General features: G+C 42.1%; 1 protein-coding gene across 1 annotated transcript; it reads right to left on the reverse strand.

The window, feature by feature from the left end:
• Nucleotides 1-2,847: 2,847 nt before the first annotated feature.
• Nucleotides 2,848-99,437, reverse strand: KDM7A (lysine demethylase 7A). The gene is made up of 20 exons (XM_050945572.1): nt 99,163-99,437; nt 76,800-76,885; nt 61,637-61,754; nt 60,568-60,728; nt 54,447-54,588; nt 53,991-54,177; nt 53,225-53,387; nt 51,511-51,598; nt 50,683-50,789; nt 40,850-40,941; nt 33,014-33,103; nt 31,634-31,843; nt 29,299-29,423; nt 28,444-28,604; nt 25,189-25,286; nt 14,430-14,575; nt 14,073-14,278; nt 10,084-10,169; nt 8,517-8,793; nt 2,848-7,815 (listed from the first exon to the last, which is right to left on the reverse strand). The coding sequence occupies exons 1-20, from the start codon at nt 99,435-99,437 to the stop codon at nt 7,721-7,723; spliced, it is 2,913 nt and encodes a 970-aa protein (XP_050801529.1). The 3' UTR covers nt 2,848-7,720.
• Between the last annotated feature and the right edge of the window lie 6,289 nt (nt 99,438-105,726).

Raw genomic sequence — 105,726 nt, forward strand, 5'->3', positions numbered from 1 at the left:
AGTAGTACAGATAATTAGAGCTATTAATCCAAATGCAATTCTTTACAAGTTTGCTGCACTTGTTCTAAAGTCTCGGTATAAGATGGCTTCAGGAAGTAAAGACAAAGCACAATGGCTCGTGAGCCTGCCTTCAGATTGAACACAGACAGGTGGGTGAGCTTACAGAGAGCTCTTCTTCAAGTAAGAAAGCTGGTCTCTCTTGCCAACAGAAATAAGTCTAATAAATATGACCCCACCCGGCTTGTCTCCCTAATAGCCTGTGACTGACATGGCTACACACTGAATGCTTCAGATGGAACAGTAAGAATTCTGACTTTTGAGACTTCGGTCCTTAATCTTCTTAGTAACTACCAGTAGAGGAGAATAAATTATCAGAGATTTCTCCCACATATAAACCATGTATCTGTTTATATTTTAATTTCTAATTAGTTTGGTGTGTTAAATGCATTAATTTCCACAGCAATCTTAAAAGGAATAAAAATGGTATACTAGCATTTCCATTCCAGTCCTAATTAACTTTTGTTCTGGGAGTGTTCATGCATTATTTACCAGTGTAAAAGCCTAAATTCTCAGGTCTCCCAGAGGGAAGAGTACTTCTACAGGAATGAATATTCAGCATAGCATAATCCAACATACCCACCCTTGTGCTTTTGTTTCCAGTAGCACCGACAAACACTAGCAAAAAAGATGTGTGTTTAACATCCTATTAACTAACATGTTCAATTCCCAGCGTAGACAAGCAATTGTAACTTTAAAATGCTACCAGAACAAGGTAAACCCTATGGAGGAGCTTAGGTTTACCTCCAGTAGTGAAGCCAAGGCCAGTGTGCTAAGTGAAGTACAACGGATGGCTCAAGGCTTCAGATGCAGTACGGTATTAACCACGAGAACTACCCTAACCTCTCTTAACAGAAGAGGTTATCTTGTGAGTTTTTAAACTTGGAAAACTCAGATGTTTGCCTCACTTGGTACAATCTTAGAACCTATCTAGTAAAATTTCACCTGTCTAGTAAAAAGAGCATTTTCCCCACAAAACCCTTCAGTATTAAAGGGAACAAGGAAATGCTGTAGTAAAGGTGCAAAAGTCCATCCAGTGATGTTTCCATTCAGTTATTTATTAAATATGTAAGTGTGGATATTTTATTGTGATCTCTCTGCTTAGGGCACTTTTACATGTAGTTCTTGTTCACTCTGCAATGGAGTGAGACTGGTAAAAGGCAAAAAATGAATTATGGTAAAAGGCACAAGGGGGGAAGAAAGCATATGATCTCTCCTTAACAGCCCCCGCCACCTCTGAAAGCAATAGATTAGTACTCCAAGCAAGCTTCTATATGGCTACACAGTTTCCTACTTATAACCCGGTGAGAATGCCGCTGCCATTGCCCACATCTCAGAACATCAGTATTAAAAGCCATTTGGTGCATGAGAATGCAACCAACCTGTTTGGTGGGAACATATAGTCTTGCTACAGCACTCTTGGACAGCGTAAGTGCTCTTAACACCTTTTAAAATGTGTGCTTACTTGATAGAGTAACATCTTGAGATTTCGTGTAATTATGTGGCTGAACAATTTTAGAAGAGTTTTACTAGGTGAAGTTAAAAAAAATCTATGAAAGGCACATGAAGCACACACTTGGCAAAGTTAATTATTGACATTTTTAGTATTTGAGGTCTCTGCCCCATTTACTTAAATTAAGACCTCTCTCATCTCAGAGCCTTCCCTTACTTCAAATATGAAGGTTTTCTTACGTGCAGAAGAAATTTCTGCTCAGTAAAAGTGATGATGGCTGCATGTTTTAAACATGTGGACCAAAGGGCCTGATAATTTACCTCTGGACCATTTCTATCTTATACTGAAGCTCCTTGGGGGTAGAGACTGTCTTCTTTGTTTTTGCGTACTACCTAGTACATTGGGGTCTAGGTCCATGACTAGGGCTCCTAGGTGCTACAGTAATATAAACACTAAATAAATAATGTTCTCCCAGTAAGCTGAGAGCCAGCCTGAGGAGTAAGTGACTTGGCGAGGTACATAGGATACAAAAAAAACAAAAACCAATTTTTGCCATCCTTTTCCCATGAATCCACTGACACACCATCTAAGATTTTTATACCGTGGCGTAGCCATCACTGTGATATTGGAGCACACCACTTGTTCCCCCATGCAAGTCTTTGCAGCAGTTCAGCAGCACACAGCACTATCTCTGTAGAGAAAGAGAAAGCATTACACTAATTCTAAATGCAGTGTGGCAGTGCTTCTTCCTCCCAATGGTGTGGCAACACATGAATACAAACTGGGGACCAATGATGATTATGAAAGGAAACATGATGCAGTTGCAGGTGGAATGGACAGAAAAGCAGGCAAGGATAAAAGGAAATGAGACAATGTTGGTAAAGAAAAAAATAAAAAGAGGGTGTGTGTGAGTGAGAGAAACCCATTCTACCAGAAACAGTACCTTGTCGGTAACAGACGGGAAGAGCTGCTCCCAGAAAAGCTAGAGGCATCACGAGCATAAGATAAACTTGATCAAAAAGAAAGAATATGAAAAAAAGAGGCAAGAAGAAAAGGAAAAAAAAATTTTCGGCGTTAAAATGTTTCCAAATTGGATCAATTTCTAACGTTTACTAAGTGATGGACCGCTGGAAGTCTCAACCATTTCTTTTTACATTTAGGTGTCAAAAAAGACTGTATACGTCCTCACAAAATGCATTCAGCTCCCAGAGAATGTTTTGATAGAAAGCAAACTTACACTTTAAATAGTAAGAAAATGTACTGCACTCCCCACATCTCTCAAGTACATCTTCATTAAAATCAAGAGTCAAATAATGGGCACAAAAATCAGACCAAGAAACAGAATTAAGCATTTTTTCCTCATAAGACATTTTTTACAACTTTCTGTATTTACACTTTAAAGCAAGTGAACAAAAACCTGTAGAAATTAAACACTATAGATTGTTAAAATCAAAACATAAGTAATACAACTTTTTAATTTCAATATTTTGAAGTACAGAAACTGGAAACTATGAATATCAAATACAAATTGAAACAAGCCACTTGTCCTCCCCTAGAATAACCAATGTGAGCTACTTATAGAAACTTACAAATTTAAAGTAAAATTGAAACAAAAATAAATACTGTACATACATTTTCCCTGCCTGCAGGCAAAAGAGGATGGGAAATACTGTTATGAATTGAAAAAATGCTCTTAAAGCTGCAGCATTCCCTTTCCCAGCCAAATACTCGACACTGTAGTGCGTTTCTGTAAAAAGACACACCCACACACACCCAAACACATGCACACAGAGACCCCTATTCAGGCAGACAAGCCAGTATTTTCCACAGATGTTCAAAAAAGGATAGAAATTAGACAGAGTAGAAAAGGGACAGGGAAAGACAAATGGGCCAGCAAAACACTACTACAAAACTAGTAAATATAGCCAAGAACTATCCCCTTTTTCAAATTTCATGGATTTTAAAAAAAGAAATAAACTGCCAAAGCACTGACAAAATTAGACATATCCCAGCAGAAGTGATAATTCATATTAATATAATCTCTTAAAGTGATCCCTTTCACTCCCGTCCCACAGCATGAAACTGTTATGGCTTAATTTTTATTAAAAGTAGAAAAAAGTCCTTTTCCAAAAGGAAATGCAGCTTATGAATGTCCTAATCAGTGCTATTCATATTTCTCACCCCCTGCTTTTTTGAAAAATGGATGTCGCAGCTTTTTAATGCAGTTTAACCACAAACAGTAAGGCCTTGGTTTCATTTATATTTCTTCTGCAAAATAAAGCAGCTCTAGGTTTGCTTAGTCCCAGGGCCATGGACAGCCTTTAATGGTCTGTAAATACTATATAAAAGAGCTTTAAAAAGACATTAAGATTTCTGGTGGCATGGATGCTAGAGGGAGCCACTAACTATGGTTTGGTTCTAGCCTCAGCCCTGCACAGTCCCCACAATTACCAACCAAGAGACAGCCAGATAATGACTCAGCCCTGGGTTAAACTCCTGCAAAAGGTTTCAAAATGTAGGACTTCATGCCCTGGTGAACGAAAGCAGCCTATGCCATATGACAAGGCTTGGGAAAGCTGAAGCTTTTTAAAGGATGGCCATGACCCCATGCTCTCTTCTCTATATTCAAATTAATACATGTATTTCAGCTTAAAAACGTGGTCAGAAAGTAACAATTGTTCATTCTTAACATAAAACCCTTTTGAAATGATTTCTTCAAGAATTATTTCATGTAGAATATTATAGGTTGCATAGGTAATCTACCTCGGAGGTCATTAAGGGCTACCTTGTAGCCAGGCTTTATTAGCAAATGTAGTACAGGAAGAAAGGGGAAAGTTGCTGGAAGAGTCCTTGATATAATTTCTAGGTGGTCTTTCCATTTTCACATGTTTCTTTTTAAAAATTGTAAGAACTTGAGTAGTTGGAGAAGAGCAAACCCAAGTGTTTCATTTCATAGCATTTTTCCTTCTAGAACAGAAAGTTTAAAAAATAAGTACAGTAATTTTATCTTAAAGTCCAAATTCCTCATGTCTTTTTTTCTTTAAATATCCTCCTTGAAAATAAGTTTCCATAGGAGGACTCAGTCCCCCGGCAGCCCCATATCAGTGCTCCTATCCATCTACCCCCACCCCCATAGTGAAATGTGAGAAAAGACAGGTTATTTTCTCTCCACCTCTATAGCACCAGGTTCAGTCCACCTACAAAAAGCTTGGTGCAACAGTGTTCTTTTCCAAGAATATAATAAAAACATCTTAACATACAAATACATGAATAAGTGAGGTCAACACATCCTCTTCATCAAGCTACCAAAAGGAGACTCATTTGTTATCAATTATCAAGACAATTTCTTTTAAACTGATTGACTGAGGTTCCCTCTCACCCCAAATAAAGTTTTAGTCTCTTAAAGACTTCTGCTGGAAGCATGGAAATCAGGAGAAAATGGAAATGAACCTCTGCCTGTTGACAGCCTATGAACAGACATTAGTACACTCACTACAATGGAGAGCCACCTTGAAAAAGTGGGAGAGAAGGGAAAAAAAGAAAGAAAACTAGAAATAACCATTAAACATATATGGGTCCAGCCAAGTACTTTTTCTAATAGTAAGATGATAGCTATATACTTTGCTAATGAAGAGGCTTAGAGGAGAGACCTGCTGCGGACAAGTCACAGGGAAAGCAGTATTGTGTATGTTCCATATTCCAAACCTCCTTATTCCAGATTCCATTATGGCATAGTTCTGTTTCAGTAAGTAGTGTTCTCAGAATCTACATTAAAAAAAAAAATCAGTCTTTACTCCTCTCCAATTCTGCTTAATGTCCCTTGCAAAATACTTCTGTTGTCTTAATTAATAAATAATAAATAATAATAATAATAATAATAAAAAGATAGCCAGTAAGAGAAAAGCAGTTCTGGCAAACCAAACCAAACTGAACTAGTTACTCAAAGCCTGGCAGGTCTGACCTGGTTTTCCTTGAGCTGACACAAACAGATCAGAGGTAAGCTTTTTTTTCTTATCATTTAAACCAGTACTGATAACATGGTACACATTTATCAAATATTTCCATGAGAATACATCAAAAGATAGAATTAAAATTTCATACTGAACGTTGAAACTATTTTTTCCTCTCATCATTACTGACAGGAAAATTTCTTGCCTGAGAACATTATTATTTCTGGTCACTTTTAAAACCTGTAGAGTAACTGCTCCCCATCTTTTGTTAGTTGGTAATTTGTGAGTATCACTTTTATGGTCTCCTTTCCCCAGCACCTGAAACAAGGTTGGCAGCATGCATTAAATAAAAATGGTCTGCCAACAAAGCTTGAACTCATCCACCGTGTTTTTGGCTATGGGTTAGCAAAATCTATTAACTTTGATGTCTACGCTACTTTCAAATCAAAAGATGGGCTGGGATGAAGAGAAACAAGCAATAATTTGCAAGTTCTGGAAAAAGAAAAATCATGAATGCTATTTGCACTATGCATACCCATGTTATATTTTGATATTTTCTCATCCAGAAATGGGCTGGCCCTCACCTAGCTAGTTCTGATCTTTAATCTAACTGTATACGTGGATATAGCTACGTGTAAATCAGGAAGGTAAAAGTGAATTTGTTTTTAAGCACAGCAGGAAGCAGCTATCCAGGATAGAATATGGAGGACAGGCAAACTGAGTAGAGTTAAGACAAATCAATAAATTGGATAGCTAAGCCAAGCCTTTTCACTCTCACTATACAAGAAAAATTCAAGATGGTATTCCTAGCACATCAATGTTTACTTTTGGCTGGACCCTGAAAAATGCCCTTTTTACAGAATCAAGTAAAGTTGTTCCCCTCTCCACCCATCCTGAAAAGTTAAATATTTAATTTTATATTACAGAAAAATACAAATTTAAAATCAACATTATTTACAGGTAATTCAGAATTGGCATTTACTATCAGCTCTATGTAAAGCATGGCACAAATGATCGTTCTGAGATCAGCTAGCTACTAAACTCAACACTTACATATGCACCTGTTAAGACTGAAATTGGCTCTCGTGCAGCCTTGCAAGCAGCACATGTTCAACTGCCTCCTTAGTTCCTCGGTAAAATACATTTTTGAAGTATACTAATGATTATCATTGGTTTTAGTGCTCCCTCCACAGGAAGTAATCTGCCAAATCTTAATTCTGCTATTTATAATTTTAAGAATTGTTTCTTCAACCAACACAATTATTCTGAAATATTAAACTTAATCCATCATATTGCACTCTCTCTCATCCCCCAGGAAAAGATAAAAGCTGCTCTCCTCTGTACTAACAAGTTGTATAAATAAAACTTCTCAAAGCGATTTTATTTGCTCCTTAAGAGAGAAAATCACATGGCCTAGACCGAACACCAATCATGTCAGGAGGAAGAGCATAAACCCCAATTTGAGGGAGGGGTGTTTAAGACATGTTAACTACTGAACTTGAATAATCATACTCTCCTTGTATACAGAAGAGTCTTTGCTTCTCCACTTTGGTGAGTCAGCAATGTGTACAGAATGGGGAGAGGCTAAGGGATACTAAACTGGCAGAGCACATGCACCTTACAGGGCAACAAAAGCCCAACCAATAGCTTAGAAAGAGCAGAAAAAAATATAAAATATGATTCCATATGACTTAATTTAAAAATAATTAATAATGCATCACATCCCTGTTTAAGACTATAACCTGAATATCAAATTTAGGAGTCCAGACTAATCACCATTAATGTGGCTCTCCACTGCACCAAACATACATTATCAAGAACAATTAAAAACCTTCACATTCTTAAATCTAAATTAATAACCCCCACAAAAAAATCTTCCAAATAAATAGTTAAAAATGAATTTAAAAGTTGTAAAAATCTGTCAGAAATAAATTATGGATAACCACCTTTATCATCTTCCCCTCATGAATTAGCTCAGACACTACCAGCAACAAAGTGATATTCAAGCCCTGATGAGAGACTGTTTCCCAGTCCATTGTCTCTCTGAAGATATCCCCATTCCCAAATGGTTATTGCTGAGCGGGTGTGGCACAGTGAAAATGCAGCATTGGTTTTTTGTTCATTAGGCAGTGTTCTACATGGTACATGCAAGTCTGCTTCGGGTAGAGGAACAGCAGAAGCTCCAGGCTCTGTTGCCCTCAATACTGGCTGTGAAGGAAAGACAGCAGCAGCAGCAGCAGTAGTAGCAACAGCAGCTACATCAAACAAAGAAGCGTGCATGGCCATTTCGGTTCAGCTTAAGGATCTTCCCAAGGCGTTGTTTGGCAGTTGCCATTCCTTTCTTTGGACGCTTGCCTGGAAAATTGAAACCAGTCTATTTTTAGAACCGATTTTGTAAAAACAGATGAACCTAAATGGAAAGCAGATTCTCTCCTGGAGTCTGACTTTTCTACATTGCAGTTCATTTCTGTCCAATTGTTTTGGACCAAAACAGTGGGCATAATGGACATGCATGAAATTCAGAGCTACTTTTCTGAAGCTACAGTCAGCATTATAATAGAGAATCTGATTATATACTTCCAGATTTTCCTAGTTTAAACAGGAAAACCCACTAATCTCTGCTCCCCGAATTATGCCCTTCCCTCAGATTTGTACTCAACTAAATTACACAGCTAAGGAGATAACTAGTAAGATCATCAAGGTACCTTTAAAGCCTCATACTTTGAGTATCTCATCTCAGAAAGAAGAAAAAAGCCCAGATGCTTAATCTAAACTAGATATCATTACTTCACAGCTGATAAATTTACAGAAGTAGTCAACACTAACTAGGGAAAGCTCAAATTGGGCATAACCCCATTAAATCCCTCTTTTTCCACTATACAACTACCCCATGCCAAGTTTCACCTTGTAGTCAAATTTTATGTTGGATTTTTTCTCAAACTCTATGTCTGCATTTTTTGCTAATTCTGTTTCAGACAAGTTTTTCTTAGGTTTCTAGATAATCAAAAATAGGAAACCAGGTGTTTTGGGGGGAAGAGGACAGAAGAAAATGTTACCTTTTGTGGCCTGGTTGCTGATAGGAGGTGGATTTGATGCTGGCCTTTTGGTTGGGTGAAGGGGTATAGACAAGGACGTCTCACCATATGGCCTATCAGGGCTGAGGCTGCCATCACTCAACCGACACTCCCCTTGGATCAGGGTCGAGTCCCGCGTGCACTTGCCATGTTGGAAGCTCAAGCCATTGCTGTGTGTAAAATTACTATTCTCCTGAACCTTATGACTAGCTTCTGATGCACCCTCCTTCTTAATATATTTCTGAGCTTTACTTGTATCCTGGAGCAGAAGGAGCGGGGGCAGGGGGAGGAGAAGAGAGGAAATCAATCACACATGAGGACTTATTATTTCTGAATACAAACACCTTTTAATTCTTCTCATTGTACTACTGGACAAATTAAATACTTCTGAATGAAGATACAGTTCTAACAAGAATAAAGCTGGTCTGTTTGAGCATCCTGTTCTTTTCTGTACAGTATATGATCGTTCAAAAACTCAAGTTATAACATATTTCTGTGTAACTTTTTTCACATGCAGTTATTAAAGTCACTAAAATAGTGGTAAACTGTTTAACTGTTGCTAATACAGATAAAGGGAATAAGGAACACAAAAATATATAACCCATTTTTTCCACTTTCATTATTTTGTGGGAACCAAAGTGTGAACACAACGTCCTTGATTTCACAGACAGTTCCTAACTATAATGAACAATATCACAATCAGCGAATATTTAAATTGGGACTTTGTCTTGAATATTCAGTAGTTGAGACACAGTCAGTTCTAAATTAGGAAATATAAAACCATAAACCTTACCATGTAATTACATATTCCTGTAGAATACTAAGTTACCATGCAATTAAAACACAGTTACTAAATAGTATCAGGATCCCGCAACTTGAGGTATTACTAACATTTCTAGCGAACATAAGCTATAGAGGTAAGATGGACAGCATTTAAGGTGCCAGGAAAAACTGGAAGGCTCAGAGAATTGGTAACAGGATTAAGAGTCTTTCATCTTCTGGACTCTGACTTAAATACAGCCCAGATTAAGCACTCAAAGATGACACCAACTACTGATTGTCTGGTGGCCTATGTGAAATGAGTTGAGCTGCTTCAGTCCAGTTTCCAATGGGCAAGTGTCTGCATCCCAAAAACCACCGCACAATTGAAAGCCTTGCATGGCAGTATGACTAGAGGGTGAAGAAAGAGGTGAAGTGTCCAAATAAAGTTTGACTGGGGAATATGGGAAAGTGAGAACTTACTCTGTCTGAAGTAAGACTCCATGTCTGTGGATCATCAATTTGGAACCTTTCATGAACAGTAAATTCACCCTTTTTCTTAAGATACCGAGTGTCTTTATAGCAATTTTATAATATACTTAGGTTTCCTAAAACATCCAAAGAGGCAGAACAGCTCAGATAAAACACGATACAGATAGTCACCAATTACCAGCTCCAAAGTTATTTAGTTACCAGATGGGCAGTAGGAAGATACCTTCATCAAGTTTACTGGTTTTGTTGACAGATGCATACTCCTTGTTTTATAACAAGGGTTAAAATGTTGTCTTACCTGAGGGGTAACCCTAGAAGCTGCATTTAGCTGTCTTGCCCATATTGAAGTCCCCATGCCTCTTTCCTCTTCCCTTGTGTGCTTACCTAAAAAGAAATTTAGCAAGTTGAAACTCAAATTCTTAATTGTGACTGAAACTTGAAACCTAAAATTGAGATGAAATAGAAAGAAAGTATTGTGAAAGAGATTTCTTAGACAAACTATTATCTCAGAATTAAAGGGTCTGTTACCACAGATCTCACATCAGAAACAGATTTCTCACTTCCCCTCCATATCTATTTGGCACATCAAATTGCCCAAATTTCTGCTGACCCTCCATATGGAAGTTTGATAAACACAGCCATGTAGATCTGAAAGTACTGATGTTGAAAACAGCTACCCTCATTGCCATAGTACTGTCTAAGTACCATCAAAATATGCCTGGTGGATGCTTCCTTAATATCAGTTTCTTACAAGGATGCAGAAAAGTCAAGTTAGTCCACAAAAGGTGCCAGCCTTTTGCAACTCACATTCACCAGTTTGTTTGTTTTTTAATTAAAGTGCTGATATGCTTTGGCTGGATAGTCTCAGTTGGAGTACTGTGCCCAATTCTGGGTGCCACACTTCAGGAAAAATGGAGACAAACTGGAGAGTGAGTCCACAGGAGAGCAACAAAAATGATGAAAAGTTTAGAAAAAAAACTTGACCTATGAAGAAAAGAATAAAAACGCCCTGTTTTTAACCTTAAGAAAAGATGACTATGGGGGACCTAGTAACCTTCGAACAAGTTAAGGGCTGTTATAAAAGGGATAGTGATGAATTGTTCTTCATGTCCACTAAAGGTAGGATAAGTAGTAATAGGCTTAATCTGCAGCAAGGGAGATTTAGGTTAAAAGTTAGGAAAAACTTTCTAACTATAAAAGAGCAGTTAAGCTCTGGAATAGGCTTCCAAGGGAGGTTGTGGAATCCCCATCACTGGAGGTTTTTAAAAACAGGTTGGACAAACCCCTCTCAGGGATGGCGGCCTACTTTAATTTTCCCTGTCACAGCACAGGGGGCTGGACTTGACTTCTCAAGGTCCCTTCCAGCCCTATATTTCTATGATTCTATGACTATTCAAGACACAATGTTACAATCTAAATGCCCATATGAAGGAAAATGAAAGCTGACAACAATGCTGATTTGTAAACCTCATGCCCAAGAACGTCCCAAGACAGCAATTCAGTCAGGTATCAATGGGGGATAGGACTTAGCTGAGAAAAGCAAGATGGGCTGGGAGCAGAATAGAAGAACTTAACCTACATCAGGCTGGAGGATCACAGCCTTCTTGGTCAGTACAGTTTTTTTAAGGTAATTGAAGCCTTTTTCACTTTGCTATTGTATGCAACTTTGGTTAAATGGAAAATGGGTAGAAAAGGAGGAGACTGCTGGGTCAGTTTCTGAGAGGACTAAAAACCTTAACTTTAATAAAAATAGGCTACCTAAGAAACTAACTAACAAGTAAAGCACTGTTTAAAAGGTCTGGGATTATCTTCTCCAGAGCTGTTCGTCTGTCATCTCTGGAAGGTGGAAGGAGCAGAGGTAATTGGAGTACTATGCCTCCTTTTACAGACACGCTCTAGAATGCTCATGAACAGGTAAGAGCCAAGCAAAGAGGGGTGCGTGAGAGCTCAAATGGGCAATGCTAGTTACGTTCCACCTTCTGAGCTGCACGTGGCTGCTGTATCCCAAATGTGGGACTATGCAGAGGCCACACAAAGAAGAATCAGTGATTTGACTCTGAATTAGTGAATCATCATGGTAACAAGTCTTTGGCTGAGACTTCATTCCACTTGGTTTAATTTGTGTGTCACAGCCAGGCAGTGCTGATCTCTTTTCCCTTTCACATGAAGAGTTTTCAAGAACAAATTTCTCTTTTCCCACAACAGATGGTGGACTGCTTTTTAGAAATTCAACTGCCCTTTGTCTTTCTTTTTTGGGAAATGATGCATGTTATTACAGTGGTGGTGTCTGTCATTCCCAGAATATGTTTAAGACATCTCTTCCTAAAACTCTTACAGACCTAGTCAAAATGGCCTGAACGCTAGTCAGTTTTTTGACATCTCTTGAAAGTATAGCCCCTGAACCCTTTTATTAAGGTAGGCTCCCAGAATTCTGTCTATGGCAAGTAGTGTTTGGTTCTTCTTGAGTGATAAGCTAGTTCCAAAATACCATCTACTTTTCCCCCCAGACTAGCTGAACTCCAAGGAAGAATGGACAGCGTAAAGGTCTGTAGCAGCTCTATGTTATCTTGTCCAGATAAGAATCAATGCAAGATCCAGGCATCCCAAGGAATCTCACAAGGTGACAATTGTGACTTCTGGTTTCTGCTGAAACAGTCTAAAGATAGCTGTAATCTTTGGTTGCTTCACCTACACAATAAATGATCTCTCTTTGTAACTATCTGGACACCCAGGTGAGTCACGATCTTGCTGGCTGCAGGTGTTTTTTGTGGTTTATCAAGAAATCATACTTGAAAGAATTGAATTGTAGTGTTATTCTATTGTCTGACTTTGTCTTTTAAGCTCTACAACAATTTAAGAAAGAATGGTAAGGATTCTCTTCTCTCAATGAACTGCTATTTGACCACTAAGACATTTGTGAAGATTATGGGACAGGTCAATAATTTTAAGCTTAAGAATTTGTGATGCAAATATAAATTGTTATGAAAAAATGGAGGAATTTCACATGGAGGTTTGGAATAGGCATGTGTTTCTTTTAAGTCTATTGATGTTGAGAGAATTTGATGATACTAGAGACACTACAAAAAGTCTCCCTGTGAAATTTAAATTTTCTTGGTACCTTGGTCCAGTATCGGCACCAATCCCTCCCCAGCTACCCATTAGTACTGATGGGTCAGAAAAAGTACTGAGTGACAAAGAGTCCTGTGGCAGCTTATAGACTAACAGATGTATTGGAGCATGACCTTTCATGGGTGAATACTCACTTTGTCAGATGCAGTACTGAGAAATCTCCAGTTCCTAGCTCTGCTGAATTGCATGCTTCTATTATTGCTTATATCCTACATTTATTCTTTGGGGTTTTTGTTTTTAAACTTCTGATGCTATTCTGTATCTTTGGGACCCTCTTCAATTCTATTATATATCCCTTTCTATATTATGTCTAGGACTAATTTCTCCAGCATAGTTCATTTCTATAGATAAAACTTTTGGTGTCACCCAATGAGTTATATCATTGCAGAGGCCACATTTAGTCACACTGTGCTTGTGTGTAGCGAGATAAGCTTGGATAAAGTATTTTTCTCTGAATATATCTTCTATTCCAACTCTGCAGGACTTTCTCCTTTTCCAAACTATTTTTGTAGGTATCTGAATATTGTGGACTATGAAATGATTTCCCTATTCATGTAATAGACTGTGATTTTTCCTTTTTCATTTCACCATAGGAAAAAGTTTCCTTTATCAGCTGTGTCAGCTATAGCATTTTCTAAGGTTTACCAAACTTATCTCCCTATGAGAATGAGGATGCAGCCATTAATTGTCTAGCCTTTACATCTGCATTCCAGGAACAAATCCATATGTGCTTTTTACAGAGACAGTATTAGAAGCCATCAAGTAGACTGAGAATCTAGGGTTTATCTAGTGAGGCACATACCATGAAAGCAACAGCTAGGGAGATCTTATGAACTATTGCTTTCAGCTCTTTCCCCTGGAGGAAATTACAGCTTTCAGTTCGTCCATCCATACCGTTGCAACTCCTGTAAAGCCAAAAGGTGCTGAAGAAACTTTTGGGTTGACAGCTAAGGCCCTTATAAAAGTTAGGCTCCTAAATAGATTTGGTCTGGTTTACAGAAGCGTTGAGCACACTTATCTCACTGAGTTCTGGAAAGTATGCCAGACTTATTTAGGAACTTCACTATGGATCTAGGAACCTAATTTTAGGCACTTATTTTTGAAAATCTTAGTCCTAGGGTAACATAGTGCTGCAATGATAGTTAAGTAAGTACCTACCACATTCTGTTTTATGACTCTGGGGTGGCTGCCTGTCCTTATGCTTACTTCTGGGGTAACTTCTGTGTTCCTGATGAGAGGTTCTTTTATCTGTGCAGTCTGTGCTTTGTATATGACCTGGTAAACATGTGGTATAGTGCAATCCTGCCATAGAAAGCATGCCCTGAATAGCTTCTTCTTCTGTACTTGTCGAGGTAGGACATTCCCTAGAAAAACAGATCAGACTGTACATAAGGGAATTTTAATTTCACTGAAGGAAATAATTTTTATATTTATATTAAACAAAGGCTTACAAATATGTTTGTCTGGAAGTTCTTATCAATTTATAAACCAGATCTCCCACATCATTTATCTCACCTTTTACTTGGAGTTTCATTTTTAGATGGCTTCTGGGTAATTTGACAGAGGTCCCTTATCTTAGATTCCTTCTTGAAATTTGATGTTACCTCCTCTTTCTCTTCATCACCTGAGCTTTCTGATTCCTCTGGAGAGGAATTATTTAGCTAGAACAAGAGCAAATGGTACATAAGATGAAGATCATCAATTCTAAAGCTATAATTGCTATTCTAATTGAGACTTAAAGGTTCTCCATCTTCCAGTTAATTTGTTTTTCAGAAAAAGCTAATAGTGCAAAGAATGCCATAACACTGAACACCCATACAGGTCTAATATATCCAATTTTATCAAATATGGTCAAAAAGGTTGCAAGTGTGTGTCATGGAGTGTGGGGAAGTCAGGGCCCTGCACCCCTCTCCCTGAGATTCACCGTGACTCTCAGCCAGCCAGTAAAACAGAAGGTTTATTAGATGACAAGAACACAGTCCCAAGCGGAGCATGTAGGTACAACCATAACTCATCAATCAAGTCCTTCTGGGGGGTTCAGGGAGCTTAGACCCCAGCTTGGGGTTCCCTGTGTTGCAACACCCAGCCCAAGACTCAAAACAAAAACTCCTCCAGCAGTTCTCTTTCCCCTCCCCCCCAGCTCCTCCTCTCCTTTATTCAGTCTCCCAAGCAGGTGGTGTCACTTCTCCCAACCCCCTTCCTGGCTCAAGTTACAGCTCAGGTAGCTTTCTTCAAGGGAAGTTCCCCATCCCCAATGTAACTCTCCTGCAACATTCCCAGATCAAATCCACTCTGCTTCCTGCTCCATCACAGTGTGTTTCAGAGATTTACAGCTAACACCTCCAAAACCCCAACTTGTCTTACAAAAACTCTACACTTTGACTTCAAAAATTAAAATTTGAAAATAGGCAATTAAAGAATCCATCCAGTTTGCAAATCAGATGATCCATCATTCACTATTCATCTCAGCTGGTTTACAGTGCCCACCGAATCTTAATTGTGCCCCTTTGTTTGGTTCTGTAATGGAAATATACCCTGGACATATGCTGTTGAATTTGTATATTGCTTATTAGAGTATAGAACAAAAGATTACTAAAGCAATATAAAGCTCAGATTTCTATATATTAAGTACCCTAACAAACTGATATGTTGATGAAGTGGAAGAATATCTTTATCAACAGAACAGAAATCAAGGCTGTGAAAAATCTGGGATTGGGTTGTCTTTTTAAAACAAAAACTCAGTGGAGGTTACTGCAGGGAGAGAATTTTTAAATTTTTTTTGAAATTCTTAAGTCTTTACCTGAACACTTTTTGGTACTATAAAACTTTAGGCTCTAATTTCAAATCTGTGAAAAGGCAAATGAGATTTTTGATGCCACCGTCATTATCAAAACAAACTGGGATAGTAATTTAGATCTCTGTTCCATGCCTTTCAGCAGCCTTTTATTATTATTTAATATATGGATTACTGTAGTGCCTCAGAACCCCAGTCATGGGCTAAGATCCCATTGTTCTAGGCACTGTACAAACAAAGAACAAATATACAGTCCTATCAACATCAGCTTCATTTACAGGAGAAGTTAGTTAATCTTTGCCTCCCCAAAAGTGACAGATCAGTGATTATGCTACAACAACTGAAAGGCCAACAACTAACTTCAACAAGAAGAAGTTCTTCAGGATCTGTATCCCTGTGTGTTTCACAACCCATCCTCCTCCCCTCTACTTTGGAGTTCTTTGTTAAGGACTCTGCGGTAGGCAAGGAACTGAATGGGGTTTGCCAGCACGCACTGATTAGACTCGTGCGGGTGGAGGTGAAGGGGCACGAAGAGAGAACAGCAGAGTCCATTTAGCCCACATATGCTCTATCTAAGTTCGCTGATCAGCAGCACAGGGACATAAGCACACCTACAGTGGAGCACTCAGAGAGAGACACATCTTGAAGAAGCATCGTTACTGCATAAGGCAAGTAACTATTGTTACTGCACAAAGCGAGTAACTTCCTTTTCTTCTTCAAATAGTATCCCTGAGGGTGACCCACTGTAAGTGACTTCCGAGCAGTATCCCCTACGGAGGGCTGGGAGTCAAGTCTGTTACAGATGACAATATCGTGAGCTGAAAATGGTGGATAGAAGTACTATGTTATGAACCTGATCGCATTGTTTGATACAGTTTGAGACCCATTTGAAGAGTCTCTGAGCCAATATCACTGAGCCCTTAGATCTCTCTGCAATAGAAAAAGGAAAAGCTTAGGATAATTCCTAAAAGCCTTCATCCTATCCAGGTAATAAGCCAGGGTACTCCTAACATCTAGTGTATGTAGTATAGACTCCCTGTTATGCTGAGGTGGAGTACAATGTCAGGAGGTGAATCAGTTGGTTTGTGAAAAGAGGAGGTCACCTTGGAGATGAGCTTCATGTGTGATTGGAGAGTGACCTTGTTCCGAAATAATAATATATGCAGGGGGGGTTGCCATCAATGCTGCTATTTCCCTTATTTTTGCTGAGGTGATCCGCCACCAGGAAGGCGGTCTTCATCAACAGGTATGTGAGTGATGAAGCAGCCAGGGGTTCAAGGGAGGTCTAGTCAGGTTTTTTAGTACCACATTTAGGTCCCATGTTGGGATGGGATGTCTGGGTTGGGGGACAAGGTTTACCGTACCACTGAGGAATCATTTTGCAGTTGGGTGTGAGAGCACTGACTACCCTTTGTGACAGACCCAGGCCAGAGGGGTACAGGAGTCTGGTAGAGGGCAAATATACTAGTCACTGGCTGAGTAGTTTTCTGTTCCCTGAGAGACTAGAGCAGGGGCTGCACTGGAGTAATCAGGAACCTGCTAGAACCAATTCAGGCAGACAGGCTGATTAGATCACCTGCAGCCAATCAAGGCAGGCTAATCAGGGCACCTGGGTTTAAAAAGGAGCTCACTCCAGTCAGGGAGGGGGGAAGCCAGAGAAGAGGAAGTGTGTGTGAGGAGCTGGGAGCAAGAGGCACAAGGAGCTGAGAGCAAGAGGGTGTGCTGCTGGACGACTAAGGAGTACAAGCATTAATCAGACACCAGGAGGAAGGTCCTGTGGTGAGGATAAAGAAGGTGTTTGGAGGAGGCCATAGGGAAGTAGCCCAAGGAGTTGGAGCTGTCATGCAGCTGTTACAAGAGGCACTATAGACAGCTGCAATCCACAGGGCCCTGGGCTGGAGCCCGGAGTAGAGGGCGGGCCTGGGCTCCCCCCAAACCTTCCAACTCCAGATCAGACACAGGAGGAGTTGATCCAGACTATGGGGAAGATCACTGAGGTGAGAAAATCTGCCAATAAGCGCAGGACCCACCAAGGTAGAGAAGGAACTTTGTCACACTCTCTACTTGTCGATGGACGGCTGCTATAGCCAGTACGTGAATTCTGAATGAATTGAGGCATAGCCCTGATTTTTTGAGAGTCAGTATATAGTCTAGACCATTGGGAGAGTAGCAGACGTTGGGGAAATTTGTCTGGACTAAACCTGAAACATGGACCACTTTTGCAGGCAAGTATGACGTGTAGTGGATTTTCTACTGTGTAGTAACACTTCTTGTACCTCCTCAGAACAATATCTTTCTATGCACTGGAACCATGAAGGAGCCAACCAAAAGTATCCAAAAGTTGGGATAGAGAGTGCATCCTTCATTCTGTGATAGGAGATATGGTTTGGGGTGGAGAGAGATCGGTGGGCACATCAACACTCGAGAAAGGTAAAGGTAGCTACTCTGTCTCAGCCAGATGAGAACAGTCAATGTGATGTTTGATCTCTCTCTTTTTATCTTTAATAGGACTTTCGATAGTAGGGGGGACGGGGAAAGGCATAGAGAAGGTTCCTGTCCCTGGAAGAAGAGCAACCCTCCAAAGAGTGTCACCCTATCCCTACCCTGGAGCAGTAGCATGGCCATTTCTTCGTCATGTAAATGGTAAACATGTCTGTGGTTGTTGTCCCCCACCACCTGAATAGGTCATGAAGTACTGCTGGTTTAATTCCTGTTCGGGGTTACATGGGAACCTGCGACAGACTGGCCACTATCGAGTTTTGTATTCCTGGAATGCAGGCTGCTGAGAAAGTGACATTGTAGGAAATGCACCAGAGTTCTATAACTTCCATAACAAAGGGAGGACAATCTGGTGCCTCCCTGTCGATTTATGTAGCACATACATGCTATGTTGTCTATTAGGATTCTTGTGTGTATTCCCTTGATTTGTGGAGGAAATGGGCGTGGGCACTGTTGACTACCCTGAGTTCTAGGAGGCAGATGTGAAGACATCTCCTGGATTTTTTCCCCAGTCCAGAGAGTATTTGACCTTGATGGGTAATGACAGAGGTTTGTGTAATCTTTCTCTGTTTGTTCTGTAGACCGAGCTGAACCACATTTGGAGTCACTGCATGTGAAGTCTGGCATGAGATACCACAGATGTACCTGCTGCCATATGCCCCAGAAGCTGGAGGTAGTGTCTAGCTGATATCTGAGGGCTGTTTTATATTGTCTCTCTGAGTGTAGTCAAGGTGTGGAACCTGTGCTGAGGCAGGAGCACCTTCACCTGTAATGAGCCGAGGTCAGCCCCTATGAATTCCAGGCGCTCTCCTGGGGCGAAGGTTGACTTTTGGACTTTGATCTGTAGACCCAGTTCCATGAACAAGTCTATTGCCGTTTGGGTAACCTGGCAGGCCTCACTGAAGGAGCAGGCTCTGAGGAGACAATCATTTAAGCAGGGGTAGATCATGATCTCCTGGGAGCATAGGAGAGCCACCGCTACAGAGAGTACCTAGGGGAATACTCTCAGAGCCAATGAGAGGCCAAAGGGGAGTACTCTGTATGGGTAATGGTCCTGGTCCAGGGAAAATCTGAGTAACTGTCTGTCGGAAGGTAGGACCAATACGTGGAAATAGCCATCCTGTAGGTCAAGGGACGAAAACAAATCTCCATATTCTATCTCTGGAACAATTGCTGCTAGTATGACCATCCTGAATTTTTGAGCTGACAAATTTGTTCAGAGCTCTGAAGTCCACTATGGGTCTCCAACCTCCCTTCTTCTTGGGTATCAGGAAATAATGAGAGCAAAAACCTTTGCCTCACAGATGTTGGAGTACTAGTTCTATGGCTCCTAGGAGGATGAGGAAGATCTATTTCTTGTCGTAATACACTCTCGTGAAGAGTCCCTGAAGAGGGATGGGAAAAGGTGTTCGCAGGGGGAGGGGTTTGAAATGGATGGAGTACCCATTGTGGATGGATTTTCAGGACCCAAATCCATCTGATATTATACATTCCCAGTTGTTGTGGAAGGAGGCAAGGTAGTAACCAAATGGGGGCAATGGGTTGGTCAGCTGAAGTTGGAGTTGGGGGGCGTGGGAGGAACGATTTGTCGATGCCTCAACCAACATGTCAAAATTGATGTTTTGAGGAAAATGGTTGTGATACAGAAAGCTGCGGGCCTGATGGTTTATGTTTAGAAAACCTGGATTTTTTTTCTCTGAGGCTCATAGAAACAATGGGCTGGATAATGCGAAGTGTGGGATTTATGCTGAGGTTGTGAACTAAAACTTTCTTTTTTGTCCAGGAGCATAAATCCCTAATAAGCAGAGAGTGGCCCTGGAGCCTTTCAGCATATAGAGGGAAACATCAGTCTTCTCGAACAGTTTGTGCCTTCGAAGGAAAGATCTTCTACTCTAGTCTGCACATCCTTAGGGAAGCCAAATAGGTGCAACCACGACGCTAGCCGCATAACCGCTGCAAAGGAGACAGACCACGCTGCTGTGTTGGCTGCACCAAACACTGACTGGAGCACTGTTTTGGCCACTAGTTGCTACTTATTGACAATGGCCTGGAACTGATCATGGCGTGACTCTGGGAGCTGATCAATGTTTGCTGTTAAAGCTTGATCGTTTAGAATTGCAAGCTGCAATGTGGCAGAGAACTAGGCCTTTCCCCCGAAGAGGTCAAGGTGTTTCCAATCTCTATCATAAGAGGTGGATCTCACTTTGTATTGGTGACTCTTGAAGTTTACAGCATCCACACCAATTGAACTCAGGGAGGATGAGAAAAAACAACTCTGTATCCCTAGCCGGGATGTAGTATTTTTTTTTTATTGGTCTATTTACATGACTGATGCCAGGCGTTTGCCAAATAGTCTTGGCTGGATCCAGAAGGGCCTTGCTGATTGGGTGGACTATTCTGGAGGAGGAGCAGGAGTGCAAGATATCCAGGAGCTTATGATGGGTATCTTACCTCCTCTAGAGATATATGCAGCGTGTCTGCTACCCTTTTAGCCAAATTCTGAAATAGCCTGAAATCATCAGCTAAGGATGGTGGAGGGGCCATCCCTGCCTCATCTAGGGAGGAATAGATGTTGGTCCTCAACATGACCTCCTCCTTGAATCTGCCCTCCAGTTCTTCTATGATCTCCTCTGGACGTTCAGCGGTTCTGAATGTCATGGTCAACGGGGAGAGTCTCAAGGGCTCATGGTGAATTACACGCTGGATGCCTGGGAGATGTGAAGTCTTTAGGCTGCCCATGGATGCCAGTAGGGCCGCTAGGGTAGTGTAATAGTGCCTGGTGGTGTCCATGGCTGGCAGTATCATGATGGCCGAGGAGGATAATACTGGGGAGCCCCAGGTTGATATCGGGCACCATAAGGAGAGTGTAAGTAATGGTCAGAGACGACCTCCTCCAGTTCAGTATCTGAGTCACCACTAGAGAGCAGAGATATGTGACATGCTGTTGGTGAAGATTCCCATGTCTGGAGAAGACTCTGTATCGGAGCCCCAAGGGAGACTCTGTATCGGAGCTCCCTGATCAAGGGAGACTCTAGTGTATCAGATACCATGAGTACTCGAGTGCCAGAATTCTTGTGGTGCTGACCGAACTGGTGCCAATGGCAGTTGTTGATGAGTTAGTCTGGAGAGAATAGGGGATTTTGGCCATGTCGAGTGCTCTGAGGCTGGGTGGCTCACTGTTAACAGTGCCAATAGTGCTGCTCATACTGGCAGCATCATCTTAGTGGTGGGTAGTCTCTGTCTGTGTCCTTATCTACCAGTACTGTTGGCTCAGTGCCTATGCCCATCAGGCATGTAGACGCATCAACAGTATCTGTCGCTTCTGACCCTTGTGAGCTATGGGTGCTGTGTTTGGACTGTCTCGGTGCCAACGATATTGAGCATAACAGCAATCTTTTTGGCGGGCTCGGGGCTCTCTTTTTACAAGTCTTACGTGAGGGGTCTGAGGCTGGTTTTTTTGACCCATAGTCCCTAAATATCCAGGGCTATGAGGAAGATTTGTGCCATCTGGGTGACTCCTGGCACGAGTCCAGTGGAGGCTGAAGAGCTGCCTCTATCAGCATAAGTTTGTGTCTCAGCTCCCTGTCCTTCCGAGACCTGGGCTTGACTTGTTGGCAGAGAAAACACACTTCTGAGAAATGTGTTCTTCCCTGAAGCAGTGGATACAGTGAGAGTGTTTAGCTGCTAGAAGAATGGTTTCTCTACACACGAGGCACTTATTGAAGCCAAGTGAGCCGGTCATACCCCACACTGGAGGAAAAAGGGCCCTAGACAAAGGGGAACTAAAAGTATTTTCTTTGATGGCAACTGAAATACTTCATCCTGGATATAGGCCTCTATAAACATAGATTTAAACTAGGGCTGTCAAGCGATTAAAAAAAATTAATCACAATTAATCACACTGTTAAACAATAGAATACTATTTATTTAAATATTTTTGGATGTTTTCTACATTTTCAAATATATTGATTTCAATTACAAAACACACAACACGAAGTGTACAGCATTCATTGTATATTTATTTTTTAATACAAGTATTTGCACTATAAATAGTATTTTTCAATTCACCTAATACAAGTACTGTAGTGCAATCTCTTTATCATGAAAGTTGAACTTATAAATGTAGAATTATGTACCAAAAAACTGCATTCAAAAATAAAACAATGTAAAATTTTAGAGCCTGCAAGTCGACTCAGACTTAATTAATGTTCAGCCAATCACTCAGACAAACAAGTTTGTTTACATTTGCAGGAGGAGATAATGCTGCCCACTTCTTCTTTACAATGTCACCTGAAAGTGAGAACAGGCATTCTCCTGGAACTGATGTAGCCAGCATTATGTGCCAAATGTGCTAAAGATTCAGATGTCCCTTCATGCTTCAACCAGCATTCCAGGGGACATGCATCCATGCTGCTCACGGGTTCTGCTTGATAACAATCCAAAGCAGTGCGGATTGATGCATGTTCATTTTCATTATCTGAGTCAGATGCCACCAGCAGAAGGTTGATTTTCTTTTTGGTGGTTTGGGTTCTGTTGTTTCTGCATCAGAGTGTTGCTCTTTAAGACTTCTGAAAGCATGCTCCCTCTCAGATTTTGGAAGGCACTTCACATTCTTAAACCTTGGGTCGAGTGTTGCTTTAGAAATCTCACATTGGTACCTTCTTTGTGTTTGTCAAATCTTCAGTGAAAGTGTTCTTAAAATGAACATGTGTTGGGTCATTATCTGAGACTGCTATAACATGAAATATATGGCAGAATGCAGATAAAACAGAGCAGGGGACATACAATTCTCTCCCAAGGAGTTCAGTCACGAATTAATTAACGCATTATTTTTTTAAATGAATGTAATCAGCATGGAAGTACGTCCTCAGCATGGAAGTACGCCAAAGCATGAAGGAACATATGAATGTTTAGCATATCTGGCAATGCCAGCTACAGAAGTGCCATGCAAATGTCTGTCGGGGTGGCTCTATGTATTTTGCTGCCCCAAGCAGAGCAGTCAGGCAGCCTTCAGTTGCACACCTGTGGGAGGTCTGCTGGTGATGCGGATTCGGTGGCATGCCTGCGGGAGGTCCGCCAGTCCCATGCATTCGGCGTACTCACCGCTGAAACCGCGGGACCGGCGGGCCTCCCACAGGCATGCCACTGAAGGCAGCCTGACTGCCGCCCTCATGGCAACCGGCAAGCCGTCCCCCCGGCGGCTTGTCGCCCCAGGCACATGCTTGGTGTGCTGGTGTCTGGAGCTGCCCCTGACGTCTGTTGTCACTTTCTGGTGACACCATAAATAAGAAGAGGGCAGCATTATCTCCCGTAGATGTAAACAAATTTGTTTGTCTTAGCAACTGGCTGAACAAGAAGTAGGACTGAGTGGACTGGTAGGCTCTAAAGTTTTATACTGTTTTGTTTTTGAGTGCAGTTATGTAACAAAAAAAAAAATCTACATTTGTAAGTTGCACTTTCACGACAAAGAAATTGCACTACAGTACTTGCATGAAGCGAATTGAAAAATACTATTTCTTTTATCATTTTTACAGTGCAAATATTTGTAATAAAAATAATATACACTTTTATTTCAATTACCACACATAATACAATATATATGAAAATGAAGAAAAACACACAAAATATTTAATAAATTTCAATTAGTATTCTATTGTTTAACACTGCGATTAAAACTGCAATTACTCCTGATTAATTTTTTTTAGTTAATCGTGTGAGTTAACTGCAATTAATCGACAGCTCTAATTTAAACATGCCAAAACACACTATTATATGTTGTAAATGAAGAGAAAAGAAAAAATACAGGAGCTAAAAGAATCATCATCAACATCAGTGCAAAAATAATTCAATAATGGCTACATATATCCAAGGGAAAACTGAATTGGTATGTAATGCTACTGATTCTACAGCTCAAAAATATATATATATATTGAGCTGAATTGCTGCAGATGCCATCCATGAACGCAGACAGAAGCATGACAAGAAGGTCTATACCCCCTACTCAGACAGACAATGAAAGTAAGATAAAGATGACAGAACTTCTGAAGGTCATAAGTATTCAGTACACAACTTAACCCTCACTGAAAAACACTCAACAGTCCAAAAGCACATTACTGAAATTCAAAAATTCTTCTGTAATTCTAAATCAGTTTCATGCTTGGCTGACTGCAAACGGAGGACTGAGGCTGCAGCTTCCCAGTAACTCCTGGCAGAACTTTCACAATGACTGCCTTGCTATATTTGCATCTACCATTCATATATGTTTCAACTTATGCTGAGCACAAGCAAGACTTATTAAAACAGCATGTGTACTACAGAAGAGTCTCTACAGAGGAGCACTATGCTTACAAAAGCAGTTGAGGGCATGAGAGTAGGTATTTTCCCAATCTGTTTTTAAAGAAGTGTATAGTCAAAACTCATATCCCCATTCTTGAGCTTTGGCTTTATCAAAGAAATCAAAGCAGCTAAACTCAAGCCTTTTCTGCAGGTTTAGCTTGTTCTGCACTTCCTTCCTCAGGACTGCTCAGAACATATTCCAGATCCTCCCTACAGTCTCCTCTGTCTCCTTTTTACCAGGATGGGATAACAAGCCACCTGCCCCAAATCACACAACACTTTCCCTGCAAGATCAATATCTGGAATGGGATGTGAATGAGCTCACGGCACTAGAGCTCATAGCATATGCACTTTGGTTTCCCTATTATCCTACACAAACGCTTTTGTGGTCTAACTCTCAAGATCCTCACTCAAGAAATCGTGACAGTGCCAACGACACTCCAGTATTGAAGTGTGTGAGAGATTTAGGTACATGAGCATATTTGAGATAGTTTTTAGTTTTAGATATTGGCCCAATTTGCACATGAATGGATTTTTAAAACTGTTTTGTACATATACCCAGAGATTTAAATACATGAATATAAATAAATAAATACTATTTTGATTTTCATTTGACCAACTCCTGTTTCCTTCTCTAGCATTTACCTGGGTAGTGCAATCAGGCTCAGATTCTTCTGAATCAGAAATATCAGAGTACTCTGAGGATCCATTCCTGAGTTCTGATTTCACACTTTCAAAGAACACTGGAAATAAAGGACAAAATTAGTTCTTAAATCTATCATTTCACATTCGCCTTCTAGAACAATAATCACATGTATTTAGTTTGCAACATCTGGTTTCAAAAGCCCCCACAAATGTCCAAAATACAAACAAACAATCTCTAAGATCTTATGTTATGCTATTTAGTGAAGCCACTTTCCTTTTAAGAGAGATCTCTCTAGATGCCTTTACCCCAAATTACTGATGTGTAGTCTCAATTTTAACTACATCTTAACAGTTTTTGTCTTGGAATTTCCTTGTTGTTTCTAATTAAAAGTTTCATACACGAAAACTAAATAAGAATCTCAAGGAGACTATTGCCATGTGATTTTTTAGTGATTTGCAGATATGAACACACAGTTTAGGTTAGTCAAGACCAAACAGGATTTCAGTGCTTACCAAGCTAGGTGAATGGGCAACAAATATGGCAAATTAATTTAAATGTTGATAATAGTGAAGTAATGGACATGGCGTGGGCGGGGGACACATACCTTATAAGGTTCTAACTATCAGCTCAGGAAAGGGACCTGGGTATCACTATAGACTGCTCAAAAAATTAAGACTTCTGCTTAATGTGCAACTACCATGAAAAACAGCAAACAAAGTGTTAGGATAAGGAATGTGATGGAGAACAATATGGAAACTATAATACCATTATATAAAATCTATGGTACAGCCTCATCCAGAATACTGAACATAATACTGGTCAGCCCATTTCTAAAAGGATATTGAAGAATTAAACGTGATTCAGAGAAGGATGGCAAGAACATCTGGGGCATGGAAAAATTCATATGAAGAGACTCAGACTGTTCACCTTAGAAAGGGGATGACAAGGGGCCATGATAAATATACATAAAATAATGAATGGTCTAGAGAAGGTAGATCAGGAGCTTCTGTTCTCCCTGTCTCATAACACGAGAACAAGGGGACATTTGATAAAATTGGCAAATAAAAGGAACTACTTTATCATACAACATGTACTTGGACTATAGAACTCATTGCCACAGGAAACCATTGAGGCCAAGAAGGGATCAGACATTTGGGTAACAAAAATATCCAGAATTATCATAGTTAATGCTAGAACAAATTTTAGAGGGGATATTAAACCTCATGCTTAAGAACTTAAGCCAAACTTTAATTATGAGATCTAACGTGGCGGACATATCCTACATCTGCCTACTTGGGGATCCTTATATCTTCCTTGGAAGCTTTTGGTGCTAGCCACTGTTGGAGACAGGATACTTGACTACATAGATTTCAGGTCTGATCCAGTATGGCAGCTCCTATGAGCAGCCAGAGCACACCAGCCAGTTTTACTGCTACTTTGTTTTGCCAGAGCAGTGCAAAGCAGATAGAAGGTACATTCCAATTTCCTTCCTACTCCTGTCTTTCAAATTCTCCATGACTGTTGCAACTTTCTATAGTCCCCGGCACACATTGAAAATTACTCCCCTCCCTACCTGTCTTCCACATTCCCTGGCACCAACCTGCCCCAGTTTTCGCCTCCCTGTTGCACCATCTACAACTTTCATGCGCATGCATACATCCACATATACTCTACTTCACCTTTCCCTCCTGCTCTATCCATTCAGTAAAACTGGTGCAATGGATAGCTTTTGAAAACAAATTGAAGATTTTTTTTTTTTACTTTTCATAACTGAAAATTTGTCTATCAGTGGAAACTGGTGCATAAATCTTCTTCAGAGAAACTCAAAGAACTGCCCTCTTTCAAAATTGCCACCATCGCCCCCTGTAAAAATGAAGCCAAACTGCCCCCGTGGAAGATGATGGCTCCTTATGTTGTCAAGAGGCAGAAGGGAACATTCTGAGGAATAAGTGAATGGAGATAGTGGCCAATCCCTCCTAGGGACAAAGTGTGGCCTTAGCCCCATTGAGAACAATGGAAGATGGCACATCTTTTTTGAAGAGGGTAGTTTCTTCATGGAATTCTTTGTATGAGATTATTCTTTAGCTTCTGCATAAAACTTCAGCTATGAAGAATAATGTCAAAAAATTACTATAAGCCTTAAATTCTTCAACTGCAGCCTATGCACAAAATCTCGGTGAGTTTTAACTATAAGGGAAGTTCAAAAAGTCTATAATTCAATTAAGTCTGACACTGGGTGCTAAATTTCTTAAAGGACCCATTTTCAAATTAATTTTTGCTCAAATTATTTACCAGATTTACTTGAAAATTCTCAGAATAAGTGCTGTATTTTTCCATAAGTAACAAAGAGGTTGAATTCTTGCTTTAAGTGAAAAGCTCAACTCAAATCTTAAATGCTGGAGGCACCAGTTTCTGGTTCATAATTATCTACATACTGTGACAGACCCAGGCCAGTGTGGTACAGGAGTCTGGTAGAGGGCAAATATACTAGTCACTGGCTGAGTAGTTTTCTGTTCCCTGAGAGACTAGAACAGGGGCTGCACTGGAGTAATCAGGAACCTGCTAGAACCAATTAAGGCAGATAGGCTGATTAGAACACCTGCAGCCAATCAAGGCAGGCTAATCAGGGCACCTGGGTTTAAAAAGGAGCTCACTCCAGTCAGGGAGGAAGGAGCTAGAGGAGAGGAAGTGCGTGTGAGGAGCTGGGAGCAAGAGGCACAAGGAGCTGAGAGTGAGAGGCTGTGCTGCTGGAGGACTAAGGAGTACAAGTGTTATCAGACACCAGGAGGAAGGTCCTGTGGTGAGGATAAAGAAGGTGTTTGGAGGAGGCCATGGGGAAGAAGCCCAGGGAGTTGGAGCTGTCATGCAGCTGTTACAAGAGAGGCACTATAGATAGCTGCAATCCACAGGGCCCTGGGCTGGAACCCGGAGTAGAGGGTGGACCCGGGTTCCCCCCTAAACCTCCCAACTCCTGATCAGACACAGGAGGAGTTGATCCAGACTGTGGGGAAGATCACTGAGGTGAGCAAATCTGCCAATAAGCGCAGGACCCACCAAGGTAGAGGAGGAACTGTGTCACAATACCTACATATCACACACTTAGCCAAATGTACCTAAAGCAAGAACCATTTGGTGAAAAGCCATATTCCAGTTGGTTGGCACAAAGTTCCACAGACAAGGTTCACAGTACAAGTGGACTTTGTTCTGGTCATAAAGGATGCAGAATTGTTCAGTTTCAGCAAAAACAAGCTTACTGTTTAGTGGTTTCTGGGCATCAGCAGTCCCTTGTCCTTCCAACCCTGAGCTCTGGTATTCCATCTTAATAGTCTTTGTCTTTTTTGACCTCGTCCTGTCATCCTCATCCTCACTATCTGCCGTGTAAAGACTTCGATCTGTAAATGGTCGTCGCTCATCTCTATCTCACAAGAAATTAAAATATTATGAGCGTTATTTACTGAATTGTATATTGTTTACAGAGTCCTACATAAAATAGTCACATTCTTTGTTATTTGCAATATTCTCTTAGAGGGAAGATTCTCATTCTCACACTGCCCTTTTCTTCTCCTTTTACCAAACTTTTCCCCATTGCATTCCCTCTGCAGCAAAAGCCATATAGTTCTACTGGTTTACTTCCTTTTTTGTGTATCATAATTGTGTCAGCATGTTTTGGGAAGATTTATTAGTATGTTCACATTCCTCCTGGAACCTGGACGCTGAACATATTAAATTTGACCCTATGGTATTTCTGATGAGAATTTTTTTTGTTTGAGAGTACTTACTTTACCCTTCTAACAAATCTGTGGATTTAAAAATATTTACAATTTGAAGTTTAATCAAATAACCGAATTTAATACAACATAAATGCACATGCAAGACACCTCCTTTTTCTTTCCCTCCCACCATTCTAGTACCTCTTTGCTTCCCTAGCAGCACAGAAATCACAGAGGTGCTAGTGGACCCTTCTCCATTCTGTTTTCATCATGAAGCCTTACGGTAAGTGTGAGGGAAGGCACAAGCTACCAGAAGTAGAAGGGAAGAACTCTGTCTAAAAATGTGTGCGCCAATCCAAAATGACTGGGAACAAGTGATCCATAAGCAACTTTTCATACCTAATAATTCTTCCATTTGAAAGCAGAAGGCGTAGATCATTGTCCTTTGTTCTCCATTCAGGTACTGTAGAAGATGGCTGAAAAGGCTTGTTAAATCTTCCATTCAGTTTAGAGTTTGCTATGTCCTAAAGAAACAAAAAGCAGGACTGTTTATTATTTCCTCAAATGACAAGAGTTTACACAAATTTCTTTTCTCTGCATCCACAGCAGCATTTCTCCCCAAGAGATCATAGTGAATATTTCTGATAGTCAGCTTCAGCTTTCCTCTGCTGGCTATCAATGGCTTGGATAGAACAGGTTTGGATACACGCAATACAAAATTGCTGGATTTCATTCCCTCACCTGTGGATTTTTTCTGCTTGTGACCACCCTCCATTGCTATATGCCAACAAACACTCTTCCAGACAAGTATGTTGAAAACTGCTCCCTCCAGAAGTTCTCCTTGTTCTCAAATCATAGGCTAAGCGGGCAACTGGTATAGCAACTACTACCTAACCCACTGTGACAATCAGGTCCAGACACTCCAAGGGGAGGACAAAAAGGTTTAAAACCCAATAAACTAAGCAGTTAAACCAAATGATTACATACTATGCTATTTTACTACAAGAGTTTATCAAGTAGGATCTTTTATGAAAGCTTGTAATGCATTGAACTGAATAGTCATTATGAGCTAAGTATACAGGTTATGAAGGTAGGTAGGTAGATAGGTGTGTGTGAGTGTGAGTGTGTGTGAGAGAGAGAAAGAGAAAACAAAAAAACCCCTCAAACGAACTGTGGTGCAACTTCAGCAATACCTCTTATCAGGCAGAGGGGGGCTACCTCCACAAACAGATGCACCTGACTTCAAGTACCTAGCCATCATCCAGTTAAGGAAAAAATAATGAGGAACCATCACAGCAGATGAGAACAGCTTAAAACCAAAAAGAAAACCCCAGTCTTCAGAAACTAAGAGAAGAAAATTTTCCACTTTTTGAATATCTATAGTGACTAAAGGAAAAAATCCTGCAAACTCTTTTAAAATTGAAAAGGTGTGAACTAAAGAGCATCCAGAACTTGGAGGAATGTCTTTTTGTGGGAGACTGTTCATGAACACTGGATCCCTCCTGTAGCTAGGATCTATACAGGGAAACTTTTAAGACAATCAGTAACTATTATTAGAAAAAAAGATTTTATTGAACATATGAAGCCTGAGCTTGCATCTGTTTATTTTCTATCTAACTTGCATATGTTTGCTTTCCTTACTATTTCATCTTTGAATCTGTGTTTTTTCTACTAAATAAACTTTTTGTTTATTTTTACCCCAAGCAGCTCTCTAGTGTGCAAATGGTGTGGTGCATGTATATGCCAAAGTAAGCTAATAACTGGGGGGCTGGCTTCATGCCTTGGGTGTGACACACCAAAAGGGGAATGGTCTGAGTATCTGGTAACTAAGAACTTGAGGAAGATGTATTTGAGGAGACCTGGAATTGGAAGGTTGGTGTCACTCAAAGAGTAACTAGGCTGGTGAGAGCCAGGATGAGACCTTATGCTTGAGGCCATACTGGTGTCAGGGAACTGAACCAGCCCAAAGTTACATAACAGGGAATGATAGAACACTTTACTGGTCTGGGTGGACCCCAAAACATCACACCCACTAGCTAGCCTCTGCCAGTGGAAAAATCCCACAGTGCCCAGTAACCTGCCCATAAATTGAACTTTCTTCCTAACTCCAAGAAAGGCTTACCCTCTGAAACAGGAGTGTTTACATCCCTTTTAGAAAATACACAATTACATTAGATGAAAAACTATGTCCTCAATATCCATATGAATAGAGAAATATTTTTGAATCCTTCTAGACTCCTTTTCAATTACATCTTGTGGCAATGAGTTTCACAGGTTAAATTCTTTTTCTATATAAAAATTAAATTTAACTTGTTGACTTTCAGTTTAATGGAATGTCTTTTGATCTTGTATTATGAGAAAACAGGAAATAAGAGAACCCAATTCACTTTTCTCTATGACATTCACTGTTTTGCATACTTTTAACATACTCTCTCCACCTCTCCTGTCTGAACTAATTATTTCTAATATTTTCACTGTTCTAGTGAAATCACTGTTTAGTGATCATGGCACTTCCATGCCATAATCATTTTATCCTCTCAATCTCCTATATCCTTTTTGAGATAGGATGACCAGATCTCACAATAATTTCGGTGAGAGTTACCTAATTTATACAGTGGTATTATCATACATTTTTTAATCCAATTTTTTATGCTGTTTTTCACATCTTAATATATGGCTTAAACTTTTTATATATTCTAGTTTTTGCCTTATGTCCATGAAATGTAATACTTGCCTCCTCCCATGGGGACATCTCCAGCCTTTTGAGTACCTCCCTTGTGTGGAGCTCCAGGATATCCAGATTAGAAGGAACTTTGGTCGTATGATCTCGCAGTTTCCTCACTTTTCTTCTGGAATGGTGAGAAGAGGTTGCTTCATGTGAGGATCGTGAAACTGGGCACATACCAAGAATTCCCTGAGTTTTAACTGGTTTGCTGTTCTCCTCCTTTAATTGAAAATAAATATTTCAGAGTTGTCTGTCAGGGACAAGTCCACACATTTAATTAGGGTTTCCCATTCACATAAATGAAAGAAAAATCATAAAAAGAAACAAAAAAAGTGTAGGTCTTTTGCGGAGGTACTGTGTTTTCTGATGGATCTGTACAACATCCAGCAGGAGACCCCTCTCCTAACTGGGGCCTTTAGGTGCTACCACAATAATAATAACCACCACCACCACATACGATTCTTAGGGCAGTATGTTTGTAACAGTGGTAAAAATTTCAGATACCATGATTTTTCTGTGTGCCTCCGATTTTTCTGTGTGTTCATGATCCAACCCAACCATCCCTGCAGCGCTCCCCCTTTAAACAGCATTCCTGTGATTTTATACATCATTTCTTCCTAAATCCGGTGACTTCTACTAAATTTACTTTTCCTGTGATTTTTGATAAAAATTGCCATGACAACTCTGCCGCCTTAACCACTGTTTACACTACGGAAGTACAGGGCATATACCCACTACAGTCAGTAGACCACTACTCTCTTCAGTTTCCAGCACTGCTCTCATCACAGGACTATGCTCATTGCAAAGAGACTAGGAATCCTAATCATTGAAGATCTCTTAGTAGTAAAGTGCACAACATGCCCATTACAAAGTACAGAGAAGGAAAAATAAAGGAAAAACAAAAGATGGTGATACACCAGACAAAAAAGAGCAGAAAATGTTCAGAAGAAAAAAAGGACAGACAAGGGGAGAAGGAAGGAGCAAAATATTAAGATCTAAGAAAGAGCTCTCAAATGTATAACCCTAAAACAGCATAATCTTAAAAAAAACCCAAATATTTAAAAACTAGAACTCTTAGAAGTTTTCACTTGCTTTTGAAAAGATTTAAGTTTTCTAATTTTAGAATAAAGATTATGCAATTTAAAAATTGCTATGTTTTTGGTTAATCAGAATTTTCCACATGGCCTTCTACTTTCAAAAATAAATGGCAAGGACAATAAATAAGTGACACTGCAGAAAACAATTATCCTAAAGTTGCAACTACCGTAAAGCTATAAGCTCAAAGTGATCAAGTACCATTTTTCTAACTATGACAGCTTTTACAATAATTCAAAGGTAAGAGAAACACAGTAACCTGTGTGCAGTTCAGTAAATGTCTTCTAGTCTTACCTCTACAGAGCGAATCACTTTAGAGAGTTCTTTAATGAGATGCCCAGGCCTAACATTGTCGGGAATTTCAAAGGCATGTTCTGTTACAAGCTGTACGTGAACAGTGGAAAAAGATAAAATAAGTTATACTAAGATAAAAATCAAGTCTATATGGTAGACAACTATAAAGTAGATGAAACTATGAAAAGCCTAGATCCAAAGAAAATCTATTCAAATTAAGCCAGAGCACTTACTAGTAATAGTTAGATTGACAGTATGAATGAATATACATGCAGGGGAATCCAGTCAGAACTCTAGAAAGCATCACTGCCTGTTTGGTCTCAAGGATATTTAAGGGAGTGCAACATCAACTATCGTTCAGCTCTTCCCATTTTCTCAGAATCCTTAGCAAAGAAACTAAAGAAGTGGGGACAGGAAACCATACTGACGATCTATTTAACTGACTACTTCTACTGGAAACAACTTCTCTTTCTCCTTTGAGTATAGTCAGTATGGAACTCTACTTGGGGAGATTACTAATAACAACAATGTTAAAAGCAGGTGAGGTCTGAAGAGAATTCAGTTACATTAAGGTCACAAGACTAATCTCAATCGGGCATCAGATCTAAAAGCCAAATCAAAAGCAATGCTGAGTAAATGCATGAATTGATCTCCAGGCAGCATCCTTGTATATTTCAGTTATGGAACCTATTTTAAACCTGGTAGAGCATGATCCAAGGTCTTATGGTATTGAAAAGCCTGAAAAGCCATAATAGTGTGTGTTCACTTTAGTCCATTTAGATAATATCTGCGCATAGATGAGTTTTACCCATAGATTTATCTTCGGTCTGTGTAAGTGGTCTAAATGACCTACATGAAGGCTTAGTTCTAGCTAGTTAACTGAGAATTTGCTTTACATCTAAACCAGGGGTTCTCAAACTGGGGGTTGGGACCCCTCAGGGGGTCATGAGGTTATTACATGGGGGTCACAAGCTGTCAGCGTCTGCCCTAAACCCCCCTTTGCCTCCAGCATTTATAATGGTGTTCAATTTCTTTAAAAGTGTTTTTAATTTATAAAGGGGGTCGCACTCAGAGGCTTGCTATGTGAATGGGGTCACTAGAACAAAAGATTGAGAACCAAACTATATAACCTAACTTCTCCAAAGAGCCACATATAGGAAAAAGCACAAGTATATAGAATGACTGGGATGAAATCAGAGACAACCTGAGTTGAGAACTAGTGCCTTTTTTCCTTATGAAACACACTGTATGGAACAATCAGCCATCAGCCTGTACTGATTTTATATTTCTGGCACCTTTTTGAGAATCTAGTTTTCTTTTGATAGTTGGAAAGAGCAGGCTCTCCTTTAACAGATGATGTAATACATAGCTATAATGTTAAAGCTGTATTCATATCATTATAATTGATTTTATGGAAAATATTAAATTGACAGCTGTGAGGTTACTTATCAGTAACTGTTGTTCTTTGAGCAAGCAGTGCACACTGGGGCTACTCACGCCTTCCGTCCCTATCCACTCAGATGATTCAAAGGAGAAGTGGCCCCAACTGCCCTTCAGTTCCTTCCCTAATTTCACATTTATTTACCTGAGGCCTTGTCTACACTAGAAAGTGTTGCCGGTACAGTTAAATCAGCAAACCCTAGTAGTGGAGACAGTTTATACCAGCAAGAATTCATTTGCTAGTATAGCTTATACCAATTCCCTGAACAAAATAAACTATGCCAGCAAAAGGACTTCTGTGTCAATGTAACTGCATTTACACTAGAGCTTTTGCTGGCATAGCTTTGTCAGGCAAGGGTGTGATTTTTTTCCACACTCCTAAACAACAAATCTATGTCACCAAAACTTAGGTGCAGAACCAGATCTGAGACTCCAAAGAAAAGGGAAAGACGGGTGGTAAGTATTAATATGCAGCGGCATCATTCAAAAAACAGTTACTGGAAGTAACCTCTTTCTTCGAGTGGCCTCTGCATATTCCCACTTCGAGTTTAGCAAGCAAAACAACCTCCCCTAGAAAAGTGGGCTGAGGCATTCTAGGTAAACAAGGATTGCAAATCTACAAAAAAAACAAAAACAAAAACAAAGCCTGCATCAGCTGTAGACGACAGGTCAAGCGAATATTGAAAATGACCATAATTTCACCCTCCAATCCTTTTCAACATTTCTATGCACCCACTAAGTGAACTGGTCAGACGCATGAACTCAAGGGCCAGCAATATGCAGATGATACACAGCTCTACTTATCCTTCACTACATATAACCACCTTACCACCATCAAGTTGACCCAGTGCATAGATGAGATGAGCTCACAGATGAAGAGCTGCTGGCTGAAGCTGAACCCGAGCAAGAAATGGACGTTGCTGGTGGGCAGATGAAAACAGAGTACATACTCACAGTGAAGTCTCCTTTGACTGAAGGCACACATCCACAATTGGTCAATTCAATCTGTAGTTTAGGATTACTTTTGGAATCCTTGGAGACACTAGACTCTCACATAGCAGTATTGTGAGTAGCTCTTTTTATCATCTCCAGTTGGCTAGCAGACCCCTTTCCCATCCTGGCGGATGAGGACCTGGCCTCAGGTATTCACACCTTTGTCAACTCCCAGATGGAACAAACATACCAATATATCTGATCATGAAGTCTTCAGCACTTTGGAAGTTCCACCTAGTACAGAACGCTGCAGCACATCTTTTTAGCAACACACACTAAAGCACGTCAAACCTGACCTCTGCTCCCTACACTGGCTTCCCATAGAACAGTGAATTGAATTTAAGGTCTTGATCGTCATCTTCAAGATACTCCATGGTCTGAGCCCAGGATATCTATAAGACCACCTAAAGCTCCAAGATGAAGACTGAGGCCGACAACTTTGCTCCTGTGGTGCAAGAGAACTCTACACAATAAAGGTAAATCTCATCTGTCCGGTAGACAGAACTTTCCCAGCGATCACTCCAAAAAAGCAGAATGAATTCCCCCAGGAACAAAAGACCATCACACATCTTCCCACCTTCCACTCCAAGTGCAAGGCACATTTCTTTGACCTTTCCTTCTCTAACATACATACCAACATGTATATTTTAAAAAACCTTACCAAAACAAGACAGGCTCCTGCATACACTTCTCCCTCTGGAGAGGATCAGAGAACAAACAACATGTGACATTGGTCATCTTGATTAATACACTATTGGAACATACTCAGATACAACAGTGATGAGTTCATTAAGAACCTATATGGAATCACCTTTGTCCGGCTTGTCCTCGTCTGTCCCTCCACGAGCACAAGTCGACATCACATCATTCTGTTTTGTTGCGAGCACGTTCTTTTCATTTCTAGCCAAAGACTTTTGTCATGGGATCGGCCCAGGGCATTTTCGGAATGCCCAGCGGTTGCTTGTGGTCTCTGGGGATCCAGTCACTGATGCAGGTTGTTCACCTATTGTCTTGCCTGTGGACTACCTGACCCGCCCATCTCCGCTTTGTATTTATACATTGCCTGCACTATATCAGTCACCTCTGTACACCTTCTGATCGCCTCATTCAATATGTGATCACAGAGCAATATCTTACACATTCACCTTTCCATTGATCTCCGCTTTTGTTGAAACTTGGCCACCCTGCCTGTCTTCTCCTACTGCATTCCCCTTCAAACAAGTTGTTTCTGTTCATGTGCTGACCCAGGTAAATATATTTGTCAACTCCTCAGTCACTTTCTTGTTTACAGTGATGATTCCTGCTGCACAATGCTCATTTTGCATCCACTTAGTCTTCCATTTGTTCATTTCCAACCCGATATCACGCAAAAGTGTTGCAGTTGCTGCAATTTGTTCTCCAGTTCTGCTGTGTCCTTTGCCATTATTACAGTCATCAGCGAAGAGAAGATGTGTTAACTGTTCTCCATCAATTCCGATTCCTTCTTCCCAGTACAATTTCTTGAACAGCAACTCCAGTACTGCTGCAAACAGCTTAGGTGACACTGTGTCATCTTGTCTGACTCTTCTATGTATTATAATAAATAAATAAATAATAATAATAATGCACAGCACATTGAATAATGTTATCTCTGTCGAACAATTACAGTTAATTTTTTCCAGCAGGTCAATGTACCTTGGATTGATTCCGATTTTGTTAAGCACATTTTGTACAGCATGAATCTCCACCGTATCAAATGCCTTTTTGTAGTCGACAAATGGAAGACACAATGGTAATTTGTATTCCTCACATTTTTTGATGAGCTGCCAAACTGAGTGGATGTGATCAATTGTCAAATACCCTGAGAGAAAACCAGCTTGTTCTCTGCTTTCATGCATTTCAAGATTCTTCTTAATCCAATGAAGTATGACAATGGTGAAGACATTATACACTTGTGAGACGAATGTGATTGGACAGTAGTTGCTCAATTCTTCTGGATTGCCCTTCTTCATCAATAGTATTTTTTTGATTTCTTCCATGCATATGGAACATGCTTACTATTGATGTAGATGGTGAACCATTGCGTCAACGCTTTGAAGAGAGTATCTTCCCCTGCTTTGAGATATTCCATCCATTCCTGGGCTCGTTCCCTCTCCTGATGTTACGAACTGCATATTTGATTTCTTCCCACATAACGTCGCGAATTTCTTCTGTAGCCTGCTGCCTTGACGGTGTATGCTGGACACTGACACGTGAGGACTAGAGATCATTGTCAAATTTTGTACATATTTTGTTCATTTTGCAACTTTCTGATGTCCTTTCACCATTTTCGTTTTTCAGGGCTGCCAAGATAACCTGTTTCAGCATAACATCTTTTTCTACCTTCTTCAGACGCTTATTCTTTTTGGCTGCCTCTCAATTTCTTTCTAAATCCTCTATGTTCTAAATGTGTATGCTCTGGCAGGTCTATATGGAATGGAACAGAGGAATTCCCAATTCCAATTTAAGAAAAAGGGAGTTTGTCAGGAATACAGTGTTGTTTGACCCTGAAGTGACCTTTCTAGCAGAACAAGAGACAATGGATATTCTCCTTGGTAACAAGGAGGTCTAGTCGGGTCATACTCTTTACACAATACATAATGGCAGACTGAGACTTAATGAAGACATTTGTGTTTTTGGTCGATGAGTCTATGGTCTTGATCAAAGGGAGGAATACTTTCATGCTAGATAAATAGCATTCAATTCCAGAACCGTAATGTGGAGCTTCCACCTCCACCAGAGTCCATACTCCTTAAAAAGGCTGGATAACAAGGTGAAGGTCCCAAGTCTACCATATGGAAATATTACTGTAAATGGCAAGGGATGTGAGAAAGGAATTCTTTGATAAGAATGTGTTTCTTCACTTTCTGTATCTCCAGTGATCTGAGACATAAGTGACTCAGGAGTAAGCAGCATCAATGAATCATGGCTCCAGTCTTCTGGAGGTCATATGCGTGGCGTGGGTAAAGGTATCACCCAGTTACACTGGTAAAGAACCTGTCTGTGGACCAAAGTTTGGAGACACACAAATACTCTGACATCTAAGATAGATGAAGTCAGCACAGTAAAGTTCTCTAGTATTTTTTAAAGCACAGTTTTAAAAGGAAGCATCTCATGGACATTTGCAGCTAGCTGGACTGATAAAGAGCTAGAATTTGTCCCATGGAAAAAAAGTGATATAATCTAAATTTCACCTTATAGGCAGCAATCTTTGCTTGCTGTGGCTGAAGAACAATATTATTCACGAACAATTCTGAAGAATTGGTACTATGTATCTAGGGTTCCCAACTGAGATTAAGAAGTTGAATACCTTCCCATTGGACAGTGCTGCTATCTGAGTACTCAGGTACAGGTAAATTTAAAATAGGAGAAGACTGCTGAGGCATCTGTGCCCAAAGCAGATTATCCTTAGTTTATGCATAGGAGACAGAGTCCAAGGTCTTCCTGGCACCATAACAGAATAGGCCCTAGGACTAAAGCACCAGCTGTGCCAGCACAAGAGAACCTAATCTGATTGGAACACAGACCTCCAGTGCTAAGGCAATGAGATTCCAGGAGTGGCTGCCAAAATTTATTAATTAACTGATTTATTGCTGTTTTCTAGTAGCTCAGGAGATGTCACATCAATGGTGTCAGCATGAAATTCAATCAACTCGATGGGACCTGTGGACCTCAGCCTCAATATTGACAATGCTAGAACCTTGACAATGAATTAGGTTGACCTGGAGACCTTAATGCTGGGCTCATTCAGATAAGACTGGGGAGATGGATGTTGCTTAAGCTGGAAACAGAGCCTCTTAAGGCTAGCAGATGTTCAAAGTCAATGTTGAACTTGATCAAAACCAGACTTAGTCTCAAGAGCCTCCCTTGTTAGAAAGGGAGTGTGAGGCAGCACCCTGGCTCCTGCAGGTCATCCAGATGATACCCAGACCCGATGGGTAGCATTTCTTCTTTATTCTTCAAACTGAAGAAACCTGTACTGTTAATTTAACAAAGAAGAAAATAGCCCAAAAAAGGCAGAACCAAAAGCACAAAACAGATAAACACATCAATGATACTGCATATGATTCAATCTCACTACACCTTTGGTGGTTAAAAGGGAACTGAAAGGTGGGTGTGGCCATTCCCCTTCCCTTTTCTACCCATTGAATCCTCTGTGGGGGGGGTGAGGGAAGGGAAGGGGAAAATGGCCCCAACTGACATTGCTTGCTAGAAAAATTCCAAAACCATTATATCCCACAAGTGGGAAAACACAGAGGGCACTCAAAAAAAACCAAAAAACCCAACAACAACAAAAAACCAAACACACTTTCTCTGCAAAATTACAATTCAAACTTCTTCCAGTTTTTAGCTTACTGTGAATGTTCAAAGAAAAGCCTGAGAGGAGATGGATATGCAGTGATTAGTTTCATAGAAGCATGGATGAATGGGGCCTGACGCCAAAGAGGTCCCCTCTTGAGCTTTCAGATAAGTCTGTAGATCAGACCAACAACCATAGTGAAGGGAGGGAGGAATGGAGAATAAAGTGTTGAACCCCAAATCTCCCCACAAAAGCAGTACTGTTTTCTTTGGGCGGGAGGGGGGAGAAGTGGGGTGGTTTCAGAATCTCTTTGCTTTATGGTCCTGTGTTTTTCCTTCTCCCTTCACTGCTCTCAATAATTTTGTCTCCAGAGCTCCTTGTTTCAACTAAATTTTCATTCAGAAAAAGGGAGGGAAAACAAGATCTCATTAATCTTACCTCCCCTACATAGAGTAACTTTGCCAGAGGCAGAGCTAACAAATATACTTTTTTTTCCAGAGGGGTTCCCAGTGTACTAATGTATTTAGGGTCTCCCCATATTCATTTACGGATGGTTTAATCTCTTTTAGAGCACCTACAAGGAGCCACTTCTGTAGATAAGCTTTTAAAGGCTATTAGGTCTAAGTTACTGTGCACCATATGTGCAAAATGTAGAGGCAAACAAAAGCAAATTCTAAATCTGAACACATTTCTGCCAAATCCTGATCATCTCTGCAGTATAGAAGTGATATCAGTGGACACACAAAGTATATTTTGCCAACAAGCAATAATTTCACATGGGGAAACTTCACGTGATTGCCATCTAACTCTTTTATCATACACTGGAAAGAGAAAGCAGGATTAAATGCAATCCCAAGAGTTAAATATAGTAATTGGTCTATAATAACTGATGGTTTTATATTGTATGACACTATCTCAGACAGCTTTCCCGCAAACCATCCATCCGTAATTTCTAGCAAATTTTCCAATACTTACAAATGGATGAAAGATCTACAAAATGGCAACACACTCTAAAAGGACTCAGACTTTCGTGTAATTTTAAAATTAGAAACAAACAACAAATGAACAAATCCACTTGCACTTACTTCTTTTTTCATCCATAACTTTAAAGCACTAAGTAAAGCCTTCACTCCTTTGACTAAGAAGTTCTGGGGCTGGAAACCATCTTCCCTCAGTTCTAAAAAGGACCGAAATTTCAGTTTATAGCATATTGCAATGTAAAACCACAAATCAGATACATACCTCTCAACCTTTAATAAACCTGCCAATATATTACACTACCAACAAAACATGCGACAAACTGAACTGTAGTACTCTATATGTTTATGTACATCAAACCATAAGAAATAATGTTTACAAGTACAAAATCTGTTTTCAACTATGGCTTCTTACTGCATGAAACAATTACATGAGTTTTGCAATGTGTTACAGGTTATTTAGGGCCAGAAGGAGCAGCATTAGAAAAAACATCCTTAATGACAATTTATGCTGAAACAATCTTTAGTTTCTAGTTCAACACCACACAGGTGTTCCACATTTTTACCATTTGGGATCACAAGAAGAGTGGTGTGGATGAACAGTCTCAGTACAAAATGCCTCAATTAAATTCATGCAGCTCCTCCTCACCCATATAAAATTCATGCAATTCAAGCCAGCTGCCTTATGCCACCCCGGATCTCTGCCATAATCCCAATCAATGCCACACACACATGCATACACACAATATTAATGCGGTCTCCCCTGCAGTGAGTGGCCACCCTCTTCTTCCCTTAAGGATGGTGGCTGCTGCTGCTGGGTTGCAAAGACTCCCAAAGGCTGCTACAGCTCCTGGGGGCTGCCGCTCAACCTTTCCTTTCACTCTCTTCCCTGTAGCAGAACTGCCTACAATGAAAGGAGAGCTGGCCAGACTCAGCAGGTTGTATTCCTCCTGCCCCTGCCCCCTTACAAAAAGAGTGGGTGAGGAGGGAGGTGGCTGCTGGGCCAATACCTTCATGGGGAAGAAAGGAGCAGATTTGGCCTAGAGCTGCTGTGCTTTTCCTGCTCCCTCCTCATATGAGTAAGGTGTGGGCCCAGTCATTGGCTTTTTCCTCTTCCCTATCTGAAAGGAGTTTTCAGCTTCAAGGCATCTCTGTTTCTTCTTTGCCAGGATGCTCTCTGCTCTACGAAGTTTGGAAGTGTGGAGGAAAAGAGCAGGGGGCCCCAAAAGGTGCAGCAGAAGCATCTCCAACCGCCAGCTATCCCCTGTGAAGGGAACCTGCCATAACCAGCTGCAGTGCAAATGTATTGCATGATTGTGGCACTCTGTACCTCAATGCAGCACCCTGAAACCCCCATATTCACCACTATCATATAATTATGTTTTGTACAAAGTATGCCTTCTGAGATATCATTTTAAAAGTCTTGATCTGTTGAACATTAATATCTGTTGGACTGTATGTGCTATCATTGTATATTAAGTTTTGCTATGTGTATGTTACTGAGGTATGTTGTGAGGTTGGGAACACCCACAACCAACCTTTCAGGTGCAACAATGGAGTAGCCTGACACGCTGATGGCTCATTAAAGAAAATCCACTGTCCCAGGAACTGTATACAATGGAGATTTCTCAGAGAGAGCATGTAGACAATGGAGAATGTTTAACCAATGGGAGAGAACCCCTACCTCATGAGGATAGATCTTTCCAGCAAACTGGAAGAAATTATAAAGAGGGGAAGTCATATCATGACTTGGCTTCACTGCCCCCACAACTCAACACCTGGAAACATGCTTGGAGGACAAAGCCTTTGAACAGGTGAGGGGGTTCCAGGCTGGAGGAGAATTCCAAGCCTGCGTATTGAAGATCTGTGACCTGTTTGTACTATCTATCAGGGCGAGACACTGCTTGATTCAAGTCCTGTCTAGTTTATAGAACTTGGACTGCAAATTTATTTTATTTCTTCGGTAACCAACTCTGATCTCTACACTTACTATGTATAATCTATCTTTCTGTAGTTAATAAATGTGTTTTATATTTTACCTAAAACAGTGTGTTTTGGTTGGGAAATCTCAGCTTTCATTACCAAGACTAGTGCATGTCCTGTCCACATTGAGGGAGGTGCAGACTGGGTAATGCATTTACACTGGTCAGGCTTCTGACCAGGGCAAGACAGTACAGTTTGGGGGTGCAATGCTGGGGAGACTTGGCTGGAGCCTCTCTATTGTTGGTTCATGAGTGGCTGGGAGAAGCATTCATGTAACTCTGTTGGGTGCGTCCCTGCCTGTGGATGTCTGTGTAAGTGCAGTACCTGCCAGAGGTTTGTAGCTTGTCAACAGCATCACAGTGTGAGAGGGATACCCCAGGTTGGTGGGACAGAGGGCTCAGCGGTCCCACAGTTCAGGTTGCACCCCGGGAACCCCGTCACAATGATACAGTACAGTTGAGAGCTCTGTTTAGGAGAGCAATCAATGATTTTAAAGTTCTGATTGTGAAACAGATCAGTTTAATGCATGCTACAACACTCATAGTACCACAAAAGTACCTCCGTCCAGCAAATTGTACAAATTAGTTTAGCACTGAAACTTGGCATGAAAGGTTTCTGTTCAGATACTGTTCTCGTTTTTCTAAAAAGTACATTTTTATTGTCATAACAATGACAGAATGAGCTTTATACATGGAGAAGTCTTAAAAATTCAGATCCATAAATGGGAAAAAGATCAAAAAGAACCTCATACCAAATGGCACACTGTCCACGCATAAAAGAAATTTTATTGGGATGAGAAGATTACTCATCCTGTGCAGTAACTGAGGTTCTTCAAAATGCACCCCCCTAGGTGTCCCTCCAATGTAGGAGTAGGTGTGGCAGCTAGGGTGATCAGACAGCAAATGTGGAAAATCGGGACGGGGGGGGAGGGGGGTAATAGAAGCCTATATAAGAAAAAGACCCAAAAACCAGGACTGTCCCTATAAAATCGGGACATCTGGTCACCCTAATGGCAGCGCCTCCTGCACCTAGGACAGGAGATCAGCAGCAGTGCCCGGACTGCACATGCACACCTCCCACTTCTTGTGCTCTGAGCAGGATGTATATATAACACTGAGATCCAACTGCCCTCCAGATCCTTCTCTGCCGCAGAGCCTATGCGTTGACTCTGAAGAAGAGGGGCGGAGAGTGGGTAATGGAGCACCAATAGGGCCACACATCTCAAAAGGACTTCAGTTACTGCACAGAGTGAGTAACCTTTTCTTCTTCTTCAAGTGATGTCCCTACGGATGCTCCACTGTAGGTGCCTAAGAAGCAGTGCCCCTAATTGGAAGGCAGAGGCTTTGAAGCAGCATTTACTGCAGATGTTAGGACAGTATATCCTAGGAAAGTGTCTGCTGTGGTGTCATGAGTAAAGGCGTAGTGATGGGTAAAAGTGTCTGTGGATGCCCACGTAGCCACTCTGCAAATGTCAGCAATGTGAACATTACTGAGAAAGGCAACAGAGGTGGAAAGTGAGCCGGTGGAATGTGCTCTAATTGCAGCAGGAGGTTGTTGATTGTGCAGTTGGTAGGACAGATGTATACACTGCAAGATCCACTTGGAAAGGTATTGTTAAGAGATGGCTGTGTCCTTGGATCTTTCGGTCCATGAAAGGAATAAACGTGGTGATTTTCAGAAAGGTTTCATCTTGTCCAGGCAGAAAGCTAATGGCATAGAAGGCACAGAGTAGTGGTGCATCCCATGTGATGAGGAATGCATCTCCTAGAGATGCATGTCCCAGTCCCACTCTCGAGCGGAATTGAGGACACTGGGCAATCTGTGGTGTGTCAAAGATCTATGGTGGGGAATCCCCAGCAGTTGAAAATAAGCTGAAGGATTCATGTATCCAGTTCCCACTCTTGGTCGTGAGAGAATCTCATGCTCCATGAGTCCGCAGTGGTGACAGTGCCGGCAGCAGTAGCAGAAGCTGGAAGCTCCGGGCCCTTTAAATTGCTGCCGGAGCCCCATGGTAGTGGTACCAGCAGCTCGGAGTTCAGGGGTTCTAGCAGCAATTTAAAGGGACAGGGGCTCCAGCTGCTGCCGGGAGCTCCGAGCTCTTTTAAATTGCCAGGCCCCAGGGAAGCTGCCCCTTTCAGCCCCCCTCATCAGCGGCCCTGCTAGTATGGTTGGCTGTATACTGGCTCTTACCAATATGCCATACTGGACCAGCTTACTTTCACCTCTGGCTCTAGCAAGTTGATGTGTAGGGTGGATTCAATTAAGGACCATCTGCCCTGTGCTGTATGATTGTGAAGGTATGCTCTCCAACTGATTAGAGATGCATTGGTTGTTAGCATCATGGTCAGCACTGGTTGGAGGAAAGGAACTTTGACACAGATGTTCTTGGGATGTGTCCACTGGAGTAGAGAGTCCTTGACGCTCATCAGCATGGATAAAAGTTTGTGGAGGTTGTGTCTGTGAGGGACATATACTATACGGAGCCATGCCTGAAGACATTGCATATGTAACCATGCATGCTTTACCACAAAAGTGGCTGCTGCCATGTGACCAAGTAGTTAGAGACACGTCCTGGTGAAGATCTAGGGGCAGGCTCATACTTTGGATACAAGATCCACTGTAGTCAAGAATCTGTGAGTTAGAAGGAAGGCTCTCGCTTCTATGGCATATAATTGTGTGCCAATGAACTCCAGATGTTGTACCAGCATTAAAGTAGACTTCGCTAGGTTCACACAGAGGCCTAGATTCATAAAAAGGTCCATTGTCCCCCAGATGGTGCAAAAAGCCTGTTGCGGATGGGGCCTTGAGAAGACAGTCATCTAAGTAGGATGACGCCTTATCTCCTTAGGTAGGCAGCAACTACTGCAAGAACTCTGGTGACTACACAAAGGGCCATCAACAGTCCAAAAGGCATTACCTTGTACTGATGGGCGGGGGCAGTCATGGTGAATCAGAGAAACTGTCTGGAGGCAGAATGTACTGTGATATGGAAAAATAAGTCTTGGAGGTCAGGGGCAGAGAACTAGTCCTCGTGTTCCAGTGCTGGGATAACGGTGGAGGGGGGTAACCATCTTGAAGCGCTGCAGTTTGACAAACTTGTTTAGGTTTCAAAGATCCAGGATCCACCAGATTTCTTCTGGACCAGGTAATAATGGGAGCAGAAACCCTGTCCCCTGTGTTGGAAAGAGACCAGCTCTTGGATCCCAGTTGCAGAAGATGATTTATTTCTTCTTATAGAAGGGGTCCGTAAAAGGGGTCCCTGATGAGAGATGGGGAAGGAGGGTGGCAGGGCGGGATAGATAGGAAAGGGATGAGTATCCTTCCCCGACAATCTCTAGAACTCACTTGTCCAAGGTGATTAGGCTCTATGATGGAAAGAGCAGAGCTAAGCATTCGCCAAACTAATGGGATGTTGAAGATAGTTGGTATGACTGGCACAGGGGGAGGCTTCTTGGGGGCCTCAACCACACCTTCAAATTTGTTGCTTGGCTGGAGGTTTGTATGAGGTAGCCCCTTCAGGAGTGGCCTGTGTGCATTTGGTAGGGGGCTTTTGTTGTTGACGCTGAGTGTCATACTTCTGCAGGGGAGTGTACTGCGGTGGTTGGGATTGCAGGGGAAGATGATACTTTCCCTGACATCTCTTCAACGCAAGCGTGTAAACGTTAGAGAGCAGAGAGTAGCTAGGGAGTCTTTAAGGTAGTGTAGGGAGTAATCCATACGCGCCGCAAATAATTTGGGGCCCTCAAAGGGAAAGTCTTCTACTGTGGTTTGTACCTCCTTAGGAAAGCCTGAGAGGTATAGCCATGATGCCTGCCTCAGGACTACAGCAGTTGCGATGGAGCAGGTGGTGGTATCCACAGAGTCTGAAGAAGCTTATAGGGCTATATGGGCCAGGAGGTGTCCCTCAGATATAAGTGCCTGGCATTGTTCTTTCCTGGCTTCAGGCAGGTCTTGGCAGAGTTCCTCTATCTTGGAGTAGCTGAGTAGTTGTACTTGGCCATAAGAGCTTCATAATTCAATATATGAAATTGGAGCATGGCAGATGAATAAGCCTTGCGTCCAAATAAATCTAATCACTTCGGGTCTCTGTCCTGATGGATCGATCAAGGGTGACATTGCTGTCTTTTTTCTTACACCACATTAACTACTAGGGAATTAGGAGTGAGATGTGATAAATGAAATTCCATCTCTTTTGTGGGAACATAATATTTTTTGTCTGCCATCTGTAGTTCAGAAGGATGGACACTAGAGTCTGCTAGAGCACTTTCATGGGATCGAGAGTGTGTCTCAGATAGATAGGGCAATTTTTGCAGCAGATGATGCGTGCAGGATATTGAGTAGTGTGGTTTATGTTGCTGATCTTTCACTTCTTCCAAAGGAATCTAGAGAGAGACTGCAACTTGCGAAATAATTCTTGAAAGTGTCTGAAGTCATCAGCAACAGAAGAAGATGGGGGCATGACAGCCTCATCAGGGGAAGAAGAGAAATGTTGTCCTGGTGGAGCTTCATCCTCCTTGTCTGGTATCAGGAGAGGTTCAGTCTCTGGTGGTGAGAGACTAATGGAAAAGGCAAAGGTGCAGGCCTCTGGCTCTGCACCATGGAAGGCTTCCCAAATTGTGCCCCATACATGGCCCAAGGGTCCCAACATGGCCAATGTGTTGGGGAGCAGAATGTGGGATTGCATCCACAGTAGTCCATACCAGGGTTGTGCATAGTGAAGGTATCTAGATGAAGTTGTTTGCTCCTGTCTGGAATAAGAAGGAGCGATGGAGCCCTCTTCCTCCTTGTCACTGGGGAAGGGAGATACTGCCCTCAGGGGAGAAAGGGAGCAGTGTCGTGAGTCTGGAGAGGAGTGTGGAAGGCAAGGGAGGTTGTGTCTCCTGAAGTTGGTGTTTTTACTGAAGCAATGTCATATGAGCTGCAGCCAAGTAAAAATGACACTGCTGTGGGGATGAAATGAGGACACATTTTTAATACCTTGGCTTCAGTGTAGGTAGCACAGGCATCCTGCATGTAGTAGTCAAAGCTGAGCTGGCAGAATTCAGCAGGAATCTTGGACTGTGTTGAAACAAGCAGCGCCAAAACAGATTCCTAGTCCTCAAAACACAGGGCCTTGACTCTCACTTCAGCTTCCAGGATAAGTTACAGCAGTTGATTACATCAAAGCTTCAACAGAAAAAATGCCAAGAACTATAGGGTTTTTTTTGAGCAGGGACCTAGTCCTTTATTTACAATGTAAAGCACATACCAGGCTTTGGGGTGCTATAATAATTAGCAAAAGATGAACTAAATCGGTACTTCAGTAAAAGATCAACTAGAAAATGGGAAGGCAAAGGAGTGGAGGTCTGATTATAAACCAAAGTAGAGTTGAGCAGCAATCACTCACAGGACCCCAGTCATAACTCCTTTAGGGAGCTTCCTGTCTGATCGTCACAAAAGACCTGGAAGGTGGAGGCAGTTAGTAACGTGCAACTGATCAGGAAAGTGCAAGTGCAGTCCTTGTGATCTGATCTCCACTACACAGAGGACCATGGAGGTCTAGGAAAAGAGAAATCCTGGGGTCTGTCTCTTGGATCAGAAGGGCAAGAGTTTCCACCCTGAATGGATTCTTGAGCACTCCTCTCAGTCCAGATAATCAGACTCAGCCCTCTCACTTCCCTAGGCTTCAGAGCCTGAGCTCCAACCTGAGCCCCAACTTCAAAAGTGTTATCTACAGCTATTTTTAGAGTGTCAGCGTGAACTCCACTAGCTTGAGTTTGTTGACCAGGGCTGGAAGGCTTGCTGCCACAAGTTGTATACCCATACCTTCAGGGGATAGATAGGCCCAGGGTCAGGTAAAAACTCCCCCATCACCTCCCCCTCCCCCTTTTTTTTTTAATTACCACAAAGAATCAGGAGCAGAAACTAAAGCCTCTATACTGACTGAATGGATGATTGTCCCAAGGGAAAGAGCTTTTGTGATACTGTTCAGGATAATGTTTCTTTTCATTAGGTCTTGAGAGGGGAAACCAGGAAAGGCAGTGAATTGGGATTTTTTTAATCTTTGAAGAAGCCCTTGTTTGAAATGATAGTGGCTCAGGTTTTAAAGATGTTCTTGAGACTCTTAGGGAAGATGATCCTGGGTCAGAAGGATTTGTCTATGGAGAAGATCTATCTGAGACAGTCCCTTGAGGTGGGGTAGGAGAATGTCCTAACCCCAATGGCATGAAAGTAAGACTGATTTCCAGGATGACTGGAAATTCCTGCTGTGGCAAAGTAAATGAAGCTGCCCAAGCATTTCTAGATAGATTTAGTTAGATTTAAGCACTGACCTATCTTTCAAAAATTTTTTACAGTCTCAAAATAATTCACCTTCAAAAGGGAGCCTGAAGATGGTTTTGCTTGGAAGAGGTGAACCAAAACCTGCAGTCACACATTTACTTGTGCTAGGGTGTTAAAGAAGACAGACCTGCCAGAGAACTGATGTCATAAGAACTGCAGATACAGCCTAATATCCTCCTGACAGAAGGAAGCTTTTTCTTAACATCACTCTTTCCAGTTGCAATCCGATTTTTTTTGAGAGTATACAAAGGACTGTTTGATTGATAGGGCGATATGAGTTGACAACAAATGCTACTTCAGCATATAAAGTAATGGAGGAGTATTCAAGGCTTTTCTTAAAACTCTTTCAATCTTGCAGTCCACAAAGTATTGTGAGCATACTGCTTTATCTAATGGGGATGAGATCTTGGGTAAAATTTTCAAAGGAGCCGACATAATTTAGAATTCTAAATCCCACTGCCTCTCAATGGGCTTAGGCTCCTAAATCATTTAGGTGCTTTTGAAAAAAATTTACAGTTTAGCATAAGAGCCAGTCAAAGCTGAAGTTCAAGAAGGGTTAATCAATTCTGAGGACATGAGCAACAGATTCCCATGAAAGGGGAAAATGTCAATGGAAGGGAATAAATGGAAAAAAAAATAGACTTTGTAAAAGTGACACCTTATAAAGAAAGCAAAAAACTTTTAAAATGAATTTGTGCTGGCTATGTCACTAAAAGCGGAGTTCACTGCTTCTACAAGGCAAAGAGACAGTCACCAGAAAAACAGAAAAAACATCTCATGTAAGTTACTTGAGCGCTTTAAAAAGAGTTACATTGGATCAAGAATCTCTTCTCAAACACTGTTACCACAATAAGCACCTCAAGATGATACTGTGAAACCCTGACTTCTTGAAGGAGTCTCTTTGATCAAACTGAACTGAGAATCTCACCAAAACAGACAATAGGAAGAGTTTTACAGAAATAGATAATGCATGATGTTATGTGTCTTAAATGCTTGATCTCTTTGGAAGGTATCTCATGTAGAGGTGATCTAGAGGAGTTGGAACACATTTTACAACCATCAGGCTTAACATGGTCCTTTCAGTCAGCAGGGAACTAATTCTACTATGTTAGGTTTAGCCTTCCCAGTAAGATTGTATTTTCCCAGGATCTTAGATAACCAGTGTGTCCAAACTTAAAACTTAATACTGTTCAGAGAAATGTATTTTCACTGGCCAATTATGCTGCTGGCATCTGGGCTGGGGGGAAGGGCAGGACACATGACAACTGACATTAAGTTTCACTTCAAATACTAAAAAAAATGCCAGAGTAATCAATTTATACACAGACTTCCACAAATGGAGTTTTACTGATAGTCAATCCTCACATGAATATTCAGAATTACCATTTACTGAAAGCAAAAATGATTAGATGAAGAACTGTAACAGTGCAGCATTAGCAAAATCAAAAGAACAGATTTTGGTAAACAAATTATACAAGCTTTTCCCAGTTAGGAACTCAAAGCACGCAAAGACTATGTTCCCCAGCTCACCCAACTTCCCCAGATTACATATTTGTCATGAGATGGAGACCATGACCTTCCCAAGATGAAAGAAAGCCAAGATGCTCAAAATCTTATTAAAACATGAAATTAGTTACCTTTCAAAGTTTCCAGTAAGTTTTTGGCCACAAACCAACAGATGGCTTCAAAGAAAGGGAATTTGAAAAGATCTGGGGTTTTTAGCCTTTTCTCCATTTCATAACACCTAAATAAATAATTTAGAAAGATTACTATACGGGTACATCTTAGAATTAATCAATGCAATATCCAACTCGTTCAATGTTCAGAAAAATAAAACCAACAGGCCATGATAAACAAAACAAAATCAAGTTCCACATAGCCAAACCCCAACAAGACCACAGTCGGACAAGACTGAACTCTGATCTTATCCGATCTCTGACTATCAAGTTTGACTGCTGCACTTGCAAAATTAAAGTTGGCCTTCATAAAACTAGGATACAAACCCAATGTGTAATCTTTTAAAGATGAATTTAATTGGGATTCCACTGTAATAAATAAAACAGTATGTTTAGAAGATAGCGCCACATCTTGGACAACAATTAATATAGCTGTCCTGACAGCAATCCTGACTGAAGGTTGCTCCTTCCATCTCAGAATTTCACACCTGAGTGTGACCAGTTTTAGCATCTCTCTTTTTTGTACTAATCTCCAAAGTAGAGCTTGTTTGATTTTAGGATGGAATTAAATGTGTGCAGAGCATTCATTGGAAACTATGTTGTTCTTATTGAAGTGAAATAGATCAAAGTCTGCTTCTGGCACAAACTAAGAAAGTCAGCAATGTCCATTACCAGACCTTGTCTCCATTTAATCCCATTTAACAAGTATGATGAAAACTATCTATTAAATAGAAGGATGTCCTGCTTGTGGAGGAAAAGGTATAGTCTGAACAGACAGATGACACTAACCTGAGCTGCATGCCAATATTGAGGTTGTGCAAAAAGTTTCCTCCAAAAGCCATACAGTCCTGAGATGTGAGCACAGCATGAATCCAGCCTGAATTGAAAAAAATAAACATGAAACTTAATATGCATCTACACTACAAAATGTTGTACCTGGGTTTGGGCACAAAAATATCAGTTGTGTGTGTATACAAGACCAGAGAGTGACAATTTGCATTTCAGCAAAATACAAGTTAACAGGACATTATCAATCTGAAATCTAGGTTTGTTTGTGTTTTTGGTTTTTTTAAGTTAGTAGTAGTTACAGAAGTTACCCAATCCAAGGGCTTTGTGGTTTTAAAACCACATTCCTATTTAAAAAAACCATTTTCTCTCTCTCTCTCCATTTGCTACGTGAAAAACCCACAAACCCCAGGAAATTGACTTTCATGAAACAGACTATACACAAAGTAATCAAAATAAAAAGAAATAATAATTTCTTGCTAATCTTTCAGTTCATTGTAATCTTAGGTGTCACTTGTAACAAAACAAAATACTTTTGTCTGAATGTTTTATCTAAAAAGTAATTATAGCCCTATTTAAGTATTCAGAAAAGAATTAGAAGGTACTTCCACTAATTATCCTAAACCATAGCCATTATATAATAGCCCAATGAAACTATGATCAAATTAAAACCAAGACTAATAATCACTCTTACACTACTAATTTGTCACGTAATTGAAAGATTCTTCTCATAACACCACAATTTAATATGATGAGCACAGGCCAATAGTATTGTATATCTCTACCTAGCTACTACTGAAGCTCAAATAACTTCAAATATGCACACAAAAGTATATATCTATTGGCTTCTTATCTAAAAGTGGATGTAGTTTAAGTTTGCCTTCAATAGCTTTAATTCAGATAAATAGCATACACTCATTTTCCTCTTCCCACATCATTCAACTCTACAGACGTATATTACTGGTAGAATCAATTCAGCAAAGTTCAGTCAACTATTTCCAGACCTGCTGCTAAATATTAGGCAAACCATTTAATCTCTTCAAGTACTTATCTGTGAGCAGCTTCTAATTTCAGGCTTTGAAGTTCATATTTGTTATTTGCTCCTTGTACAATAATGGCTTTTTGAACTATGTTTAAGTGATGACCTAGAGCATAGCCATTAAACGCTACTTGTCCGAATGCAAGATTCAATTTGAATTGCAAGTCCATTTGTGGACATATTTTGGAGGCTACCTAACAATCAGAGGAAATGTCCATTTGCACCTGGACAGAGAGATAGAAATGGCCAAAATGTTGCATGTCCTTAGAAATATTAGAAGTGACTGTATGCCACATAAGAGGAAACGCATTTTAAATGTTTTGCTGTAGAAATAGCTGGCAAATCTCTATCCATGCTGGAAAAGTTGTCAAACTCTAATCTTGTCTTTTTCTCCTTAAATATTACTATTATGAATCAGGTTAACAAAAACCCAAGTCAATTTCTTAAGAAACTTTCCAACTAGTTAAACATTTTAAAGGACTGATATTTTGCTCTGTTTGGGTATCAATTCCAAGTATTTTTAAGACAGACAGACAGACAGACAGACAGTCTCTTCCTCAAACTTAAGGATATTTCTAAAAATGATACTTTAATGCATATCTTTTGATATCCTGAATTTGCTGGTGATACAATGTAAGTACACAAACTGCTGGGAGGTGAAGGAGGTAAAAATCTTACCTGTAGGAACAAATAAGGTATGTCCTTGTTTCACCACACATTTATAACATTTGTCTACCTTATCCCCAAAATACACTTCACTCTGGGTGACAGAGGAACTCCAAGATTCATAGAGAGCCAGATTTTCATCAGTAGGTTTGATCAAGTAGAAAATCTTCTCACCCTGCACACAAAAAATATCCCATATGAGGAATGGTACAATTTTGGAATCGTTTACATAAACAATATTATTGTTAGGCAAGCCCTGTAAACTAATAGTAATATCCTGTACTTCCATGCGAGTGCCCTACGTTTTCCAACCCTCTATGTCACTCTGGTCTACCAGAAGCTAACTGTGTAGTACATTCCACCCTTTTGAGCTTTGGGGACAAGGAAAGTGCCACATTAAGGAACAATTTATTAGTTCTGGTGGAAGTTGTGTCCAGTCATCCTCGGCTACATGGCTGCTGCAATTCAGAAAGCAGTGTGAGCCAATGTTTGAGAAAGTTCAGTTTGTCATTTCATTCATTTTCTCCTATAAAATGCTTAGGATAGCATCCACCTATCTGCTAGAAAGTGCAGAGATTGGTATTTTCATCTAGGGAGTCAACTTGTACAGAGGACTGAATAACAGTGCAGTCAGTATTCTTCTTCCGCCCCCTTCTCAAACTAACAATTTCATTCAAAATACATGAGGAAATCCCAGAACACAGGTTTCTTTTGTGGCAAGAAGATGTACACAGGACAAAATCATTTTCAAGCACTTAGGAAGAAAGAACCTTCTTACCCACAGAACATGGTACCAGACTGATGTGCCCCCAAAATCAATATGAAAATCAGTGTAGCTGTCCTGAACTCCCATCAAGCAATATTTCTGAACAAAAGGCTTGGGGAAGACGGAGTCATCTGGCCAGTAGTTTTCCACCCAGGAAAGCTTTGTGGCAATGTCAGGGACTTCCACCAATTCAGACATCCTTAAAGAGTAAGTAAATGATGGGTAAGCACAAGTAATGATGAGAGATCTTTAAATGTTTACCTTTCCTAAATCGCTATCAAATTGTAAAAATGTTTACTTCTACATGATTCCATACTGTCCCCAAATCCCAACACAAAATAGTCTACCAGAGACCATTTCATTTATTTTAGAGTACTATTTACTTATACATTTACTCTTTGTTTTAGCAAAATCTACTTTCTGCTTCAAAGGAGTCCAAGTCAAGTTGTCTCAAAGTCATTTACTCACTTTGTGTCTGAAAATTCCAGACTGATCACATTTAATACTTTTGGTCGATCAGGATTCATGAAATACTTAATATAATTATGAAGCTTCATTTTACTGTCTGCCTGCCTTGCCACATCAATTACATCTATCACTTTGTCGCCACCTGTAAAAATAAGAAAATTAACATTTTAACAAGACATATGTTTAATATATTCTGCAAGATACGACAATCCATTTGTACACAAATGAACTCCACTACCCCACCCACCCCAAAACAAAGAGGGTCAAGAGTAAACCAAGATCTTATCTAGATATAATTTGTTACCTTATTTTTAGGTTCAGTTATATTCTTAAATAAACAGTAAGTCACCACTTCTGTGGTTAACCAAAAGGAAATGGAGGAACCTAACATGGACTAGCTGGTTCATATGCTTGGTTTTGCAGCTTCTGTCACTGAAAGGGAGAGAGGGTAGGTGGAAATTATCAAGAATATTATTTATTTGTATATATTTCTATAGCAGTCATCACCACAGTATCCAAGCACTTAACTCAATGTCTACTACAAATTTTCTACAAGCAATAAGGAAGCTTATAACCCTGATCCAGAAAAGGTTTAAGCATATGAATAACTAAGCATGGAGTAATCCCACTGGACTTCTTGCATGCTTAAAATACACACACGCTTAATTCTTTGCAGGATTTGGTCTTATGTCTATGCATTTTCTTCTGAGTACTTGTAGTGATATCTTGTGGACCATTAGAGGGGACGTTGTACTTCTTATCTCTGACAAGTGGGTGGTATCGTTGCAGGGAGCCTGTCAGATTATCTTGGCTGGATCTATGAATGCCTCATTTATGGGGAGCGCAATCTTCATGAGGTTGATGTTTGTAAAATGTCCAAAGGCTTGTGTTGAGACTCTGCAACCTCTTCCAAGGGTATCTTGAGTGAGTAAGGAATCCTTTTAAATCACTCCTGGAATTGTCTAAAGTCATCAGCTACTGTGGGTGGAGGAGGCATGACGGCTTCATCCAGAGAGGATGAAGAGATATTGGTTGGTAGGGTGACTTCCTTATCAAAAAAGTCTCCTTAGAGGGGTCCACCTGCCAAGGATGGAGAGCATCTCAGTCTCTCCCTGTGAGAGCTAGAAGTCCTAGAATAGTGTTGCCTGTATGCAGCCCATGGATCCCAATAAGGCCACTGCAGTGGGAATGGTATTAGTGGTGGCATCCACGGATGTCCATACCACCAATGGGTGTTAACCCTGGAGTGATATGTGGGTTGCTCCTGTGGACCAGGTCTGGTGGTTGCCTGAATGGATGAGAAGTAAATGTCCCCTTCTTCCTTATTCTCCTCCTCACTGGAGAAAGGAGGGGACTATCTGGATGGGGCTGTAGATTGGCACTGTATCAAGAATGCTGGAGTAATATCAGTACCAAGAAGGGGAGATTCCGGTGTTGCAGAAATTGGAAGGTCCTTGTGGAAAAGAAATTGTTGAGGTACCACAAGCATTGGTACCAAGGAGGACGTTTTTGTTGGTGCCGCTGAACTTGTAGTGGTTGTCGGTACTGATCTGGATGTGCTACGCACTAGGTGACTGGTATGTCACGCAGCAGACTACAGCAATGCTAAGCTACCCAATGCCATACATTTAAGTGCTCCATCAGTACCACGGAGGAGGTGGTAAACTTATCTTTGATCACCCTTTTAGGGTCTTTGGCTTTCATGGTACCAGAAGTATTGGAGGATCCTGCCCACTCCAAGGGGCTCAGCAGCACTGTGGTCGGTATTAAGAGTGTTGAATGAGCGGGTTTTTTTTTCCTTTTTAGCTGGTTCCCTGGTAGGGGAGGTTGTTGCCTGCTTTTTGTCCATCTTTTTAGAGGACTTCCTTTCTGAAGGTGGTGGGGAATGTCTGCCGGAGGCTGTCACTGGGACTGGCAAAGACTGGTGTCCTGGGTGCAAAGAGGTCTGGGGGTCAGAAGCCAGGTGCAGTGACTTTTCCATCAGGATAAGTTTCAACTTAAATCCCCTGATTTTCTGGTGCAAGCCTTGAGCTTGTGGCAATGGGGGCACTTCTGAGGTACATGTATCTCGCCCAGACATCAGACACACTGAGAATGTCCATCACTAACCCGGATTGCCTCCCAGTAAGAAAGGCATTGTTTAAATCCCAGGGATCCGGGCATGCCCCTGTCAGTAGCCTTCCCCCAGGTGAAGAAGGTTAAAGGTACACTAAGGATGAAAGAAAATAAACGATGAGAGAGGAGGGTAGCTATAGTTAACTAACTCTACTCTAAAACTATATAAACACTAACTCTCAGAGGTAAACGTGAAGCAAGCAAAGAGGCACTATCATGGACAGCTCAAGGACAGATGAAAAGAAACTGAGGGTGGTTTGTTCGCATAGCGCTATGTAGCCGCCAGGAGTGGCACAAGACAGGGAGAGCACATGCGTGACCCAAACGTGCACTGCCACTGAAATTCTCCGATCACAGGTGCAGACACACACATTCACCTAAAGCGGAGCACACACAGGGACACTCCTTGAAAAAGAACCGGGGAAACTGATGTGCCAAACTGAGTGTGTGGAAGTGTGTGTGTGGGGTGGAGGGTTAGCCCTGGAGTAGCCAGACTTCCAAAATAAAGTCACAGAATTGTTGAAATGCCAGCTATTCTTCCAAGCAACCATGAGCAATCAATAAGGGGACTGAGTAATCAGTATATGGTCAGGTCGTTCAGTATACTGCACACAGTGTATTCTAGTGGAGTCTTAAAATATTGATAGGCACAAAAGTCCTGTTTGTAGTGCATTTCAATATGCTACCAAAAGAACACAAGAGATGATACAAGGCACACAGAAAACTCTTAGCTGTAATATATTTTGCAGCACGTTCCACACTGCAGCTGGCTCAGACTCACTGCCCCATTGAAATACACATTCAGGTGGTCCTGAGATGGTTAGAGACTGCCCAGCAAGCCTGAGGAAAACTAAATGCTCCGGCTGAAGCTATGGTGCTCCCTGAACTTCTCCCCCGCTCCTCCAATGAGCAGAAAAAAAGCTTATAAGGGAAGGATCAGATAAACTGTTGGCTCCTCAGTCTACAGATATAAGAGGTGAAGAGGGAGGAAACTGATCTGACCCTGAGCATTAAGTCTACTCCTGTTCCCTCATCCACCAACTGTGAATATTTCTGCCCTGCAGCTACCTCCCTCCCTCCTCACCTATCTGAAATCTACTGTCTGCTCCTCTCTTTCCCTCTCAGGGTACGTCTACACTACGGGATTATTCCGATTTTACATAAACCGATTTTATAAAACAGATTGTATAAAGTCGAGTGCACGCGGCCACACTAAGCACATTAATTTGGCAGTGTGCGTCCATGGTCCGAGGCTAGCGTCCATTTCCGGAGCATTGCACTGTGGGTAGCTATCCCATAGCTATCCCATAGTTCCTGCAGTCTCCCCCGCCCATTGGAATTCTGGGTTGAGAGCCCAGTGACTGATGGGGCAAAAATCATTGTCGTGGGTGGTTCTGGGTAAATGTCGTCAGTCCTTCCTTTCTCCGGGAAAGTAACGGCAGACAATCATTTTGCGCCCTTTTTCCCTGGCAGACGCCATAGCACGGCAACCATGGAGCCCATTCAGCTTTTTTTTTAAATATACAGTCACCGTATGTGTACTGGATGCCGCGGACAGAGGCGATACTCCAGCGCTACACAGCAGCATTCATATGCTTTTGCATGATAGCAGAGATGGTTACCAATCATTCTGTACCGTCTGCTGCCAGTGTAATCTGGCAATGAGATGACTGTTATCTGTCCTTCTGTGCTCTCTGCTGCTATCATGGGTGCCCCTGGCTGAGATCGGTCGGGGGCACAAAAGCAAAACTGGGAATGACTCTCCGAGTCAATCCCTCCTTTATGGTTCTAAAAATAGAGTCAGTCTTGTCTAGAATATGGGGCAAATGCAATAGAGAAGCAGTGTATCAGAGAGCACAGCTGCTCTGTGTCAGATCCAGCAGAAATGATGAGCTACATGCCATTCACGGGGAGTGCCCCTGCAACAACCCCAACCGTTGCTTCCCTCCTCCCCCAACCTTCCTGGGCTAGCGTGGCAGTGTCCCCCCCATTTGTGTGATGAAGTAATAAAGAATGCAGGAATAAGAAACACTGAGTTTTTAGTGAGATAAAATGAGGGGGAGGCAGCCTCCAGGTGCTATGATAGTCCAGGCAGGACATTAAGCAGTGTAGAGGAGAGGAGCCCAGCATCCCACTGCTATGATAGCCCAGGCAGTACAGAATCTTTTCTTTCCACATGAAAGGGAGGGGGCTGATTGAAGCTTAGCCCCCAGTCGCTATGATGAAGACGGTTACCAGCCGTTCTGTACCATCTACTGGGAATGACTGGGAGTTATTCCTATTTTCACCCAGGCGCCCCTGGCCAGCCTCACCTGAAGCCAGCCAGGAGCACTCACGGGTTCATAAGAAGGACGGTTACCAGTCCTACTGCACTGTCTGCCACCACGGAGGGGAGAGGAGCGGATACTGCTCTTCATTGCTGCAGCATCGCTTCTACCAGCAGCATTCAGTAGACATAGGGTGACACTGAAAGAAGTCAAGAAACGATTTCTTTCCCTTTTCTTTCATGTGTGGGGGGGAGCGAGTAAATTGACTTCCCTGAAGCACGCCGGACAATGTGTTTGAATATACAGGCATTGGGAGCTCAGCCAAGAATGCAAATACTTTTCGGAGACTGCTGCGGACTATGGGATAGCTGGAGTCCTCAGTACCCCCTCCCTCCCTCCATGAGCGTCCGTTTGAGTCTCTGGTTTCCCGTTACACTTGTCACGCAGCACTGTGTAGCCTGTAGATTTTTTTTTCAAACGCTTTGGCATTTCGTTTTCTGTAATGGAGCTCTGATAGAACAGATTTGTCTCCCCATACAGCGGTCAGATCCAGTATCTCCCGTACGGTCCATGCTGGAGCTCTTTTTGGATTTGGGACTGCATTGCCACCCATGCTGATCAGAGCTCCAGGCTGGGCAAACAGGAAATGAAAATCAAAATTTCGCTGGGCTTTTCCTGTTTACCTGGCCACTGCATCCGAGCTGAGATTGCTGTCCAGAGTGGTCAAAATGGTGCACCATGGGATACCGCCCGGAGGCCAATACCATCCATTTGCGGCCACACTAACCCTAATCCGATATGGTAATACCAATTTTAGCGCTACTCCTCTCATCGGGGAGGAGTACAGAAACCGATTTAAAGAGTCCTTTATATTGATATAAAGGGCCTCGTAGTGTGGACGGCTACAGCGTTAAATCGGTTTAACGCTGCTAAAATCAGTTTAAACGCGTAGTGTAGACCAGGCCTCAGGCTGCTCTGCTTCTTGGAGGGGAAGGGGCAGAGAGCAGCAGAGGGTTCCAGAGATGCAGCAGCTGGAAGTCACTGGACTCAAGCTGCAGCTATAACATCCATGTATTAACAGTGTAGATGGGGAGATTGTATTTTGGGGCAGCTTGGAAGGTAGCATCCCTCTCTCCCTAAGTTCACCCCCAACCCCACAGCCACATAAGAAGCCCAGGCAAGGACCTTCTCCCCAATACCCCAGACATCCTAGGGACATCCTCACATATGCAAAAGCTTTGTTGTGCAATGCACCATCAGCAACAGATGATTGGTAAATGTAAAACCCTTTAAAAGACGTTCTCACTGTGCGACAAACCATTTTTAAAATTTGTAACGAAGTCTCCCAACCCCACTATTAGAGTACAGATTGCAAAACTAGCTTATCTGATTCACAGTGTAAGAAAACATCCTCAAAAACCATTACAATCTGTTGCTTATGGTGTGTTGCAGAACAAAATACAGCTGTTCAACATTTCAGTCAGCACACATTTTGATAACTTGTGCCACAGGTTGCCAGGTGTGAATGTTGACAGCTACGGGCATACAGTTGTCACATGCATACCATAAACAAAATTCAAATTGGTAGGTCTAATTTACCCTTGCCATCCTTCTGGTAAGAATTGTTCAATTTAGATTAGGCATATAGTATCCTTTAATTGTTGTAACAGTGCAAATATTTATTGCATATAATTCACTCTACACTGAAGCATTCACACATATTCCAGGAAGTCCCTTACCTACATAGCGTTCCACATCCAAAACGGAGAAAGTAGGGGGAGGGAGTCTGAGCCCAAGACCATCTAATTTAGGAACCATAATAGGGACATCAAACCCATGTTTCTCCAGGTATCTTTGCGTCAGCTGGCTGCCATGCATTTTCAAAATGATTTCGTCAGCACTGGGGGGAGGGGGAAGAAATCAAAACATTAGCACTGAAAAAACAGTAAACTTGTTTGAAAGAGAAATTAACAAAAGCTTTGTTAGATTTCAAGTAAACATCTTATTGAAGTTACATAGCTAATATAAATCAAATTAAAATATGTGGATACAATTGTATTAAATTAAGCACTCAACGTAAAGGCAAGCCTGCTGATTACATTTAATGAAACTAAAAGACAACAAATTTAAAACCAAATCAAGGAAGTACATGTATAATTAATCTGGGGAACTCTGCCATAAAATGTCATTGAAGCCAAGAGTTTAGGAGGATTCAAAAAAAAGTCACTTATATGGATAAGGACAACATATTGATATAACAGAATAAAAAGCATTTTCTTTTCAAAGAGATATAAGTCATCATGCTTTAGAGAGTAAGCCAACCCTTAACTGCTGGAATAAAGAAGAAATTTCTTTTATGACCAAGTTATTACATAACTGTGCACCAGGGGATCTCCTTCACCTTCTTCTTAAGCATCTGGAACTAGATAAACCACTGTTCCAATGTTTGTGGTCTACATTAGAGAGAGAAAATGGGAAGTGATTTCTGAGTCTCTTGTTTCCTGGACCAGACGGGCTGAAAATGCTAAGAGGCAACCCACCTAATAATATTGGTTGGTAGTGATAGACTCGAGGAAATTACATCCATGTGTAGTAATTTGATTGATGGATGCTACAACAAGGTGCCTTGAAGGCAAATATATGGATATGAAACGCTGGATGAAAAAAAATTAGATCTCAGACACGTAAGAAGGATTTTTTGTGACAGTGGTGTTTTTGTGGAGGCACGTTAGGAAGACATTTTAGACATGATCAATACCCAAGGTTTTCCCTCTTTTTATGATTTGACTTCTAAGCAAGTTTCCATACCTTGGGAATGAGCGAGCCCGCAGTTGTTTAACAAAAGTCCGTGTTCCAGCTTGGACTGGTTTGGAACCATCATCAAACTCTGTGTAGTCATGTCTGTGCCAGTTCCTCCTCTTCTTCACTAGATTTTTTTTTTTAAAAGGATTAAACTTAAAATTAGTCAGTGTTGATGGCATGGGTCAGACTGGCTGATGTTCCATCAGTGAGCCAACCATGTTAATTAGACAGACAGTCTATTTTTAATTCAGTTGACTTCATCTCTTGCATAAAACAAAGTCGTCTTTAAAATATTATGATGGTAATAACAAAATATTAATCCTTTGCATTTCTATAGCTCCTTCCATCTGGGAATCTCGAAGCAGTGTCTGAATAATGATTTAAGATTCAACACTCCTGTAATAAGGGAATAGAAACACTGACAGCCTGAAACTTGCCCAGAAAACTAAAGAGGAAGCCTACAGAAGAGCCAGAAATAGAATTTGAGGTTTCCTAATGCTCAGTCCTACATTTTAACCACAAGATCATCCTACATCTTTAAGATGAGCTAAATTATTACTTAATATTTATATTACTATAGAGCAATACATCCCAATAATCCTGAGTGGGGTTTCCTATGTGTTAGCAGTTGTATAAACATGAAAATCTAGTCTTTGGCTACTATTAAAATGACTTCTTTTTGGTTACTCCACCCTCACCCACTAATTGTATCCCTCACCCTATTGGTTTGCCCCATCCACTGTTTACATCTTGTCTTTTAGTTTGTAAGCTCTTTTGGGTAGGGACTGTTATTTATTATGTTTGTACAGTGCCTAGCACAAGGGGTCCCGACCTGACTGAAACATTTAAGTGCAACTGCAACATACGATCATCAAGCTCCAGGTGGATGATTTTATATTAATAAAAACAAAAGGATAAATAGGTGTTCCTTTATGGTTTTGGGCAATTGACTTTGGTTCTCTTCTATTAGCTACATGGTACATTCATACAAAGGCTTTAGACATCTAGAGCTAAACACAAATGTAAAACTAGAAGTCCTCATACAAATTGCTTTGCCAGTTGCACCATTACAAATCAGATACGTTACTGAAAAAAATACACAGTCACAAAGGAATTATATGCAGTCTCCTACGTCCCTTTTTTTTTGTTTTAAGAGAATTGAAAAACTGACAAAATTTACTTAATCTTAAAAGCTTCCCCATTTAACATAAAATGATTGAATATCACCTGTCCTCAAACCCATTTAATCTTTTCACGCCTTACTCTTAATTGCTATCAACCACTTGGCACAGTAATTCAGACAGAATGGGCAGGGTTCTTTTAGAAGCGACAAACATTCAACCATGAATTTGTGGCAAAGAATACCAACACTTTATTAGCACTTTCTACCAACACAATGAATACTGTGATTCTCTTGCACTCAGCTTCTATCATTTCAGCGGCTGCAAACCCCAAATAAATTCCCCAACCAGGTGCCTCAGCAAAAAGGATCATATCACATCAGCTTGGAATGAACTTCAGCTGAGTTTAGTCCTAGGCCTGGTCCACACTACAGCGTTAAATCGATTTAACGCTGTACCCGTCCACACTACAAGGCACTTAAAATCGATTTTAAGGGGTCTTAAAATCGATTTCTGTACTCCTGCTCAACGAGAGGAGTAACCCTAAAATCGATATTACTATATCAATTTAGGGTTAGTGTGGATGGAAATCGAAGTTATTGGTCCCATTCTTTTACTGAGCTACCCAGAGTGCACCGCTCCGGAAAATCGATGGTAGCCTGGGACCATGGACGCACACCACCGAAGTAATGTGCCCTAGTGTGGATGCGTAAAATCGATTTTATAAAATCTGTTTTATAAAATCGATTTTATTAATTTCGATTTTACTCTGTAGTGTGGACGTGGCCCTAGTTTCTCACTACCTTTTAATTGATCTGCAATGTACCAGTTACTGAGGGAAGTTGAACAAAAAACTTAAAACTCAGGCTATGCTTATTTTATTCTGATTAATTCTAAAATAAGAACTATGCCAAATTGTGATCACTAGTATTTGATAGCTGCTAATAAAGACAGTTGCCCCCAAGATATATACTGAGATCAAGTGTGTAATGTAATAATTACTACTCTAGTATTGATCAGGAACTTGGTTACATCTGCTGAAAAGGAAAGAGCTCGGGTTACTAGCCTGCTCGCTCAAATGGTGTCTCAAAACTTGAGACAAAAGCTTGGCTAACAAAATCTGACATCTGAACAGTTTTATTAATATGATATTATTGGATCCTTAATTCAAACCAAAATGAATTAACCAAATATTCCATAATTCCTAATATTAAATAAATTTAGGATGAGCTCTTGTAAAAAGTTCATATTGCATCAAAGACTGCAATGAAACCTAGCAAGTCTGAACACTCAATTATTTAAAAAAAAAAAAATCTGTCTTTACTTTATTTTAATAAGCTCTAGAATTTGTTGCTGATGGTTTTTCAGAAAAATCAGCTGCAGTTCAGCACTGATTGACAGCCAATTAATCTATTTGCATCTCCCAGTCGTTATACATGACAGATAATTATTCCTAATGATGTATTGTTTTCTGTAGCGGCAACAAACTGTGCCCTTTAAAAGACACTTAGGAAAATAAATTGGCTCAATTAAACACGTGACGTTTATAGTGACTTGCTAACCTGAAAAATCAGTGTTGTAGAGCTAGTTTAATGAGTAGACTATTCAAATACTCAGTAGTACTCCATGAATAATGAAGCAAGTTTTAATTAACTTTCCAAATCTACTTCCTCAATCATAAATAATAATTTGAATAATGCAGAGTACTAGCCACTAATTTGACGATTTGCAACATACAGCACTTCCACCAAAATTCATCTGTGCCGTAATAATATACTGCAACGAAAGAACACAGTAGTTGCATAAATACATTTATTTTTACAGGGCAGTACTGATGTTTATAATCAGTTTTTAACATCTGAGAGCTGGGAATTAATAATAGTTATTCTTTTTCACCACTTGGTACTCAGGGAGGAGGTGCATCATGCTTCCTTGAATAGGAGAGAATATTCAATACAGAAAAGCACCTATTTAGCTGTCAAATTATTTTCTATATTTGGCAAAATCCAGTAAGAGACACTAGAAGAATACACAAGCAGATAAGAAAATAAAGTACAATAAAGTTATTGTTTAAAAAACAAATTACTTGATTTTTGTGATTTAGAATGGACATGTCATGTAAAAAACTTGAACTTTAAAAAGTGGAAGGAAAAAATTTGTCCCCTCACCAATGCAAACAAGAAAGGCCCTGCCATAATTACAACACTAAAAATGGACTAAGGAAATCCATTGGAGAAACAGGGATGTTTTAGGGAAAGGAGTGACAGAGAATGGGACAGAAGTTCATTTTAAGATAGTACAGGATAAAGCATTAATTTTAATTATTGTTCTAATTAAGATTTTTACATTCTGCACACCAGGCCAGTAACCACTTATGTAAGCACACCTTCACTATTCTTACCTGCCCTCCCCTCGCCTCTTTGTTTGACCCTTGCCTATTGTCTCAGAAAAATCACTATCTAGATTTTAGGCAGGGACTGTCAGTGTTATTTGTTTGTACAATGGGGATTTAATCCTGTTTGGGGTCTTTAGGTGCTACCACAGCAGAAACAGGCTGGACCTATGAGATCTGAAAGAGGCTGAAACAAGATGAAAAGCAATGTTGCCAACATGTATGAGCAACGTTTTTCTTGGGAGCTCCTGATCCTACAGTCAACTGACTACATGAGAGCCTCAGCTTTAAAAAACGTGCTAGCCCTCATGATTAGGGAGAGAAGCTTGAAAACATAACCCAAGTGTAACCTAAAGGCTTCAAAACCAGTAGGCAAAAAATAAGAACGCAAAATTTATTAGTAATTTTTAAAATACCACTATTTTAAGCTACTCATGATTACTCATTTTCTAAATGCTTCAAGTTGGCAATAGCGCAACCCTCAACCAAAACACATTTGCAGTGATCACCATGTCTACACAGTAGTAGGAGGAATATGATATGGTGGCCCACATTTTCAAAAACATGTATGAAATATCTGATAAGTGCACAAGCCAAGCTGACGTGGATATTCAAACTGCATACCCATAGGATGCCGTGCACTGTCAAGTCAGGAGCGCACACTTCAGCTGAAGTGTGAAAAATAAATTGAGTAAATTTTATCTTTACATATTTAAACTACACAGCAGAGTTCCTTTAGGTACTGAAGTCTGCCTTTATTAGCATAGCGGATTCTTTGGTGAGCCAGAAGTTAGCCTTAATTGACATTTGGTAATATGGAGTTTGCACTTTTTATACCTTTAGTCTTACAAGTTAAATTGTTATCAACAATCTTTTAATGATTAGTGGAAAAATATCCATAACAAATATACTCCCTAGAACTGCGATACAACTTCCTTTTAATCTGAACATAATTATGTTTAAGCTTCTTTCAAAACAATTTTGGAAAAACATAATTTCAAGTAAGAGGGATTATTATTATTTTAAGTGCCATGCAAATGCCTGTTCTCACTTTCTGGTGACACTGTAAATAAGAAGAGGGCAGCATTATCTCCTGTAAAATGTAAACAAACTTGTTCGTCTTAGCGATTGACTGAACAAGAAGTAGGACTGAATGGACTTGGACTACTGTGGCATCCATATCTCCATCTCAAATGGATGTAACCATTCACATTCCTGAAGAAAAAAGTGTAGATCAGAGAAGAGTGCGGTGCACGCACAAGAAACAGCTGCTGCTGAGTTTAGTTCCTTAAGTCTAGATGAACGAGGACTGTGGACTCACTTGAGCAGTAGAATGAGGGACTTCCTTGTATTGCATGGGCCACAGCAAATGAAAAACTTCATGTTCCCCAAAGACAATGAAAATAGAAGTTTCCATCCAACACGTTACTGGTGGGAAATCCCCAACGGTGACAAAGTGGAGAGGCCATAGCTTATGTACTCAAAAACCCAGAATGCTGCATACCGATTTTGTTGCAAAATCTTCCAGTCTAACATTGCAGCCACATTGGGTTCTACAGGAACAAAGGACTGGAAAAAATCTGGCATGCCATAAGCAAGCAGCAAATCACCAGATAGCATTCCATAAGTGGAAAGAGCTTGAGATGAGACTACAGTTAAAGGCCACCATAGATGATTAGCATCAAGGGAAGATTGCATCAGAGACTCGTTACTTGCAAAATGTTCTGAAAAAGCTCATTGCCATTGTGAGAATGCTTGCTACCCAAAACCTAGCACTGCGTGGCACTTCAGATCAGCTGCATGTCCAAACAATGGAAACTTCCTTAAAACTGTGGAGCGGATGGACGAGTTAGATGCTCCTGGAATACAGCATCAAAGAGTCACCACCCAAGAAATGTACACACACCACTACCTTGGAAAAACAATTCAAATTTTGAAGCAACATCTGTGAACATCCTCTCTGACACTGAAACCACTGAGTGCCACATGATGGGAAAGTCGAGTGCAGGCCATAAAGCCTATCAAACACGAAATTGGGAAGAAAGATGATGCCACAGTTGCCATTATGGAGGATAACACTATGACAGGAACGGTTCATGAGAGAACAGTGGCAAAGGGAAATGGAATCACCACAAACATACATAACTTCAAATTTCTGTGTGGCTTAGTGTTGTGGCATGACAGTGTTTGAAATAAATGTTGTAAGCAAGAAACTCCAAGGTGTTGACCTTGATATATCTGAAGCGATAAACAACTGAACAAAACAAAGACATACGTACAGTCTTACCAGTCAGATGAGGGATTTCAAAACGTTCTGAAGAGCGCACAGAAGTTGGCAGAGAAACTTCACACTGAAGTTATTTTCCCACCCATTCAAGAATACAAGAGTCACCGAAGAAGACGAAATTCTGATTACAAGGCACAGGATAATCCCATAAGGGACCCCAAACAACAATTCAAAGTTGAATTCTTTCACCAGGTGCTAGATTGTGCAATACAGTCAGTTGAAGAACGTTTCACGCAGCTCAAGGAACACAGCAGTATATTTGGGATGTTGTATGATATTCCAAAACTCCTCACTATACCTGAAGACCTACACCAGCAATGCAGGGCTCTAGAGACAGTGTTGACACACAATGACATGTGCGATATAGATGTGGAGTGATTTAGGTGATGAACTGAAAGCCCTTTCAAGATACATTTCAGCAGGATCAACTCCAAAGGCTGTTCTGGAATATATGTGCACAAATAAGATGACCACCCTCTTTCCAAATGCTTTTGTTGCTCTGCGCATACTTCTAACACTTCCTGAAACAGTTGCCAATGGAGAACACAGCTTCTCCAAGCTGAAATTAATAAAAACACAAGTACGCTTCACAATGACACAGGAGAGGCTGGTCAGCCTTGCAACCATCGCAATAGAGCATCAGCTGGCCCAGACTGTGGAGCTTCAGGAAGCAATTCAAATCTTTGCAACCAAGAAGGCACAGAAAGCACCACTTTTTTTATTCAAACAGATAAAAATGACACTGATTACTATGCAGACAAGAAAAATTACATTTGCTGTTCAGGCGACTGAAAGTTAAGTGTTACTTAATTTTTGAACAAGGCATTTTAAGTTGTTAGTTCTCTTTATTGGGATAGGTAGCAGAGCAGTACCATGAGAGGAGTAGAAGAGGAAGAAGGCAGAATTGAGACCTTTCAAAGTTTTGGCCTAAGCGATGGGACACGGGGGCATCATTTGAGCTCCTCACTTCAGGTGCCAAAATGTTGTGGGCCGGCCCTGCCGCCTCCTGCCCATAGAGTCAATACAGCAATGGATGAACAGCCTGCTTCTGCTGTCTGCCACTCTCTGCTGTGTTGTGTGTGGTGAGAAGTGCTGCAAAGCCTGACTCTTGTAGTTGGGTCCCACTGGGTTGAGGTTGGGTTGCAGGGCTCTAGGAAGGAGGCTGTCAACTGAACATTCATGAGGCGTACTTAAGTTTGGAACTTCTCTCTCCTTGATTCGGCAGAGCCAGGATTTATTAGCAGTCAAGCTAAATTACAAAGCCTATTTCCCTCCCCCCCAACCCCAAAAAACATCCATCTATATAAAATCACATCACACTTTCAGAGAGGAGGTGGGCAAAAAGCTGGAGGAAGTTAGAGGATATATACATACACTATATTGTATTTTGATCCATAGGACAGGTGCACAGTGATGAAAGGTTAGAGAATTGATAAATGCCTTTTTGCACTGGGGTGGTTATTAACAAGGCTTTTAGACCCTAAACTAAAGGTTGCTAATCCTGAAGCTATTAATTACATTTTATATCCTATACAAGAGATTAATTTTCCAAAACAATCAGGGCTGTAACAACTTTAACAACTCATCTCTAATGTTGTTAATTGAGGAGCAGATGTCACACCCATACAGATCAGAAACATTCTAGAAAAGGCAGGCAAAGCTGGAGTCTTAGGTGTAATCTCCATATGCCATTCAGAGAAAGGTCAGTTACACAACCTCTCAGGCCTTGGCTACACTGGCACTTCACAGTGCTGCAACTTTCGCGCTCAGGGGTGTGAAAAAACACCCCCCTGAACACTGCAAGATACAGCGCTGTAAAGCCTCAGTGTAATCAGTGCCGCAGCGCTGGAAGCGCGGCTCCCAGTGCTGCAAGCTACACCCGTAGAGGATGTGGTTTACATGCAGCGCTGGGAGAGCTCTCTCCCAGCGCTGGCTCTGCGACCACACTCACACTTCAAAGCGCTGCCGCGACAGCGCTTTGAAATTTCAAGTGTAGCCATACCCTCAGCAAGCTCTCAAATATCCTCAGGGAATTGGGGTTGGGGGGCGGGTAATCAATGCAGATAAGCCTTTAGAATAAAATTCAAAACTCCATCCAAAACATTTCCCTAGGTAAAAGCTTAACAAGAAGAGGTTACCTTTAAAAAACCAAGCCCAGGCCGTCATCTACATAAGCATTTCACAAGAATTACTCTTTTCCATTCAATATTCTTCTCTCCATTATTAAAACATTTTAATCATTACACTCCAAGATGCATACCTCTTTGCTCTTAGGGCCGAATGAAAAGGGAAGAACCTGCTCCATCCACTCTCAGCACAATTTAAATATGCTCACAAGAGGAAAACATATGCACAGTTTGCCTCCACAAAGACTACTATTTTCTTTTGATAGTAATTTAATCCCAAACTAGCCATTAAATTACAGGAACAGGTACTGATTTAATGATCCAGAGTATTTCATTTTGAACATTTTCTAGAGACCAAATAAAAGTCTAATAGGAGCCAGTTTCCCAGAAACCTAGAGTAAGAAATTGTGCCAACTTTACAGTATATAGGAGTCATCTCGTTGGGAGGAAAAACCCAAAGTATTTTAAAACGTAGTAAGAATCAAACAGCATAACAAAGTATGTTGTATATCAAAATTCCTGTGTGACGTGCTTACAAAGTTCAAAAGTTATCAAACACAGAAATCAAGCTCTGAGTCTAGGGAGCATTGTGTGAACCTTGCAGTAGGATGAATTTATGAGCCTTTACTTCAAAACAGACTGTTTGATCACCTTTGAAACTCCTCCCTGCCTCAGCAAAGTTATAATACAAACGAAAAAAAAATAAAAAGTCTGATATGTACCTCTCCTATTACTTTATAAAAAACATAAGTTTGCGTGATTAAACTTCAACCCCACACATCCATTTTCAGAGAGCTGCAGAAACTAGGGTTCTATCTTAATTCTGTTATTGCAAAGAAATATGGGAATGATACTATAGTCAGCGTAATCCCATAATAATATGGCCACATAATAGCGTAATTTTAGATGAAATACTGCCAAAATTACCCCTTATCAAAAAGATACTGTGTCACTTCATTTATAATCCATGAAGACCCAGTCAGGAGATAAAGAAAAACAAAACCACAGAGAAAAAATGTTTGAAATATATCCAGCTGCTCAGAACAGATTCAATTTTGCCAATCCATGACCAGAAATCCCTGTTTATCTTCAGGCGAAACACATATAGGAGACTCATTGTACACAAACTTGAACTTGGGAGGGTACAGCATATAGAACTTATCCTTTATTTTTCAGGGCTGAATCATAGTTCCCTATTGGCTGGGAATCCAGAAGACAACAACAGGTCATGCTAATTTTTACCTTGCCTTCTTTTGGAGAAGAGATTGAATATTAGGGGGAAATCAAGGAACTGAAGATGCCTTCAGCACCTACTAGCAGACAATCTTCAGATTTTTGCTTTCTGTGTCTCTTCTCTAACTCTTCAAGGTACTTGGTTGTTCTAGTAACCTGTGCTTTTAACTGGCTCAGCTCTTGGCAAAGATATCCGATGCTATCTACAACTGCTATCACTAACATTAAGTTGCAACCAAATGATTCCCTGCTTTTTTTTACTTGCTCAGGAAATCTGTCCACTGAGAGTTGCAAGTAACCCATCAAGGAATGAAGTGAAGTTTTTCATCTTTTCACTTATGATCTACACCCCGGAGCTAATGAAGAGGAAATGGATGGAGAAGTCTCTGCTGGCACTGTGTTTGAATGATGGTTTATTTTGCAATTCCTAGGAGATTTAGGCTAATTCCTAGGAGATTTAGGTTCAAATAGGGATGTGTGGGGATTTGTTTATAAATCAGGAAACTGGAATGGAGACTGGCAATGAGAAAAATTACAAAGACATAAGAGGAGAGAGTGTGGCACTGCACCCCATATTCTTCACAGTAATATTATATGATTATTACATACTCAATGTATTTTATGCAAGATAGGTCAAGTGAGATTTCATTGGAAAGGTTATGATTTACTGAATATGATTATCCTATTTGTAGGCATGTATCACTTTTGTATCTGAAGTTAGGAATATTGACTATGTATTTGCATCACAAATGTGTTTACACCTGGGGAACGTTCACTAGGCAAAAGACTGTCAGTCTAGCTGGCGAGCTGGGAAGGGCCCATTCAGGTTACAGGGCCATTAGAAAACAATAGATTTTAGAAGAAGATAATCTCCCATCAGGGAGCCTTCCTAAAGACACTGTAAATAGCCTCCGACTCATGGCTGCTAGGACTCTACAGGGACAGGTGACCAGGTGTCCACTGACTGGTGTTGTAATGAAGCTTGGAGAGAGGGTTCCCATCATATGCAAAATCAATTTAAGGCCACTCCAGGCCAATGGGGGCTGCAGGAAGCAGCGTGGGCCGAAGAATGTGCTGGCCGCCCTTCCTGCAGCCCCTACTGGCCTGGAGCAGTGAAGAGCTAGTGGGAGCTGCGACCGGTCGAATCTGCAGACACGGCAGGTAAACCAACCTGCCTGCCCTGCAAGGTGCTTTCCTTGAACAAGCGATGAACTGGCTTTGAGAACCACTGATCTAGAGTGTGCAGGCAGCATTTCTCCTCGTTGGTTATGTGAGGCTTTTGACAGAACACCGGGAGGAAGATATTCTGGTTGACATGGAAGTAAGACACCAACTTTGGCAGGAAGGCCAGATGGGGCCGCAGCTGAACCTTGTCCTTGTAGAACACCATGTACAGGGGCTTCATTCTCAGAGACTCATCTCACTGAAGTAATAGCTACAAGGAATACGATGGACCTGTGAGCCTGGAGAGGACCAAGTTAAGGTCCTACTGGAGAACCAGGCCCCGGATCAGCAGAAAACGTCTTTCAAGGTTTTTCAGGAACCTGATCATCTCCTCATGTGAGAATACAGATCTACCCTGGACGTGGGGATGGAAAGCTGATATGGCTGCCAGGTGCACCATGACTGAGGAAAAGGCAAGGCCCTGGTGCTTCACGTGAAGCAAGTAATCCAGGATGGACTGCAAGGACAACTGGGTCGGGGAGATATTCTGCTCTGACGCCAGCAGGTGAAATGCTTCCACTTTGCTAGGTAAGTCATTCTGGTGGAAGGCTTTCTGCTCTCCAAAAGAACCTGCTGTACCCGAGTAGAGCAGGCTCATTCCTCTAGGTTCAACCACGTAGCATTCAAGCCATGAGTTGGAGAGAGGTGAGGTTCAGGTGCAAGAGCCAACCTTGATCCTGCTAGAGTAGGTCCAGGCCGTTAAGAAGTGGCCACGGGGCCAATACGACATAGGTGCAGCATTTCTAATCTGCTGGGGGGTGCTTCTCCTGACTCCGTGAAGGACCCACCCCCTCCTACCCCCAAGGCCCCACCCCTGCTCTGCCCCTGCCCCGCAACTACTTGACACTGCACTGGACCTGGAACAGCCCTTGATAAGCCATTTGTCGAGGTACGGGTAGATCTTGATACCTTGACATCTGAGGTAGACCACGACCACCGACATGCACTTCATGAATACCCTTGGTGCTGTTGCTAGGCCAAAGGGGAGCACCGTGAATTGGCAGTGGGTGGTACCATCTACAAAACATAGGAATCATCGGTGTCCCTGAAATATCGATATGTGAAAGCAGGCATCCTTCAGGTCGAGCATACGGTACCAGTCTCCCAGATCCAGGGAAGGAATGATGGAGGCCAGGGACACCATGCAGAACTTCGATTTCTTGAGGTATTTGTTGACGCCCTGCAGATCAAGGATGTGGCGTAGACCCACTTCGGCCTTTGGGATCAAGAAATAGGAGTAAAATCATTTTCCCCCTAAGTGAAGAGGAACTTCATCTACTGCTCCCACCTGCAGAAGGCCCTGCACCTCCTGAGCGAGTAGATGCTCGTGAGGAGGACACATGGAGAGGATATACCTCCCTGCTACTCCGCTGAGGACCCACTAGTCTGATGTTGTAGAGGCCCAGGCAGGGAGAAAGGGAGACAGGCGGTTCAAAAAAAAAAAAAAAAAAAAAAAACAGGGATGTTGGATCCAAGACACAGGATGAAAGATCACACTTCAGTGCACCCTCAAAATGCCTGCTTATTACCCAGTTGGATGCGGGTACATCTCAAGTGAGTCCAGGAGGTCAGCTGATGGCCTTGCCAGTGCTTACAGCCCCTGCCCTTTTTACTGAAGGACTCTGAACAAGAAGGGACCTCAAACCTGTGGGCCTATTGCGGCTTGAACTGCTTCCTCACTGGCAACCAGCATGTACAGCACCAGCGAGTGTGAAGGGGCCTCAGAGTCTTAACTTGACGTCTGTCTACTCTGCGAACAGCACTAAGCTGTCAAAGGGGAGGTCCTGGGTGGACTGCTGAACCTCTGCCACTAAGCCCAACGACTGCAACCAGTCTCATTGAAATGGCCAAAACCATAGACCAGGATGTGGAGTCTGCCACATCCGAGGCCACTGGGAAGACTGTCCCAGCTACCGCTCTGTCCTCCTCCAGTATAGCCAGGAATTCCTTCCTGGGCTCCTCAGGCAGTGACTCTGAGAACTTGGCCATGGACTGCCAGATGTTATAATCATAGCGGCCAAGTAGGGCCTGATGTTTGGACACTCTTAGCTGGAGGCTGGCCATAGAATAAATCTTTCTACCAAAAAGATCGAGCTTCTTCGCCTCCTTATTCTTAGGGGTTGATCCCAGTTGGCCTTGTCTATCATGCTCATTGGCTATGGACACAGAGTGAGCTTGAGGTGGCGGGTAGGTACTGGTATTCAAACTCCTTAGTAGAGACACAGTACTCCCGCTCTGCCTGCTTAGAGATAGGGGCAGGGAGGAGGGGGTTTCCCAAAGGGCTTTGATCAGTTTCACAACTCCCTTGTGTACTGGTAATGCCACCTTCAAAGGGGGCTGCTGCACTCAGCACGTTGAACAGGGAGTCTGAAGGCTCCACCACCAACTCTGCTTCCAGCCCGAGATTCAGCGCCACCCTCTTCAAAAGCTCCTGGTGGGCTTTTGTGTCATCCTGAGGGACCATGTGAGAGGGGCCCGCTAACGCCTCGTCAGGCAAAGATGAGGAGGAGGCAGGTATAGATGGGCCTGGTAACTCCACTGCCTCTGCCAGGGGAGCCTCGACTGGAGCTGGCTGTCCCTGAGGAGCTTTCTCTAACTCCGCTTCCAAGTCAGGGGGTGAGCAGGAGACTGTGGCCAACAGTCTTTCTGACGCCCCTGAGACCAACCAATGCCCCTGCAATGGTTGGGAAAATGCCCTCGGATTCCACAGGTCTCAGGAGTTGGCCAGGATCAGGGGTTCCACAGGTGTCAGGGATTGGCCACTGGCCCTGGAGCCATGCAGCCCCTGGGGGCCCAGAAGGAAATGCCAATGCCCCAGCGGGTGGCCTTGATCTGCAGGTAGGTCTTGCTCCTCATTTTCAGAACCCTAGGAAGGGGAGGCTTGTCTGGGAGACCAGAACGGGACTGATGTTGCCTGTCTACCCTGTTCCTGTCAGCTCTCTATGCGGACCTCTGCTGGGAAGCTGTACCAGGACCATGTCTCTCGGTGCCGCAATTGACACTTCATGCTATGAGAATGGTGCCACTCCATGGACTGGGAGCAAGAGAATCCATGTCTTGGAGACCATCAATGCACCTGTGGGGATCCGTACCGGCAAACCGGAGATTTGGGACACTCCGAGTGCCAGCGCTCTGGCAACACACCTCTAAGAGTCTGCTCCAGACAGCTGACGATCAACGCTGGGATCCCGGTGAACATTGCCTACAGACCGGGGAACCATGCTGGGAACTCTGGCAGATAAGCCGACCTGCATCCAGGGGCTGGTGGTGCTGTTCAGGTGAGCGCTGGTGGGGTACCCCCTGCACTGACAGAGACTTCTGGAAGGATCCCAGGGCAGGTTTTCCCTTTGAACATGGCACCTCAGTAGTTGGTGTGGACAGCACCAGAAGGAACAATATTTCTGTAGTGACCTGAAAGACCTCCAGCATGGACAGCACCACCAAGCGCCAAGTGCCTCTGCCGCTTTCCAGGGATCAAAGGGGACTCGACAGCTCAACAGGTGCTGGAGCCTGGTGACAGTCCACAGCAAAAGAGCTGCCCCTTGTGGGTCTTTTCTCTTCTCCAGCTCTCTCCTTCCCTTTATAGGACACAGGAAAATGCCCTTTCCCAGCCTTTTTTTGCTCTTTAGCTGGTACTGGGGATGGGATCAGCGTCAGTCTGAGGTTGGTGCCAGCGGCACGCTCCACGCCGAGGTGGCAGTGCTCAGAGCAGAGTCCAATCTAGTCGGCTCCGATGCCAGTGTGAGGGCAGACTCCATAAGGAGCGCTCAAAGACAAATGTCCCGCTCCTTTTTCATTTGTGGTCTGAAGTTCTTACAGATATAATGCTCGTTGCTCACGTGGGTCCCCCCCAGGCACTTTAGGCAGCTTTCATGGGGATCACTGACTGGCATAGGTTTCTTGAACCAGTCACAAGGCTTGAAGCCCAGGGACCAGGACATGACCCATCCCTAGACTAAGTTCTGTCGAGGACTAATCAACTGTTATTAACTCTAACACTACTGGAACTACAATACTATTCAAGTTTTTAACAACTGTATACAAAAGATTCACAACTAGACACAGCTGAGAGAGACGTAAACTTGCCGAGGCAAGGAGACATTCCAGCATCATCACAGGGGGTAAAAAGGAACCGAGGGAGGAGGGAGCTGACGGCATCCCTTATACCACTGCATACGCGCGCCACTCCAGAGGGTGCCAGAGCCAGTCCCCTACAAATATCTCTGAGGGGAAAACTTCCGTCACTGGTGCGTGTGGCAAGCACACACACCTACAATGGAATGGACATGAGCAATCACTTGAATAAGAATTCCTTGTTTTTATAGTGTGGTCCTTTAGGACTTTGGTCAGTTTTCACTTCCTGGCTATTTTCACCAGTGTCCAATGAAGCATGAGAAGAATGATGCACCATCATTGCCTACACTCAAGTCACTTAAAAAGTGACTACCGTCCTCTCTCCCCTATAACTCAGTTTTGTTTTCTTCAAACTCCAGTCACAATCCAAATATTCGGTTAAAATACTCTGTGTTTGATCTTTAGTTGTAGTTTACATTTTTATGGGATAATGACAGTTAGGAAAAAAGTCTGCAGGTGCTCTAACCCAATTTATCTGCTGCCATGCATCATGTGAACCTTCCCAGACTATATTTTAAAACTTCGAATTAGCCATAAATAGCCTGTTAAATTTTGAATGCCCTTCCAAACAATTTTTTCCAGTTCCAGGTTGGGGAAAGAATATCCATAGTCATTTACACCCTTGATCTTTGTCTGAGCATTCAGTACTTACTTAAGGATAGTCCATGCAGAACTGCACAGTTGGGACAGTGGTACAGATCAATGTCAACAGCATGGTGCTCCTCTACTTTGACACAGCTGAAAAGAAAAAAATTGTTTTCAATGCTCATGAGAATAAAAAAAGAATCTCAAGAGTCTAAATCCTTTTATTTTCCTCTCTATCCCGCCTCACACCACCCCAAAAAAATCAACATTAAGTCTAGCAACATTTACCAGACCATATTGTAGCTCTACACAGTCAGAACTACATACATTAAGACTCCACTCTAGAGCCAAACTATATTTGTCACTTTCAGCATCTATACAGCGACTTTAACAATATGCAAATCAAAGTTTAATTGGGAATACCATTAAAGTGTCTGATAAAAAGTAACCAGATGGAAGTAAATTCCACAGTGTAACTACACAAATGCTTTGATCTTAATTACAAGAAGCAGGGTGTGCAAGGTAATTAAAGCAAAGCCAGAAAAAATGTATTACTGAAGTCTAAGCGCTCGTAGTTTACAGAAGACACCATGGAAGCTTTGTTGCTTCTCATGTGGCAATGCATGTCTTTGGTAGCATACTGTACAAAAAAAAAATTTCTTAAAGCACACAGACTGCTATTCTCTCAAACTTCACAGAGAAATAAGGTATACTATTCACTTTTCCTTATACTTTCCCTTGCAACAGCAGCTAAAAGTGACCACACTAAGTATATTCTTCTGATCTGCAAAAACATATGCATCCTTTTTAATAAATGAACTTCTTTATAATGCTTGTTATAAAATACCTACAATTAGGCCATTTATAAATACATTATTTAGACCAAACATTACAGCAGGTTATTTCCTCTCTTGGTAAGATTACACCAACACATATGGATGGCTATAAAAACCCAGCAGTGTTGGAAAAGATCAGTTTTTCTATTCAAGATGGCTGGATATGAAATGGAGTATTGATAGCGATATTTTGCAGGTTTTGCATCACTAGAGATTAATGATTTAGAAAAGCAGTGTTTATACAGAATTTTCTCAAAACAAAATTTATTGTTTAAATACTCTTTTTGCTGAGAGGCATCCAAAGTTTGGCAGAATTCCTCTCTCTTCAAAGTATGTGACCTGTTCATCAATAATGATGAAAGATGAAGAACGGTTTTTATATCATAAATAGGGCCCTACCATATTCACAGTCCATTTTGGTCAATTTCTCAGTCATAGGATTTTAAAAATCTTACATTTCATGATTTCAGATATTTAAATCTGAAATCTCAGTGTTGTAATTGTAGGGGTCCTGACCCAAAAAGGAGTTGTGGGAGGGAAGAGGTCGCAAGATTATTGTAGGAGGGGTTGCAGTACTGCTTCTCTTACTTCTGCGCTGGTGCTGGTGGCAGCGCTACCTTCAGAGCTGGATGGCCGGAGAGTGGTGGCTGTTGGCCGAGCGCCCAGCTCTGAAGGCAGATCCACCACCAGTAGTAGCACAGAAGGATGGCATGGCATGGCATGGTATTGCCACCCTTATTTCTGCGTTGCTGCCTTCAGAGCTGGGCACTCAGCCAACAGCCACCACTCTCCGGCCATCCAGCTCTGAAGGCAGCACACAAATAAGGGTGGCAATACTGCGACTGCCCTAAAATAATCCTGAGATACGTTTCTGACTTACGCAAAATTCGAGCTACACAATGCATTTTGGAAAGAAACGCTTGCATAAGTCAGGGAACATCTGTATAGGGTAAACACACACAAAAACACAGATTTCACAAGGGGAGACCAGATTTCATGGTCCATGACATGTTTTTCATGGCCACGAATTTGGTAGGGCACTAATCATAAAAGTTTACAAAAACAGACAAAACTAAACATTCATATTAATAAATGCAATGCAAACAGATAATTACCAATACTATTGCCACGTAAATTAGGTCCCAAGCCATAACAGACCCAATGTCTACAGCAAATTGTTTAAAAATGCAAAGCTCATGTGCCATATCTGACTTGTCAAGAAGAGAGTGCTCTTCAGTGACATCCACTGGGATCTAGGTATCTTGTATCACGTTTAGTCACAAGTGTATATTATATATGGTAGCATGAGAAGTCAGTTAAAATGTTTGTATTCATGGAGCACAACTAATGAACTCTGCATCAAAGTTGAACTGCTTTGCATTCAAAATAAATAGCTGTATTTACACAAATATTTTATTGTCTATAACAATACATTAAAAGTGGTCTAAAGATAAAACAGAAATGCTCTTGAGTTTAACAAGAAAATATTAAATGCTCCCACTGATTAGATAAAGAAGATTTATCATATGTAACCTTTTACAAAAATATGTAGGTTTCATTGGGTAATTTCACAGCTATCAAAAAACTCAGAGTATTAAAAGCTGATCTCTTCCCCCCACACTCCGCTTTTAATTGTGATAGAGTTTTAAGATAGTTTCAGACAGATGTTTTTATTAGGCACATTTTTCATTTTTATTTTTATTATAAAAGACAAACTAAAAAAAACCATTAAACACACCATATATATTTAAAAAAATGCCATGAAACTCTTTAATTCACTAGAATTGAGAGCCACAAGTCAGACTCCTGACTATGCCATAGAAAAGTGTTCTAAGTGCACCACAAAATATCCAAAATCTTTGTACAACAAGATGTACACTCAAACTTTAAGGCCAGAAGGGACCATCATGATTGTCTAGTCCAGGGGTTCTCAACTTGCAGCCCAATTAGCACACAGCTGGAGCCCACCTGTGCTGCAGAGAAAGGTTTAAAAAAAAGGTCTCTGCCAATCTGACCCTAGGGAAATTCCTTCCCAAACCCAAATACAGCAATCAGTTAGACCCTGAACATGTGGAAAATACCCACCAGCCAGTCACCTACAAAAGTATTCCCTGTAGTAACTCAGAGCCCTCTCCATATAGTGTCCCATCGCCAGCCGTTGGAGATATTTGATGCTAGTTATCGAAGATCAGCTACCTACCATTGTAGGTCGTCTCATCACACCATCTCCCTCCATAAATTTATCAAGCTATGCTTAGGGTTTATTATCCCCCACTACTTCCCTTGGAAAGCCATCCCAGAAAGAAAATGGATAAGAAAACGTGCACAAAATATTTGAGGATACCAAACATTCAGCTTCCCCTCCACCCCCCCGCAAACCCCTCTCCTATTCAGTTTCTCCGCTCCTTTCCCATCCAAAAAAGAGCTTTAAAGCTGTTTAGGACTAATATTTTAAAGAAATTAAGTACAAAACTGAAGTTGCAAGGTAGTTAAATTGAGTCTCCATGAGGTGTTTGCAAAGTGAAATACTAGAACGATACTTGTAACAACTTATTTCAAATATACCTTCTCACCACCACCAGTAGCAGAATCCTTTCAAAATTAGTTATATTGTTATATTAGCTACAGGGTTTATATGGGGGTTGTTTTGAGTTTGTTTTTTTGTACAATGAAGATAACCTTAAAACAAAATGATTTAGCCTCACATACGTGTATAGAATGCATATTAAACTAAACTGATATTTTGAAGGGGCTTTTAAAAATCACATCTCCACAGGATTTTCTCTCTCCAAAAGATGCTTTCATAAAATAGAAAGAAAATCCCCATTTTAGCTACTCTGTGCTTGCAATAGTTATGTACATGTTAAAGATTAATACCATACCTTTTTAAAATATATTATTGCTAATTTTCAAACTATCACAAATCAAAACAAAATTCTACAAATTTACTACACAAAAGGTTTTTCTATTAAATAGGTTTTGCAAATTTTTGCATTATATTTTGACTAAAACATGGCCTACAGTTCCTATGCATAGTTTTGTATCTAGGTTGCACATGACAACTAAACTCTTTTATGTTAGTTGTACCTTTATTAGTAGAACCAGCTTTCAACTACTGCAAGATAAGCAAAGAATAACCCCTCCCACTCCTTGTCCCTAGAAAAGAATGCCAACTGAGCATTTTTATCCAGGGGAATGGGGGTGGAGATACCATATCAGTTTGGCAGATCCCATGGAAGTCTGGTTAGTCATTAATTCAAGTCAATTGTCTCCAAGTGTCAAAAGGACGCCAAGTAAGCAAAATCTGAAGATTCAGACAACGGAAAGTGCTAAAGATGTCACTGTCCCAATCCACCAAATGGCTCTGGAGCTATTCTGTAAGCAGAAAGTGTTTTGTTTAAGTCACAATTTGTCACTCCTTCAGGGAGCAAGTTTACACAATCAAAATATTTTAGAGCTTGGGTTGCAGATAAAGACTGAGAAACAGATTGAAAATTTTGTCATCAGATACAAACATTTCCTTCTGTAGAGAAAAAGCAAGTTGAAAAAATGAACTGTATTTGAAGGCTAGTCTAAATAACCAAGACAGAGCATTAATATTCTGAGAGTAAAACTAAGTCATTTAAACCTTAAATCTAAGATAAAACTGCCTGATGAGGAAGTAGCCTTAGACACAAAAGATTCCAAAGATGTTCATTTTTATATCACGCTGCTAAGAACTGAGCAAACTGAATTTATTTTTTTTGCTAAAAAAAAGGAACCAATAGCTATCCATTAGTCCTATTATATTCCAGTGTCATTCCAATACTGCATTATTACTAAACAAAAATAAGAACAGCCATACTAGATCCATCTAGCCCAGTGGCCAGTGCCAAGTGTTTCATAGAGACTGAAGAGAACAGGTAATCATCAAGTGATCCATCCCTTGTCACCCATTCCTAGCTTCTGGCAAACAGAGGCTAGGGACACCATCTCTGCTCAACCTGGCTAATAGTCATTGATGGACCTATCCTCCATGAACTTATCTAGTTCTTTTTTGAACACTGTTATAGTCTTTGCCAGAGGATGTTGTAATGGCTAAGAGTTCCACAGATTGACTGTGCACTGTGTGAAGAAATGCTTCCTTTTGTTTGTTTTAAACTTGCTGCCTATTAATTTCATTTATCGACCCCTGGTTCTTGCATTATGGGAAGTAGTAAATAACACTTCCTTATTTACTTTCTCCAGACCAATTGTGTTTTAAATAGACTCCTATCATATCCCCCCTTCAGCATCTCTTTTCCAAGCTGAAAAGTCAGTCTTATTAATTGCTCCTCATATGGAAGCTGTTCCATACCCCTTATCATTTTTGTTGCTCTTTTCCTATTACAATATACCTTTTTTGAGATGGGGAAACCACATCTACATGCAGTACTCAAGATGTGGGCGTACCAGGGATTTCTATAGAGGCATTATGATATTTTCGGTCTTATCATCTGTCCCTTTCTTAATGATTCCCAACATTCTGTTTGCTTTTTTGGACTGCTGCTGCACATAGAGTGGATGTTTTCAGAGAACCATCCAGTGACACCAAGATCTCTTTTTTTGAGCTAATTTTGACCCACCCACCACTTTATATGTATAGTTAGGATTATGGTTTTCCAAAGTGCATTGTTTTGCATTTATCAACAATGAATTTCATCTACCATTCTGTTACCCAGTCACCCAGTTTTGTGAGATCCCTTTGTAACTCTTTACAGTCTGCTTTGAACTTAACTATCTTGAGTAGTTTTGTATCATCTGCAAATGTTCCCACCTCATCATTTACTCCTTTTCCACATCATTTATGAATATGTTCAACAGTACTGGTCCCAGAAAGCCCTGGGGGACACCTCTATTTAGCTCTCTCAATTCTGAAAACAGACCATTTATTGCTACCCTTTGTTTCCTATCTTTTAACCAGTTACTGATCCATGAAAGGACCTTCCTTCTTATCCCATGACAGCTTACTTTGCTTAAGAGTCTTTGGTAAGGGACCTTGTCAAAGGCTTTCTGAAAGATAATATTCAGCTCTTATGTTGATTAAATTATGCTGACTCATTTGTTTCTTGTATCCAGGACCGGCGCTAGTGTTTTTAGTGCCCTAGGCGCATGGCCATTTTGCTGCCCCGCGCGCTGGTCCGTGGCTCCGGTGGAGCTGCCGCAGCCGTGCCTGCGGGAGGTCCACCAGAGCCGCAGGAGCAGCGGACCCTCCGCAGGAACGCCTGCGGCAGCTTCACTAGGACTGCAGGACCAGGGGACCCTCCGCAGGCACGACTGCGGCAGGTCCACTTGGGCCGCCTGCCGCCCCCCGCTGGCAAAATGCCGCCCCACGCAATTGCCTAGGCAGCCTAAATGGAAGAGCTGGCCCTGCTTGTATCTATGCCCAACTGCTGTGAACTAGGTAAATAAATAGTTCCTCATACATCATAAGCATAATTATAGAACAAACTACTCAATATGGGGCCAGTGATTTCTATTTATATATTTTTTTATTTATATTTTTGCACTGTGGTTACTGGAAAGTAGTCATGGGAGCTTTGCAAAAATACGGGTAGATTTATAAATTGTTCAGATGGATCAGCAGGCCCTTCCGGTACTCAGACATCTTGGTTGCCACCATATTCAAGCTTTTCCATCCTCAACTTACATCCAGATTGCAGGGTTGTCAGGTGTCCATTTTTCAACCAGAACACCCGGTCGAAAAGAGACCTTGGCAGCTCCAGTCAGCACCACTGACCAGGCCATTAAAAGTCCGGTCAGCGGCGCAGTGGACTTAAGGCAGGCTCCCTGCCTGCCCTAACTCCATGTCACTCCTGGAAGCAGCAGCACATCCATGTGGCCCATAGGCACAGGGGCAGCCAGGCCATGGAGACTCCACATGCTGCCCTCGCCCAGAGTGCCAGTTCCGCAGCTCGCACTGGCTGGGAACCATGGACAATAGGAACTGCGGGGGTGGTGTCTGTGGGAGGCAAGTAGGGAGGGAAGGAGGTAAAATGGATAGAGTACCCATTGCGAACCATTGGTCTGATGTTATGTGCTCCTAAGTGCTGCAGAATGCTGCCCAAAGGGGTGGATAGTGGTGGTCAGCTGTAGAGGTTGGGGGGAGGGGGAGTGGTCTATTGATGCCTCAGCCAACATGTTAAAATTGATGCTTGGACATGGACAGCTGGGAATGAGGAAGATTGCATGCCAGATGGTTTATGCCTCAAAAATTTCTCTGTCTTTGTGGCTCGTAGTAATGCTGAGTCAGGTATTAGGAGCTGTGTGGTTTGTGCTGGGGCTGCTGACTACATTTTCTCTTTTGTCCTGGCATGCAGATGCCCAGTGAACAGCGAATCGCACTAGAATCCTTCAGTGTGTGACGAGAGCCATCACTCTCCTCTGTGAAGAGCTTTGAAGGCACTAAGGGAAGTTATTCATCAGTTGACCGCACCTCTTACAGAAAGCCTGACAAATGAAGCCATGATGCATGTCATATCACCCAGCCATGCAGATGGACCTGGCCGCTGTGTCGGCTGCATTGAGGGCAGACTGTAGCATTGTCTTGGCCACTAACTGTCCCTCTGGGATGATAACCTTAAATTGGTTGTAATGCGACTCAGGCAGCTGCTCAATAAAATCATTCAGTTTCTAATAGTTTACATACACCTCTACCCCAATATAATGCAACCCAATATAACATGAATTTGGATAGAACGCGATAAAGCAGCACTCGGGGGGGCGGGGCTGCACACTCCAGCAGACCGAAGCAAGTTCGATATAACATGGTTTCACTTATAATGCAGTAAGATTTTTTGGCTCCTGTGGACAGCGTTATATCAGGGTAGAGGTATAGCTGTATTTTGCCATCAGGGCTTGGGAACTGGCAATTTGAAACTGAAGCATGGCCAAGGAGTATGCCTTCCTCCCCAAAAGGTCCAAGTACTTCCAGTCCCTATCATAGGCAGTGGACCTCATCTGTTATTGACAGCTGTGGGAATTAAGTGTCCACCACAATGGAGTTGGGTGAAGGGTGGTAGAAGAGTCTCTCTCATTGGGACATATTTTTTGTCTGCCTGCTCTCAGGTAGGTGACACTGATGCTGAGGTCTGTCAAATAGTTTTTGCAGGGTCCAGAATTATCTCGTTAATGGGTAGGGCAATTTTTAAGGCAGGGAATGGAGTATTTCAAGGAGACGAGGATGGTGGATGTCCTCGACTTCTTCTAGCGGTATTTGGAGAGTGTCTGCCACTCTCTGCCAGGTCCTGGAAGAGGCGAAAGTCATCCACCAGAGATGCTGGGGAAGGCATGACTGCCTCATCCAGGGAGGCATGACAGGGTCACCTCTTCCTCAACACTGCCCTCCTGTTCCTCCACGATTTCTTATGGAGGTTCTGAAACTCTGGATACTGAGACGGAAGTGGTGCACCTCAAGGGTTCTTGGGTGGGGCTAGAAGCTCGAGAGGCATGGTGGCTATATGCAGCCCAAGAGTACCAGATGGCCACTGGGGTGGTGGTGGCACAGAGCTCAGTGGTGGTTCCCATGGGTGGCTGTACCAAGATGACAGTGGTGGGGCCATCCGAGAGTATGCCTGGGGACTCTGTTGATATTGGGCACCGTAAGGGCTTGGGAGGAGTACTGTGATGCCACCTCCTTCAGTTCACTATCTAAACCCTCACTAGAAAGCACGGGAGCATGGCAGGCTGGAGGGGAAGATTCCCATTACGGGCACAGCCGGTACAGAGAAGAGGAGACTTCAGTACATCTGATACACGAAGGTCCCTTGAGTATCGGAATACTGGCGGTACTGATTGACTCGGTGCCGTTAACAGTACCGGAGAGGTTGGGGAGGGATGAGGATCTTGCCCATACCAGTTGCTCTGGTGCTGGATAAGGCATCAATGACTATACTCTTGGAGAATCGCGTACCAGCAATGCCTTCTTAGCGGAGTGCTTATTCCTGTCCTTGCCTCGCAGCACCATCGACTCTGTACCCATGCCCTTCGGGTTCGTAGACTTATCAATGGTACCTGCCACTATAGATTTTCGCAAGCCGTGGATACCAGGCTGGGATTGTTGCAGTGCTGTTGGTACCAAGGAAACCGAGTGTGCTGGAGACAGTTTGTGGCTATCTCAAAGCTCACTAGACGTCCCACTCTCTTTTTCAACTATTTACGAGAGGGGTCAGTGGCTTGTTTCTTCAACCAACAGCGTTTAGATTTTGGGGGCTGTCGGAAAGACTCATGTCTGCCAGGTTACTTGTGGCAAAGGTCCAGAGAGGATCAGAGAGCCCTCTCCATTAACATGATCTTCTGTCTGACCTCTCTATCCTTACAAGGCCTGGGCCTGAGTTGCTGGCAGACACCACACTTTTGCTGAATGTGGCCTTCCCCAAGTGTATGCACCGGAAGTGCTTGTCTGCAACAAGATCACCTCTTTGCAAGAAAGGCGCTTCTTGAAGCCCCATGAACCAGGCATACCTCGTTGGGGGAAGGGTAAAACTATCACTACACTAAATACTACGAGGCTAACTACAGAAATGTAAAAATCAAAAGCAATGGCTATAATAGACTGTGAATGGCTCCGTCCCTAGCCAAGGGTGGTTGAGAAGGAACTGAGGGGGGTTAGCCCGTGCATGCTGACTAGCCTCATGGCAAGACAGGAGGAGACACAGCACATGTGCAGGCTTAACGGACACTGCTACCAATGTTCTCTGATTAGCACTGCAGGATACAAACACACCTACGGCGGAGCACCCATAGGGACACTACCTGAAGAAGAACCTTCTCTTCTGTAGGCAGACCATACCACAGTATAGTAAAACCTGCCTTAGGGTATGTCTACACTACGGGATTAATCCGATTTTACAGAAACCCTTTTTTTAAAACGGATTGCATAAAGTTGAATGCACGCGGCCACACTAAGCACATTAATTCAGTGGTGTGCATCCATGTACCAAGGCTAGCGTCGATTTCCGGAGCGTTGCACTCTGGGTAGCTATCCCATAGTTCCCGCAGTCTCCCTCGTTCATTGGAATTCTGGGTTGAGATCCCAATGCATGAATGGGCAAAAACAGTGTCGCGGGTGATTCTGGGTAAATGTCGTCACTCAATCCTTCCTTCGTGAAAGCAATGACAGACAATCATTTCGCACCCTTTTTCCATGGATTGCCCTGGCAGATGCCATAGCATGGCAACCATGAAGCCTGTTTTGCTTTTTGTCACTGTCACCGTATGTGTACTGGATGCTGCTGGCAGACAGTACTGCAGTGCTACACAGCAGCACTCATTTGCCTTTGCAAGGTAGCAGAGATGGTTACCATCCCTATTGCACCGTCTGCCATTGTAAATTGGCAATGAGATGATGGTTATCAGTCATTTTGCACCATTTGAAATCAGAAATTGGCAATGATGGTTATCAATCCTTTTGTACCATCTGCTGCTGTCATGGGTGCTCCTGGCTGGCCTCGCTGAGGTCGGCCGGGGGCGCATGGACAAAAATGGGAATGATTCCCCAGGGTCATTCCCTTCTTTATGTTTTGTCTAAAAATAGAGTCAGTCCTGCCTAGAATATGGGGCAAGTGTACTAGAGGACCAAAGAGCACAGCTGCTCCGGGTCAGAGCCCCAGAGATCCCGCAGAAATGATGAGCTGCATGCCATTCACGGGGGGTGCCCTTGCAACAACCCCACCCGTTGCTTCCCTCCTCCCCCAACCATCCTGGGCTACCATGGCAGTGTCCCCCCATTTGTGTGATGAAGTAATAAAGAATGCAGGAATAAGAAACACTGAGTTTTTAGTGAGATAAAATGAGAGGGAGGCAGCCTCCAGCTGCTGTGATAGTCCAGGGAGTACAGAATCTTCTTTAGACATGAAAGGGAGGAGGGGCTGATGGAGCTCAGCCTGCAGCTGCTATGATGAGGATGGTTACCAAGCCTTTTGTACCATCTGCCGGTAATGACCGGGAGTCATTCCCATTTTTACCCAGGTGCCCCGGGCCAACCTCACCGATGCCAGCCAGGAGCACTCACGGGCTGATGATGACGATGGCTACCAGCCATTTTGCACCATCTGCCACCGGGAAGGGGATGCTGGTGTTCAGCGCTGCAGCACCCTGTCTACCAGCATCATGCAGTAGACATAGGGTAACACTGAAAAAAAGGCGAGAAACAATTTTTTTCCCTTTTCTTTCGGGGTGGGGAGAAGGGTATAAATTGACGACATACACCCTGAAAAGCCCGGGAAAATGTTTTTGACCCTTCAGGCATTGGGAGCTCAGCCTAGAATGCAAATGCTTTTCGGGGACTGTGGGATAGCTGGTGTCCTCAGTACCCCCTCCCTCCCTCTATGAGCATCCATTTGATTCTTTGGCTTTCCGTTACGCTTGTCACGCAGCACTGCGCCGAGTCCCTGCTGTGGCCTCTGTCTATCATAGCCTGGAGATTTTTTCAAATGCTTTTCGTCATTTCATCTTCTGCAACGGAGCTGTGATAGAACAGATTTGTCTCCCCATACAGCGATCAGATCCAGTATCTCCCGTACGGTCCATACTGGAGCTCTTTTTGGATTTGGGACTGCACAGCCAACCGTGCTGATCAGAGCACCACGCTAGGCAAACAGGAAACTAAATTCAAAAGTTTGTGGGGCTTTTCCTGTCTACCTGGCCAGTGCATCCGAGTTCAGATTGCTTTCCAGAGCAGTCAAAATGGTGCACCATGGGATACCGCACGGAGGCCAATACCATCGAGTTGCGGCCATACTAACCCTAATCCAATATGGCAATACCAATTTCAGCGCTACTCCCCTCATCGGGGAGGAGTACAGAAATCGGTTTAAAGAGCCCTTTATATCGATATAAAAGGCTTCGTTGTGTGGATGGGTGCAGGGTTAATTCGGTTTAACGCTGCTAAATTTGGTTTAAACGTGTAGTGTAGACCAGGCCTTAGTGACCATTTCTGAAGAGAGACCATCTGTCACAAGCAACTATTTGCAGAGGCCATGGAACTTTTTCCCCTATAATTTAACTGTGAAGAAACGGTGAAGAGTGACTACCTGTCATCTGCGACCAGTGACCACATTTCTCCCTTCAGAGCTGGATGCCTGGCCAGCAGCCGCTGCTCTCTTCTCTGCCTTCAGTACTGAGTGGCTAGAGAGCAGTGTCTTAGTTTTTTTCTGGATGTCATTTAACATGTCTAACTTATAAATGTCTAAATAGTTTGTGTTCAGAGTACCATAGAGATCAACTCTCTTGTTTTATACTTCAACTGGGGCAACACTGAGGGTAGGGGACTTGCAAAGGGCTATAGCCACTCCAAAATTTTCCTTTGCCATCCCTGCCCCATTGCCACCTCTCCCCACACAAAGGTCAAACTTTATGCAGAAGTAAGGGTGGCACAGTATGATATCAGCACCCTTACTGCCAGGAGCAGCAGAAAAGTTATAGGGGCTGATACGTACAACTTACTTGAACCACACACAAAGTGGCTGGGGACTGCCTGAGGATATGGCAAGGGATCCGGGACTGTTGCCCACATGGTGCAATCTTGCGAAGCAGGTTGAGCTCCTGGTCTGGCATCCATTCACAGACCCTATTGCTCTTTGCACAGGCTTATTAGCAACCAGGGGATACACTTTTCAACACCCTCCCTGGGAGGAAGTCACACTGACTTGGACAGCTCAAGTGCAATAGGAGGTGGGCCATTCAGGCAGTGGAGAGAAGCTAGGTGTACCTCTTTGGAACAGTTGGCTACATCAAGTCTCTGTGAAGGCTGTCAGAGGGGTTTTAAGCAAACAAACAAAAGAACAGGTCAAAAGAGGACCTGTAAGTTGTCCAGTCAGAAGTACTGACAGGACACAAAAGTCCAGTTACCATCTGTTGGGGCATCAAAACAGTGGGGTGGCTGCATGCAAACATCACTGCCAGCCTGCCGCCCACCAGCCTGGGGTAGGGGAAGGGAAGGGAAGGGAAGGCTGGGTCATCAACCCACACCAGTCCCTTCTCAGCCAGGGCCACCCCTACCTGCATATCATGGGCAGGCAGGCTCCACATTAAATAACTCACTAGTCCTACAAACAGCCTCCTTCACTAAACAAGTCTGATGCAATCCCTGAGCACCATTTGTACTGTGCACTGAATGAGGCAGGGGCTCTATAGAAAATAATATGTAATCCTGACCTAAAGGATGCCTCATAATGCTTATGGACAACGGGGTCAGATTAAGAATACACAGGCAGCCTAAATTCTGGCATTTCATAACTTCTGAGTGTTTGACTTTGCAAACTTAGTTTATTTTTATGTACAGCACTTGTTTTTTTAAAAAAGCAAACTAAAAATAATTTTACAGTATGGAACAATACTGATCCTGTAGGTGTTATCAGCAGGGTTGGAATCTTTAATTCCTCAGCACAGAACTCTAACATTTGAGCTAACAGAGCACCTGCTAGTAGTATTAGGCTATCTTCTATGTGGACCAGCCACAAGAAGCATTTCATTGTCAAAAGAATATTTTTAGCAAAGCAAGTAAGTAAGTAAACTGGACACGTGATTCATAAAATAGAATTTTCATCTCTTCACTGTTCGAAAAATATTGCAATATTTTTACCCTAGGATAGCTCAATTTGACCTAGAAATTCAAAACTGAACATACTCTATTACTCTGATAAGGACTAATGCATAGGTCCCCAATCTGTGGGGCACCCCCTCCCCCAGGAATGCACGGAGGTATGTTTGAGGGGTGCAGCTGAGGCCCAGGCCAGCCCTCAAGGGGCACTGGCTGCCAGCCCTACACCCACACCCAGCTATGGCACCAGCCTCAGTCCCCCACCTCCCAGAGCCACAGCCCTGCTCCTGGCCCTGACTCCGGTGGGCAGGCATGGACAGGGGTAAGGGCAAGGACAAGGTAAAAATTTGGGGACCACTGAACTAATGCCTTTGAGTGTTTTTGAAATTTTACAATTACATTTTTGAATTATTTAATATTTATGCACATCTTAGGCAAGTCTATATGGTCCAACACAGACAGTCCAATCTCTAACAACTTTGAAAGGTGATGTAGGTATTAATCACAGATTTCTAGTCTTTATTATGTCAGTGAAGAGTCTAAAGTTTACAGCCAAACTGAGCCTGTGGGGATTACGAGTGCCTAGGCTGCTACCTACACAGCTTTTTGAAACAGCAACAGTGTAAAACTGACAAACTAATAAGGGCTTGCCTACATGAACAGTTAGTTTGCAGCAAGCTAGGGTTTAAATCTACCCCACACTAGCCTGCCCACAAACTAAGTGTCCGTGTGGACCCTGCTGCCACACACTAAAAGTTCTGTAATGCTCTCTGATCTATTCCTGTTTCAAAGCGGAACAGATTAGAGTGTATAGGAGAACTTCTAGTGCACTGCAGCAGGGTCCACACAGACACTTAGTTAGGGTGACCAGGTGTCCGGTTTTTCACCACAACGCCTGGTTGAAAAGGGATCTTGACAGCTCCAGTCAGCACTGCTGACCAGGCCATCGACTGTCTGGTTGGCAGGGCCACACAGCGGGGCTGGTAGACTCCCTGCTAGCCTCCATGCTGTGTGGCTCCCGGGAAGCAGCCAGCATGTTCCCCCTCCGGCTCCTACAGGTAGGGGTAGCCAGGGGGCTCTGCATGCTGCCTCTGCCCTAAGCATCGCCACCTCAGCTCCCATTGGCTGAGAACCACGGCCAATGGGAGCTATAGGAGTGGCACCTGTGGACAGGGCAGCGGGCAGAACTGCTTGGCTGTCGCTCCGCCTAGGAGCCTGAGCAGGGGACATGCCGCTGCTTCTGGGAGCTGCTTGAGGTAAGCGCCGCCCAGAGCCTGTACTCCTGACCCCCTCTCGGGCCCCAGCCCCCTGCCCCAGGCCCAGCCCTGATCCCCCTCCCACCCTCTGAACCCGTAGGACCTCCAAGCGACCATACCTGCAGATGTTCAGGTAAACAAAGCGTCTCGCGGCCTGCCGGGGGCTTACCCTGAACAAGTCATGAACCAAGTTTGGGAACCCTTGTTCTAGAATGATCCAGATCAAATCAAGTCTATGTCTTCTTAAAAAAAAAAAAAAAAAAAAAAAGGAGCACGAAAAACTTCAATTCTCAGAATGTTTTCTTTCCCTACCTCCACTATCATGCATAGTGTTTTTAAGACAGCCTTAAAGTGAATAAAATAAAACATTAATGTAAATAGAAACAACATAATTAAATGTAGGAATAAGTTTAGCAGGATAGCTGCAGTCTGTCAACTGAATTTCTATTGAAAATAGATTTAATACTTCAACATATTAAAAATTTAGAATATTTTGACTCCCTGCATTTGGCTTTTACATTAATGTAGAATGATCTTCTATAGAAGCTTTTTGCTTTTGTGGCATACCTAAGCACTTATGCCCTGCAGAGAAAGAATGAAGTCAACATTTTCAGCAAGAAAATCTACTTTACTTAATGCCAAAATAATGGAGAGAAATGTATGAAGTATTAATTCAATTTGAAGCAGAACTGACCTGTAAAGACAGAATTATCTATTTAAACCCATGTTATTGGCATGAAGCAGAAACATATCTGAAGAGACTTGAAACTTCTAAAATGTAAGTTAGTTCTGTGTATTCATATGCCAATGTCACAATAAGGAAAAAAGACTGAACCATTTCATATATATATACACACCAACAATTTTAAATTCCCTAAATACTTCACCAAAACAACTTAATACTTTTTCCGCATCATTAAACAGGTCAGTGGGAATCTGCTATTGTCTCATAGCTGACTGGAATTCTGTTATTAAATGAATAAATTCTTCTTAGACTGTGAAATATTACTTTTCAAGTCTGTGAACTGAATATATGAAAGTCTTTACAAGTTAGTCAAAATTGTTCAGACATGGTTCTGAAAAGAATAAACAATGTACACATCTACCCAGATATAACGCTGTCCACAGGAGCCAAAAAAATCTTACCACGTTATAGGTGAAACCACATTATATCGAACTTGCTTTGATCCGACGGAGTGCTGCTTTACCACGTTATATTCGAATTCGTGTTATATTGGGTCACGTTATATCAGGGTAGAGGTGTACTAGAAAGTACAAGTATTTGTACAACAGGGAGTCTGCCTTATCCCTGCTGCACCACCAACTGGAAGCTGCCCACGATAAGCACTACCTGGCCAGAGCCCACACCCCTCATGCTGTCCCGCACTCCTGCCCGCTGCCCCAGCCCAGAGCCTCTTCCTGCATACAAACTCCCTCCCAGATCCTGCACCCTCTCCTGCACCCAACCTCCTGCCCCAGCCCTGAGCATCCAGCACGTCCTGGCAGCCTGCCGCTTCCTGCAGCTCCCACTGGCCAGGAACAGTGAACCGCGGCCACTGGCAGCTGCAGGGAGCCGTGCCTGTGGACGGTCAACGTAAACAAAATGTCTCATGGCCTGCCAGCGGATTATCCTGCTGGACCGCATGATAGAGCAGTGGTGGGCAACCTAAGAATTAAGGACCATCCAACAAGGGATCCCATTACATACACAATTAAGGACATGAAAATATCGGATTTATTAAAAGAGCAACACAACCTACATCCATGAAAATAAGAGCACCTTTATAAACCATTGCTTCAATTCTGCAGTCAAACTAACTGTACGTTAAAGAAACCAAACAGGAAGTTAATGTACCTGAACATTTTCTACGTAACTTATCTAGATGGTGGTGCAATACAAATTCTCTACTAACCAGTTAAAATTCATATTTAGCGCCTTACAGAAACTATCTTCATTAACTCCCTTAACATTTTCTGTAAGAAGTGATTACCAAGTTCAAGCATGCTTCTTTATTTGTTTCAAATGGGTACACTAAACAGACAAGGTTAACAATATGATTGATACAGAGCAATTAAATACCATATAGATTACAACTAAATTGTTTCAACCAATAAATTCTAAATCTTAAACTCTTTTAAGCAGCACAGTATAGATAACTATGTAAAAACCCATGCTGTTGTATGAGTAAAATTCAGAAAGTGTCAAAAAAGCAGAAAATAGCTGAGAACTTAACAACTGGACAGTAACAGACCGTGAATCCCTGTAACAATTGAACCTGGCGATATTGTAAACAAAAGAACTCTCAACTATGCTTGTAGCTGTTTCCATCACTTCACACTGATTTGAACATTCTAGGCTTCAGTGTGATGATCCTGGAATCTTTTTATTTACATAATTCATTTGTACTGTATTACATACTACCAACAGTCTAACAAACAACGTATATAGTATGCTCAATATGTCCTGGCCTGATTCTAGTCTGGAAAACTGAGTTCTGCCTACCTAGATTCTCTTACAGATTTTAATTGGATATAGTATGCTTCACTTCCTGTTCTAAATTTTGCACTGTTATACATTGTTAAACAGCAGCTGTATTTCACCCCAGAACACTCCGTAATGGATACAGTGATTCCTACGTACACAAGATACTTGGATTCTTCTCATATGAAAGGCACTATTAAAAACTCGAGTTCCCTAACTAATCACCACCTATTTTAGCATGATGAAATAACCTTATTGTACTTCCACTGTAATTTTATGAATGATATTATCAAAACATTACTGAAACAAAATATTATTGCCAAATTTCAGGATTCAAAAGTTATGAGTCAGGCTTCAGTCATGAGTAGCTTTAAAAAATCATAATTTAAAGAAAAGTAAACTTCAGAGTCTTTATTTACCTTTGAGTTGAGCCTTTATTGTTCATATTTTCAGACTTCTCCTTCCCCTCCCCCAAAATGAGGGCTAGAATTTTTTATTTTTTTTTAATAAACGGGGAAAGTCAGATTCTCATTGTCACATGACTCAAGGAGCAGAGGCATTAAAAAAATCAAGTATCAGAATTGTGAACATACTATTGATGTAAAGGAAAAGATAATGCATTGCTTTCAAACACAGCACATATACAAATCGGTCAAATGCCAGTTTATTAAGACACTTGCACTCAAAACAGATATCCACACAATTCCAAGAATTGGACTTTTCTATAGCACTCAACACTTTTGTATATGAGCACGTCACACAGATGAATGAGTTTATTCTGACAAGAGAAACCATGTCACAGAAGGGGAACTGAGACACAAAGAGAACAACTTGTTCTCAGGAAATTTGTGGCAGGGCTGGAATCAGACATCAAATGTTCCGAGTACTACTCCAAAGTGAGCTAAGACAGGGAGGCTTGTTTTTAAAAAGTTGTAAATGCCAACAGAAAACCAGTTTTTATTCAGGGGTGAGGATGGGACAGACATAGCCTTTTTGAACTACAACAGAGTTGGGAGTTTCTATCTTGCTTCTGTGGAAATAGTGCTAAATTAGAGAACATAAGTTTAAGAAATCTTCCCTCGCCTTACTTTGGCCAGTCTAACATCAGTTTCCACAGAAACCAAGTCAGTCAAAACCTAAAAAACTCACTTGTTAACTACAGTAACAAATGTGGGAAATATGAATTATGAAAACTTAGCTGAGAGCCATAGATTTCTAAATTTGGAGTGATTCAATTTAAATTTTTTAATTACAAATGAAGGGAACGTTCCTACTGCAACAGGAGTAATTTCTGGAAGGAAAATTAGTTAATTTATCCTGCCCTCGTAATCACACCAGATACCCACACAGTTTTAATTGGCCAGGAAAGTTTCAACGCCTCCTTTCATAACTTTATTTGTAACGTTCTCTTCGTCAGCATCCATAAATTATAAACTGTCAGAATGGACACAGATGGAGTGTCCAACCTGTTTTGAAAGCATCTATGACAGGTTAGAGCAGGCACCTCCCGCCAGGGCCAGCTATAGGCCAATTCCACCAATTCCCCCAAATCAGGCCCCGTGCCTAAGAGGGCCCCGTGCCCAGTGGCAGGGCCACCCAGAGTGGGGGGCTAGTGGCCAAGAATCCCTTCCCTGGCTAGAGGCGCCTTTTTAATTTTTACTCACCCGACAGCGCTCCGTGTCTTCGATGGCATTTCGGCGGCAGGTCCTTCACCTGCTCTGGGTCTTCAGTGGCACTTCGGCAGCTGGTTCTTCAGTGCCACCGAAGACCCGGAGCAAGTGAAGGACCCGCCGCCGAAGACTCAGAGCGCCGCCCGGTGAGTACAAGCCCTACTAGGTTTTTTTACCTTTTTTTTTTTTTTTTTAAGTCATCCCTGCCGGGGCCCTATCGAAACTGTTCGAATCAGGCCCCACACTTCCTAAAGCCGGCCCTGCCTCCCGCCACCACCACCTTGAATTCTGAGGGTTGGCCCTTCATACCAGTCAGTGATTTCAGAAGAGAAAGTCACCATAACATTCTCTCTGCTTAACTAGCAATGAAAAAATCTCATCCTCAATCTGCCAGATATATGATAAAAGCGACAAAGAGTCCCGTGGCACCTTATAGACTAACAGACATTTTGGAGCATAAGCTTTTGTGGGTGAATACCCACTTCATCAGACGCGTGCATCCCCCACGAAAGTTTATGCTCCAAAACATCTGTTAGTTTATAAGGTGCCACAGGACTCTCTTGCTTTTTACAGATCCAGACTAACACAGCTACCCCTCTGATACTAGGATATATGATGCTGTTAATGCTAACAGCCAAAGGAACACATAAAACTGGTTTTGAGGTTGATATTGTATTAAATGAAAGTTTCTGAGAACATCAATGTCTGGAAGCAGATATTTAACATCCTCAGACTCTATAGACCAGGGGTTGGCAACCTTTCAGAAGTGGTGTGCCGAATCTTCATTTATTCACTCTAATTTAAGGTTTAGCATGCCAGTAATACATTTGAAAGTTTTTAGAAGGTCTCTTTCTATAAGTCTATAATATATAACTAAACTATTGTTGTATGTAAAGTAAATAAGGTTTTTTAAAATGTTTAAGAAGCTTCATTTAAAATTAAATTAAAATGCAGAGCCCCCCAGACCGGTGGCCAGGACCTGGGCAGCGTGAGTGACACTGAAAATCAGCTTGCGTGCCGTGCCATTGGTTGCATACCCCTGCTATAGACTATACTTACTCTAATGAATAATTTTTTTATAAGTTAGATTAAAGTGCAATCTCTTGATTTAGTCTTAGACCCGAGAATTTAATATAAGGAAGTCTTCTAAAAGGCAGAAGAGACCTTGAGGCATCTGCACTTTTACTAATCAGTCCTCAAACTACCAAGTACATGAACATTCTACCTTTTCAAATGAACTATCACCACAGAGACACGTTTGGAAAAGACCTTAGGCACAACTGAAAACTAAATGGGAGAATTCTGTACTGGTAACAATTCTCACCAGAATGGATATGAACATTACTTCTTTTCAACAGGTTAGATTAAAAATGGAATTAAGTTTCTGAGGGTGAGAACTGCATATCAACGCTGTGAATTCAGAGATGACCAAAACTGAAGTTTAATCATTTAAAGTTTCACGTTATACCAAAAGTAATGTTCATTATGCACACAAATGGTGCTGTAGTTTTCCTCTTCAGGACTCTCTATAACACACTCATTTTTAAATAGCGTCACCAAGAATGTGTCTTCTTTTGTGAAATTGTGATTATTTTGAACAGATATGGATATAAACTTCTAAATCTAAAACAGACCCAGGAAGAAATACACATTCAGTTGTAAGAGGCACCAAGCTTGTAGAAATAGGCATCTCCTTTTGGATGATCAACTAGACATTATTCAATACCATTAACATTGAAAAAAATAAGCAGAACACAAAAGGATTTTCAAACAAATTCAAAAATCAGTTATATTCTGAGTGTTTAGCAACAAAGAAGTCTTTCCCTCATAGTACAACCTCTATTATGCTGCTTCAGAAATGGTAAATTTATTTCCTTAAGATGCAAGAATACAATCATTTAACCCTTAAATGCCAGTAATTTATGTGCAGTGTTAATGACCACCTTGATCGATCAGTCCATCAGCTCTCACAGAAAGCGCGCCGATCACAACATGTCATTCCTGTTGTTCTAGTCTAGCCAGTCCTTCAGCTACCCGCTGGCTCGGCTGTCAGTGGCACTGGATACCCGATCGACATAGCGCATCGTAGTCCAGAACCCCTGAGTGACATGTCAGCCTCAGCCTCTGAAGTAGCTGGGATTACAGGCACATGCCACCGTGCCTGATATTAATGACCAAGGTAATATAATGGTTCAACACCCTTGTATGCATGCCCTTCTATATTAGGAAGGTAACCTATAATTTATCAATCTGAAATCTAAAAAAGAGTTACCAAAATAAATGTTTTTATTTTCAAACAAAACCTAAATGTGGGGCCTAAATCTACACCCAGCAACTGTTGTCAGAAGTGCTGTCAGACTGTCAATGCATACTCCCTGCTCACAACAGGACCACATGCTTGGGATATGAGAACACAAATACACCTGCAATGGGGAAACAAACCCAATAAAAAGTTTCAGAGCTGACTATGCAGCAGAATAACTGATTGTTTTTTTAACTTTACTGGATAGGTAACTTTTGGGCCTGTCACTGCCTCCAGTGTACCTTGAATCTAGAAAATTGAACTGAGCAACTGAGCACTAGAAGCATATGTTCGTTCTTCCCATCCACATCCAGCAGAGGGAGACTTGGCTGTCTAGCCTGCTTTACATCGTGAGTCTGTTTTTGTTAAATGGGGGTATTTAAATGTCCTGCTGTCAATCAAAACGTACTTCCTACGATCACAACCAGCTCCTCTGTAAATATCCCAGCGCTTGGTCTCTACAAATAACAGACTCCAAACCTGAGCCAGGCAGCTGGGGTCAGAACCGAACAGCCAGTTGAGCCGCCGAGCCCCCAACTTGTTTCTTTGTTTAAATGTCCGTGAATATCCCACCACCACCACACACACACACACACACACACACACACACACAGCGTTGCTGCTTCGGGCCTCTCTCACGCACAGTTTACAAAACACACACGAGCCGGCCGCGGCTGGGGAAGCCGCTTGGGACCGGACAAGAAACGTCAAACCCAGGAAAGGCAGGAACGGATCCAAAACACGAAGTGAACCACGAAGCCCAGGCACGGCCGCCCCGGGAGCTCCCGGCGCGGGGGAGCCCTGGCGGCCCGGGGCAGGCACTAGGGAAGAGGACGTTATCCCTCACCCCCTCTCCCCCCCCCTGCATGACGGAGGCAACCGGGGGGAATTCCCCCCCACACCCACATTTAGCGCCCACTCCCCCCTGCGAGCTAACTTCTGGGCAGCTGCTGCCCCCCGCTCTCCGGCGGCCTGAGAGCCCCTCATCTGTTGCTCTCTTTACTTTGCTGGGTGACACCCCCCCGGTGCCGGGCCAGAGTCCCCCCCACGCGGCTCCCCGTGGGGGCGGGGAGCGGGGTTATGCCGCTCGGTGGCGTGGGGCAAGAGGGCATCTGGGGGCGGGGGAGCTCGCAGCTGCCCTGCCAGGAGATCCGGGCGCAGAGGCGCGAGGGGTCCCCGCCGGGGGTCCGCATCCCCCCATTGTTTCCTTCTGGTAGCGGTTGTTGTTACCGGGGTTGCTGCCACCCCCGGGCTGTTCCCCTCATCTCCCCCCTCCCACGGCGCCGGCGGGGGCTCCCCTCGCCCCGCGGGCTCCCGGCCCCTACCTGCCGTGGAACCAGTCCTTGCAGATGTCGCACTCGATCATGAAGCGGCTCACATCGTAGGGCTCCCGGCACACACAGTACACAGGGGTCGCGGTCGCCGCCGCCGCCGCCGCTCCGGCCATCTTTAAAGAACTCACTGACTGAGCCACCCTCCCCCTCCAACAGCCGCCGCCAGCGGCACCAATAACAACAGCGCGCGCGCGCCAGCCCCACGGAGCGCGCGCGCCAGGGGCGACACGAGCGAGAGCGCGCGCGCGTGCGGCCCACACAGTCATTTAGCCAGTGAACGCTCCACAGCTGAGCATGCGCGCCTGGGAACTTCGGCTCCCGAGAGCAGCAGCAGCAGCAGCAGCAGCTCGGAGACGTACGAGCGGATGCGACACTTGAGCGTGCCCGCCAGCCGTCTACGCTATATTGGATGCGCGACAGAAAAGCACGTGCCACAACTCCCTTTGGAGGCGGAGCAGGCAGGCAGCTAGGGCACGCGCTCGCTCCTCCCCCCTCCCTTCCCCCGCGTGACAGTTCCGGGCGGGGGAGGGGGCTAGAGATGGGGAGCGAAGGGTTCCGCGAGGACACAGAGAGAAAGAGCTCGAGCGCCGGGAGGGGGGAAGCGCCGGCTCCCTTATGTAACCGAGCGGGGCAGACGGGGCTGCCGCCTCCCCTCTACGGAAAGTGCCGACAGCTACCGGACTTGCCCGAAGTTCTAGACTTTGTTTTTTTTTCACGCTTGTGAATGAGACGCGGGGTGGGGGGGTCCCCGGGGGGGTCCCCCTATCGCGGGGGCGGCGCGGCAGTGCCCGCGGCACCTGGGCACGGGGGGTGGGGGAGTGGCTGACGTTATAGGGACACTAGGGTCTGGCGGCTCGGGACATTGTCGGGATTTCCACGGGGCCTGCCTGGTGCAATACAGGACACATGGTTGCTGGCGCCAGGTGGCACAAGCCATTTGCTGGGAGTCCAGTGTTGCTATAGGGACACGGGGTTTGGCATGAGGCAGCACCGAACATCTGCTCAGAAGCTGGCCGCAGGGCACCACGCTATGGGGCAGTGGAGTTCAGCCTGTGGTTTCCAGCCCCCTAGGGGTCCGTGTACTATGTCTAAGCTTTCCAAAGGGGTGATCACCTCTTGAAATGTTTTAGGGGTCCTCAGATTAAAAAAGGTTGAAAACCACTGTGACATGCAGGAGGGGTAAAAATTGATTTTATAACGCTACACGAAAACCCAATTTTTTAATTTAAATTGGACTTTTATTTTTTTTTACATAATATTTTTCCATTTAAAAATAAACCCAATTAAAATGAAATCTGATTTTAATACAAAATATGTTAAGGCCTACAGTTATAATCTTTTAAAACATTAAATTAAAAATATGCTTAATCCATGAGTCTGTATCAAACACTTTTCCATTAAAGGCATCTTTTCTGTATAAAGAAAGAATTGGGAGTAAAACATCTAGGGTTTATGGTCAAGGTTTAAATAGGGCACAATAGGTCACATACTGTCTTAAGGGGTTGATCCTGTCACTGTGCTACTGGGTGAAAGAAAAAGGCATTTGGACCTGACCTCTGACTACAGGAAACATCTTTATGATCTCATCAAGCTCATCCATTCAGCTCACCTGGATGCTCTCCTGCTCCTGTTTGATAGCTTTTCCCAATGTGACACCTGATTGGCTCAATACTCATATTATGAATATTATGACTTCACCCACTTTCACTCCAGCTCATGATAAAACACTGATCTGCCCAGTAACTACCAGCCCTTGCTTCTGGATGGGTCTGGCCACTTCAAGCAAAATACATTGCTCTGTTTCCATGCATGTGTACACAGAGAGACAAACAGCAATCCATTCATTTCTCAACTCCCTTTCAGTCTCCAAACAAATAAAATACTATAGTGCAAAAGGTATGTGGGTTATGCTAGCAAAAGTCTTGGATTGTTGTTTGTTCTTTTGGTTTTTTGGGTGGGAGGGGGAATATAACAAGGAAGAAGGAGCAGAGTATTCTTCAGAGTGCAGCCTCTAGTGTTGATTTCAGTACCTGGGAACTGGAGAAAAAAAAACTGACATGGCTGAGGGTAATTAAAAAAAAACCCTATTTGGGGATGCTTTCAAGAAATCCTGTACCAGTGGATAAAAAGAGAACACATGCCAAATGTAAACAGTGCAACAAAGAGATGCAAGGCCTGGTTGTCAGAATGAAAGAACTTTATGAAAAATGCTCCTCAGAAGGCACTGACTTTGAAGAATATGATGTGGACATAGCTGAACAATCCTGGATCAGCTGGTTAGTAAACTTATTTTTGCACCCTTCTTACGGCTTGCCTACCATGCCTTACAATGCTAGTAAATGATTACATGATTGTTATACATTTGTGTTTTGGGTGAATTATGTATGAATTTCAAAATGTTTGTGTTCAACATATAACTGGTATGTTAGTTTGTAGGACAGGGATTTATCAATTACATTTCTACTGTCACTGCTGGTCTTGTGAAATGATTTTTATTGCTCAATATAATTAAACATCTTAGGTGAAGATTTCCTGTCTAAAAGTAAAGTTTTATTAGGCATTTATGAATTTTAATATTTTAAAAAAAATCAAGCTGTTTGGTATGTTAGATATAAGAACTTAAATAGATTCAGATAATCCTTATGGTTTATTAATTATTTTCCTTATAAAAATAGGTGTAGAATAACTTTTATAATTTAAATAGTAGTACAGACAACTGCAGTAGGAGGAATCTTTCCTTTACAATTTTTTTTAAAAGCAATGTACTGGGTAATACTCAATACATGAGTGACTTTTTTTACCATTTTTTTTCAGGGTCCAACTCAGGCAAAAGGAATATGAACTGCCATAATCTGCAGTGTCTACAATTTCAGAGTCATCTATTGATACCACTAGGGCTGCAACTAAACAGACATCAGACAGTAAATTACCTGTATTAAAAAAAGACTCTTCGTCATCCAGTAAAACCATGAATGAGTTTATAATCAGGACCAGCAAATCTAGAAGAAGATAACGTAGGGAACCTGAAAGATATATGGGTGCAGTGCCCAACTGGTGCATCCTCTAGGCCAGTGGTTCTCAAACTTTTGTACTGGTGACCCCTTTCACATAGCAAGCCTCTGAGCCCGACCCCCTCTATAAATTAAAAACACTTTTTAATATATTTAATACCATTATAAATGCTGGGGGGCAAAGCCGGGTTTAGGGTGGAGGCTGACAGCTCACAACTCCCCTTGTAATAACCCCGACCCCCAGTTTGAGAACCCCTGTTCTAGCCAAAATTTAAGTACAACTCCAGGAGTAAAAAGAAAGTAGTGTTGAAATTGCCGAGTACTTGTGTAACAGCCACTTTGCTTCAGCTTCCCCAAAGAGAGCAGGAGGAACCAAACTAATTCTCTCCCAAGATGTATGATGGAATTCAGTGGTTGACTGTTTTGAGCTGTTTATTAAGAACTGGCCTATTCTGATGAAAATTTGTGAAGAAAATTGTGACAAAATAGATGGGATTATCATAGACAAAATAGCTTCGGACTAAAGATAAATGTATAAGACATGCTGACGTTACTGAAATCTATTTCCATAGCCTTGGACAAACTTCTTAGTGTATGTGCAACATGCCTCAGGTGGCACATCACCAGGATTCATCACCAAATTTTGGTCTACTGGTTGGATCACTAGCTTCTCCGGCCCAGGACAAGTACTGACGGGGAGTGCAATGTGAATGCTGATCCATGCCTTCCTTGGGCAAACTCTAGAAAGATTACTGTTGTGCTGCTGACACTGTTGAAATTTGGAAAGAACTGCAAGAGATACTGAAGAAAGAATACCCAACAACAAAGTTAAACTGCAGGCAGTAAAGAAGTAAATGAATCAAGCACTTACTCTGCCTCTTTTCCATGCTATTATTTTCAATCAAAAGTATCAGGGACCAGGGGAGATGCCTAACTGCTGAAGAACATGCTGCTGTTATAACATGCACATCTAATAATCACCCCTCAGTCATTCCAGCTATAATAAATATCAAGGCTGGAGGTGAACCACTCAAGCAGTACCTGTTTTCTGTTGATGTTTTAAAGAAAGTCACACCATTGAACTGGCTAAGCACCTGGGACCAGAGTTAGCTGAAGTGCTAAATCAGCTTTTGACAGCAACAGCTTTTTCTGCAGGCACAGAATATTTTCTTCATTTGGACTAATTCACTCAAAGTTGAGAAATCGATTGGGAGTTGAAAAAGCTGGAAAACTTGTCTCTCTCTTCCAGTCTATGAATAAAAATGAAGAGGAAGGGAATGTGATCTACTAGTTTTATAAGTCTGAAGGACAGGCCTAAGTAATTTACAAAACTGATCTCATTTTCAAGAAACTTAGGGAGTAGGAACTTAAACTCCAGTCACTTTCACTTAGGCATATTTGAAAATTTTCTGAGGCTGACCTGAAATAATCAATTTAATTCAATGACTACAGTTAATCCCACTGCTCCTTTAATAGATCACATAGTTGTAAATGTGAAATTAAAAAAGAAATGTATTTGTTTTGTTTAAGAAAAATAAATGTTAGATATTGTGTATTTAATTAAATTCCAGTTACCATTCTAATGCAGCTTGTCACAAAACATAAGCAAAAACTTAATTATCTAATAAGAAATATCTTTCACTATTTTCTTGCATACTAATTATGTACAGTTACTATGCCTCTGAAAATATTAAGCTATATCACTACTTAAATAAATGTATATAGTGTACCTTCTCAAGGGGCAAAATAATAGACTAAATTTAGTGCAAAGGCCCGACCTAGTTGTAAATCAGCATGGTTTGAGGTTTCAGAGTAGCAGCCGTTTAGTCTGTATCCACAAAAAGAGCAGGAGTATTTGTGGCACCTTAGAGACTAACAAATTTATTTCAGCATGAGCTTTCATGAGCTACAGCTCACTTCTTCAGATGCATAGAATGGAACACACAGACAGGAGATATTTATACATACAGAGAACATGAAAAGGTGGAGGTATGCATACTAACAGGAAGAGTCTAATCAATTGAGAAGAGCTATCGTCAGCAGGAGAAAAAAAACTTTTGAAGTGATAATTAAGATGACCCATAGAAGGTGTGAGGAGAACTTAACATAGGGAAATAGATTCAATTAGTGTAATGACCCAACCATTCCCAGTCTCTGTTTAAGCCTGAGTTAATTGTATCTAATTTGCATATTAATTTGAGTTCAGCAGTCCCTCTTTGGAGTCTGTGTTTGAAGTTTTTTTGTTGCAAAATTGCCAACTTCAAGTCTGTCACTGAGTGGTTAGAGAGGTTGAAGTGTTCTCCCACTGGTTTTTGAATGTTATGATTCCTGATGCTAGATTTATGTCCATTTATTCTTTTGCATAGAGACTGTCCGGTTTGGCTAATGTACATGGCAGAGGGGCATTGCTGGCACATGATGGCATATATCATGTTGGTAGATGTGCAGATGAACGAGCCCCTGATGGTGTGGCTGATGTGATTAGGTCCTATGATGGTGTCACTTGAATAGATATGTGGACAGAGCTGGCATCTGGCTTTGTTGCAAGGATAGGTTCCTGGGTTAGTGTTTATGTTGTATGGTGTGCGGTTGCTGATGAGTATTTGCTCCAGATTGGGAGGCTGTCTATAAGCGAGGACTGGCCTGTCTCCCAAGATCTGTGAGAGTGAGGGATCATCTTTAAGGATAGGTTGTAGATCTTTGATGATGCGCTGGAGAGGTTTTAGTTGGGGGCTGTAGGTGATGGCTAGTGGCATTCTGTTATTTTCTTTGTTGGGCCTGTCCTGTAGTAGGTGGCTTCTGGGTACTCTTCTGGCTCTTTCTGGTAGATGATAGCTCATCTCAATTAATTAGACTCTTCCTGTTGGTATGCATACCTCCATCTTTTCATGTTCTCTGTATGTATAAATATCTCCTGTCTTTATGTTCCATTCTATGCATCCGAAGAAGTGAGCTGTAGCTCACGAAAGCTCATGCTGAAATAAATTTGTTAGTCTCTAAGGTGCCACAAGTACTCCTGTTCTTTTCATGGTTTGAGGGTGATACGAACTAAAGAGAATTCACCTTTCTTTAGAAAATAACTGCAGTACAAACAGAAAAGTTTATTAAAATTTATTTAAATTGAAGCTTTCTACTTGGTGATTTAAATCATCTTAGTTTAAATCAGTCCACCCTGGAACAGGTAGGACCTGGTGTGAGGAGGCATAGGGCATCTGTTGGGAGGGGCACAGCATTATAGGGACATGTAGGGCTTGGCACCGAGCAGCACAGGGCCCTTACTGTAACACCTACAGGGCATGGTGCTATAGGGATATATAAAGCCTGGCACTAGGCAACACAGGGTGTTTGCTAGGAAGTTCATAGGGCATGGCACTGTAGGGACATACAGGGCATTGACTCATAGAATTTAAGAGCAGCTGGGAACATCATGATCATCTAGTCTGACCTGCCCATCGCAGGCCATAGGGCCTCACACACCCACTCTTATAATAGGCCCATCACCTCTGGCTGAGTTACAGAAGTCCTCAAATCTTGATTTAAAGAT

The sequence above is a fragment of the Gopherus flavomarginatus genome, chromosome 1 (genome assembly GCF_025201925.1).
Source record: "Gopherus flavomarginatus isolate rGopFla2 chromosome 1, rGopFla2.mat.asm, whole genome shotgun sequence".
NCBI lineage: Eukaryota > Metazoa > Chordata > Testudines > Testudinidae > Gopherus > Gopherus flavomarginatus.

Coding starts and splice junctions, on each gene's coding strand:
- KDM7A (XM_050945572.1), bottom strand. CDS start 99,437: ATGACTGTGTGGGCCGCACGCGCGCGCGCTCTCGCTCGTGTCGCCCCT. Junction 53,388..53,990: donor TCTGGTACCATGTTCTGTGG/GTAAGAAGGTTC, acceptor TTTTGTGTGCAG/GGTGAGAAGATTTTCTACTT. Junction 7,816..8,516: donor CAGCAACCAGGCCACAAAAG/GTAACATTTTCT, acceptor TCAATTTTCCAG/GCAAGCGTCCAAAGAAAGGA.